The following is a 121,390-nucleotide window of genomic DNA, read 5'->3' as shown; positions in this document are numbered from 1 at the left end:
CATTTTATGATAAATAAGTAAAATTGTAGTTGATCAAACAATGGTTTGCAGACTAAGTTTGAATTAAATTCTTAACTGCAGTAATTTGTGCATAGTTTAACAATAATGTTTGGGATGGTTTTTTTAATTAGTTTTATATAGGCTAAAAAAACCACCAAGTTTGGTTTTGAGACGTTTGTTAAATGTTTAAGTTTATTTACATAGAATTTTCTATCTTTAAAATACCGATATTTTATAATTTACGATATTTTTTAAATAATTTTTACCCATAAACATAACTTATGTTTATAATAATTTTGTTATATTCTAAAACTAAGCCTTAATAAGTTTTTTGACATTTAAATAAATAAAATATTATATTAAGTAGCATTCACAATATTTCAACAATTTTGAATGCACTTTTAAAGCTTCACAAGTAAACTACTGTATTGTTTTCAGCACAGTGTGCCTACAAAGTTTAGTTGATTCTTGTACATAATTCTTAATACGCCAAAACAATTAAGAGACAATTTTATGACACGATGAAGTTTTAAGTGTACTCCTTTTCAGTATTAAGGCCTTTCTTTAAATCTGACAAAAATCTTAAAAAAGATCCAAGGGTCAATATTGTCTTGCATGTCAACCTGGATTAAGAATCCCAAGTGCTTGAGGCTCGATTTTACAAGCTACTATTCAGCAATTAAAAAACAGTCTTGCAGGCGAGTACAACATACAACTCCCCTATTGCCCGATTCCTCCTACATCATCATGAATAATCCTAATTGTTGCTCATGCACAAGAAACTGTAAGTTCCCGTGGATAGTTTTACGATCTAGTAAGCTAAAAATCCAGGAAGTGGTGTGTTAAGTTTCCGGTAGTGTCAACTTTTCCAATAGCAGCTATCAAGCAAGTACAATGTACTTTTCATATTCCATTTACAAAATTTGGGCGGTTTTAGGGAAAGAAATCTATCCCCTCTACTTGATCTCATCTTTAAAACAATAGCTCAACAGCTGAGGTTTGCCAAAACGTCAATCAACTGCAACATATACATTAAGTAAAATAGTCGTGCGGGAACTTCTCCTCGAACCCCCTAAATTTTGTGAGCGGACTAGTTTCTGAGCTGCATGTAAAAAGGTCGGCTAGTAGCTTCTAAACTCGCTTATGAAATAATTCTGGCTAACAGATCAGCTGATTAGAGTAAGTAATAATATCATACAAGATACAAACAATATTCATCTTTGCCTCAAACTATGTGTTCTAGAAATTAACGCTTGCACCGGTTCAATTTAATCAGTTCAACACACGTGGAGTTGAAAAAACATGTCTGAGAGGTTAAAAATAATTCCAAACTTCTTAAAATTTGTTCCTGCATCCTGCATCAGGATAAGATTTAAATTTTTTTTGTCTAGAGAGCCTTAGTACGTTTATTTAGTTTTCTTTTTTCAGCCCAATACTTGTTAATTTTTTCCGCTCTTACGAATAATCTCAGGGTAGGCCTAAATTTTATGTATCAGTAGATGTTTTAAATTAGCAATAATCACACCTCAGTAAAGAAGAACTTCATTGGTTACGATATTGCAAACGACACAACGTTGACGTCTACAGGTAGCTGAGCTACCAGGGCTTTGGCCCACAGCTGACCACGAGTATATGCTCCACCAAGGAGTAGGGACTCGAGAAGAAGTGGTGCAAATAGCTACAGTCATGTATTCTGAATGCCTGCCTACAGTGGCGGTGATAAAAACCCGCAAGCCCCCCTCTCACAATAATCTTTAAAAACATAATCACAGGTATTTCCACCTTAACTTGCATCTTTGCTTGGCACAGCATCTCCCATGGCACCGAGGCGTCATCATCGTTTTCCATTATCCTGGCAAAATCATGAATACTTCTGTTGTCATCTTTGTACACGATTCACTTAATTGTGATATCACGGACAAAATAAAATTCAGGAATGACGAAATACAGGATTTAATTTAACACCAAAAAAAGCTTGTGTTCTTTACAAATCCAAACAACAAACTAAACTTGTTTACATTATTGAAACAATTCAAACACATGACTAATAAATTAAATAGCTTATATAACAAAATCAGTCTTATTGAAATCAATTAAAATCGGTATCTCAGCAGATGTTATTTTAAATATATATTGACGTTTTAACCAATGACTTGCTGGTTATATCACGTCACTTCCCGCAGTCATGGAAACATAATCATAGTCTAACGTGATTGAAACCAAAGCTAGGACATTATCAGATAACAACATCATCGTCTCCTGCGTTCGCAGCCCAATCCCTAATATCTGCCCGCAAACACGGAAACATAATCTTTTTCCCCCATTGCGGTCAAAATATATGGACGATGATGACGTTTATATCTCCCGCGTTAAAAGAAATCATCATCTTCCATGACACTAACGCTCGTAGGTTGGATTTCACGTACTGTACTACTTGAGAGCCCGTGGGTTAGCAATACATCTATTTCGTGGAGGAATGCAGTGACGAGCACACGTAAATCGGTGTCAATAGCTAAGCTATCTCAGTAGTCAGTTATTATAAGTATCACATCGATGTAAGATATGATAGGTGTAGTTAAAATTTGAATTTTTAAAATCTTTGGATTTTTTAAATGAACAATTTGTGTTAAGTGATCAAAAAAATGTAGCTAGTTCTTTAAGAACTGTATAAATATTGTGTTTTATGAGTATGTATTTTAAAATCCACATATAAGAGTATTCCATTCAGCTTAAGTTTTAGTAGAATCATATATCACTACATTTACATTATGTTCATAAACAGAAGCTTTTTAACATGAATCGGTAACTATAGGCGTGGACAAGCAACCTTTTGACCAAAGGGTTGTTTCCCTGCATTGTTCACCAGTCCTTTATTCCCACTCTCATCCTTGGGTTAAAATACGCACATAGTGGCGTCCCCATCTTAAATAATTATTGGATGCGATGCTCACTGGTGTGGATTAACGTCCGCACTAGTGAGTACTACGACTATCCGCAGTACTATCCTGATAATTAGACCAATTCGTAAATTACAAGGAAAAATGTGGTTCGGATTCCACTATAAACTGTAGGTCCCTTAGTTGCCATTAGCTGTATGGGCTATTAATTAACAGCTGTGTCTAAGGAACATGTCGGCCTTAGTCACTAACAAGACTACAAGATCGCGCCACTCATCCTACACTCATCCTTCACTCATATTTGGGTTAAAATACGCACATAGTGGCGTCCCCATCTTAAATAATTGATAATTGATAATTAATTGATAATTGATATTACTGCCACTTGACTGAGTACTAAATGGGAGTAGGAAATTCAATAGCAAACAAATAATTTTCTTAACAATACAAATACACTTAAAACAATGTGATATATAGCATACTTGACTTAGTACAGTCCCAACCCTTTACCCCAGTGTTTCCTGTCCACAACTATAGTTGTTTTTTGAGAGTCAGTCAGTTGTACACAAATAAGTCCAAAGGTATAATTATTCACTAGTAAGACAAGTGTTAGTTTATTTAATGCGGCCATACACTTTGTTAGGGTTAGGCAATTACTGAAGACACTTTGCAATAAAATATTTATTTACAGAATAGGTAAAGATAATTAATTTAAAAACAAACTTGTAAAGTCAGAGAGAAAATATTGCAAAAGCATAAAATAACTTTGTTTCTTTAAAACGGGGGAAAAATAATTAGTTTTACAATACAGGATTGATAAAGAATTGTTACGAAATTGTGCACAAATATATTCTTAACTGCAGATTGACTTATAAAAAAAACAATTTATTGTCCTAATGTCATGATAACAAAGGGTATGGTACAAAATATTACAACAATAAAAATAACAAAGCAAACAAAATAAAAATAAATTAAATTAAAACAACACCAACATAGTAATGATAATTAAAGCTAAAATAAATTTTAAACCTTAAACAAAAAAAGTAGTGCAAAAGAAAAAAATTTATATATAGTAATCAATGGTAAAGAAACAATTTTTCTTGACTTTAAACGTAGAATTTAAAAATGTTGCCAGAAAATAATAAAATAATTTTTTTCAAAATTAAAAGAACAGAATATTCTTTGTATAAAATGAGCTATATATATAATAGGTGGTACAGACTAGACTAGAATTCAGTTTGATCTGTAAGTTTTAAAAGACTAACAAAAATATCTTTAAGTTGATAAATACTAAAAATTGAATTTACAAAATGTAATTTTTTAAATCAGTTGATATAGGACTACAAATTAGTTCTAAAGAATATTGTTATTTAGTTGATACTTATGATCAGCTTTTTATTGATGAATAAAATCACGAAATAAGTAGGCCTATGTAATTAACAAAATTTCAATTGAAATAATTATTGATTTCCTTGTCTCATCTAAGTTAGCTACAGTACAGAACCATCTTCAAACTGATTAAAATTCAACAAAGGGAAATATTAAACTAGTTGAAGTAGATAAAGCAAAGACTTAGTGTTTGTGGTTTTCATCCAGATAAGAAAACTTTACACGATAACAGATTGTAAAATAAAAAAATTTTCAAAGCTTAAAAATGCATTCAAAGATGTCTAAATTCTGAGCAATGACTTAAGGCTTGTCTCTTTGTTGTATATACTCCATTGCGGATTGTAACATTTTCTTTTCAGCGATTCGTAGTTGAATTGAGAGCTTTCGACATTCTGTCATTTTCTCTTCCAGTATCTTCAAATCATCCTGTAACAAAAACTCACTTTAACATTATTATGGTTTAAATACTATAATTTATACTTGAAGTATAAGAGAAAATATAATTGTGACAGCACGATTTGGAAGAAGTTTCTCTAAGGTTTATCAACCAGAGTGTAGAAACAAGGTGGTTAAAATGGTATTTTCTAGGATTCTAGAAATAGAAAAGTATCCGTATCCCGTATTAATGTAAATTTTTACATTCATAACCATCCCAGTAGCAACGTAATATTCAGAACTTAGGGCACTGAGCAAGGAATCAGAAAAATCTTATAACTGTGTTTGAGAGTAGGGTTCAGAGAACAATATATTTGGTTCAAGGTAACAGAGGTTGAAATACAAAAGGATAGAGAGCTAAGAGAAATATATAAACACCCAGACATATGGGTGCTTTCCAAAAGTAAAACGCTCGGATGGACAGGCTATGCGTGGTGAAGAGAAGATACATAAACATTTTAATGTGTATTCCAAGGAGTAACACAAGGTAGCCGACCACTTGGAAGACCAAGAAGGAAGTGGAAAAACCAAGTAAGGAATAAAGTCCCTGAACTGGGGTATACAATAGAAGAGGCAGGTGATAAAAAAAATGAGGTATGTTAGTTGGCAAAGCCAAAAACCTCTTAAGATTTTGATGGCCATGGAGGTGAGATAAGGTTAGTGATGGTAGCAAAAACTTAGTGAGAGAATATTTTACATATTTCTAGGGTACCAATAAAACAGAATAAACTATTTCTATAACCACTATTGTACATTGTATTTTTACCTGGGCAAAGCCGGGTTTTGCTGCTAGTCTATTTAAATTTTGAGTCTATTGATCTTACCTCAAGTGTAGTTGGGTAGAGACTCTGCAGCAGTTTGATCCTAGCCAATAGGAAGTTCCAAGCCTTAGCTTCTACCTGGGTATCCAATGCACAGTCCGGGTAGGTCAGATCCAACACTCTCTCACTGTCCACCCACTGGTCCAAGTGTTCTGGGGATCACAAAAGTAACAAATTAACACTTTAGTACATATAGATAACCTCTAGCAGATGCGGCTAGTGATCAGAGGTGGTGGGATGACTGTGTATATTTTAACATAAAAATAAAACTCTGGGGCTATCACAAAAATACTACATGACTTTTATAACACACTCCTTCATACTTTATGTACTAACCTCACTCCTAACTCTGTTGCATTAAAAACCTCTTTTATTCCAAAGGAAAAGTTGATGACAACAAATTTATGGCCTTGTTTCTGACAATATACAATGTCCTAAGCAGTGATAGATTTAGCGCACATGGGCACTAGGCCGAATTAAGCTGAGCGGCCCCGTCCCTTCGGTGGAACTTTGCTGCAATCACATTGAAATGGTAAACATCTACCGCAAAGTCAAAGTCAAAGTCAAAGTCTTTATTGCCATTAAATACAACAAGTACAATAGGCTCGTCATTTAAATAAACAAAACATGCAAAATCAAAATCCATCAACAAACAATTCAAATAAATAAGCTCTCAAATAAATAAACCGCAATCAAAGGTACATTATCAGCACCATATTATAGCATACCATAGTCATAGCAAATTATAATTTTTTTCATTTATAATTTCAAAAAATAAATCTTGTTGTACCAAACCCTGCAACCCTCTTTTAATGCGGCCTTCGGTCATCGCCTGGTGGTAATTGCGGCACTGGTCTTAAGTTAAAAGTTAGAAACCTTATATAATCTACAATCCAAAACAAATGGGATTGTTTAGTTGTAGTCCAGCAGAAATACAGACGGTCCTAATTTTGATTTTGCGAGTAAAATTTACATCTGTGTGAATAAACCTTCCATAAGCATTCTCTAAAGCTCAAAGTACAACTCCTTCGTTTACTGACCCTGGTTCATGCTGAAGACTCTGAGGAAAGCCAGCAGTTGACCTTCCACTGGCTGAGCTCCCCGGAGTAGTACAAAGTCAGCAGCTGTGGGCAGTCCTAGCCTACCTAGCACCTTGGCTCTCTGGGCTGACAAGGGGTCAGACCTGCAGAGGAGAAGCAAATAAGTAACAACAGTTGTGGACCTAACAGTACATTTTAAAGTAAAAATACCCCCGCCGCAGCAAACCTGCCGACTAAGCGAATTTCCATTTGTCTGAATTGATTTTCAGTTAAATATATTTTAATAACATTAGGTTTAACGAGTACCTAGGTTTGCTGCTACAAGAAAACTAAAAAAGTGTGTTTTTGAGTAAAATATTGATAGCTTAGTCCAAAATAAATAAATTTGCCAAGTTTGATCAAAATATATCCATAAACAAGCAAACTACAACATTTGACAATATTCTCCATAAGAATAACATGGGAATTTTAAATTTACAATTTTTTTAATTTTCTCCATTACTGATAATCGAACAAAAATACTTTTATATACTAAATTATTTGTTTTTTTAAGCTCTTTAAAAAGGTCTAAAGAGAAATCGGGAAATTTCGTATTTTGAGGGTCAAAAGTGAGAAAAACCAATTTTTACCCCATAAAACCCCCCGTAAAGCCTCGTTCCCATGGTCCGATCGTGCTGGTTCGCGAACTCATTCAAGTTTATCCCGCTTTACACCTTTAAACCAAATTTCATCAAAATCGGACAAAAATTACTCAAGTTATCGCGTTCACGGACGTATATATATATACATATATAAAAATTTTAACGAATGGTGTTTTTGGCCTCTGGGGACATCAAAATGAAAAAGTAAATCGGTCCCGGGTCTAGGTCTTACCGTGCCACCTACGGTAATAGCTACTTCCCTATAGGGAAATTCGCTAAAACAAAAATAGACCGTTAGGCTACAAACTGTGGATGTGTAACCGAAAAAACAGCATCATTGCCATTACAAAATGCATATTTTAGCCTTTTATTAGTATAAACTTGATCAAGAGGCTCAAAATGATAAAATATTGATGCTGGATGAGTTTATGGATTGAGATACTTATATGGCTTTAACATACAGAGATCACCAAAGTCTTTTGTCAGGACCCTTAATGCCAATGATAAAGACCGGATGGGTTTAGTTTCAATCCACAAAAAACCCACTTTATCAGGATCAAACTGGCAAATATAAATCAAGGTTATAATTTTATCCCATAACTTTAAATGATGGCTTGGATTCACCAGAAAACTCTAAATATCAGTGTCAAAATTGGAATCATTTTTGAATCACCAAGTTGCTCTGAATCAAAAACACCCTCTTAAGAGGTTATTTACATGTTATTTCAACCATTTATGTGGGACAAATTCAATTCAGCTAAAAGGTTTAAGTTATTTTTCTTTAGCTGCTAGAAATCTTGTAAGAGATAGCAAACAGATAATGAGCAAAAGTTTATTATTTTAAATTATTTACTTAGCAACTCCCAGTCTAATACGGAAACTGTCGTGGATGTTGTCTGGATACACAAAGCCATTGTGGACGAGAAGGTCTGCATTGCTACGAGCTCCGTAGAAGATAAACACCTGAACAATAAAAAATACTGGCTCATAGGATATTAAAAGTGTATTTTCGTACAAGTCTTGATGGCTTTCATTAAAAAGATACTAAATATTTAAACGTTTTTGTAAAGCATTTAGTGAACTGGAATCTCCAAGGGACAAATATACAGTATTGCCTTGGAGACGATTAAAGTTTGCCCTTACTTGATAGGTTACCTACAGCGTAAAGTGGGCTCCAAGTCACTTCACTGATTATCCCAAAGCTAAGAGCTATTAGCATTTGACAGGATTTGAAACCAGACTTCTAGAGCAGAAGTATTTTATTCCAACCACTATATTAAACATTTTTGAGACACCAAAGCATAATGAAATTAATGTTATTACAGTCAATCAGTCATATTTTATTAGTCTACTTGTGAAAAGTTGTATTAATCTTTTAAAAGGTTAGTTAATATTACATTAGATGTAGATTAAAGTCTTGGTAAAATAAATACACAACTGACCATAGAAGTAACAGAACTGAAAAACATTGCAATCAAAACCATTAATATAATAGTTTTGAATTGAGGCAAAAAATAATTGAATTGAAGGTTTATTTTACCATTTCAGCCCAACGAGTCGTCGAGGTTGAAGTTACTTCAGCTGTTTGTTTTAATTATTGAGTACAAGTACAACATTAGATCCAAAAAGTCAAGTTCCGCGTCCCTCTAAATCAAAGTAGTAAGAAGCGTTATGGTTAGTCAAAGTACTCGGAAGGGTTTGGATACGAGAAATAAATAAACACACATGGAGACTACACAAAAACATCTTACACTATTTTTCATGTTGGTTCTTTCTATTTATTTATATATCATATCCAAAACCTTATGACGACTTAATCTTTGAGTTACAATATCACTTTTTTTACCTGACTATCAGTGGCGGATCCAATAGGGGGCTAGGAGGGTGACCCCACCCCCTCGGTCATATATATTTTTACTGCTTGTTATGTCAACATTTTACCACAATTGGCAAAGATGATGGTGATGTTCCGTTACCGGGGGATTATTCCGGGTTTTGCTGTGACCGCATCAGACAATGACAATGTCTAAACGGCCACTGGAAATGATCAGAACTGTGCCGCGATCATGGAAGACGATGGTGACGTTTCCGCGAAAGTGTGGGAGACAATAACGATGTGAAGGGGGGCTTCACCTCTAATCTCGCCTCCCCTCTATCTATAGCTGCATTCGCCACTGCTGACGATGTATATAAGAATACAGTACCATAATTTTTTGTAGTGATACTACTCAGTATTACTGAATAGTTTGCCTACAGCACGGATAAAATGAACCTTTAGTTTTCATCTAGAGTGTATTTCATCATGAAAAATATTAAGTAGAAACACAAATTATTGTTTCCGCAATAACAGTAGAGAGGTGAACAGTTAATTTACCTGCTCTCCTGCATTGAAGTCTCTCCAGGCTAGGCACTCACTGCGATCAGATCCTAAGCTGTAGTCTGTGGAGATCTGATAAAGGAAAAGAGAATGCATCAACAGATTAGACCCAGACTTTACAAAAGGACGACTAGCTTTACCTCTGCTTCTCATGAGAGTGAGAACGCTGAAGGGAAGAACGAGGTGGTAAATCTATGTTAAAACTGTTAAACTACTTCACAATTTCTTCTGTTTGATTCAATCAGCTGTCTGGTAGGGTAATAGTAGTTTACGTAACGATTGCGTTTAGATAGTCTTTAAGACAAGAGAAGAACATATTTACGTGAGTTGCGTACACTAATTTACCTACAACTGTTTTTTTTTAATTAATTACTAAAAATCACTATTAATGACTTGTAAGAGGGATTATGTTTTTGTTTATAACATCTCATAGCGTGACTTATTGAACCTAACACTCAGTTTAATCAATTAAATTGGTCTTAACAGCTGATTAGTTGACGTTCGAAGCATTACAATATTAATATTACTTCTTTTCTCTCAATCCTTGAACCTCATTGGTCCGTTACTCGGGTTGTAAAGTGAAACAATAATGCTGTTAAGTATGTAAACAATGCTGTTAAGTGAATCTTTTCAGTTTTAAGAACTGAACTGAAAAAGCTAGTTTAAAACACGATCGTTAGGTAAACTTAATAACAACAGTGGAACATCGATAACAAGACCTAACAACACCCAGGACATCAACAACCTTGATGGAACTTGTTGGGTTAACACGTCACCCAGTATAACAAAAGAAGGGGGGGGGGTAATTTTTAAATCCTCTTGAATTTATTTTACCCCTAATCACGTGTTACTGCAAACTTCGATAAGAACCTTGATAACAAGTCATATTTAATAATCCCCATGAGAGTCTAGTTATCGAGGTTCTGGTATTCAAATGTAACAGAGCAAATGTAAAAATAACAATCAAAAAAATTTTTTTTTGTTGCCAAGACCAATCAATATTTACTTGTAAGCCCATGTGTAAAATCTTTCCAAGTAATTTTGGATTTTCCAGATCTCTTGTACGTTAAGGAGAGTAAGTTGTGACCTCAGAGACTGTGTGACTATATTTTACCAGATAATGATATGAAAAACATATCTAAAAACATTTACCCAATTTAATAAATAACATAATATTGAAGAACTGGTGGATTTGACTCATACCTTTCCATTGGAGTGGTTGGCCATGTCCCACAGTGGGATGAGAGCGTTGACCATGGATGAACCATCAGCTGAAGGGATGAAGTTCTGTCTGGTCATGACAGTAGATACAGCCCATCTGTAAACAAAATTGTCGAAATATTAGAGAAAAGACAAGTATTCTTTGTGCAAATGGCTTCCATAGAAAGCATATACAGCTGCTTCATTGCGGGGGGATACGCGATCAAATTGATTTATGATGGGTTAGCCTCTGGATCAAGCTATAGCAATATTAAAATGGTTTAGAATACTCCATTTAAAAGAAAGCTCATTGCTGAGATTTAGATCCACCCGTGTCATCTTCCTTTATACTGTTAGGTACCATATGCAAGGGAGCGGTAATAAAATGTCAAAATTATCAATGACTTCATCAGTTTAAGTTGTGAAGCCTCGGTTTCATTCCAAATAGGAATGTTTCCTTTGCAAGAGACATTATCGTTCCAATGGTAAAGAGAATCACATATTATTTCAAGTCAATTGACATTTCATCACTGCCAACATCTTGCGATATTAATGTATCATAAGAACATCATAAATGTACTAAAATAGAAATGTTTTGTCGTCAAACCACAGACATTACAACCAAAAATGTTTGTACAGTATTCCTCTTTAGCTTGAAAAGGTAAGGATGGCCTTGATGAGGTATTTGCAATATACAAAAGTTAGCCAAGTTTGTAGATCACATCTAGATCGTTCCTTTCAGTGGCGGTTCCAGGATTTCATTTAGGGGGGGGGGGGTGACCACCGAGGGTCTGGGGGGTATGGTATATCATAAAAAAAATTTGGAATTTAAAGCCTAAAAACATATTTTTGTAAGTATTTGACCTCTAAAATATGCTCTACCTAATAAAAGTAAGTGCTAGTAAAAGTATGCAAGTACTGTATTTATGTTAGATAATAAAATATAAAATATTTCGGGGAGGGGATATATCCCTCCCACCCCCCTCCCTAGGATCGCCACTGGTTCCTTTGCACTTTAACAACATGGGTTGAAATTTAATTTCACCATCATGACCGGTTCGGAAGGAAGATGAAGAGATACAGGAATACAGCAACATAGCTAAACATACAATACTATATCAAAATCACCAATATTGGAGGGGAACAATTTTAACAACATGCCGTAGACAATTTTAAGACGGCAACCACAACACTGAGAAATGCGAGTTGAAAATTGAAATGCAGAAGAAAGCAGAGAGTGACAAGTTAATTCACAGTCCCAACGGAGAGAGTTCAGCCGCGAGGCGAGGGTCACCTTGAACTTGGACTTGGCAGCCTCGGTCGAGAGGGAAAGTGGCCCAGAGATCTGCCAAGGCCAATGTCACCGCCACAAGAGATAACAATGATACGGATATTGACACTACGCGTTCTACCTCCAATATTGGCGTTTGAACAGCTTGTCATTGTCAGTCAAGGATTTACAACCAAACCTTTCAAGAAAGTAACAAAAATTGTAAAGGCCGTTTTTCAAGACGCAATTAACACAGTAGTATATTTTGTACTTAGTGCACACAGGCTACCTTCTTGCCTAACAGCCTGAAAAAGATTTTAAAGAAACATGATTGCCTATTAATATATAAAGCCCAAAGTACCCATGAAAATTTTGAGAAATCTACGAGTCACGCCTCCATAAACCACATACTTAAAATGTTGGTCATGACAAGAAACCTTGCGCAAAACTATCCATTATTCCATTACAACCTTAAATTGCCCTTTAAGGTTGTAATTCCTTTCTAAAGGGAACTTTCCATATACATAATGTTATTTGTATGCTATTCTTTCAGTTCATTACCTTATTAAAATCAGGTGTGATTATTTGTTTGTATTAGGCTGCAACCACACGGGCGTTTTTCACGCACAAACGCAGCGTGAAAACACGCAAAAAAATATGAGCAGCATTAAATGTAATGGCGAATGCTACACATGATATGTTTTCCTGCAGTAGCGAGCGCCTCTTTGTTTCAATGCTACTCTAATTTTTCGCGTGTTTTCACACTGCGTTTGTGCATGAAAAAAAAAACGCCCGTGTGGCCGCATTCTTAATGATATCGATTACGGTGAACAGGAGATCATCTATAAAGTTGTTCAATTATGGATTAATGGTATCTTTGTGTGTATACACTATACACACACTTGTCTTGACCAAAGCTTTCAATTTGTCATAACCATATATTTATATCAATCTATTATTACGCAAAGCGGTTTGTTTCGAATAAGATTTTGGGCGACAAACAGCATTGACCACGATGCTACAGCGTGTCAGACGATTGTCTTTGGCGATAATAGCTTTCAAGAAAATATAATCCCATAGCAGCAGCCGATTTTAAGATAACTCATGGAAATCAAGCTTGAAACTAAAAAAAGTCCGTTTGGAATAGAGCTTTACTTGTGATTCGGATAGAAAATGTAAAAGAAATCTTCAAAACCACAATAAATCCACTGAATCCATTGGACTTCACTATAAACGCGGTGCGTAAGTCTGTTGTAACACGTAAATGTCTTCCGCGTTACTTCTGAGCTTATATATTTAATCCAATCTCACGCACGCGCGCGCGCGCACACAAACACTCACATCCTCATCTGGGTCTCCGAGAGCAGAAAGTGACACACATCTGGTCATGTTTTCCCTTTCCTCTAGTAATAGATTCTCGGCGCTGAGCAAGCATTCCAATCTCGCTCGGAATATGCGTAACAGGGGAAAATATGGCAAAAAGTAATCCATATTTGGCACCCGTTTGACGATCCTTCCTCGTATTTGGCGAGGATTATGTCGGGCACAGTGAAGACATTGGATATGAAAGAACTATCTCCCATCACATACTAAACATAATGCGGCAAACTATTGGACCCTCACGTGTGTTTAGCCGACTCCCGTTATGGAAAAGTATTAGGACAACAATCATTGAATGGCATGTTATGTACGTCATACGAAAAACAACTAGTATACTTCCTCTCATGAATTTTCTTTTCAAGGAAAACACCAGTGTTAACAATTTTAGCATATTATTAAAATAGTTTGTTGGATTTTTGTGTGCAGCAAATCAACCACTAAATATTTATTTTCATAATCATATTGGGTATCAACTTAAAGCTCTTACCTCTATATGTACCTTTTGCGAGTTTGGACGATATCTCGTAAACGTAATTTCAGAAGTTGTCATTTTTTGTTAATTCATCAAAGATGTCATCAAATAAACATCAATCATGAATGTTTCCGATTTTGAGGAAATGCGATTCAAGTGATTTTTCTTATATCAGTGAATTTCTCACATATGGGAGAGGTAAATCTGGCACCTAATTGGTATCATTAACACTTCAACTCGCATGTCTAATCACTATAAGCAACATCATACATGCATAACGGCCTGTAATTAAAATTGTACAATGTTATCACATGTTTTATAGTACAATTGACAATGTAATTGATTAAACGATTAAACCAACCATTTAACTAAATATAACAATTTGTAAACTATTAACCAAGAGTAAATCGTAAGCTGTAAAAAATGACCCTAAAATGGTGGAATAGGTTTAGTTGAACATCAACAAACCAAAACTAACACACTTTACAAAAAAAGCTAGAATAACAATCGCTACCCAATTTGCAATAAATTACAAATGAGAAAGGGAATATAATGAGAAGCTAATTTATAATATCTAAAGTGATAATCACTAGCATTGTTCAATAAGATCACAAGGTGGATCGAAAAGCAACAAAACATTTTACTTATTTGAAATTGCTACGGTAATTAATTCTCTCGCAGTCACAACTCCTCAGCAATTCCACAGACAAATCACCTGTTTCCATCTTATTAGCCGTAACCAGGAGGTATGCGGCGATGGTCAGCGAGGCGAGGTAGATGGACATCACTTTCGCTGCATCGCTCATCGCTCAACGTTCAACGTTCAACGCTCATTGTCCGGAAACATGGAAAGCGCCAGTGGCCAATGGTCAAGACTGGAATGATTCTATTCCGCCTCTAGTTTATAACAGGTTCCCACAAAAATATGTAGAACCTCGATAACAAGACTCGACTGGATTTTAAATAAGACTTGTTATTAAAGTTGACTTCTTATTGAGGTTGGCAATGACATGTGAATAACGGTAAAATAATATCTGTGGGATTTGAAAATAAAACTTGTTACCAATAGTGACTTCTTATCGAGGCTCTATTACTCTATGGCATTCGGTGGAAGTTTTCTAGGGAGACGACAGTCCTACTCACTCGTTCGAGAGGCCTATCATTTTTTATATTGAATACATTTCTAAAGGTATGTTAACATAAAAGGTCAGCAATCTAACACACAGGCCTACATCTTGATTATGGGAAATGTAACTTATAATGAAAAGTCGCCGAAAATGAATGGGCCGCAGCAAACTTAAATAAAACCTGATGACGCGTTGATATAATCTCATCTCGTACAAACATTTTAAACAATAATCATGAGTTTAATCACCACCATCTTAGTGGCTTAATGGATTTTTTAGCAGTAGTGAATTCCACTTTACGTTTACAATTTACATTGCTATGAATCGCCGCAGTCAATGATGGCCACTCGATAATTATTATTCTATCAACCATCATATTTCTCTTACAAATTTCTTTTCCTACATATACTTATGTTTATTTATATTTTTTGACGTTAACATTGCTGATTTGATTGATTAAAAATGCAAGCCACTGAAAATGCCATAGTAGTGTAATGCGAAGAAAAAATTTCATAGATGAAAATGTGCTTAAAAAAGCTAAATTCAAGTCAATAAGCCATTGAACATTATGGACCACGAATATAAACCAAAGACAACGTTTATTCAACTTTGAAAATAATGCATTATAATTACGTGTACAATAAACTAAATGAGGCATAAGATTCTAAACACAATGGCAAATTCAAATTGTATTACAAGGGACTGCAGTTCAAGTTTACCACATCAGTAAAAAACAATACCAAAATGCAACAATAACAATAAACAATACCACTCACGACCCCTTTTCAATCACTTTAACCTCCAACTTTAAATTTAAACTCCAACACCGTAACCCTCTCCACGGAACTATTCCACTACTTCCCAATATAACACCCGCTTATCATTTCCTACTGTTCTGAATAAGGGAGAGACAGTCGAAACGAAAGTAAAACGTCCAATTATAATTGCGCAAGGCACCTCCGATGGTCCATGGGTATCGGTTTCTCTAGCTGGGGGGAGTACGGGAGAGAGTGGACGTACCATCGTCAGTCAGTGTCGGGACGTCTAGAAGTGCGAGTGTAAATTAGTCTCCTGGAAGACTGCAGCCAAGGAGTCGAGGTAAGAACTGTTACTGTCGTTTAGTTAAGTTTTTTTTGTAGGTAGAATTAATTAATTTGAATTGCCATAGCCTAAAACATTTTTAATAGCTATTTAATAACATGGATGGATAGGAAAAAGGCCTTTTTCCTTCACATAAGTCAAAGTCATATCCAACACCAAATTTAAAAAGATAAACTGTCCTCGTTAACTTATTATATTATTCAGGTTTCAAATGTGACAGGTATTAGAAAAATCAATACGTTTTTGGGGTAATACCTAGCCTATATGTTTGAATGTTTACTTTAGTCATCATAGTGTGCATTTTACTACTGTACTGTGCACCCCCGACAAAGCTGTACACTTTATACTATGATATAGGGCCAATAACAAAAGCCGAATAATAATTTAAGTAGACAATAAAATGTTCAAACCGAAATTTTATTTGAGCTTACCTTAAATTTTAGTACTATATTGAACGGTCAATATTTTAATTAAAGAAAATGGCAGTTTGATTTTTTTTTTATTGTGTGTGATTAAAATATTGTAGTATGTAACGAAATGTTGGCTCAGGTTCATAGGGATTAATAATACTAAATTTTTTACACTCTCAAAATATTTGTGAAATAATTACATGAAAATTTTAGGCTACCCATGACGTTACACGTCATGGACAATCCTTCGGCATTTAACATAATTATTTTTTTGTTACTGTTTAGAAATAAAATGATTCTGGGGATCACTTACTCACGTTGGAATAAATATTCATAATGCATTCATACGCTCAAGTTAAAAACTCATCTCTTCTTGTGATAAAAAATATTTTGTAAAATATTAGATATATCAATATTTATTTATTTTTTGTCTATCTTACTCTAAATATTAAGTATATCGCCTAGTTTCTCAGTACAGTATTTGGATAATTTGTGAGATCGTTTGTATCATAATATATCCATGTAATAAATATTTTTTTGGGGGTTTCTTTACTCAACACACATACATAATGAGGTGTGTGCTGTAGTAAATAAAAGTTTCTAATACTTTTTGCACTTCTACGTGCAATTTTAAATTTATCCATGGTTTATTATTATCAATTAAAGTGCCGTTAAGTGTTATCGCTGAAACATTTGGTAGCGTTCCTACCAAAGTATAACTCCCAAGTTTCGTTAAGTTGTGTACTTACTTACTTTTTACTTAAGAAAGATTAATAAACTATAGGACAGCAGAAAACGTAATAGACCAAGTACAAAAATACTTCGTTCAGGAAACATTCTAGGCATCGCTGAAAAATCAACTTACATTTTCAGTAAAAGGTACAATATTTTACTCACAGAAAAAATAAAGTATAGGGAACTGTGTCTTTTCAATGTTAAATTTTCTCAAATTGTTGTCCATCCGAGCTCCGAGCTTAGAGACAGCGTCTATTTTCTTAAACACTACAGGGGGTCTCGCCTGCCAAATCTCATTCAAGCGTACAGGCTGTGTTAAGTAGTCAAGTCCAGTTAACACAAGGGATGATGTTGATCGTGTCCTTAAAAAACGAACGTGCTAAATGAACTTATTCCGTAGAATGCTGAACTATCATTGTCTGTGGTACTATATTAGCCATCCAACAAAACCAAAACGGCGGATTCAGCCTACATACTTATACGTTCCTGGTGACCAGTCTACAATTTTTTGGCTAAAAAACTCTTCATACAGTGTGAGTTTTAAGTCCTTTGCCCCCTACTTTTTTCAAACAGTATAAGTTAGCATGCTTTAACTCTGCGCACCTTAATATGACATAAATATCTTGTTTTCATGGGTTCATTGACTCTCCACCTCCCATGGGGAATGGTCCACGAGGAGTAAGCCGAGATTCCTAAATGTAAGCATACCGGTAGGTTCACATGTACATCAAATTTTATTTACCTTGATTTACAGTATTTGATTTATCCTTTCATTTAATGAAAGGTCTCTAGAATACAATGCCGCAAACCGGACCTCAAATGCCCGATCGGGTTAAAAATGGCAGCTGTTTAAATTTAAACACTGTAAACATTTTCTTCTTAAACTAAAAAATCCATTTGTTCCTTTCCAAAGGCTGTTCTCTCCCTAATATTTGACACACTCCCGTCTTCCCCACGTGGAGTGACAAGGTCGCACAGAGCATGCGTAGTTCCTGGTCAGTAGTGGGGGGGGGGGGGAGGGGCCAGGGACGCGGAGCATCCTCCATGACAACTGTCGGCACATTTACATTGATAAACAGGGCACCGTCCGCGCCAGCCTCTAGTAACTGCGAGACAATTGCTAAAGAATCCCTAAAATCTAAAATGTCTCGAGATGAAGCTATTTTAGTCTATGCTTTTGATAATTTGTTTATAGTTGGAAACACGTATATGCCATGAAATACTTAGCAAAAGTATGGAAACAAATTTACTTTTATGAATTCGACACATGTCAATGGCATTTCTTCACTCATTACTCGACTGACGTACTTTTTTGTGAGTTTACTGAATAGGATGGATGGCAAGGGTAGAAAGGAGTGTATTGCCTGTTACTGTCTAGATCAGACATTTCTCTAGCTGGAGCCATTATCCAGCTGGGTCAAGTTTTGGACCAAAAAAAGCTACTTTTTCTCAGTATATAAACTGAAATCAAAATCGTAAGGAATCAATTCATGCGTGTACACATCTATTTATTTGTGTGAATCTTACAGACAATGCAAATTTGTTAGTTACATCTTGCATATATATACCCCAAGTTAAGCATTTAAGAAGCGTTTTAAAGGAAGAGGATGTCAATTGCAATACCTACAAAACCATTAAAATTGAAGTTTAACACATTGAATAATAATCCAATAAAAAACTATGAGGCCACTTTCGGAGCATTGACCAAGCATGAAACCGCAATAGAAGTAACGAACCAACCAACCAACACTTAACGAACACTACTAGGCTAGATAAACTATCCGTAAAATAACTCTATTCTACCATAAATTGTATCGTGCGTAATATTTTCAACATCCTTCAGGCGTTGAAATGTGCATATTATACAGTTCACCAATTTTTAACTCAGACCTCTAAATTAAACATATGATCTCGATTTCACACTAAATTTCTCACTATCACTATATCACAAGTGACAAAAAAGTGGAAGAGTGCAAGTGAGCGGAAAGTGAAGCTCAATTCAATTAAAGACAAACATGCAAACTCAAAAGAAAGTGACCGAAACAGAATTACGTAAACCACAACCGGAAACCGTGACTGAAACCACTGACAGTCAAATATTTGCCTCCAGATCGACCGTGCCGCTCTGTGAAACAAGCGATAGCGATGTTGACGTGAGATATCGATGTTTCAACTGAGACTGAGATTTACAACATTGTCATCGTTCAAACAATATCAGCCTCACCAACTACGGAAGTTACTGTTTGCGATCAAAATCGTCCAATCCATCACGGGTTTGCTTGCTGAAACCTCCCCTGTGGCGAAACATGGTTTATCAATCATTGTTTACTAGAGAGTTTACATAGATTACGAGAATGTTGTAAAACCAATAAAATTGTATATTTTGGACCATGCATCAAAGTTCATAATATTGCACCAAGTCATACCATAACATTTGTAAAATATCGTAACTGTCGAATTGTAGGTTTTATCAAGAGAATTCAGTTACGATCAGAAGATTTGAAATGTCGCGGTTATGCGGTTTCACACTTAGCAGTTACCTCAGTCTTTGTAAACAAACGCAATTTAAGAAAATTGTTGTGATTACAATCTTGGAAAAGTTTGCTTCGACACCAAAGTGGTTTTGGTTTACAACGTAATGGCTTTGATGGCAAGAGAACCGACAACATCGACGACGACGACGACCATGATTTACGTAGATGAAGCACAAATGAATTCACTTATTAACTACTATTAACTTCCCATACTATTGACATATTTGAAGCAGATTTTGGCCAGGTAATTTGGTCCATACTGATTGACGTGCACTTGTATTCGGTTACTTAATGCCACTTTTTAAAGTGATTCTAGAAGGGAAGCAATCGTTTGTTTAAGAAGTGGTTGAAGTACAAGATATGAACATGTAACGTAAACATAATTTTCTATTGACTCGTGTACAAGACAGAATATGTCGCAACATTGTTGTTTAAAGCTGTTCAATAAAGATGGGACATATTTAAGGGGGTGAAATAAATACCGGAACCTTTCTTCACTTGAATTTCCAGCTGTTGTACTTACTTCGTTCGATAAACAACGGATAAAAAAGCAAACCCTGATAAGAGCTGACTGCCACCAACTGTTTTGATTCTACCAATGAAAGAACATAGTCTTAAGTTCCAGTCCCATAGTTCTACGAATGGTCTAAGATATGAGTTCAATTAAATTACCAGAAGTTTAAGACTCTAACCTCGTAATTACCACGCAGCACCCCTTCCTTTACCCAACTCTTAAATCACCCAATAAGCGTCGTTTGCGAGGCTACAAACCGTGAACCCGCTAATAGAATAACGACCCTACGATAAGACCTGTTAATACAGCGGTAAACCAAGATAATATCGCTTTCCTCCCATTACCCGAGGAGAAGGCAATTAATTAAGTTGCATCACAGCTGACACCGGCAACTACCGACCCGTGTCACTTCTACTGCTGTTTCCAAACTGCTAGACAAGCGAGATGTATGGCCCTCTGTTAGTATCTGCATCCCGGTCGTTGAATGAAACCGACAGGTGCAAAGGTAGATTTTAACTTAATCGTAATTTTCAACTGCTATAATTTTAAAATTCCACAGTTATATCTTGTAAAGAGTATTGCGCGTTATGTCTTCGGACTTTGGAGGGTTTAAGATGATAGACTCGACAATGAATAGTTATTACTGTAAATATTATAAAGTGCTAGATTTTCGGGCGAGGATCGTGGGCCCCTTCGTGGGCAAGTAATTAAATGTATACATTGTCATGTATACATTGAAATACTGACTTTACAATGTATTTAGGTAAAGTGGTAGACGATTTTAGGATTTCAAGGGAAACTGAGGTCACCCCTTGTCTACGTTCCTGTAAACTCCTTAACCGAAATCTTTCAATTGGCATCAAAACAGTTGACACCAATGATAATTTTATTGTTTCAATCCAAAGGTTGGGGCTGAATTTCAAGGGAGAAATTGACGAATGCCTTTGAGAGGAGGAGTAATACAAGATTCCAATACAGGCAATGTTCTCCTGGTCTGAAAGCCTTGCTCTTTTTTGTTTTCCAGATAAGTTACGAAACAGCTTAAAGCGAGTTTTCAAACCACCGGGCTACGCTCAAGACTTTGGTGTTTTGCGGGATTTAAACCCGGGCGTTTAAAATATATAGGTTTTAGATAAGATTAGATCCATTTTTACAATGCCGACACACCAGGGTTGTTTTGGCGAAGATGAGTTTACGACGAGTGTTGAATGAATGATATGACAGCGTTTTTACTCTGGTTATTACTGACTAAGATTAGCTGTTTACGTATGCCAGGACATTTCATTAAGTCCCACGATCAAGTTGGGCCCAGTTTCGAACCATTAAACATATTTTTACTTCACTCAGGATTGAACCAGCAACCTTCTGATTGCCAGGCGAGCACTATAACCACTCAGCTACCCAGCTATGGTTTCACCTTAACCCATTACATGAACAGTACAACACCTCTTCACCTCTTTCTCGAGTCAACAATCAACTTTTTGCCAAACACCCAGGATGGAGTGGGGCGGATCCCCGGCTGGGTGTTTTCCGGCGATTAGCTGAAGAAGAGTAATCCGCTGACCTATAGAGCGGCGATGAGCTTTCTACTGCAGACGGTGACTTGACAGCTTTCCCTCCAGATTGCATGATAATTGTCGCTCATCGCACAGATGTCGTAGATAACATGGCTCATCCATCAACAAAGCAGGATAGACACGGCAGATAGGCCTACGGTATCTGCTTGCTAGCTGTTCCGTGGAACAGTCGACATACTGTACTATGTAACAGGCAAGGAGTATACCGTTTCCAAAGAGCTCCTACTGAATGTTACTAGTTGTTTACTCATACTACGCCACAAGTCATACGAGAAAGTAGCCAAATGAACTCTTGTCATAAACACATACCATCATTCAAATAAGGTTGAGCCATCCAAACAAAATGAGTGATAACAAATAATTATTGTAATTTTAGCTATGCATTTAGATTTCGCCGTGTACGATCCTTGTTTGTTTATGTCGTTTGTGTTGTTGTTTAGTATTGGTAGTCAGAATCAAGTAAAGAGGTAACTTGGCATCAATTGTTTCATGAAACCCACCTAGATTTAATACCAATTGCCTTAACCACCACCTTTAATTGAGACACAAGCATGAGTGATGAGTGCAATACATAATTATTTCTTGCTAGGGCATATAAGGTATAAGGGCCATTCACAATTTGTCATCACGCTTAACAGCCACTATTGAAATTAAATTTTCATCGCGTAGGCGTAGGCCTAATCTTCATGCGTGGGTTTTTGGCATACACATTGGCGACAATCTCGTCAGATGAAATTCACCAATCAGCATTCCTCAGGTTCAGCATGATCGCTGAGGACGACACTTCACAACAAAGACATGGCAGTGGACATCAACCAACGACGCTGAATTATCCATGGATTTTATTTTAACACATCTTTACGTATAGTAATAATTTTGTAGAATTGATCGCGTTTTTCACAGTTTAAGCCACAACTAGATCTGTTGTTGCATCTGAAAAAGAACGTTAACGCTTCCAATTTCCACGCGTAATTTCACTACAATCAATTAAAACTATCACCATATCCGATCCGGCGCGGCGGTGCGGAGCGTGTTCAATTTGGAGGTAAACAACACCGCCGAATCAACAAACGTGAGGGAAAGTGGCGGCAAGGTCGGGAGAAATGCGATAATGGCGGCTCCGGTGACATTGGCGGGAACTATCGCGGGATATCCGCGACTCCTATCTACTTCAACAGCTCATTACGGCTTTCTTCGTCAAGTGCTAAAACAAGGTTAATTGAAGTTGCGTTCCAGGCGTGCCGAGGAATCGAGGTTGATTTGGCTTTGAGATCATAGAGTTTCTAAACTAGACACATATTACATTACGCGGTAGCTTACCATATACCACTGAAGGGGTTATGTAAGTCAAATTAGTAGAGAAAATATCAAATACGACATACTAGTTCCTTGTCAGGGATGGGTAGGGGTAGGCCCGGGTGTGCCTACGACAGGACCAACGTTTCTGATTTCTATGAAGGCCAGATTAGTTGCGCTAATACACGCACCTTGGTCTATTGGACAAAAGTTCAGATATATAGAAAGAGTGTCGTCCAAAAGGGTTCCATAAGGAAAATGGCCGGTTGGCTAAGTTCAAAAAGTTGATATCCCATCACAAAAACGACAGTGGCCTGATAAATTATACTTGTAACTGGGCAGCTGAGTGGATCAATCCTGAGAAAAGTAATTAGTTTTTTTTAGTGTTCGAAACGGGACATCCTTAGTTGCCTATCCACTCAATGAAGTAATACCATTGACTATTGCAGGGATTACAAACTCAGACGTCCAAGCGAGTTGGGTTATGTCCTTCAATTTTAGCCTAAACTGCTAAATTAGGCACTGAGGTTTTCAAAGCAAACCAGTGCAGTGTTGTCCAGTGCGTATTCAAAGACTAGCGATGGTGACCAACGTTAACAGTGCGTCTCTTTCAGTCACTTATCCGTCAGTACTGATATCAAAAGCTCATATTTCTCCAACAAAATGACTTAACTTTATCTTTACATATCGTTAAAAGCGATCCAATGGGCAGAATATCCTGTTTAAATTCACATCCAAATGTTAAAATTTGATTTCACTATTACAAGCGGACGAGAGTAAGTGGAGACGAGTTGAAAGTCAAGGGTCATTGGCGGAATAGGCAAGAGCAGTACCTCCATATCGAGAGGTGTATTGCCTTTCACACGAGGCGGTATGCAGGTTGCAGATAGTTGCAGCTCGCCAGTACTTTCACCGTAGATAAATGTATTCTCCGATACAGACCTCAGTTCCCGCGATATTACGCGATCGCGGTAACACGAATATATGCGATATCATCTCGTAATCATCCAAGTCATGCGGGTCACCTTTCCGGGCCAACCGAGAAAATATGCAATTGGTCCACGGGTTGTCGATAGAGAGGGCCCAGGGGCCAATTTAAATCATCAAAACGATCCAAACATGAATTTGTATGTAGATTGTACTTTCTTCACTAACTGGAGTTTAACCGGATTGCTTCACAAATTATCTACAAGAGGTTAAGTTTTAGCAGTGACTATTGGATACTGAAGTATACTTCCCATCTATATAGACCAGCTGTAGCTATTTTTTATTTAAAAAGAACGTAGTTGTGTGAGCCAGTCATAGAATGTGCTAGTACCTTATCTTTTGTTGGTGACCAGGTTGATGGGCCACAGTTGCTATAAGCCTTCTTTCACACCAGCGCGGTGCGGGACCGTCCCGCACCGGACGAAGCTGTTTAGACTATTGAATCATATGGGAGCTTTCACACCAGTGCGGGTTGACCCGGACAGACCTAAACCACTGTCCGGGTTGAAAAATCACCCGCACGCACCTAAACTTCCAATGCGGGACGAAACCACATGAATAGTTTTTAGATCATTGGCTCTTATGTACGCTTTCACACTTGCGCGGGACGGGCTGGTTTCGCCCGCACATAAATTAGTATTTTTGACAGTCTGGGTCTATCAGTGGTTGAGTGTGGTTGATTTTGTAGAAAGCTTGTTAACTTATAGGGAAGTTTTTTGTTTTTGGTATGGGGGTAGAAATTTATATAAAGCCGATTAGTTTGGTCGAGCATTATATTTCGGTTTAGTTTGAAGGCCAGTGTGTAGGACGAGACCCGCACTGCAGCAAACCATCTTTCATTTGCATGTTAACATTTTTACGAACGATTGTAATAAATCTGCATGATTTATTTAATATTAAAACATTTGGTTTAATGAGCATTTACATGTTGATCTAAATATATGGAAGGAAATGAAGTTTTGTTTAAGCTTAAACCACCTACAAATATGTGTATAAATATCTTACGTATCAAAATATGTATCAAACTACAGAATTACTTTATCTCCTATAGTGCACTGGAATAAAATAATTTATTTTATAAAATGATAATCCTATAGTGCACTGGGAAAGCATGACATTGTTAGTTAAGTTGTAGCAACTCAAACATGGCGAGAGGTGTATTTAGATTTGAAATCAGTTATGCCGTGGAAATTCCACAGAAGTTTAAGATCTTACAGAAATTACCCTACAGCTGTCACCATAACTTTTAAAAATACAAGGAATTGACATTTTTACACACTCGGCATCGATCCAATTAAGTTATTTAGCAAGGGGGCACTGTATATTATTTTCGGATACAACAAGTAGCATAACCACCTTTCTTTAATTTATTTGAATGAATTGCATCCAAAAATCACAAAGTTTCAGCCTGGAAACGCCCGGATCCGGGCAGCTAGTGTGAAAGGGCCTTGCGGGTCGCCCCGCATCGACGGTGCGGAACGGTGCCGCACCGCGTTAGTGTGAAAGAAGGCACTCATCATAATTCATTCCCTAAATTTGACTTGTTTGTGTATTTGACAGAATTCAGTCATTTAGATCAGCTCAATCTGTAGGTGGCTCACATTAACTATGACGATTTTGATAAAGATCTGGCAACAAGTTTAACATGGGGATGAATGTCTAAAGGTTTTAAGTCACCACTTTCTGTACAAGTAAACCACGAGTCGTCAATATGGCAACGAGTTTAGATTTTCATTCTATAAATTCATAATTAATTTATAACTTGTACATAAAACTATAGTTTTTAGTTCATGATTACGATACCTATGTATTTCGAAATGATACAAACTATATTTCTTTATTAGGTTGTACCAAATCTCACCACATTTTCCCATTCTACGTGAGTTTTGTTTCATGTTTATAAACATTAACCCGTTCTCTATTGCGTACGAATATGCAGATTGCAAATACTATAAAAATATTATGAATAATACATAATCTTAATGAAAGTGATTCAATAGACAGCCATGTTCACTTATCACAATACAAATACAACATAAGCATGAAAACAGGAAAAATAGCAATATAATGATCCTATACACAAGATTAAAATGATTCGGCACAATATGTTCTAATGAGAAAGGGATTTTACAGTCCGAAAAAATAACCTCCACAAATATAACTAACTTAACAATCACTTCGGGAGTGGATATAACAAATAAACGTGGGAACCAATTTACTCATTAGGCAGTTAATAAATTAAATGGTCAATTAATACGACTCCCAGACTCCTGTCCTCACAGCGTGTTGTTGCATTATATCATGGGAAATAATTTGGGCGATTAAAGTTTTGGTGGTTCATTTGAATTGCATCACGCGTAAGTGCCGGTATCTTTGCCCATTCTTCGAATGGAATAAGATACCACAAAATAGAATAGGGTAGTTCTTTGGAGCTACTGCAGAACAGTTATAGTATGAACATTGATTAGGTACTTTCTATAATCAATGGTATCTTCGGAGTGTAGTCTCGGACGAGTAGTTATATAACAATCGAATTCAATATTCTTAAACGACTTTATAAAAGTGTGAAGCATTTGAGGAACGTTAACGAATAATATTTAAACATTGCATATTTTATCAAGGAAACAAATTATTATTCCTTCACAAAGCCCACACTTCAGAATTTTTAAAACATGGAAGGCAGAGCCCCTAAGTCATTGTTGAAACGGAAACGTGTAAATGATGGGTACGTAGCTTAGTTTAAGCTAATTTGGTTCAAAATAATTTACGTGATGAAACATTTGATTTTTTATGATAATTCCGTTTAGATGTACAGTAATCAGTTGTTCACAGTCATACTTTTTACTATGATGATTGAAACCATAAACCCTATGTGGCTAATACTTGAACAAGCGCACGCCACAGAGCACTAAATAAGAATTCTTATTTAGTGCTCTGTGGCGCACGCACTATACTATTGCAGATACTGTGTTGTTATTCATATGTGTTTGAAAACATATGGCGTTAGAATATTATTTGTTTAGTTTTTGTTGGTAAACATTCTGAATCATGACTTATTGTAAAAGCTACCTAATAAAGTATTTTGTCTTATTGAAACTATATTTTAATTTAACTTACGATAACACTACATGACGGCAGCGGTTTTTTTTAATTGTTTTAGCAATACAGTACATAAAGATGAAAGGTTTTAGTTTTCCTTCCCCAGAACATTTTGATTTTAAAGGAGAAAACTGGTCTAAATGGAAAACCCGTTTCTTGCGCTTTCATGCGGTATCTGGGCTCACCAATGAGGACGAACTGTATCAGGTACCTTACTATAAATGATGGGTAAAAAGACCAAAAGCATATTTGAATCATTTAATTTAACATCCGAGGAAAGTAAAAGTTTCAAAACTGTTTTAGAAAAATTTGATACATATTTCGCTCCTTCTAAAAATGTAATCTATGAGAGGTACATGTTTCATACTAGGGTTCAACATGAGGAAGAGCGTGTTGAGAGTTTGATTCATGATCTTCATGAGATGGCTTCTAGATGCGATTTTCCTGCTTCTTATAAAGATGAAGCTATTCGAGATCAACTTGTTGTAGCGATTAGAGACAAAACTTTTTCTAAAAAACTACAAATGAATATTATTTGTTTAGTTTTTGCTGGTAAACATTCTGAATCATGACTTATTGTAAAAGCTAGGCTACCTAATAAAGTATTTGTCTTATTGAAACTATATTTTAATTTAACTTACGATAACACTACAGATATCGGTATTCTATTTGTATAACGCAGAAGGAAAAGTTTTTCGAGACTAATGTCATCCTTCCTTGGCAAGCATTTGAGCTCTGTGGCAACCCATGTATGAAATATTCTACATCCTAGCATTATCCTAGGAAAGGCCGTTATACAGGAATCTTTCAATATGGGATGACTAGATGACTTTGTAACAGCTTTTCCCACAACAAACCGTTAAGCCTTGCAGATCTCCTCACTTGCATTACATAAGAACCCATTGTGACATTTCATTGGGTGGATCACTGTTCAATGTTCTGTTCTAGTGTTTTGATCCTCTTTAGAATCCAAAAGTAAACGTCAATAGAGTCGAAAGTCCACAATTTCCCTTTGTGTGCTCTCTTGTTCGTTGTTTTGTGATACGGATTGTGGAATGAACATTAGAGTACAAAAAAGAAGCGGTCGTAGGAGCATGGACTTTTAACTTAGTTTATGCTACAATTTTTTTGGAGTATTACACCTTCTGAGCTGATCTCGAGGTCTTGTCTTGTCTAAGACGATCTGGTAGATTCTTCAAGTTGGTTTTTTCGCAAAACTCAAGCAAGGAACAGAAGAAACTGACGTTGACATTTTTCCTCAATGACGGGGGTATTGCCAATTCCTTTCTTTCATACCACAATGAATCAAAATATGATTTGTTCCTGGTTCTGTAATGTAATAAAGACTTCAAAACTTCTCTGGAGTCTTTAGAATCTGACTAAAGAATCTGACTAGCTTGTTCAAACTTAATATACAAATTTATGAAAAATCTAAGTAGGTTAGTATGTGAAAGGCAGGGACGGTTAAGCTAGTGGTAGGTTTTCTCAAACATCTTCAGATAAGAATTATGCCTCTGATTATGTAGACATTGATCTTATTGGAAGTCTTAGAATACCAGTGTGAAGTCGAAAGTAAACATCTTCCCATCTATGGATAATCGAAAGGAAAACGATCGAAGAAACCATCAGACTCGCTGATGCTGACAGAAATGGCACACGCACACACACACACAAGACCAGATTCACACACACACACACGCACACACGCGTCCCACGACTGGCTCCACCCACAGGGAAAGTTTTATTGGTGAAAACAACCGGAATGAACCAATTTATAGTTCCTCCCATAAAATTTATCTCGCCTTGTTTCTAGTATGCGACTAATCTTGCATCCAAAGTGGTCCATCGGAAGACTTTCATTCGCGACTGTTTGGTTCATCTTTGTTTCGTCGTGTTTCACGTTTGATAAAAGGTCAGGTATTTTAGAAAATAATTTATAGTAAATCACCGGCCCAAAATAATAAGACATGACCTTGAAGAGAAATTGTTTGCACAGTTGCAATTCCATTTCCAGTTAAAACTTCAAAAATGTATGCCTAATCAATTAAAACAGGAAAAACTCTAATTGGAATCTTGGCCAAAATTTTGAAAAATCACAGTGGCATTATAAAGTCACTATTAACGTGACCATTTAGGTTGGACGAGTCGTGCGCAATTAATGGTAGGATTTTCCGCAGATACACTGCAAAGTGCATAATTAATTGCAATTATAACGATACTGCACTTACAACAAAATGCATGTTTTTAAATTAACTTATCTATAGCTATAATTCAATTCAATCTACTATTAGTCTTCAATAAGAATAGTTATTTTTCCTATTGTGTCTATTTTTACAACAGTGGCATTTATTAAAGTTTTTTGTATGGGAACGGTCCAGACCTTAGTCTTGCTACTACATACGTCGACCTATTGTTAGAAAGCATCATTAACTGATAACCAAATGACAAATAATAGCATCTGGGTGGAATCGAACCAGCGACCTTCAGACTCGGCTACAAAGACATGACTTGTAAAGGTATCTAGTATATTGGTCCAAGCTAAATAACAACTTCATCTGTAAGTTTTAACAGGATCACCTCTGACAAAATATTCTAAACATCGGTTTAGTATTTGCCTTATAACTTGTCAAATCATCTAATCACGGTCTCGTGATTTTCATGATCCACAGAAAGATTCGTCAAAATCTCGACACACAGTGCCAAAGGTCCTCACAAACATTTCACTAGAAAAAGTTAATATCAACGCCTATTTTAAGCTGGATATGAATTTCGATGAGTGCAGATTGGAGTGAGACGTTCTGTATATGAAAAGAAATATGCTATTGACACTATCCTGAGACTATCTGTACAGCTTTGTCACTGACTAAATAAAATGTGTTTTTAGCCAAAACCATTTATTAAATCCCATTGATTAAGGACAGATGGCTCCGTTGTAAACACTCGACTATTCCCACATCTCAGGATCGAATTGGCGACATGCCTCTTGATTGTTATGACATAATGCCTCATTTTGCAGCTCTTTAGACAAGGAATTGGAGGTATTTCATATGGTCAAATTCTGGGATGTGCGTAACTTGCTGCACGTTGTCCTACGAGTCTCGACTCTGGGACAACCTCGCTCGGTTTCACTTTCATATCTCATTAGTCCCACACCGGAGTGACCGGCTGGCCTGCTGTTGCTGTTGCTTTCCCTCACTTTCACAGATCACAGGTTCCGTTGTTGTCGATGGAACACATTCGGACGAACTGCGATCAAAAGAAACAAGGACAACTCATTGCTGGGATACAGCCAAACACTGGGGAATTTTCAAAGAGAGTCGGCGTGTAATGCGGGTAGCAGCAGAAAACGTCTGTTGGAGAAGCGATAACAAGGTGGTACTTTCCTAGTCAGTCTTTAGAGAAACAGAAAAATTAATATTTGCGGATTTGGGAGGAACGGAGCACCTGAAAAGAGCCCGAAATTTTAATCCTCGAAAAGGTTTACTAATCCTATGCCTGAAAAGAGCCCGGGTCTCCACAGGTACATGATTAAGAGGTCACAGACTCATGGGACTCAGGTAATGTCTTCATGGGCGCTTCATGAAGCAGGCATGTCGGGTTGGCATGTATGTACTGTGGAGATTAAATATGTCTTTACCACCAGAGTAAACAGCCAAATTTCTTTAAAGTTTACCATAAGCTCGGTGTCCAAAACCTAGTATATTGTAGGAAGATTTAATTACAGTATATAGGTACATTTTCAGGGTAAAACTTGGTTGAAATCTCAACAATGGGCGACCTGCGGCGTAGTTTTAAAGCAAATGGTATCTGATTGCGATACTGATTATATGGTCAATTATTAGCAGACTTTGACCATTGGGATTCTAATTAACCATACTGAATATATAAACATCTGATCTTAGTCAGTAAAAAGCTCCATACACCATTCTACACAATATTATGGACCAAAATTAGAATAAAAGGTAAAAATCCGTTTCGTACCCACAACACAATTTTTTCCAATTACACTTCTATAACTTATTAAATCCTTTATAGTTAATAAATAATGAAAAATAAACGGTATCAGCATTCTGACACATACTTTCTCCCATAAGTTTGTCAACAACCTTTATCATGTGTAAGCGGTGAGACTGGTGAGAGTAAATATACGGAAATGGGATTTGTAAGATTTTCTTCAGAATTTAAAGGACTATAACATGCTAAATTTTTATCAAAATCGTTCGAGCCAATATTGGGAAAATATGATTTTCCGTTATTTTATGGGGTTTTTATGGGGAAATAACATAATTTACAATAACTTTTGAACCGTAATTTTTACAGAGATGGGATTTGTACCATTTTGTTCAGAATATAAAGGACTATAACATACTAAATTTTTATCGAAATCGTTCAGGCCATTTTTGGGAAAATCATTATTTTCCGTCATTTTATGGGGTTTTATGGGAAAATACCCATTAAAAATAAAAATTTCTAAGAAATAAGAAAAACTATCAAAATTGTAAGAATCATAACATACTATGTTAAATATAAACGGATTTTTTTGTCTAAAATCATATTTTTCGTTATTTTATGGGATTTTTATGGGAAAATAACATAATTTACCATAACTTTTGATCCGTAATTTTTACAGAAATGGGATTTGTACCATTTTGTTCAGAATTTAAAGGGCTACAACATACTAAATTTTTATCAAAATCGTTCGGGCCATTTTTAGAAAATCCGATTTTTCCGGTTTTTTATGGGTTTTTATGGGAAAATCCCCATTAAAAATCAAAATTTCAAAAAAATGAAAAAAAACGCCTGGAGATACTATGGATTAGAACCTACATACCAAATTTCATCGAAATCGGACCACAGGTGTAGTCTCTAGCTCTGTACACATCCAGACACACAGACACACAGACACACAGACACACAGACACACAGACACACAGACACACACACACACACACAGACATCACTTCGAAAACCACTTTTTTGGGTCCAGGGGGACCCAAAACGAATATATCCACTCAAAACTCAAACTCGAAAATTTTGACGAAAACAATACTTTCTCCATATACTATGGTATAGGGGGAGAAAGTAATAAAATATTTAGAAAAAGTTTTTTATCACACATTCACACGCTATATAAATTTGGAGAAAATCCACAAAATAGTAGAATAACTATTGCAAATTTTAAGCCGTTCGAGAAGTTTAATTGGTTAGGTTAGGTAGATGACACTGTTATAACCTAAACTAACCCAACCAAACTTCTATACTATAACAGCTTAACATTCGTTTTTTGACTAACTGAACTCAAATTAATCGGTATCTCATAGTTGGTCATTGTTGCTGGCGACGCTACAGCGAACTGTTTTCTCTCCCAGACTGATAAGACCGACAACAATACCGTCGTAAATACCTAGAAATGATTCCATTTTTACTTTCTCCCCCTATACCATAGTATATGGAGAAAGTATTGTTTTCGTCAAAATTTTCGAGTTTGAGTTTTGAGTAAAGTGGTTTTCGAAGTGATGTCTGGGTGTGTGTGTGTGTGTCTGTGTGTCTGGATGTGTACAGAGCTAGAGACTACACCTGTGGTCCGATTTCGATGAAATTTGGTATGTAGGTTCTAATCCATGGTATCTCCAGGCATTTTTTTCATTTTTTTGAAATTTTGATTTTAATGGGGATTTTCCCATAAAAACCCATAAAAAACCGGAAAAATCGGATTTTCTCAAAAATGGCCCGAACGATTTTGATAAAAATTTAGTATGTTGTAGCCCTTTAAATTCTGAACAAAATGGTACAAATCCCATTTCTGTAAAAATTACGGATCAAAAGTTATGGTAAATTATGTTATTTTCCCATACAAATCCCATAAAATAACGAAAAATAGGATTTTAGAAAAAAAAATTCGTTTTTATTTAACATAGTATGTTATGATCCTTACAATTTTGATAGTTTTTCTCATTTCTTAGAAATGTTTATTTTTAATGGGTATTTTCCCATAAAACCCCATAAAATGACGGAAAAAAAAGATTTTCCCAAAAATGACCTGAACGATTTCGATACAAATTTAGTATGTTATAGTCCTTTATATTCTGAACAAAATGGTAAAAATCCCATCTCTGTAAAAGTTACGGTTCAAAAGTTATTGTAAATTATGTTATTTCCCCATAAAAACCCCATAAAATAACGGAAAATCATATTTTCCCAATATTGGCTCGAACGATTTTGATAAAAATTTAGTATGTTATAGTCCTTTAAATTCTGAAGAAAATCTTACAAATCCCATTTCCGTATATTTACTCTCACCGCTTACACATGATTAAGGTTGTTGACAAACTTATGGGAGAAAGTATGTGTCAGAATGCTGATACCGTTTATTATTGTCTGTGATTCTATTAAACAAAGTACTCTGTAATTGAAAAACTACGTTTTGTACACTTTCAAGTTTTGGAGTTGTGAGCACGTAAAGTATTTTGACCGAATAAAATAATAATTAGGGAAACTTATTTTTAAAAGACAAAAATGAATATACAACAACTATGAAAATAACCGTATTGAGTATTGTACTTAAAATCGCATTTGAAATAAAAACATATTAATGTCTGGTTGAAATGTAAATCGTATCAAGTAATTGAATAGGCTACATTCCGCTAGATTGTACATGATGAAATTATTTTATAGCACGGAAGAAATAAAGTCGAAAAAGTTAAATTTTGGCCTAATTTAAAATAAAATGAATATTAGTGATTAAAATTGTGTGGAATGGAACCTGCACCCAATTGGACAAAGTTTGAGTATAGCAAAATGTTGCTGCCGAAACCCGGGATCGAACCAGGGACCTTTAGATCTTCAGTCTAACGCTCTCCCAACTGAGCTATTTCGGCACATGTAATTCAATGCACCACAAATCGCTGATTACAAACAAGACTATTTACATGTAAAATTTAAATGGACACTGTGATGCAATAATATATTGAGCTTGATAAAATAAAATGTCCACATCCTTAAAACCTTAAATATGGTCCATCAATTTACATTGACGAAAAAACAGTAACGTTATCAACTTTGTTGTACATCATAGAAAACATGCATACAGAATGTGTACACTACTAGTTGCAACAGTATAGGACATAATTGTACATACATACAGTTTTAGCATTATTACCATAATTAATATGTAACGAAACAATCTAACAAAGCTCACAATTGCATCTATACAAAGTATAAATCTATATACTTAATACAATAAGGGGGTTCTATGTTACATCCCTTTTTTAGCTGTCATACTAAAAATATTTTCACTATTAGGGTGTAATTTTAAACCTTATGACCCAGCGCACCTGCGAATGGTAACGAACAAGGTTATGTCCTTTAAGGGCTTCACCCCGTTGCGTTTCAATTATTTCTAGAGTCAATTTTCAAGAATGTAGTGTTGGTTACAAACCTTCTTTTATAACGGATAAGAATTGCAACATTGCTTATCCGTCAGTTGAATGTTTAACCACAGTCTGATGAACAAGAGACAAACGAACCAGTTTACGGAAATGGATTTTCAATAGTCTACTAATATTTATAATTGCAACCTGATTGATGTAGGTAAACCACGCTTTAGTCTTGATGATGTAGATCTAAATATTTGAAATCTAAAAGGTATTTCCTTCGAACTAAGTTTTCAATCCTTTTAAAATGCCCAATTCTCGCACGGGTCCCCTCGTATTATTCTTAAGTATTATTCTTAAAACCACACTACTCACTATAATCTGATGGAAAAAGTGATGTAAAGACTTATTTAACAATCACCAATATACATTTTAATGGCGAAAAAATATAGGCGGCCAAACGTGTTCAAACCTATCGCTGAATTCAAAGTGTAGTTTTAGCTTAAATGGCTTTCAGTGCATACTCGATCCTTTTTTGACCTGCTAGGAAACACTGTATCAACTACGTTATCGGAAATCGGAAAAGGCAAGCACTGGTTTCAAATTCACTTTTCAAAAAAGGGAAACATAAATATCGAGCGAAAGTGAGGATCGAACCACTCTCTCTTCAATATATCGGATCCAGGCCAGGAGATTACACATGGACGCGGTCATAATTACTGGGTGGTCAATCCAGAGCGTAGCTTGCGAAACATCAGGATTGGGGCTTCACCGGATTTGTGAAAGATCCAAAATAGTCTTCGGCTTTTCGGCAGAGTAGAATTGGAAGAGTACAGTTTCTTGTGAAATGTGCAAGAGATTGTGCTTTTACCGGAGAGTAACTAAACGATTCTAAAACGTTAGACCTTGAACGATTTCTAAGGTCAAACCTCCGAAGGGATTGAAGTGAGTTTGGTTTGATTAGACTTTTTAGCACCACGACTAAATTTGGTCATAGCGTTCTCGACTTCTCATACGTTTGCTCAGTTACAATATTTTACCGACTTATTGCCGTATGTAAACAAACACGGCACAAATAAGCCTTTCAAATTTATTTTTTTACCTAAAAAGGCCAAATAACAAAAGATCAATAAAAACTCCTTCTTCTCCTATGTCTAGATAGCGCACGATTCCACGCTAGTTTAAATAAATAGACCAAGCATTTGATACAAATTCCCCATAAAAGTAAATTATTTACTTCGATGAAATTTCCCTGTAGTTTATCATTCTTATGGATCACCTGAAAACCTATTTGAAAGTTACTCACTTCTAAAAATCGCACCACATTACTCTCGTAGGAAACACAAGGTACTCTTTAACCTAATTATATTTATATAGGAAATGGTTCTGACATAAGTAAAAATCCAATCGGACAGACATTCTTAGTCTGCAAGTTTGTTGCGACGGGGGTATTTTATTTTTTTTTGAAGCCATTTCACTTATTTAATAACCATTTTAACCAAATAAAACAGTCTAGCAATAAACAATAGATTTTCCTCTGGGTTCATTAATAAAATATAAAGCTCGTACCGTAAAATATACACTAAAAATAAAGCAGAAACATCGACACACATGACACACATGGCAGAAACATATTGACGCACTGAACGTTGACATAGACTAGGGCATAGTCTATGACGTTACCAACACGAAACGCATAAAACTTTTTTCACAGTAGAATAAAAATTGCACTTGCACTAATGAAAGTCAACCATTTAATTGAAGAAATTGTTTAATTTAAAAATACAATACTCTTATCCGGACTGGCTTCGGCCCCGAGCAGTCCAGGTGGGCGGGTTTCCGGATAAACCGTTGTCCGGTTAAAAGGGAGTCTTAGTAAGATTGCTAAACAAATTCCATTCCAACCACTTAACTGTTACAACCCCGACAAAGTTCCGTGTATTGTTCTGGAATTATATCATCACTCGATCAAGGAAGCGTACAACAATGAACGAAACAATTCGGAAGTGGAGGCGAGTACTGCTTCAATCAATTAGTGCACGTAGTGACCGTCGAGTCTGGTAGATAGCACCACTAGTGACGCGCCGTCGCTTCGTTTGAAAGTGGTTACGTATTGAAATGTGTTCGTTAATTAAGTCGCTCTCCGTGACAAACTGTTGCATCCTTGGTTTACCGACGTGTGGTTTACTTTCGGTAGGAAACGGTTCCGTGAGTTAAGAACGAGGAAAGTTACGTAAATAGTTGGTTTGCCACAGGGAAATGCGTGAATAAAATGTGTGCGTCGGCAAAATAAAAATTATTAGGTACGCTGTAGGTCTACGATTTCCTCTATTTCACAAGAAAAATTCTTAAGTTAGAATTTTTGACACTTTTTAGGCTTTGTCTAAATCGGGAGATCATGAAAATGTTGCTTTGATACTGCCATATAATTTAATTACCCTATCACGTGAATGTAATTCTTTTACTAAACTCAGCTTCAAAGTGGGATAGCAACATAATTAAACTGTGTAGTGTCTTAACAATCCATAATCATAGCTGATGTATTACTAGTGTTTGTAGTAGCTTTAGCTTATTTCCATAAGCTTATTCTAAAGTTCAAGCAATGTTACTGGAGCTGGTAGTAAATAAAATCAATCTTTTATCTTTATCTCCAAATTACCTAAAACATAATTATGGTAATCACAAGGGATATGCACTTCTAATACGACAAAAATGATTTATGTTATCAAGACAAACTCATCACCGCTGACTAAATCTGCAAGAAGCGCAATAATCGTCCTCTTCCTGCCTTTCTGACGCGCGGGGTGACTGGGGTCAGAGGTCGCGCCGGAAGCGCTTCTGGACACCGGAAGTCAGTAGCTGGCGAAAGTAACAACTAATATTTCACAGCTGATTCCGGCGACAATCTCGTGATCACCGGAAGTCCCAATGCTATCGGTTGCGCGCGTCTTCTCCGATTTACTTCAATGTACGACTATTTCGATACGATTACGTGGCTGAAATAAACTCTAAGGCACTGTCAAGTCAATACACACAGTTACTGTTTGGCATTGACTTTGGATACAACTGTGGACTTGGTTTAAGCATAGATTAAACACTTGATAGATTTGTCATCCTTATCGATCAGCTGAAGACAGTTCTATCCGGTGCCTAGAATAGTGTTTTTACAATTTTCTTGTTATTTAAGTTATTTAAATCCTTGTTTAACCAGAACAATGTCATTATAAAATGAACCCAAAAATAATAAGAATAAGATTTCTTTAACACTACGATCAGTGTCATCAACATGAACTAGACAAACTAGAAAAATAAGCTTCAGATTTACAATATAATGAGAAGTCTACTTGTGTTGGTTATGGTTTACATGACATCTCTACATAACATAGACCAGCAGTAACCATTTTTGTATACAAAAAGGAGCATTGTTATTGAGGACTCATAGAGAGTGTTACTGTCCACAAATTCCATATTCTTCTTAGAGTTTTGTTACTGAGTTGATTTAACTGAGTTTAAATAACAATGGTTGATTTAAACAGATGCTAAGCTTTACCAAAAAGTTGTCCTTTCCTGGTTTGGTTACAGTTACAAATACAAGTTTGGCTATTTCACAATAATCAGTGACTTAATTGAGAACAGCAGACTGTTGATGGCTTAATTCATCAAAGTTTGGATTTATTATAAAACTTCCATTTCAACATGAATACGATGTATATTGCTGTTGCTGTCAATAGTTAAGTACCAATTGTACAGAGGTTGTATTGTGTAGTATGTATGTGAATGTGTGTACACCGACATACCGAGCTACTTCCACAACGATTAAGTGTAGTTTTTTAATAATCACTGCAAAGCAATCAAGATCATTGTAATATGTCTTAATTTATTGGCAAAATTTTCCAGAGAAACCCACACAAACATAAAATGTACGGTATATAAATAACTTATGACCGAAAAAAAAAACATGTTTAACTATTGTTTAGTAATAATCTTATACAACCATTTTATAGCAACAATTCTCTTGACAGTGCACAGATTTAAGTCCATTTCAGATTGATTTGAGCGTTAAATGTATTTTATAAAAAAATATATTGAATGGCTTTTATTTCTGTTCTGTTTATTTTCTGTTTGACTCATAGTATTTTAATGTAATTTTCCCTGCCAGTGCCTACCAGTGTATATTGTATTAGTTACCAATCAGCAAACAGCGTACAATTTTGAGCATGTTTTATATAATTGGGTTTCATGACGTTTTATACCTTTATTGGATGAATAAACACTAGCATACGCTACACAATAAGAAGGATGAATGGTAAAAAAAATCTTTTGTAAACAATTAATAATACAAGCAATTTACAGGATAATCAATGTCTCTTGTGTCTACACTTTCTTCGACTTTCATCCCTGTGTTTGAAAGGAGTTTGACTACGTTGCGATAGAAGTGTACACGTATGTGATTGACAATTATGACGAACAGGTAGTTCTGTTTCCAAAAAGCTTTGCAACCGCTCGAAGAAAACGTCGAAACTCTCAATGTTGTCATGACGACCACCTTCAATCCACAAGGGTTCTACGGCAGTTCTACAATTATAGTAGAGTTCAAAACCATGTGAAATATCCACTATTTGGTCTTCCTTCCCGTGTATCAGAAGAGTTGGGGCTGAGATGCGGGCAATCTTGTCAATGTTCCTGAACTGGTCCCATCTTTTAACTTTCAATTTGGGAAAAGGAACGCCGATGGCGGATGTGAACCCCGATTGAACCACAACGCCACGGACGTTCATACGTGATGCTAAGTCGAGAGTCGGAGCACAACCTAGACTATGTCCGTAGAGAACAATATCTTTGAGACACAGTCCATAGTGATGAGTTAAATATAATGCAGCTGCTTCAATATCGGCGTATACTTGTTTTTCGGATGGACGTCCTGAACTACAACCATACCCAGAGTAATCGTAGGAGAAGACGTTGCAATTGAACGTTCTAGCGAGATAAACACAGTGAAACGTCACACTTCCTAAATCACACGAGTTGCCGTGAGAGTACAAAATGGTAGTTTTCGAACCACTACTGGGACAGTTAACACAAGCAATATTACTGTGATATTTCGTCTTGACAAAACAAAAGTCTACTTCTTCATTGATGCAACTTGTGTTAAAATATTCTGAAGGTTTTTCAAAAATACACTGATATTTGGACAATTTATCATTGTAGACTAAGCGATAAGTAGGAGAAGGTGGAGTAAATGCAAAGTAGTTAATTATGTTTTCTGTACAAGGAGGAATACACAACATTTTCTGTGGTAAACTAAACACTTTTTGTAGAACGGAAGACATGGCTGTTAGAAAATGTTGTTCAGGTTTTGTGTAAAGTATAAAATGTATATTTTGATGTTAATTTAATGATTTCATAGTAATGTTTGGTTATGAATAACAAAATACATGTGAACACATGTTAAACTAAACTACAGTGAAGTTGAAAACTACTTAGATATTTATATTGATATTATTAATATAAGTACAGTATATAATTATTTTAAAATCATAAGGCATACAGTAGTAAGCAGTTTAAATAAAACTAATAATACACTTATAAAATTTGCATACTACTGTTGCACTCAAATATAGTACAAAATGTCAGATCTCAACTGCATAAAAGTTTTAATTTATCCAGAAAAAAATATCAAACTTATTTTTGTAGTGAGTTTCATTCAAGTATAGGTCAACTTCTAAATACTTTTTTCCGTAAAACTACAGTATAGAAATACCATGCGCTAGAAGGCATATTTTTTATTCCATCCCACTTATCATTGAGTCAGTGCAATACTGTTATATTATCTTGCTAGGAGGAAGGAAAGCAGTGTTGGGTTGGACGGATAATAACTGTAGTCATCTGTGAAATGCTATACTTTAGACTCGTAACTTTCCCTGATCCTGAAACAATCTCTTTGTCCAATACTCTTGTAAAATATTGTCAGACTAGCTTATAAATGCATTGCCAGCAGGAAGACAAATTAATTTAAGAGATTTTTCCTTTTGTGGTACGATTGTATCTGAAATTTTCGGATGTGTTATTAGTTTTACATTTTTGGTAGAGCCACAACTTAAGGTCAGAATTTGTGCAGAGAGAGGTTTTGTCCTACGTGTTATAATTCTCCTGCTGGCCTACTGAAGGTAATTTGAAATCGAATTAGGTTGTTAGTCAATCAAAATCATTAAAAAATTGCCTCAACGAGTATGACTTGGAATATACACCAATCATAAGGGGCAAAGGGGAGGCCTCAGATAATAGGCACCATATTTTTGGAAAAAATATTTTTAAGTAAACAAATTACAGAAATTGTAATCATAATTAATTAGATTGTAGGCCTACTATTGATTAATTTTGAAGATAGTTCAAAAATAAGGTAAAACTAGTAAAATATGGTCAATTAAACGACAAATGTACTATTCATATCTTAGGCCAGGCGCACACAGGCGATTTTGAGTCGCGCAACAGTTGCCCGACTAAAATGTTCAACATTGTTTTAAATTGGAGTGCGCACACGAAGGAAACAGTCTGGGGACAGTCGCGCAACTGTTGCAACCGATGTTCCCGGACCCAATTTGCCAGCGACTGCTCTGCGACTGAATTGTTGCGGGACTATCGCTCCAGGTTTGGTATCCATTGAAACGAGTGTAGATGCGCACACATGCAACTAAATAGTCGCTGTGTTGCCCAGTCTCACCTACTCGTGGCCAGAACTGTCACTAGTGGTTGCTCACTTGTTGTGTGTGTGAGGTTTTTAGAAAATTACAAGTATGAGTGTGCGTGATGAGGATGTCGAACAATTAATTGATGAAGTTGAGAAGAGGTTGATACGAAATTGCTGGTCTCACAAGTGTTAATAGTTCATCAAAACTCCCGACACTCATTCTTGAATATTTGAAAAACTTCTCTGGGTGTTCTCTTAAGTCATTGTACAAAATGGAACTGTCCTTTCACAAGTCGCTCACTATATATGGGATGAACCCAGTATCTTCTATTTTTCTTTCGCGCACGAAACTTCAGCAACAAAGCACATACTACGGCTGTTATCATTGAAATCCATTCGGAACGCTGTAACGAATGTATTTCCAACACGTCTCAAGACTAGATTCACGACTAAAAAGTTGCCTTTGTGCGCACTCCAGCTCAACTGTCGCTAGACTTCAGAGTCTCCGAGTGAGTCGCACAACAGTCCCCCGATTAGTCGGGCAACTGTTGCGCGACTCAAAATCGCCTGTGTGCGCCTGGCCTTACCTACGCTGTAATACATCAATTACATCATAAATAATAAATTTTTTTAAAAACCTAGTAGGCTAGATTTAGTTTTCCTGAATATGCATGTATATATTTATTTATTGTTTGTTGCTAGCCTAGGTCTAGCTGCCATGACATCAAAGGCTTTTTAAAGTTTTTCTATGAAAATTGTCAAACTCAAGTTTTTTTTACTAGCTCGTAGCCTATTGTTAAAAGCACAATCAAAAAATAGTCCCCCAAAACAAGTAATTCAATATAGCAATCAATATCAATTAGTTAAGATGGGGACACCACTATGTGTGTATTTTAACCCAAATATGAGTGAAGGATGAGTGTAGGATGAGTGGCGCGATTTTGTAGTCTTGTTAGTGACTAAGGCCGACATGTTCCTTAGACACAGCTGTTAATTAATAGCCCATACAGCTAATGGCAACTAAGGGACATACAGTTTATAGTGGAATCCGAACCACATTTTATCCTTGTAATTTTACGAATTGGTCTAATTATCAGGATAGTACTGCAGATAGTCGTAGGATGTTTTTTAATTCACACCAGGCAGCATCCCATCCACTAATCTTGCTATCTGATTTATGATATTTTCAGTAAACTTATAGCTAAAACAACATTCAAATTCACTTTCACCATTTTTCCCACCACTATAATTTTAATTTTTAATCAAAAATAAAAAGCCTTAGAGTCCAAAAACCACTTTAACTCAATACTCAATACTATAGAGATTGATGATGGCCCAAAGCTTGGTGAAACACATTAACACAATAGACCATAACATCTCATATATCTCACACAGCTTTACGATGCCCATAACACACGGAGTGAACTTTCTTTTCCCTAAAGTGTCCTGGGAAAGGACATTCACTGTCAACGTCAAGTGATAAAACCAGGAGCGACTTCAAGCTTTACGGCCGAGCTTCTAATGGCCACTTTTACTTTTAACAGGTTTCTTGTGCACTATAGATTTGACTTTGGATACTGCAAGTACAATTCTTAAGCTATTGTAAAATCTCTAGCTTGTTTGAGATTCTAATCCAGTAACTTTTTTTTTTGTAGAAGTTTTTCTCATTTGAGGATAGATTTTACAGTGAGTGAGAGATTTAATCTTTAGCAATTAATTGATGGTGGTAAAAATACACCATAAACTTGGATGGCCAACCAAAAGTTTAAAGAACATTCTGTATACTTCTTACATTACATTGAACAAAAATGCAGTAACCGTAAGCATTAGGCTATCAGTTTGGCAGCTTCAGTCTCCTCTAGGGTATAGCATCATGGTGGAAGGAAAATACATAGGTGTGCCATTCCCGTCATATTCTGACGTCACTCAGGTTGCAAACAAAATATCACCTGATTGTAACTGTCAAATTAGTATGTATTTGTTTTGATTTGATTGTTATTGTTTTTATAATGTTTTCAAAATAGTTGAATGTGTTCATTACAAAAATAAAAACAACCAAAACAAAACAAATACTAATTTGACAGTTACAGTCAGGTGATCTTTTGTTTGCAATCTGAGTGACGTCAGAATATGATGAGGAATAGCACACCTATGTACTTTCCTTCCCCCATGGTATAACATATTTCTAAGTAAAGCTCCTCTTCATCCACTTGCTGTTTGATGTTTTTCAAGGCATTGGGATATCTTGTGTTATATATTGACATTGACGAGTTCCCAATCCTCTTTTCATAAATTTATCATTTTTAGCCCGAAATTTACCCACATTTCCTTAATTCATCTCTTTTACAATACCAAACTGGTGTAATACTGTATGAACTACTATGAAGATAAGTTAAAGGCATATTTAAGGTTTATAGTTTAATTCAAGAACTGTCTTACTATACTAAACATGTACTTTCATCATGAGTTTGAAATTACTAAGAGGGTTTCTTTACATTTTCCAGATGCGACTGATGGTAGCAGCATGTGTGCTGATGATGATATTGGTGCTATCTACAGTCCATGCTGAGGAAAATGCTGAGGATACTCCTGACAAAGAACAGGTACACTCATATGTAGCTGCTATCACACATATACTTAATAAAATACATCCTCCAACAATACCTTTTAAAAAAATCTTCCGATTATTTGTAAATTAAAAATCAACGATTCCAAGGAATATGAAATCATAAGGTCATCAATCATCCCACCGGCCTACCCCTCTTGGAAACTTTGCTTGGAAGCAGAAAGCCACAACAGGAATGCAATGAAGACGCCATTCATTTGTCAAGCTAGACTGCTAATTGCGCTGTTGTACGCCAATCACGCCTTTCACTGCAGCACTGACCAACGGCGCAAAGTTATACAACTCCTACAACCTCTTCACCTCTTACATCATTGCTATTGTTTGGAATACATCGTACAATCCTACAACTAGTGATCTAGTAGATCTAGTCCTAGATCTGGTGTCTTTAATGTGTCACAAATATTTTTCACATTCAAAATTATTGTGATTCCAAAATTGAATGAGCATTGATTTTATAAAAAGGTAGTCAAAGCTCAAAGCTTTTTTGTTTTTTTGTGATATTGAGCCTTTTGGTGAATATATTGTATGACAGTAACATTATATGACAGCACATATTTTAAGCTGAGTATAAACATGAATTAGCATGTATGGGACTGATTAAGATGATCTGTGTAGTTACAAATCACTGATTAAGATCAGCTGATTATTTAGCCAATTAGTAATAAAAGACAGCTGAGCCCAGTTTTTATTCAAACCAAAGAAAAGGCTAATGAGTTTTCACTGGAACAAACAGTGACCTTCTGATTATTAGTTGAGCATCATTATTCAGCCATTATACAGTATTTGTAGTATACGTGTATCCTCAATGATTCAACTACTAAAGTTAATTGGATTCATGTTGATATATCTTCATAAAATATACAAAATACACGTAAATTAATTAGTAAACTTTATTCCAGAACTAATTCAACACAAAAGATAAAATGTAAACAATAACAAAAATATCAACAATAATCATCTGATTATTTAATCATATGACAATCCTCCCCCCTATTAAGCTGCTCTTAGTTGGTTGCAGTGTCTCTTAAATAACCGCCTGTCTTCCTTAGCTGTTTCAGTATCGTGTTTATATTATCCTCATTGTACAATGCTTAAATAATCAGATGATTATTGTTGATATTATTGTTATTGTTTACATTTCATCTTTTGTGTTTTGGTTCTGGGCTCTGTGATTTGTTTTAGATCCAAGAAATTTTTAAACCGCATTAGGAAATTCCGAAAGGTTTTATTTTCTGTGTAGGGTGTGAAACTCACATTCGGTATGTTCAATTTATAAAGACCATTTAATTTGTTAGAAACATTCCTTTCAACTTCTGTTTGCTTAATAGTGACAAAGAATGGTTGTAATAAAGCTCTTGCCTCGAGGTATGTTTCCTCTACATCTGTACGATAATCTTCTTCTCTTTCAATTTCATCTTCATTGTCTGTAGTTGTTATAATCTGTTCATGTAACACGGTGAATCTTTTCCACGTTTCATCCAGTAGAGTTTGTCTGCCCAGAACATCGTATATAGATGAACCTTAAGTTTTCAGCACATGTAAAGTCCTTGTAATTTGAGATTTTATGATTCCTCTTTGCTGTTTTAATTTTCTAGTTTCATTTTCACTTTTATCACTCGTCGCCATTGATATATCTTCATAAAATATACAAAATACAAGTAAATTAATTGGTAAACTTTATTCCAGAACTAATTCAACACAAAAGATAAAATGTAAACAATAACAATAATATCAACAATAATCATCTGATTATTTAAGCATATGACACATGTAAAATGACAGATATTTCTCACATTGATCATGAGGACAAAAGAAGTTACTGAAATAAAAAGCACTACAAAAATGCTTAAGACAGCTACATTCAGAAACCATAGAGATTGCAGTTGGAAAAGCACAGGATGAGGTGCTGTTACAAAATGTGAGTTTAATTAATTACAACGAACCTCTGCAACAGTCAACCTTCAAGTGTATGTCAGGTCAGCAACGTTGACTGCAAAGATTCCCTTCTACACTCAATTTGCATTCCTATTCAGTTTTGAAAAATTCACCTAGGTGTGTGTGCCCCAGTCTAAAATGAAAATGATAGTTATAAGAGCACCCTTCAGAAAGTACAGAAAGTAGCCTCCGTTTGGTCACTTTGCGAGAAGAAGAAAGGATTGCGCGCCAATCTTGTACGGACTAGTGGTGTGCAGGAAGTCAATCTGCATCTAGCCATAGTGGTGTGAAGGTCGAGTTATCACTTATTTTGATTCTATCTGAGCGTAAGTTAGTCACTATACCAAATTTTTGTCTAATTTCCACTCATACATTTTAAACACAGTTTCAAATCCAAATCAAAGTCTCAAATCCTCTTTTAGTACGTTTCTATTTCAAATGTACTCTTGACAATTAGTTTTAAGTATATGAATATACATATTTTTTGTAGCTGTTTGTTTGAATTTATTGGATCTTTCAATTTAAACAGGTTTTACCCATGTTATAGCTATTTACATTACAAGTGTAGTAAGAGCGTTTTTACATCACGCAGGTGAAAGTTGCATAATTTACCTAAGTGATGTAAACACGCTCTTGCGTAACGTGTAACGTACAAGATTTTACCTGACCCGACAATATACAGGAGGTTACGAACAATATTTTTCATTATCCATTTCACTCATCTTCTAACAGTAACGTTCAGTTACAAACAAAAGTTAGGTTAGGAAAATTTTTCAAAACATAACAATAAAATTCAAGCACACAGCTGATTTCTAGCGTTAAACGTCGTTGGCTCCATAGAGTTATATTTTTTAAGTGATCCACTCAATGTTATTTAAATGGGTTTCATTACATCACCGAGTGAGTTTTTTGATACTTTACATCACTCGAGAAGTAAGGAAGTTGTATACATCACGCTTAGGATAGGGAAGTTTAACATGGCGGGTTAGGTAAAATAGTTTTAAGTCATTGTATATATAGACATTTTGTTACTGTTTAAGAAGTAGGAAAGTTAGCATTTGCACAATCATGAATTCAACTACTGACTCGGATAATGGAAGAAAAAGACAATACTGACAATAGTGAAATAAAAAATACTGCAGACAAGCCTTTTCATGCCCTTATGCAGCTATTTGTAAGAATAAGAATAAGAATAAGAATCCTTTATTGTCATTAGACACAGTTGTGCAATAGACATTGTCAAAGAAAACTATAAACTAGAAAATGTAACAGAGTCATGAACATTATTACAGTAGACCTTATATAACATACATGTAAAACTTAGCCTATATCACAGAAGAGATCACAGTTGTCAATTGAGAATAAATATCATAAAATAAAAATTGTTGAATAACAATGCATGTTACTTAAAATCTATAAAATCAGTAGCACTCAAATGCAAAAACTCATTAACAGAATAAAGTGGGTGCTTTAGAAGACCATTTGTTACAACAGTTTTAAAATTAGCAAAGGATTCAATATTCTTGACATGATGAGGTAGTATATTGTACAGTTTAAGCCCTATAACTTTAGAGCTTTTGGCTGCTTTGGTCAATCTACAAAAGGGAATGTCAATTTCATGCTTGAGCCTTGTGTTGTGGCTATGTACATTTAGCCGTTTCAACAAGAATACAGATTGTTTTTTTACTTCTAATAGAACATACAAAACATATAAACTAAAGACAGTTAACACTTTTTCATGGATAAAAATAGGCCTACAGTGCTCTGAGTAGTCAGCTGAAGCTAGTATTCTGACAGCTTTTTTCTGAACCAGTAAGACATCATGTACTCCAGCTGCATTTCCCCATAAACATATGCCATACAGTAAATTACTTTGAAAGAAACTATTGTAAGCAAGCTTGAGATATGACTTCGGGACATTTTTATCTAAAGATCTTAGTAGATATACAACTCTTGAAAGTTTGTTACAAATATAATCCGTATGAAATTGCCATGTCAATTTTCTATCAAGAACTAAGCCTAATAGTTTAACATTACTTAACCCTAATTGATCACAGGAGGGAGAATCACTAGCCTTGACATTTTTATTACTAAAAACTATGGTTTGAGTTTTGTCATTGTTAAGTATGAAACCATTGGTACTGAACCAGTTGGATACACTTTTAAGGGCACTTTCAGAATTCAAATTGACAGTTTTTATATCAGAACCAGCATTAAACAAAGTAGTGTCATCAGCAAAACATACAGTCTCAAATGGTACATTAACATCAATGTCATTAACCATGACAAGGAATAAAAGAGGTCCAAGAACCGAACCTTGCGGCACGCCAAAGGGTACAAGTCACTTACATGAATACTGATTATTGACACAGACTATTTGTTCTCTATTATCTAGATATGAGCTAAGAAGTGACAGAGTTGTATCAGTCACCTTGTAGTACTTTAACTTAGCCAGCAATGTCTCATGACAAACACAATCAAAGGCTTTACTGAGGTCACATAAGGTGACACCAGTATCGGCTCTGCTTTCAAGGTTTGCTAGGATTGCATCTACAAGATAGGTCACAGCTTGAATTGTAGATTTCCCAGTTCTGAAACCATACTGTATAGTTGAAAACAAGGAATTATCTTCAAAATAATTGTACAGCTGGTCATGTAAAATTCGTTCAAAAACTTTGGCAAAGACTGGAATTAAAGCTATTGGCCTATAACTAGCTGGGAGATCTCTGCACCCTTTCTTAAAAACAGGAACAACCTTAGATAACTTAAGCTTTGCAGGAAATACACCTTCAATAAGACAACTATTTATACAATAGGTTAAAGGCTCTACAATCACAGGTAAAATAGACTTTAGCACATCACTAGACAGGCCATAAATATCACGACTTTTAGAACTTTTTAGAAGCCGCACATGCCGCGCTACCTCCTCACATGACACTAATTTCCATTCCAAACCGGGTGCTGCAATGCTCTTGGTTTTGAGAAGATCCACTGCAGCCGAAGGAACGCCACCAGATTTCTCCGCCACCTCCAACACCGAGTCAATGAAGAAGTCGTTGAAGTCGTTTGGTTCCACAGAAGTATTGGGTTGATGTTTGCTCGAAGATTCTTTCCGAATGGCCTGCCAAGCTGCTCTACACTTGTTGTCGGATTTTTCAATACAGTCGGCAACAAACTGTTTTTTGGCAGTCCTCAGTTCTTGTTTGTATGTCTTTCTATATTCAGTTAGAGCTTGAAGGGATGCTGAGGTTTTAAGAACATTGTGGCGATCAAGGAGAGCCATGAGGATACTTCTACTCTTCTTCAGGTCTTCATTGTACCAGGCTTTACCACCAGAGAACTGTCCACCGGAGTTGCAATTTGGGTCCCGCTTCTTCTGCAGCGGAAAGGACTCATGGAAACCAAGCAATATTTGGTCAAAAAATAAATTAAAAATTTCTTCAGAGTTTGTACCTAAGGCTAGTACAGACCAGTCAACACTGCTTAAAAACTGGAAGAAGGTATTTATTCGGGCTTCTGTTATGGGCCTATGGTATACAAGGGAGTTGGAATGTTCAAGATAAGTTTTCTCGGAATAGGCTAGGCGTATGTCTAAGTTAACTGCAGCATGGTCAGAAAGGCCATAATCCATAACTGTATTAATATAACTTGAATAATTGAGATCAGTCAAGATATTGTCGAGAACTGCATTACCTCTTGTAGGCGTAGAGTTGGTTGGATGTAAGTTGAACTGCCTCATAAGTCTTGCAAGTTCACGCTGGATTGGTTTGGTAAAATCAGCCACCAAATCTACATTGTAGTCCCCTCCGATGACAAGGGAAGACGATTTAAGACTTAGAAGACATAATAACCTTTCAAACTGATTGAGGAATATATTTACATCACCATTAGGTGATCTATACACACTGACTACAATGATATTGCATTCGAGTTTGATGGCAGCAACTTCCAAATGTTGAGTTGAGCAAAAACGAGCAACATCCATAACCATATATTTTAGTCCATTTTTTACATAGATAGCTGATCCACCATGCACCATATCGTCCCGCGCATAGTATGTGGCCATATGATAATCTTTTAGTCTATAAAAGCCTATCTCTTCAGTGTTAAGCCAATGTTCGGATATGCATAGGATATCATTTTTAATATCGCTTAAGACTACATCTAATTCCAGGGTTTTGTCCCTTATAGACTGAATATTCAAAAACATTAACGATAAAACAGTTTCAGAACTAATAATACTGGTACGGTTGACTAGGTTTCTCACTTTGCTGGGCTCGTTTGAGGTAGAATATGATTATCTCGTAAAACGCAAATAAATAAATATATTTATAAGATAATACTTTGAGTGCAGAACACAGATGAAACTCAAACAAGGTGGAACATTGATTTATCCTGAACAAAGCTCCACCACCGAGTACCATTTATTAGCTACTGTAAAGAAATAACTAAGCTTTATTAAGCTCTACAATAGAACCTGTGCTATTAGCCACAGTGACAACCGATTGTCCAGATGAAAGGAATGTGAAAGTTGTCACAAGTGAGATGAGACGATGATACTGTGCGACACGAGACATTTACGTAATCTCATGGTTGGGCAACTAATCACCGAGCAATCCTGCGTGTTGGATAATGCTCGCTTCATGTCCACCGTTTAGCGTTTGTAATACAGAGTGTGTCTGTGGTATCCCTGTGTGGGGCAAGACTAACGTAACTTTGTGAGAAAAATAGTGACTGCAACTTCTTGAATAGTGTTAAATGTGATGGAGCTGTTATACGGACAATATCTAATATGTCAAACACTACTAGATATATTTACACTTCTACTGTTATTATTTCCAAACTATAAAGCTGTTAGAATGGCTATCAATTTGTACCTTCAAACACCATTTGGACTCTAAACTGTCTCGTTCTATTTATGTTTACCGTCTTATAGTTAATTATTATATAAAAATAATCAAGTAAAGTATTTTAGTATAGTAGGCGTACAGTAGGGTAGTATTGGATTGATAAAATTGATTATAAATGGATAAATTGGTTCATTAAAAATATGCGCCCAATATTAATTTCTTCTACCTTGTGAACTAGGTTCCATACCCTATTTACCAGACAAACAGCGCATATTAGGACCATGTATATTTGCATGTTTTGGCTAGTATCCACCATTGTCAAAATATTGCATTAGTTGTAGGACACTACAACTAGACACATTTTAAACAAGAACCAAAATTAATTGCAAACAAAAATCAAATAAGGAGTTATATATATGAAGTTAGGAATTGAATATCTAACCAAGTTTAATATGTAGGCCTCACTTACAGCAGTATAGGATGATATGGTTGATTATAAATTGATAATAGGTTCATTTAAAATTTGTAAACTCTAACACTTTTTAACGAAACTTGCATGAATAGTTTAGTATTAAAATGATGGTTGGCATTTTGTTTGGCAAATTAATTATTTTTTTTTTAATTAATTAAAAATATAAAATTCACAAAACCAAAACATTAAATTACCTACATATATTGTGAAATTATATAAATAATTTTGTTTAGGTTAATTTACTATTTTGAATAAATAACGGTCTTCTTTGGGGGAATGAAAGTAAATTAGATTTATTGACTAATATAAAAATTAGTAAAAATTATATTTTCTATTTACAGGAGGATGAGGAGTATGAGGACATTGCAGTGGCAGAATCCCAAGACATTGGCCACGCTCGCCTACACCCAAACAGCGACAATGATCCTGTGGACCGGCCACGGGCTCGTCCTAGAGGGCGAAAACGAAGGCGACGCCTGAGGAAGCGACCAAGATCAACCACACCTTCCTTCATCGAGGAATACAATCCAGAGGGGACAGTGAAGGAAGAAGAGGCATCTCCAACTGAGGAAGAGGTTGTCTACCAGCGAAGAAGGCCTTCTAAGAGAAGAAGACGACCCATCAGGAGAAAACCAGAGTTTGACGGCGAAAATCCAGAACTTACAGTTCCAAGAGAAAGGCCACCTGAAGAACCTTACCGAGAACCTTACAAAGAAGAAGGTGAATACCAACCGAGAAATCCGCCGAGAAGAAGAAGGAAAGGTGGACGGAAAAGAATGAGAGTATCAACAGAACCGACTGATTCTGTTGATGAAGTAGCTACAACCCAGCCATCTGAGGTTGTGGTTCAGTCGAACAACTTCTCATCTGAGCCACCAGGTCCAAGCGAGTTTTCATCTGAGCTTGTACAAGAAATGACACCGTCGTCAGTATTTAACTCAGCATTCACGCCCAAAGAAATTACTGAAATAAACCATAAGTTGGCACCTTTCACAGAGTTACCCCACCCAGAGGAGGAAACATCTATCAGTGTTGATTTGACTTCACATAATATTGAAGAAAATCACATTATCAATCCTTCGACTACAACAAAGGACTATGCCTGGATAAATAGATTTAATCCAAAAGGACCGACGAGAACGACTACAGAAGAAACCACTACTCCGATAGCAACAACAGTAAAATTTGGTCTGAAAGAGGAAAAGCAAAAGAGAAAAGTTGAGTCGACAAGTGAACCCAAACAAAATATTAAAAATATAGAAAAAATAATAGAGAACAGGAATAACTTATTCTCAAAAACAAGAAGGTTACCTACAACATCAGCTGTGATTCGAAGAAGACTGCGGCCTAGAAAGTTAAAAAATTCAACAACCACACAGGATTCTACCATTGACAACACCATACCGACGATAAACCCTACACAAGCAAACAATGCTGATAAACCATGTGAAGGTGACAAGTGTGAACCTAACCTAACTTCTCTATTAACCAATATAGTACCAAGCGCTCTTCTACCATCTGGCTTCCCAACTATGCCTGAAATTCTATCAACAGCTGAGCTTATTCAAAAGATATCCCAAACTCCTGATAAAGGACAAGAAGGTTTAAAGGAAGCACCAGAGTTTTCTGATTCAGATAGTGTTAACCAAACCGATGACAATCTTATAGTAATAACGCCATCAAATCTAGTGAGGTCACCTGAGTTTAGCGAAAATGGACTACCAGATACTACAGGAAGCAAACAAACAGCTGATGCTATTGAAAGTAGTGAGACAAAAGAAGATTTGCAGACGTATATCTCTACCTTATCAAATACAGAAGCCAAATCAGAAGAATTTACAACTGCATTGCAAACAGAAGCAACTTCGACAACCACAACTACTACTACAACAGAAGCTACAACTTTGTCATCCTCAACACAAACACTGCCCCCGTCTACTGCAAGCAGCTTGGAGATGACAACAGAATCAGAAAATTTAAAATTAGATGGAGTTAATGTAACGAATATCAACGACGAGATATTAGAGCTGATCATGGATGAAATGGGTAAAGCTAGAGTGAAAAGAATTTTAGAATTGAGAAACATGACACTAAGTGAACTAATAGCTCACAGAGAAAGAGGAGCTGGACATTTTTCAGCTTTTGTTCATCTAAATAAGAACTCCACAGGAGAACAAAGTTTGAAAAATCCAACAGATTCCGATTTTATCTCAGGGGAAACTGATTTTTCAACACAGGAAACAAATGATGAAGAAAAGACGGAAACAATGATTGTAGAAAAAGCTAAGTATCTAATGAGTGAATTAAGTGAAATAATGTCCAGTCGAAAGGAAAGCAATAAATCGGGGAAAATGTTAAAAGTAGAGGGGACTGTAATACCTGTTCCCATACTCCAACCAACTCATACATCGATTCAATTCCCAGATGACGGTATTCTTGGTGCATTCCCTAAGTACATGCGTGATATTACAGGTAAGAAAAATACAGCAAGTCAACCGATCGAAAAAGTACCTATATTTAGAGAGTCAATCAACACACCGCGAGAACTAACTGAAATCGACAAAAGAGAGCCGAGAGTTTTTGAAAGTATGCCAAAATTCAACTCGGAAACATCAAACAAAGACGATTTAGAGATGTCACCATACCCAGACTGGAGGATCGCAGTTAGTAAATCAACAGAAAAAAGCAAAGGGTTCCCAGGAATAAGTGAGGAAATTCTCTTGGTTGCCAAATCCTCACCAAAACCAACTGATTTAGAAGACGTAATTCTGTTGGACGAGGGCGAGGAAGTTCATCACCTCAGAAATCACATTCTAGGAGGAAAACATAATGTAGAGAGCGGAGATATGACAGACGAGGACTACCCAGAGACGAAAAAAGTTCCTCAAAGTGTGAAATCCGCCATCGCTGCTAGCGGAGCGCTTCTCGGCTTGGCGATATTTGGGTTCCTCGCAGTCCTGGTGTCTTGTAAGATCCGACAGAGGCGTGCGAGGCTACGCGCCAGACAAGATATCCTGTGTGAACATCTGGCAGAAGACCTCCGCGGCAGTCAGCGTAGTTTGACCCCTGTTCTACGCAAGTCTCCGTTCAACCACACCATCCAGTCAAACACTGCATCGAACAGACACTACTACTTGTGGAGGACACTGAGGAAAACGTTTCAGTACGAGTAGTCAAAAACCTTTGATGACTGAGACAATTGACTAATGATAGAAGTAGACATTCCATTTATCAAGTTGAACCTGTAGCCAGTTTTAGTTTTTAAATGAACTTATTTGAATAAAACCTCATACAGAGTGTGGAGATGTCAATTACTGATGTCTATGTAAATTTTTAACTAAGGCAAACTGAAAGTACAACTTATTCTAAATTGTAGCGTCTTGTAAGCTGAATCAAATGTAATAGTTTCTAGTTTCAAAAACTAAGGGAAAAGATCCAGTTTAGACAGTAGCACATTCTGTGAGTGACTCATTCAACTATTTATATTTGAATTAAAAATTTGATACAACTAGTTTATAGATGGGATGTCTACTTCAGTATCTAAAGGTCTACACTGTGACTGATCCCTGCTCCTTGCCTTATGAACACAGTGATGAAAAAGGGAAAAGGTATTTTAAATTTAAAAACATTAAAGTTCATTTTTTGTACAGTAAATGGTAAATATCCCAGCTTAACTTGTTACAAAATTAACTGGTCTAAAATGTTTTCATGAGTAATTTCAAAAAAAGAAAATTTGTTGGCTGGAATAATGATGAGTAATCTTTTATATTAATAAGCTATGGTAGCCAGCTATTTATTGTAGCTTGTCATTTTAGTTTTCTACCCTTTAAATACGATTTTCATACAGTTTTAGGCTACAGTACGAGAGAACACAATTTTATTTATTAATTAGAGTAAAAGTTATTTGGGCTATAATGTTTTTTTGCTAACATAAATGATTGCAGCGATTAACTATAGATGGTTTCATATTTCGGGGACAATTTCAACTAATTTAGTGACAAGTGTAAGTCTAAATCTGGTTAAAAAAACCATGTTACCTTCAATAATTTAATATTTTTATTTTTCATAAAACAATATTGTCTTCATACGGGAATAATAACATTTTTAGAATTAATTGAATTATTAAAGAAGGACACCAAAATATTTTTGGAATAAAATTACCCTCGAACCTAGATGTATGGATTTGAAAATGACCCTTGAACCAAGATGTATAGATTTAAAAATTACCCTTGACCCTAGATGTATAGATTTAAAAATTGATCCTCCAACAGTCTGATCTGTTAAGTGCAATACTTAAGATAAGCTTTAGTTTTAAGTTATCGTAACGGAATCCTACACAAGATGTTTATTTCCAAAAATTAAAGAATAAGAATCGTTTCACACTATTGGGTTCTTACTATTTTGCATAATTTTTTTGAACAAGACTTTGTTGCATGTATAATAAATGGATATGAAGCATTTAAATGACTTGAAATCTGCCAAATGTTAAACATAAGCACTCTGTATTCTATCTTATTTATTCTATTATATATTTCCTTTAAATGTAACTAGTATAAGGAATGTAAATTTGTATTATTGTTGAATTTTTTGTATTAAAATAAGTTTTGTTAAAATGGTTTATTTTTCTTACCATACATTTCATGTTCTAAAGAACCCTAACAAAAACCAAAATACTTAGCGAAAATTAGTGAGTTTTTGTATACACTGTTTATGCATTTTGTCACTTAGACCGAAAGTGACCCATGCTCAAGCTAAACAACAATATAGATTTTAAAAAAAATTGGAGGTTATGTGATAAAACATATTTTGTCTTACTGCTCAATGTATTAACTAAATACTTCACAAATTAAAGGTTAGTTTGGAGGAAAAGATATGTGGCCTTTTTTGGGTGTTGATAGTCAAAATTTCTCTTAAGCCTGTCTACGAGGTTTTTTTTTTTAATCTTTAAACAAAAAACTGTTGGTAATTTAAAAGTTTTTTCATAGAACTTACTAAAAAATTGAATACCACATCATCCTAGCAAGAATAATTCTTTGGAATTTCACTTTAAGCTTAGTAATTTTTCAATAAGTGCAAAATGAGTTGGCAACAATAAAACATCAAACAATAATAAGCCTTAAAAATTCTTATATTCATTAAACGCAGGTATCTGCACACACGTCTTATTAACCTATTTTAAATTTTCGTTGTAAGCAAAAAAATTGGTCAACAGCAGCTGATATCCTCAATATCAGCTGATTCTCTTTCGTTCCCACTCAGTGGTGTAGAGGGACAGGAATGCCGGGGGGGGGGGGGGGGGGGGGGGGGGGAGAAGAGTTCCCACTCTGGTTTTTCCAAAACTCCAATAAATTTGTCGACCCATGTTTTACCCAAGAGATGGTGAGATTTCCTATAGTGGAAAAATTGTGACTACACCAAAGTTCACACTAAAGGCAGGTCAGCCATGCAGTATTCGATGAGTGCCGAATATTTATCTACTGGCAAACTATTTTTGTGGGTATCTGCCAATTTCTGAGTAGAGGTGCTTAAGCAGTCTGTTCTTAGCGGTTATAGTGAGTATTTTCATAAGCTACAAGCACTGACAAGTAGACAAACACCCATTTACACTAGTCTTGATTAGACTTGCTCTGCAAAAGATGGAATCTCCCTGATGTCACTTTAGAAAAGCAATTGAGAACTAACTGTGGATTTACTGCAGTAGAACAGAAAAAAATAATTTGAATACTAGGTATATTAAAACCGCTGTTATAGCGAAGTTGTTGTTTCTTTAAAAACAGATGTCCAAATTACGAGAGCAGGCCTAATTGTTAATTATGAGATAAAGAAGATGTATTTTTGCACAGGAATTATGCTTGATTTTGATGAATAGGTGTACTCTATTGTAAATGATCATTAACTCTCTAAAGTAAAATTAAAATGTAGAACATTATGTGCTCAACTTACCGATACTGCTCGTAGGTGAAAACCTCCCTCAATATTTCACTGGCAGGGTCTGACATGTTCTGAAAACCATCATTAGCCCTTCATTAATTGGGGAATTTCCTTAGAGTCCAAACTAACAAACATTTGGTTTCAAGTTAATCATTTCATAAAGGAATTAAGTCAAAATAAAACAAACCTTATGTTCGGTCTGACTGAATCCCATTACGTTTAGCTAAACGTGCTAAATTCTATATTTCAGTCTTTCCAAACCTTTTTTTATTGTACCACTTTACAAGACATTAAAGTTTTTGCATACCACCATTGATTTTTGTGCAGTAAAGAAGAAATCCCACATATTATATGGACCAACTATAGCAATTTTCTTTATTAAAAAAGTACATTGTTGAAAGAGCCACTCATAGCGTTTGATACAGTCTAGGATCCTATTTTCTTTCTTAGTTTTCAGTGAATTTCCCATAAAGGGAATAAGCTATTACCGTAGGTCTCATGGTAAGACCTATACACGGGATCAATTTACTTTTTCCTTATGATGATTTTACGTTTATTGGGAAAATTAGAGTTTTCTCATTTTTTACCCTAAAAAAAAAGAACTTCCCAATTATTTATCTTCAAGCCTTTTTGAAGAGCTTAAAAAAGAAAATATTTTGTATCTTGAGGAATGTTTGTACGGTTATTAGCTACAGGGAAAGCTCAATACAATTTTAATTTAATTTACACACACAAAAATTTAATTTAAAATTTCAATGTTATTCTAATGGGGAATAAAGGAATACATTGTAGTTTGCTTGTTTACAGATATATTTTGATCAATTTTATTTATTTTATACTTAGCTATCTGTATATCGCTAAAAACTAACTATATTACCCTCCCTGTAGCAGCAAACCTAGGTACTTGTTACAACTAATGTTATTTCAATAGATTTGTAAAAATCAAATCAGTCAAATGGAAATTCACTTCATGTTTGCTGCTGCCGGGTATTTGTGACTGTGATAGTTGACGTGACATAAAGATGCTATAGTTTTCAATAAATTTACTTTTCTGTTTAGCTTGGTTAAAAAAAGTTTGTGTGTTTGTCAAGTTACATCAGCACACTCTGTCGCTGGTTAAATTCAACTGTGTGTTCAGTTTTCTTCAAATACCGATTAGTAGTCAAAAGTACAACTTATTCACGTTGATCTAACTAGGGTGGAATATCTGTATTATTTAATATTTTGCAAACCGACTAACTTAGTTTCCACCTTTCCCTGGAATACTGTATTTAAAAATTGATGAATTCCTAAATAAATCACTGAATGGGGGCGCTAAAAAAAAGTAAAAAAGCGACTGTAAAAAGTAACCGATAAGCTGACGCACCAGCACAAAGCACAAAACATCCTGATGTATAATACTTAAACATCACCACGTTTACCACACTGTGTACCGTACCACAGGCACTGCTCTATGTTTTGTTTTGGTAAAAGTATAACTAAGAGTGAACATTTTCAATGACAACACACCTGAAACAGTCTGTAGAAGTATGCATATTGCCGGGCAATGTTTCTACACTGTTTTAAAGCACCCTCTGAAACATATAACAATATTAGTTGTCTCAGAGCTTCATCATATCAACGTTACAAGAATTTCCCGTTATTGATATTCATTATTTTGTTAGATGTGAAACAAAAGATAGCAAAATAGAAGAGAAAGAGAAATTATTTTAACTTGACTAGACTTTTAGGGCTTAACCCTTTGCGGTCGAATGGTGAGTATAGGTCGCCGCCCGCCATTTTCCCGACTGCTCAAAAATGGCGACCTATAATAATAATAAAAAAAAGTTTTTTTTGCAGTTGAATATGCGAGTATAGGTCGCCGGTTGCCATTTTCCCGACTGATCTTACGGCAAACTATACTATACTCAGAGAAAAATTCTACCTCAAAGGGTTAATAATCGAGATACTTTGCAGATGGTGACTATTGAATAGTATAAAGTATATATTTATCTTACGTAAAAATTCATTATTGTAAGCATCAAAATCAAAAACTAACAAATTGTAACAGACTCAAACAAGAATGATAGCACATCATGCATTGGTTGTATGGAATAGAGTTTTGGGACAAAAGTACAAAAGCAAAAAGCTATATTCAAAGTTAAAAAAGACCAATATCTTAAAATTTTCTTGTCCTATACAACAATCTTGATCTATTTAAAAAAACTGAATCCACTAACTATACCATGTACATTTTACAAACCATGCTTTTCATTTTTTAAATCTTAATATCTAGTTGAATGAATACCATCATGAATACTTAGTATCAATAAAACCTCCCTTTTCACAGACTTGCTTAATTTGTAAATCTGCCACATTACTAAGACAAATAAAATTAAGTAAGACAAATAAAATATGCAAGAAAATTGCAAAAATCAAATAAATTAAACAATTTAGAAAGTAAGTCAATTAAAACCTCTCTGAACGGAGGCAGTATTTCTCAATACCTAGTGTAGGGGACCCCTTGAGCTCCTGAAGTTCTTGAGCAGTGAAGTACAGGACCGTAGTGTAAGCGGACGGTAACATGTTCAAGTATGGGGCCCAGAACGAAGGGCCTTCACTGCTGAATCTTTCCAAGAGAAGAAATAATGCAAGAGCGACATTAGGCATGTGCTTTAGCATTGTTTCATTTGCGAGTAAATATCCTGGAAATAAAAAAAACATTACCGGTACATTTTGTTTGTCAATTTTCTAGGTTACTAAAAACAAATGTTTTGACCTTACATTTGTCCGTCTGCATGGGCTTCTTTTAATGGATAAAGCAAAGCAAGAAATGTGCCGCTACAATACAAGATTGAATTGCACTAATTAATTTTAGGTGGCGTTATTGGGATTAGGTCTGCAATCTAAAAACCCATTTGTTTTGGGAACAAATAAATTTAATGCTGTAATTTTTAAAATGTTAAAAAATGCTGTACAAATTTTGTAATTTGTAAACTCTTTCTCTACACTTGACAAAGTCCCTCAGGGGACAAAAAAATAGTCTGCAAAGTGTATTTTCTACATGTTCTATGGCCTACACAAACTTTGAAGGTAAGCTAGCTGCTATCCTCCTTTTTCTCTTTCCCATTCTAGTAACCCTGCTATCCTCACAACAAATCCAAAACTTTAAATTACTTGGCAAAATTAGAATTTCACTTTATCTGATGGGTACTCTTATAGTATTTTCAACTAAAGGCTGTTTGAGTTGGGAAGAGAGATATCTTTGCATAAAGGAATATATTTTTGTATTTCTTAAGCCTGAGTAAACCCACTTAGGTAGGCCAGCAAGCTATCCTAACAAAAGTCTTTATAGTTTAGCAGTAAACCTTTTTGCATTGGCTTGATTATGTACAGGTTGGTATTGGCCTATAGCCACATTTACACGAGACCAGTAAAGCAAGCAGGTTACTTGAATGCCTCTAATGCATTTCAAGTTACGTGAGGCAAGTAACCTGCACACCAACTAGCCACAAGTAATCATGGCTTAAGACATAAATCAGTAATTGGCAGCAGTACAATCTGTTGAAGGCTCAATTTAAATATATATTTGTTTTCATTGTAAATTCAACTGTATATATAGAAATGGAAAGTCTCAATCTATCCCAATTGTAAAAGGTCTATGGTTCTTGAACAATGGCATGCTTGAAATATGTTTCCATAGAAACCATTTATTTTATTCATTCAATGACAGTAAAAGAATGCAAGATGAAATTTTTCCTCGTCAAAATTATTTTGAGGAAGAATACGGATTCAAGAAAGTTAATTATATTTGCGCCATTCCAGAAGGTAAAAAGAAGAGCAGTTCTGGAAAATGAAAAATCAGCGAAAACTTGGCAGAATTATTCCGTTCTTGCCACTATTGCTACGTAAGAACTATCAGAGTATCATTATAGTAAGTAACCAAGTAGCAACTCCTGAGGAAAATGGTAGGTTATAGAACTACACGTATGGTAGGTCTAATGTTGTATTACTTCAGTAAAACAAAAAGGATCCACAAAGTTAAAAGGATTGTTTAGAGTAAAGTAACAAAGGATTTGTCATGGAAAAATGTTTGAGAAACATGATGAAAGAAGGAGATGAATTCAACTATGGATGAGGAGATCGCATTTCTGAGAAACTTAAAGAGGATTAAACTGAAGAGTTCTGCAACAACACTGTGAGCTGATTGAAGACAAGTGGGGCCGAAAACAAGCACAAGTCCTGAAGAGGATTACAAAAGTATAAGTTACAACCAACTTGTTAGTATTAAGTATGCTCTGTATCTAGTATTAAGTATCTTTTGTACCTAGTGTTAGTATTTTATGTTTCTGGTAATAAAGTATCCGTGCGCTTTCCTACTTCAGCGTATACGGAGCGTCCCCTGGGTGGCGGATAGGGGGAAGGTCGGTGGATCTGCTTGTCAGTCCTCCCGGCTAGGTCCGATGGACCCGCTGACCAGAAGTAGGTGCGGTCCTCCATTCATATTGGGGGTTGAGGTTATGGGCTAACCACCCTCCCTTGTGAAACAACTCTGGTTATGTATCACCTAGGGAATGCCTCGGACAGGATGGATAACATTGGACAACGACCTTAGCTGTGTCATAAGAACTTGAGATTTGAAGCTGGAACGTTTGCTCGCTAGCGGTGCCAGATACTGTGGACATTGTTAGGAGGGAACTAGAAAAGTACAAAATGGATGTAGTAGCCCTGCAAGACATTAGGTGGCCAAAGGAATCATTAATGCAGGAGACTTTACCTTATAGTGGTAGATATGATTGTAAACATCAAGCAGGAGTGGAATTTGCCATCAATAAAAGTATTGTAGATACTCTAGTCAAAAAAAAATTAAAAAAAGGATAATTTATTTTTTATCCTTTTATAATTTATAAAAGGATAATCCTTTAAAAACCTATCTGTGATGAGATTTATGACGAGAAAGATGATTTTAATAATCAATTATAACAGTTAGTTAGTCAAACTCCTAACTATAATGTAAAAAATAGGAGATGCTAACGCCAAAGTTGGCTGAGAATATATGGAAGGACTATTGTGGAAAGAGAGTTTGCATGGTACAGCTCGTGACATTTAAGCTGGCACTTGGCCGATCGCTACAAGTACCTATTTAAAAAACATTATGTCCCGTCATGCGGGTTGCATCAACTGTCGTTGCGACCCATATGAAGGCGCTCAAGTACATAATGCAAGGGGTGTAAACCCCGTGAGGCAGCGGAAATGTTTGCAGTCCGGTCTTTTCCCTACCTCCACCCTCCTCCCGCCTACACTGCCCACGCTAGGCCAAGTGCCAGCTTAGATGTCACGAGCTGTAACTGTAACGACAATGAAACTAGGCCCCTTAGCCACAAATTTTACAATTAATTGCAAGCACCTTATTCTCTAGAACTAAAAACATCTATAAAGAAAGATGGGTATCACCAGATGGAAAGACTAGAAATCTAATGGATCACATTTTGATTGATAAAAGACACAGAAGTATTAATAGACAATTTTCTATTGCTTACAAAAATAAGGCAAAAAAGCTATACAAAGAAAAAAGAAAAATTATCAAAGTGGAAAATAAATTAGGCCTAGATGTTAGCAAACTAAAAAAAAAGATTTTGTACAAAATTTTAAATTGAAATTAAGATATAGATTTGAGTCATTAATATAAGGAAAAAACCATGTCCCAAAATGTTGATTATTACTGGGATAAACTGAAAGATATTTATTGGATGTCTTAAAAAAACTTAAGCTTTTAGTTCTCACGTTCTGTACCGACATGTTAAAAAATTCCTTCACCGCAGACACAGAACTAGTGACGCGTGGTCTGAACTCACTGGAGCGACGTCAACAATTATTAAGACATAAGACATAAGACATAAGACGTTTATTTGTCATTTTTACATTTTTACATGCATGGACAAGTGAAGTTGTTTTCATACAATTGTATGCGTAACATATTCAATGAATACCTAAAAAATATAAGACATAATCTGAGGTTCAATGAAATATAAAAATACAATAATACAGAGTTGATACAGGGTATTGATGCCAACATTCATACACTTTATGGTTAGTTACAATTAGTTGTAGGTCTAATGGGACAGCCCTTAAATATGCTGTTGCTGTGGTTTCCATATGGGTGATTTTTTTTTCAGCACAACTGACAGCATTTTTTTTACATAAATCTCTACAGGTCTTGATGTGTTAGTTAACCCAGTTCTCTTCAAGTGAGTTGGTGTGTGTTTATCATAACATTTTTTGTAATGAACAGTATCTCCTTTTTTATTCTTTAATTTTATTTATTTATTTTTCACTCTAAGTTTTAGTGCGACGATGTTTTCCACATTACTTCATGTCCATAGGGGGTCACGGCATTATCACTAAAGTAAAATCAATTGGTGATAGGCCTTCTCCTTATTAGAAAACCTCTCAATCACAAACTACTAGCATTAGGAATAAGCTGATCTAGTGGTCGCTGGTCTGGTCCAAATACCAATGAATTTTATCTAAGTTATATGCCGCAACCTCTAAGGTAATGTAAAAACAATCCAGGGCTGAAGCCTGGTTTAATAATGAGACAAGTTCCCCTAAACAAACTCTAAGGACAATGCAAACTACTGCAGCAACCTACCTAGTTTCGAGGCTTGTACAGACTCTGCAGTTATCATCAGTTTCCGAGGTACAGCAACAATAACTTCCCCCTCTGATACATCTCGCAGTGCGACCAACCCGAGACCGTGGCCAGGAAACTCAGTGATGCCAACACCTTGAACTTCAGCATCGTGGTTTTCCAACCAAGTCAAAAGACCTTCCTGGTTCTCGACTGTGCGATTAGGTAGAGGGAGTTTCAGCTCTAGAGATAATTCACACAAGTATATTATAAATTTTATCATCTCTACTCAACATAGTGTTATAGTCTGTTCACAACATTTAGGCGGTTTGAGGTATATATTGCAGCTGATTGGCGTTTTGGCAAACCTCAGCTGTTAAAAAAACTCTTGTTTTAAAGGAAGGATCAAGTGGAGGGGATAGATTTCTTCCCCTAAAACCGCCTACATTTTGTGAACCCAGTACAGTATCAAATCTCTACATAACATGATTAACATTCTCTGGGTCAAATAAAACAGCGGGCTGAATGAAGAAAATGTAGCTGTATGGGGCAGATAAGTGGTTAACGTAGTATTCACCTGGTAGTAGTTACCTAGTGTTCAGGTTTTCAGGTAGTTCTCTGGAAAAAGTCAGTGAATTTTTAATTATTTTGAACTAAGCCAAGGCCTCCAGCATGACGTCACGATAGAAGACGGCAATGACGTAATTTTGCCGTTTGTGATCAGCTGCTTGTTTTAATCTTTCATTGGAAAATAAATAAATAAGTACTTATACGTCTATCGTGACGTCATGCTTGGCTAGCATTACGGCCTGTTTTTTTAGTGTGGCCTTGACTAAGCCCAGCTGTGCTTTATTATTGGGCTTAAATATTAATAGGTCCTGACAATAGATGCAGCTGATTATACACAATTGTAACTTAATCATCACACTCTATTCTAAACTCATTCTGCATTTATATTTAGCTTCAGATTTAAACCATTTAGTAATATTATACTGCGTTCACAACATTTTGGCGGTTTTAGCGGAAGAAATAAATTCCCTCAATGTCTTGATCCTACCATTAAAACATAGCTCAACAGTTGAGATTTATCAAAACGTAAATCAGCTGCAACATACATTAAGCGGAACAAAATATTGGGGAGCTTACCTTCAAACTGCCTATTGTGAACACAGTATAGCACATCTATCTACTGTTTCCCATTGTTGAAATCCTCAATACTACCAAATAAATGGTTTTTGAACAAGTTTTGGCTGTAATCCATCTCATCTAAAGACATAGATTTCCAAGAATAGTGTGGAACTGACTCACTGTATTTTGTTGTTAGCAACAGCAGTTTTGTATAACGTAAATATGAGATTAATTAAAGGGTTAATGTAGGCAGGTATCTTTATTATTGGTACAAGTTATTCTGTAGATTTCTTTGTAAAATTGGTTTTCAGTTAACATAAAAAAAGGCCTTCAGTTCTATTTGTGTCCAGCAAGACACTGATCAGAAGTTTTAAAATAAGCTTAAAAAGAACAGGCCTACTTACTGTCATTCACAAAAACAAAATAGCCTATAGGCTTACTTACCACTTTCTATTGTATTGATTTTATTTAAAATCTTTTCAATTTCTAAATGAACTTCCAAATCTTTGGCAATGTTTGTTGCTGTGGTTGGTTGAACTGTAGTTGACACTGAAACACATTTAACAAATTTAAAACAGCAACATTTAATTTGTTACAAACTAAAATGTGTAAGCTTGAGCTAACTTACACTACACAGGAAAGGACTTGGAGAGGACAAGAAAAGGAAAAGGGCAGGCTGCAACAGGAAACGACTCGAGGCAAAACAACTCGCCATGTCAAGATACGTGCAGATTTTTGTGAATCCTCAATTTAAGATCACTCAACTGACAGATTTTGTTGTGTAATTTGTTTTGCCGCATGTTCTGTCCTTTCCCTCTGGGCTACACCAAGCCAAAACATAACTTATGTAGTAAATTTCAAAACTAGCCTACATTTTAAGGATTGTCTGACGATGTACGTTTGGCCATTAAGTTATTTGCCATAAAACGCCAGCCTGGGGCTATCAAAATGAATTGTATTGTAAGTATAGGGCTAAGTATTTGTTTTTTCACATAAGTTAGGCCCTAGCCTGTGTTAAGAATAAAGAATATTTTTTTGCCATTAAATAACAGAACGTTACAATAGGCATTGTCACTGCAAAAATACATCACAGTCAGTCTATAATACAATCAATCTTAGCGTCTTAAAATTCTTCTACAGTGTAGAAAATTCTTGAACAGTGTGTTGTGGTTTTGGAACATCCAACATCAACAATAATTGGTTGGTTCCTCATATAGATGTGCTAATTATTTTCGATTGTTATGTCATTTATTTGGGCATAGAGAAATGTAAATTAATTGGCTTTAGTTCTTGCAATAAAGGGCGGGTTATATAGCCACCAACCCGTTCTGAACCAACCCAGTTCTGAAGGGGCTTAGGCCTAATGTTGACAGCAAATTAAACTCACCTTTCAGGAGTTTGTCTACTAACTGATTAACTTCATTCCTTTTTTGAGGGGAAAGTTTAAAATTAATTTTCTTTTTATCCTGTCCTTGAATTTCCTTAACTGGGTTATGTACTGAAACCTTAGAACTAAGTTTGTTCTGATGTTTTTTACCCATTTCAGATTTTAAGTATGATTCCTGATTTATAGAAATGTGTTACTGAAAAACAATTCAAGATTTTTACTAGGTTATTAGATTATTAAACAATAGTAAGAACAATTAACTAAATGTTTACTCCTGACATATTTACTAACAGCAAAACATAACCTTAAAAGGTAAAATCAACAAAATGTAGTGTAATCAGCTGTGTTGTCAGGTAATGTTTATGTTGAAAATATCAAATCACAAATAAACTGCACTAAGAGCGTCGATTATATACACACGCTGAATGTATAGTCATAGTCAATGGCTATGACTTGGACATACTCAAGTAGAATAGAATAGATTTATTGGCCATTCAGTAATTACACTATAGTTACAATAGACTTCGTCAAGTTAAAACAATAGTTAAAAATCAATAGGTAGTAATAAATACACGGATACATAAAATTAATAATCTCTACACTACTTTAAAAATCGCAGCCTCTTATCTATAAATAAAAAAAACCATTAATGTGGTTTAAAGGCCTACTTTGAAGCAAAACATATAATTTTTTACTGTTGGTTAAATGCATAGTCAGAAATACTTTGAAGTTCCAAAGGCAATTTGTTGAACAATTTAATTCCTAATGGGTATGGGTTCTAGGTTAATCTACAAAGTATAGCTTTCTTGGCCAGTTGGCCACACGAATTAATGGTTTATCAACAGAGTTGGTTAGTCTATGCTATTACTGTAGGTCTCATAGTCTATATACCACGGCCGCCTTTAACTCCAGCCGCTGCCTTTTTTCTAAGTGGCATAGGGTTGTAACAGCTGTTTTGTTTGGAAGCAGCTAATAGTATTGTCCTACAGTTACCTAACAATGTACATGTTCTCTCACTGATTTGAGAAAGCAAAGTGTGGCCAATTCTGAGACTATGTTAACATTGTCTCACTCTAATTACTTTGTCTCACTCCAGATTTGTAACGAGAAGGCACGAAATAGTGAGCGAGTAACAAGCAGGCAACGTCGTATACGCGCGAAATACGTTGGCAGCACTGGCTGTAAATCAGCTGGTCAGCTGTTGTACTGTCTGTCACTTCACAATTCACATTTAAATGTTATATTAAAAGTTCACTTCTGTGTAAAACTAGGTTATGTTTCTTCACCAATTTATTTGTTTTATGGTAACTGTAGGATAAGTATAATGTGCAACTCGAGTTCAAAGTACAATTGCCTCACTCGAGAAACCATTCCTCAGTAAGGATTTCTCTCGAGTGAGTCAATTGCTCACTTTTCTCACTAGTTGCACAAATAACTATTGTTTATTTACAAAAACTTAGTTACCGGGCTATGAAAATATTGATTCCGCATTAAATGTACAGATATGAATTCTCCACTCATATTGTTTTAGTTTTCAATTCTGTATGTTTTATTTTCGATATTTTAATAAATTTATGTTTATAAATTTAAATCAATAAAGTGCGAATTAATGAGCTTTATGTCACCTGTCTCCTGTCTGCCATATTTTCTTATGGGACGTCTGACACTAAACAAGCTAAGCAATAACACTATACCCGGTTCAAACAGCCGTGGCACCTGAGGGATTAGGAGACTCCAAGGGTTTCCATGGGGTCTCCTAATCCCTCAGGTGCCATAATAATAATATAAGCACAGCTGTTCATTCATTGTTGCTTTCCTTATAATGTGACAAACACACAGTATTTGCTTTTTGGAAATGCAGCATCGCTTTGTCATTTGCATTATTTGTTGCCAATGAAGCCGCACGAACACACGAGCCTCGTATAATCGAGGCCCCTAACAGTTCAAGAACAAAAGCCAGGTTCACTACAATTATATTCCACTACACCTAACATTCAAAAGAGAGATCGGTTAGTGAGTTGGTGGCTCAGTCGGTAGCGTCGCAGACTTCGGGCCCAAGGCAGCGATGTCGTGGGTTCGGATCCTGGTCACTGCCGATAACATTTTATCAGTACAGTTCACCTTTGTACTGTACTGGCTCACTCCTTGCTTTGCTGTTAACGATCCACGCACGGGCGCTTAGTCTATGTGGACGGGCAAATGCAAGGTTAAAAGAGGCCGCCTACCTCTTTTTTTTTTAAAAAAAAGATCATATTAAAAACTTTATGTAATTGATAAGATTGAAACAACTGACATCCGCATGTCATGCAATTCCAGATTTAACAGTAACCCAGCGACCAATTTATTAAAATTATGCTAGAGGGTTATTCATTGTAGGGTGCCTTCTCAACAGATATAAAAAAAAACAGATTTAATCTGCTTCACTGATGATATCGTTGATGTGTTTATCAAAAAAAGATCCACTAATACGATTTTAATACTATCTAAAGGTTCCTCTAAAAGTATTCTTCATATATTCCTTCAAAATAAGATAAACTAGTTAACATAGTAAAGTAACAGTAACTCCTATGACGTACTGTATAAGAAATATGTTATTCATTGAATGATCAACCATATTTTGTAACTAACACAATAGACATTATTGTTTTTCCTCTTATTTATTACTCATAAAATAATGCTAAATGCTAAATTTTTTTTATAATTTCACTCTATTTATCACAGTTAGATGAATTGGCGTAAGCCTTTAAAGCAACCGTCGATTTTGACGGGGTTCGCCGAGTGTTTACTAAAATGGCACAATTAATGTTTTAAGCACAGCTGTTCATTCATTGTTATCGGGAGGCTCTCACTGCCTCACTCTGTATATCTCAGGGTGTGAATTAATCTATTGTGTGACAAATAGAAACGTTTTGCAAATAGATAGTTTAATTTTTTCCAACACGTTTTAAAGTTAGCTAAACATAAAAACTGACTGGTATTGATGCTTACTATATGTTTATTAATGTAAATCCAGTCTACATGCATAACAGCATAAATGTATGTAAAAATTATCTAAGTTAACTTCAAAGGATGGTAAATCTAAAAGGAGGTACAGTATGAACGACAAAATTATTGTTTCAGTTAATAACAAAATTCAAACAACCCAAAAACTAAAAAGCTCACTAAGATACAAGAGAAGCTTAATGTTGTTTGAAACAGAAGGGTTACTAAAGCCAGTTTACGATTGTTTTAAGCGGCTTTCACATAGTAAGGTACTTTTCAAGGTAATTTTGTTTATAGCTTATTCAAGTAGTTTTACACTAATGCAAACTTAGAGGGCTATATTCATTTATTCTTTTTCGATGAATGTTGTCTTCGGAAAATTAGAACAGAAACTGTATTATTGGTCAAAAACAAAAGAATGCCATCACTGGATGGAATCTTATACCTACTAATAATATCTACATCTGTTTTAGACGTTTTTTGACAGTTGCCTTTAAATAATAAGAAAACTATGTTTTCATGCCATAAAAACGTTCTCAATCACTCAAATTGAAAAAACTTAATTTTCACATTTTAACATGTTAACATGTTAAAAACTATGCTGCATCTGCAAGATCCCCATGATGTTTTAAGCCTTTCTACACAATATATTTTCTTAAGTTGAATAGTAATAGCAAGGGATGTTCTAAAACATTAAACAACCTGGAGATAGATGACATCAAAGGCCAAAGGATCAAGGGGCAAAGCTAGAGTAAGAATAACAAAGCATTCAGTAAACGTGACTACTGGATACGGATAATGAATTCCCTTTGGGCCTAACATACTTTAACTCATGTTAAAGTATGTTTCGCCATGCAATGATGTTTATTATTGTCAAAACCTGCAGCGGGTTACATAATTTAGTCAACAATAAAAGGGATGGCAATACCTTAGTATTTTTATCTTTTGTTCTATACCCACACAATCTAACATAAATTATTAAGTGAATAATAATCGTGCGTGCTATCTTAGGTATTCAAATGCCTCTCAATTTATCATTAACCCACCACATTACTGTCATTAAAAGAAGGCACTCCAATAATACTAATCCACCAACTGAATAGTAAATATAAGTAGATGACTTCAATAGAGTCTGGTAATTCACTGGTTAGGACGAAGAAAATTAATTACAATTTTACAATTGAATTTAAGCAACTACAATTTCCTTTGTGTCTTGCTTTCGCAATCGCCAAGGCACTAGGCACTAGGGCAATCCCTGACTATTTCGTCGGTTTAAATTTATAAAATGCATGCTTTTCACATGGACAGCTGTACGTGCTCACGTGGTGGTAGGTACGCCTAAAAACTTATATATTTATACACCTAATGAAAAAACAAAAAACATTGTTAATTTTCAAATGAGTTGTGTAGCGAAATACGAACTTTCCTGAGGTAGTGGCTGTCACCAATCACTTTTTTATGGCTATACGAGAAGAGCACCCGTCCTTCGTACGGGGTTGGCAACTAAGTATAAAATGCTTATTGCAGCTATACTCGATCTTTGCGTTTGCAATGAGAGAAGACACGGTTTGAGAAATTTTGCTTCCTCAAATTTACGGTATGCTATAGTATTACACATCTATCATAGCCATAATGTTCTACCACTTCACCTACACAATAGAGAAAGATGGATTATTAACAATTCACAAAATATCACAAATTATTCGTAAAATTAAAAACATAAACATAACTGTATACAATCCTACTTTGACAGTTCTCATTGCATATCAAAGTTTTGACTTTATAAGTCCCTCATTCCAAAATTCTGTTTATCTCCTTCCTCCAGCGGATATTATATATTACAGACAGACAGACTTATAGACAGAAATACATACAAACAGACAGACAGACAGACAAACACACATAGCTCATATTAAAGTATAGGATAGAATACTCTTACAAGTACATCAGTTGACGTATAGAATTTATTTAAGGATTAAGTAATTCTACGTTATCATTATTTCATTGGTTCGTTTTTAGATAAACCTCGTAAATTACCTGTAAATTTAAGAAAGTATTATTTGACAATTCAACTTAAAGAAGAAGAATAAGTTAACATTTTAGGATAGTGAATTCTTGGGCAACCGGCAGCAAGACTTTAACAAGTTATAATTATTACAATATGTGTTTTTTGTTTGACGATACTGTCGATATTAAGCCTATGGTTAATTTTAAAATACTGTATTTTTAAATGATACAGTCGTTATGATTTGAGTAAATATTTAATAACGTCTTATGTCCTGTCTCAACATGTGTTTAATCTGAAACCTACAAGACTGGAATGTTACTAACAGAGGTTATTGGACAGTATCAAATAAATGTTTTCGTGCTTCAACTTGTTTCTTTTAAAATGACAAGGAAAACATTAAATTACAAAACAGATTGTTGCCAAATAATGTAATGTCTAGAATGAAAACATATATCCTTGTACCAAAAGCAATTTGTTATCTTGTTAATAAATTAGTGCAGTTCATTCCCATGACGATCAGTATCATTTAGCATAACCATTGCTAACTCGTAATGACATCATCTATGCATTAAATGTGATTTAATTTGTTTTGTAATAACAATGTAATGAAACGTTGAAAATGTCGACATAAGACCAGTTAAGGTTTGAACCGTTCCCCTCGCATTATAAAATACCATTGGTGTAGAAACACTCAAAGTAAAAATAAATAAAAGACTGTTTATTAAAACAGTTTCCATTAATTTATGTTTGTAAACATTCTTCTATGAGAAATTCTTAAGATACAATAATGAACGTTTCAATAACCTTTTTAACTGACAAATTCCGTCGCAAACTGCAGCATTACATTGTAAATATTAATTTTTAGATTTTAATATAATGTGTATTCTTAAAAAAGGTTTTAACGTGTATTCCTGAAGAAGAATTTTTAAGGTTTATTATTTCTTAAATAAACCTTAGGCGAGTAAATATCACTGTAGTTGAATCAAATATGTGAACCCCGGTTCGAAATTAAGTTTATTATTTACTTAACACATATCGTGTCTGGTAAAGAGTAACATAAATTGTTGCACCTCACCCTTTTGTAGAATATTCTTTGTAGAGCAAACAACAAACAAGCAAGTCCATACAGCTTGGCACAGAACAAACATACTCAGTTGTTGCTGTTACTGGATTAATTACGTTGCACAGAAAAGTGTTAAAACCAACAAAGATCTCATTCAAAGAGTGCTTTAACAATTTAGTTAGAGACAAAGTAATTAGGCAAAACGTGTTTTCACCTGTTTGAATATTTTATGAGCTATATAAGTTTAATTATTGAAACTTTGATCCTAAAAGTGTTTATAATCGTTTTGACAACTGCTTGTTGAGTCAATCATTTTGTATTATTGTAAATGTTATTGTTGTTATGTTGTTGTTGTTGTATGTTACATTTTTAGCGGGAGTTATTGAAGAATTCCAATATGAATTCAATATTGCGTTTGACGGATGTAAATTAAATTTGTCAACTAAAAATAAAAATTGGGAATTAATTATTACTAGCTGTTACCCACGGGCTTCAACCAAGGCCCCACTAGAAAAAACAGGCCATGCTGCAGCACGGGCAGCGCAACACTACGTCACAGTGGTAGTTGTACTAAACTCTTACCATTAAAATCTTATAAACAGCCAGCATGTTTATTTACTTAAAACATAAATGGGAATGGTGATGGCAATGAATTTATCAATATGAAATCCATCCACCAACCCGTTTGACTTCATTAGTATTAATAAAACTATTGATTGGTTAAGTTAAGCTGAAATAAACAAAACTGAATACAGTAATACAAACAAATTATCACACATATTTTTTTAAGATGGTAATAAATTGAAAGAATAGCATACAAATAAGTACAGCTGGAGTATTTTTAACAATAGGTATATGAAAAGTTCCCTAAATAAATTTGATATTATGAATATTTTATTAAAATTGTTAAAGTGTTGCCATTTACAGTTTTGATGTATTCCCTTGATACAGTTGATTAAGTCTGCCACATTGATTAAGTATGTCACGTGACAAGTGATGACATTGCATGCACGACAGGTGACGAAATGACGAATACAAAACTTAACTAGTTTTATGCAAATCCATCTGAAGATACGTCACTGTCAGAGTACAATGTACGTGTTCATTCGCGACCAGTCTGCCTCACTGTTTTGTGTCTGTTGAGTTTTATGTTGTCTAAGTTATATTTACATACAAACTACATTACACACTAAACCTTAAACTGTTTTACATCGTAAGGAGCGACTGATTGTTTACTTATTCTCATTATATTGTATTGTATGCCAGTTTGATAATGTAACACTAATGGCTTGGGGAAACCGAAGTGGATCTAGCATCTTTATTAACAGCTTTTATTACAACATAAACATAGCTGGATTAGTCACGTATGTGGAGTGCTGCTGTAAACATTCCAGTTTCTCTTTTTTTTCATGCTATAGTTGATGTGGCAAAACCGATGGTAGAAAATTAGTAGTTTTTGAAGGTTGAATCTGTTTAAAGAATGACGTATTCAGCAAATTTTAGCAATTGACTACCAATTTTAATCTGAAACGGATGAAATGGAAATAGGATATCTACTTCTATAAATGGTCATGCTATATCAAACCTGTTATTCAATCCCTTTTGAAATATTTGAAAATTATTATTTAGAATCTATACCTGGTAAGGATTGTGTGTTTATTGACGATCGTTATTCCCTTCGGGCTCAACTCTTGGTATTTTAAATCTATCAAGTTATGTTTACTCGAACTATTTTACTGATACAAACAAAAGGATAATTACATTTGTTTTGTTTAGAACGTTTTTTATCCTACGCTGATTAAAACAAATAGAATAGAACATTCTTATATATAATAGAAGGCGATTTATACGAAACACTACTCCTCCGTTAATAATGAACGGATATTTAAAAAATGATGTGTCAAAATTATGTATTTTTGTCCAGACGTCCCCTTTCACTAATTCCTGTAATAAAAGTCCCCGGGCTTTGCCCCACCGGCCATCAAAATCCCAATGTATTTCTTATGAATAAAAGATTTTGTTTATTTAAACAGAAGAATAATTTGTATTAATTACAACTAGTGTACCTGTTGCTCAAATTCGAGCAATTACAGGCGTTATTTTAAAACGAATAAAAGTCATAATTTGACTTTAAAAGATTCTACTCAAAGATTATGGAAATACTCAATACTACCGCCCTGAGCGATAGGGATCATTGAAATTCGCTCAGCTCTAACCTGTCCCTTCATGGGCAAGTTTTCACTCCCTTTCTTTCTTAGTTTTTGTTGGTTTATTTTTTTCAATTCAAAAGCCTCTATGTACCCCTGGTTTTCCCTATTTTCCTAGCTACTTATCTAAACGTCTCAATTGTTTCCTTGTAACTCATCATGTTTTATTTTCTCATTCGTTTTTAGAGTTCGTTTTCAGTTTCGATAACTGGAGTGGAGTAAGCGTTTGTTTTCAGAGTGAGTTCGTTTCCAGTTTCGATAACTGCCTACTGGAGTGATTTTTTGGATCATCTTTAGTTGCCTCTTTAAGTCATCGGAAATTATGACTGTTATTATTTTTTATACAACGCCTGTAATACTTTGCAATTGCTCGAATTCGAGCAACAGGTGCACTAGTCCTTTAAACTGAATTATACTTTTATATTATCCATAGTAAAGAGGTGGATTACAGAAAAATTGAAATTTTTCAACGCTCAGTATACTGCAGCAAAAATAAGATTGCATTACAGGTTAATTAAAAATTATTCTCTCTCCCCTTGAAATACTTTACAAGCTAAATTGAAAATACTTACGATTTTTTAAATTAAATGAGATTGTTTTGTGCTATCTATTTCATTAAACTATAATATTCGTCCTTCCAAATTCTCAGTGGTAAATATGGAAACCAACGAATACGGCCAGATTGTCAATAACGAGACAGGATTAAACTTGTCAAACCTTCAGTGCGGTCTAGGTAGAAGATAAACTTGTTTGTAAACGCTAATGCAAAGCGACAGCCGAGGTGGGGATTGAATGAAAATCATGCTTGTCTTAAAAAAACTAACATTAGCTTACAGTTTGTATTGGAATGAATTCACTATATAATAATGTACTCCTCTACAAAATAAATTTGTGACTTGGGTTCAACCATAGACTAACCAACGTTTTAAAATAAACAAGGGTTGATGTTTTGGTTTATTTTTAACATGTGATAAACAAATTTCATCTATATATTAATAGGAAAGCATGTTTCTTTAAAACTTTTTTCTCAGCTCGTGTGCATCGTTGGGAAAAATCTACGCATACCGTTAGAATGACATTTTCCTGTAGGTGTGCAGAATCCCTTTATAAATTAAAATAGGCTAAAAATAGGCACAGAAATGAATTACATTTTTTTCAATTAACATGGGCCTTATGGGTTGCTACGCTGGTGACGAAATAACAACGAAATAGAAACAGAAAAATCAAAAGAAAATGAATAAATTTCAATCATATGTTTTATTTACAGCGTGGGGTGAAAATTGAGAAGTCTGTACATTACGTATTTTTGGTCGAGTTTTCGACCACTGGACAACCTCTAGTGTATATAAATGTTAATTTGTTATACACTATCAATGGTCAATGGCACTATTCAAAATCAGGGTATGATAGTTCTTCAAAGGTACTACGGAACGGTAACAAATAATTAGTTTTTAACCAGTACAAGGGAGCAAAGTGATATTCGATGTAGGTAGGGAATCTAGGGCAGGATAGTTATACGAGATTTGTCATCACATCATTCGTTCAGCAAAGTGGGCTCAAGGCGCAAAACATGTCATTACTATAGCTCTATATATCGAAGGACAAAACTTAATGAACGGTGTGTAGGTTAAAACATTTAGTCCATTAGATTTCATCTATTTTAATTTGGACTATCTTGTACCTAATAGAAAAAAAACATGCATTAAAATATATATACGAAGATTTTTTTTAAACTTTGTGTACCTATATGAAAAGTTTAAATATACCTAAAATATCCACAGATTTATTTTTTGACCACTGTTTTGTTCATCGGGTTATGCATTAATGATGCTATGATCTAACAACAAGGTCGACGTTAGATTAACCAGACCAGGGTTTGGACCGTTCCCTTTCAAAACGTAAAAAATGCCACTGGCGTAGAAACACACAAATGAAAAAATAATCTAGTGGTAGACCGCGGGGCTTGGTTCCAGAGGTTTCGGGTTCAAATCCCTCCAATAACCAATGCAGCTATGTATTAAAGCCGCGATTCTCTACGCAAAGCCAATTATTGTGTAAAACGATCTGAGCCAGAGCCTAGCATGGTTCTGAAATAAGGACATCAACAACGCGTAAAATGTTAACTCAGTTTGTTCAGTAGTTTTTACCTACTTGCATCAAACAGACACATACAAAACCACGTCTACTTAACAAAATTATGAATAGTGGATGGGTTAAAAATAAAACAAGTATCACAATAACATGTAACGTAAGAGAGGGATTTCTGCAAATAAATAAAAAATATTGTATGGATGAACGGGAAAACGTCCACTGATATAAACAAATACAAAACCCATTTTCCTCGAAATACTGTACACTCTTTGTATCATAACAAGTTCACCAATAACCCAAACCTGAACTTTCCTGTCAGTTTGACAAGTTAAATCTTGCCTGTTCCGTTTGTTATTGACGTGCTCGCGTTTTATTTATTGATTGTGACATTCTGTGATATTGTTCTGAACGTTTGAATAAAACCTTTGAAAAAAAAATAGGTTTCATTCGGTAAAACTTGTATGATACTTGAACTTTCCAGCTTTGGTTTTTAGATTGCATCAATTTACGTTTGTTTATCAATCAATTCAATCAATTATTTGAGATGGGGACGCCACTATGTGCGTAGTTTAACCAAAATCTTTACCGTAGATGAACATAGCCTCCTTGATTCGACATTTTCCCCCGGTTGTGCTTGAGGGCGGTAGTTGCTGTTTAATATTTTATAGGTAAAACATGCCATACTTGTAACAATACATTGCAGTTAATATAACTTAAAGCTACACAACTTCTATCTTATCTGACTATCAAATTTTTTTTCAATGTCTTTAAGACTTTTCTAGCAAAATAACTTTTATTAAACCATCAGGGTATGATAGTAAATACTGTATTCTATATCCTTCAGTCCTTTATCTGTCATTTAGAGACTAAGAGTGAATCTTTTAAGTCCCTAAAACTCTCCTTGGCTAATTACAATTAAAATAAATATTCGAAGTCCCTGGGAACTTCCCTTCGATGCATAATTTATGAAGAATATTTTCCAAATAGAAAACTGGAAGTAAAAATACTCGTACATGGTGTCACCATTGTTCGGTATAGACAGATATTGTATTTATGTTCCGACTATTCATCTATCAAGTATTGTGGGAACATTACTAATTAGAGCATAATTCGAGACATTTCATTGTGTTACAATCAGGTGCGATTGGCTGTTTATTGTTCAACTCTGTATCGCACATTGAATGTTCATGAGCTAAATCAATCCCATCCTGATTGGAATTGATGAATCAGACAAATCTGTAATATTGATCAACCATTGAAGGAAAGAAAACACACTTGTATATTTTAGTACTATTTTAGTTAGTTCAATTCCTCCTAATATGATACATTATGATAACATATTAGACGTAATTTTATAAAATAACTTTAAAATGTAAAGATCACTATAGCATGTGCACTAAATTTCCTAATAAGGGGTAAAGTTGGTTATAAAAAAACCCGTGACCTTCAAGGTTTGAAACTAGTATTGGATTAAACGAAAGGTTTATTATTATAATGGTTTGGTTTCTAGAAGTTATACCAAATTAGGTAAACAAATTATCAAATTTAGGATGAGTCAATATGCTTACATATCTTTTTGTTGAAAAACAATGATTACTGTGCTTTTAACATTAACTCCAACAGATAAAAACGACGTTTCAAAAGCTCAAATGACGTCTCAGCATTTTCATAGACAATTTCAATATTATTTCACACTATACAAAAATAATATTAATATTTCTAATCATTATTGTGATTTTATCAAAATTTAAAGTATTGAGAAATCGCATTTTTAGTGATTGTGAATAGTGTACACTATTCAGTGCTCATTGTTCAGATATAATAAACTGTACACCAATGCTCATGATATTAAAACAATAGGCTAAAAATCTAAATTTATATCTAATAATGGTTCAACAGTGTATAAGATTTGCAGTATTTGTCAATAATTAATATCAAACTTATCAATGTCTGAACAGCTCATTGTTGAGGTAATCTTTAGATAATGTCGCAGCAAATGGCAATGACCATTCATAAATGCCATATCAACTCATATTGCAAGAATAAATTTGAAGTATAGACACACATTTGCATTATTTATAACCAGCAAATATTATAAAATTAATTCGCATAGTATTTTGGTTATATACAATTGTTTGTTGTATGCAATAGTAAAAAAATCACATTTTTTTATTTCATATAGATTTGTGAAAATAAAATAAAACTAGTGTTTAGAATACAACATTTGCTTGGTTTATATTTTGGTTTTTAAGTACCTCTATGCAAGCTTAAATGATGGAATACTAGAAAGAGTGGTGTAATGAATAGAAGGAAATCTCTAAATGTTTGTTGAACATGTACATTTTGGAATCAGTTTTTCTTTATTGTATGTATTTAAAAAAGTTTTTCTCTCCTTTTAAGAGTTATTGGTTATAGCATTTAATTTTTTGTTCGCTATTAATATTTTATTGATTTATTATTTTCCTCAATATTTCATGTGCTAAAACATTTAATTAAATTACTTATAATCTGCAACAAATAAATATGAATATGAATACTACCATTGACTATTGAATACTGAAGATACTACTTAAATATGAATACTCATAAGTATTTAACATGGAAAATTCAAGAGCCACTACGACCAGTAGTTAATGCTTGATTGAACTTCAAACAAACACACAAACTTTCACATTTTATAATATTAGTATGATTAGTATGATATAATAATCAATATTCCCTTGTTGTACATGTTAAGCCTCGTGAAGACAGACAAGGAATATTATAATTTATGTCCACCCTATTTCCACCTATTTCCTGTATACAGTTAAAGTATAAATTCTTCTCCAACGACAAAGCACAGCAACTAATCACTTGCTCTATAATGATACCGGCTTGCGTTAAATATATTTCCTCGTAGTGAATTAATTCCAGTTCCCGATGTCAAGTTTACCTCTGCATTCCCCGTGTCAAGTTTGACATTCTGTATCCAGCAAGTTTGACATATTCCGTTACATGTCGACAGCTTATCCGTACATGACATTCAATGGCTTTGTGTCTTGTAAACAGTTTATCGTACAACCCCGAGCTGTCAATTTGACAAGCCTAAACACGTTAAACGTCCGTTATTGACAGCGGTGAAGAGTTTACGCGCGAAATTGAAAATAGGTTTACACAAGTGACATTGTATTGAACGTCAAATTTACTTAAATTAGCGTTAGTTTATGTACAATCTGTGTTGCCAATTTGCAATATTAAAATAATGTTGAATCATCAATGTATGATTGCTAGAATTCCATTTCGGTATTCAAATATAAGTTGAAACTATTAAAACTTGTTTCTAAATTATTTATGTAAATAAAATATAAATTCAAAGTTTTTTATTCACACAGTAAACAAACCTGTTGAATGTGTGACTGATGTCATTTAAGTAGAATATCCAAGGATAAGAGGATGTTGGCCCTTGAGAAGTAAACATTTGTTTGGGCTTGTCCAATAGCTTCTGTCACTCGGAATTCCATTCTTGACTTTCTACGAGCTGAGAAAACAAACGACGATGGAGATTTAATATGGTGTTTGACCACTACTTTGATGGTAAATTGTGGGAGGAAGGGATTTCAAGTATTTGATTATGTGCCTGATAAATTGGTGTTTTGCAATAAACTAAAATTCAGTTGCTACAGATGGACTATTCTATACTATTTTAAACCTTATCATCGTTGTCGAAGGCTATTTAGAATTGAATGGACCTTTTGTAATTGGACAAAAAATACCAAAACATTGCATAATAACTCACATCCTCTTGCATTTTAGGGTATGCGGATACAATGATAATGTAATTTATACAGTTCTAAAATGTTAAATACTATTAAATATGATTGATAGGATATTTGCAGCACACAGTTAATATTTAGAAGAACTGTTACATCATTGTCATCTCGTGTAACAATGCTAATTATGACACAGCGTGACACACTTCTCCACCTGAATCACTAATTAGGTTAATCACCCTTTGCTGTTCTGAATATTGAGTCGTATGAATTGATTATTGAACAATACATTGCACGGGAAACACTACAATCAAGCAATTGTGGTTCATGATAGTCTTTAGCATCTCGGTTACTTTGTTAAAATTGAAGCATTCACACCCACACATATTACCTTTTATTTTACAAATGAAAAATTATGATCTTCTGATTTTGTTGGAGAAAAACCCACGCATTATTTCTCGTCACACTGAAGCAAAAATGTTTTTTTATACACGCGTTGCAAGCTAGGTTATTTTAATCTCTATAATAAAACAAAATTAGCTGGAATAGAGGACATTAGCTGCACATTTTTCAATTAAAGTCTTCGATTGTAAATAATCAAAACAAAAAAAACAGTTATCGATCAGCATTAAGCATTTTAGTGAGCTTCTGAAAAAACCCTCTATTTCCTCCCCTAGTTCATGATAACCAATCAATACTGTGATCGATTTAATAAGGGAGTTGCTATAGTTGGCAATACTTTAATACTTGAATACTTTTCAATGAAATGGCGACCATACAAAGTAGGTATTTTAAGCCAAGTAAGAATGGAGATGAGTGTAGGATGAGTGGCACGATCTTGTAGTCCTGTTAGTGACTACATATTCCTTAGACACGGCTTTTAATTAATAGCCCATACAGCTAATGGCAACTAAAAGATGACTTTTCAGTTTGAGTAGGTTAGCATCTTAGAATTTTGACATGAACGCACTCTGTAAGAGGCCTAACTCAACTCCATTTTTTCATTATGTTTATATAATTGCTACAAATTTGACACGGTGATGGGATTTCTGCTTCTATTAACATCGAGCTTATAATCTCCGTACTTTAGAAAAATAAAATCGTAACAGACTAGCAAGTTGAATAACACGGCGACAGCTACACATTTCAAATTTAAAATATGATTAAAGCCACTTTTCCAAAATGTAAACAATTGTTATCTTACAAATTGAAAATATCTAACATTTTTCTTTTGTGAATGAGTTGTTTTGAAAATCATTTAAAACGTAATTCACTGAGGAGTCACTTTTATAAATCAATTATAAAAAATAAGGACGAATATCAAACAGTATGAAACTAGTGTAACACTGAAATAATTATAAAAGCCAATGATAAGTCCTTATTGTTTAGTAAACCCTAAATAATTATGCCATGGAAGAGTGTACAGGCATCAGAACCAAACAGTTCCTCGTCAACTCTGTGAAGTAAGTGGCCATAATAGTTCTCTGATCACCTTACCCTAAAATTCCTGTGTTTACGAGTGATTGACAGCTTGTGGTGCTTGTCAATAATGTCTATCACAGGGTTGTTCTTGTCAATAACACGTGATCGCACTGACAAGCCGCTCGTATGATGTAATCACATGACGTAAATACTTGGTAGACTTTGACAGCTGTATGGAAAATATATTTGATTTTTAACATTGAAAAATCTGATTTTGAGTTATACAAATGGTTTGTAAGAAAATGCAGGTAACCCAATAAAAATGTAACAAAAATGGCATCTTCGGATAACACCTCTAATGCCTCATAAGGCATATATTGAATTTTATTCCTGTGTCTAAGCCTAGATTTGTGCCATGGCGAAGCTTTGAAAAAACTTTTTTTAAATATTTAAATGTAGCTGTCGAAATACAATAAATATAGTGGGGGTTCTAAAATATTCAGCTTTATATACAGGGTGATTGAAAAGTATGGGTACGGCTTAATATTTTGAAAAATAATAAACGTAGACCTACAAAACTTGGAATCAAGTTATAAGGCATATAAATCTATCTTAACACATATCCAGTGATCCGCTACCTCCTCAGGGGGACGGCCCGCCAGGAGTCAGAAGAAAATCTTAAAAGGAAGCATAGGTCAATATGCACATCAAATTAAAGGTCTTTTTTAGTAGAATACAATGCCGCAAACCGCACTTCAAAAGGTTGATCCTGCGCAAAATGACAGTTGTTCAAAGATTCATTTAATTTACATTGCTATTATACGCTTTCTCCTCAGGGGGCACAGCCCTAGGAATCGGAAGAAAATTGTTAACGTAAGCATAGGTCGATATGCACATCAAATTAAAGGTCTTCACTTTTAGATTACGATGCCGTAAATTCAAGCTCAAAAGAATGCCTGAGTAAAAAATGGCAGCCGTTCAAAGATTCAAAATGGCGGATTCAAGAAATCTTTGAACATCTGCCATTTTGCGCAGGATCAACCTTTTGAAGTGCGGTTTGCGGCATTGTACTCTACTAAAAAAGACCTTTAATTTGATGTTGTTGACCTATGCTTCCTTTTAAGATTTTCTTCTGACTCCTTGTGGGACGTCCCCCTGAAGAGTTATTGAATCACTGAACTAAGTGTTAAAATAGAGTTTTATGCCCTGTAACTTTGTACCAAGTATTTTAGCTCTATCTGCATTATTTTTTAAAATATTAAGCCGTACCCAGACTTTTCAATCACTCTGTATACGCCAAATACTGCAACCATTTATTTACTTGCTTAATTTAATTATAAGAAATTGATAATATGAATAATATGTTGCGTTTGAAAACAGTATTTTTTAACAATAAGAAAACAGACAATATATCATTATACAATATATTATTGTATTTTTAATCATTAATTTCAACAGAAACCAAGAAGTTTGAAGTTTGAAAAGAAGAAAGTTTGAGTTTCAGCCGAAATAAAGAGAAATTTTTATTAATTTGTTATAGTCCAAAGCCACTAGAGAGTTGTAGGGAAAAGTAAAACAATAACTGCCTGCTAGTGTCAATGTTTTTATATTGCGTGTCTGGGCTGTAACATGTTCTCTTGTCATGTCATTAGTTGCAGTGTGTAACTTATTACATTCATGGAACCTGTTAGTAAATAGCTTTCCATAAGAAAAAAATTGAAACAAAAACCGAAATTTTGGTTGTATTGTTATTATAGTTATTAAATTTATTTTTTATTATTTATTTATGATTTTTTTATTTATGATTTTTATTATTTATTTATGATTTTTTATCCATTCTTATTTATTTATTATTATTTATGTTTTTTATTCATTATTACTTATTTATTATTATTTATTAATTACTTATTTATTGTTATTATGGTTATTTTATTATTGTGTAATGCCCATTTTGGGTTAGGTATAATAGGTAGGTTTGGATATAAAATTTGGTAAAAGTCTCTCATGAACTATTTGGTTGATACTAAATAAGAATCCAAATTTTAGGAGATGGTAATTTATCTGGTGGATAGACTTATTGCAATGTATTTAACAATTCAGCCATTCTTTTGTAACGGACGTGACAAGTAGATGATTTTAAAGTGGAGTAAAAGTAGGAAAAATTAATTACAGTGAATAATTTCTATGCTAAGTCAATAGTAATTTAGGGTTTTTAATTTCATAGAATATTGTATGTATTACGATTAAGTAATGTAAATATTATGCAACTTTAACTGGCTGTAACGGACGTGACAATTAAGTCACCTGCCTTCTGAGATGTGGCACGTCTTGTTAAAAATTCTGTTAAGTATTTACATTTAGGATATTGGAAAAATCAAATTTAATTACTTATTATAATATCTATATAGCCATAACAACTAGCTTTTATTATTTGATTTCAGTTAAGAGAAAATAATTTTAATTTGCTGTAACGGACGTGACATGGTTTTGTAACGGACGTGACAAGTATGGTGATAGGTAGGAGAAATATCGTAGTTTGAGGAAATACACTTTATTTATGCACTGTAATTATAATAATATTATGTTAGTACATAAACAGATTACTTGTTATATAGGATAAATTAATAAGAAATAATTAAATACTAGCCTATTGCTGGAACACAATCATAATATGGCAGATGGTAAACTTCCATAAACATTTCCGCATCTAAGAAAAACACACTTTTGTTAGGGGGGTTTTAAATTATAACACAGGAATTGAACTGTTCTCTTTTGTGCTATGTTATATGCTCTACTTCCAGTTATTCTAAGATGTTTATTTCATCTTCAAATTCATACAGGACTCGATCACCTACTGGTTTGAGCACAGGATCTTTTAGTAGTTCGAGGATGTCTGAAACGGAGACCAGTCTTTCATCACCTTCATTAATTTTAAACACTTTATGACTTTTGTTGTATGACTTTAAGAATGAAACCTCAACATCCTTATTTTCTTTAACACAACTCTGACAGACCGCTACATACCTAAACTCTTTTCCCTTTTCACTGAAGACTTTTACCAGTACGTGTGTTCCTGGGACAATATCACATGGAGAAATATCAGTAGATGTCAGTAGATTCAAATACTCATCTTCATCTGGGTAGCGTCTATCACACATATTTTCTTCTTCAGAGTCCGTGTACACATCAGAGTACCGCAAACGCTTTGAAGGCGCAGGCTCTGTAAGGTCTTCTTCTTCTGGTTCTAGGACGATGCAAACCTTAGTCATAAGTGACTCAGATGTTTTGGCAACTAGAATATGACATTCATCATAGGCCCGGAAGTGATGAAACGATTGGATCCCGACAATTTTTTCAATGTTATCCCATCTAGCTTCAAGATTTTTGGAATGAGAACTTACTTCTTTTTCAGAAACGTACAGCACGTTAATGTTTGTACAGTTTTCCTTTGCTACTTGGTAAAATTCTTCAGCTGAGCTAACCACAGCTCTTCTTCCTTTAACCACATTCCAAACAGTTCTTTTAATTGAGCCCCCTACCCCATCAACAGCACCCTTTCCATGTCCAGAGGCAAAGAAATTCCAGTCCACCGTGATATTGAAATCTTTTTCTGAGAAACACACATTTGATACAGAATAGCGGCTTTTAAATTGGCCTGCACAATTGTCTGAAAAAATATGTACATGGTCGATTTCAGAAGAAATATTCTTCACTTCATTAAGTAGAGTTTTAATATACAACCATACCGAATTTTTTGAATGGCTCAAGTCGTCACTGACAATGGCAAAACTATATACTTCCTTACAATGCCATATACAGCAAGTGAAAATCGCAACTTGTGAGTGGCTCCAATGAGCACTCTGTATCTCATCTTGGTGGATTAGTGCATAATTCTCTGAAAAATCTATTTGCATTATAGCTTTGTCTATTGAAACCCCCAAAGAATCTTTGCACTTATCAAAATATGAAGACTGAACTTTCTTCACGTAGAAATGAATCTTGAAAGCACATAATTGAGAGTTAAGTTCAGCCAATATTCTTCCTAAACTTGTGAAATTTTCCACCAGATTTGGCCTATTGTTTACATTTTTCCATTCCTTCCATTTGTACTTATTTTTTAAGTTTGTGTTTTCAGGAAGGAGAGTTTTTAAGTCATAAGTGCAATCATCACACTCATTCATCATACATTTTTCACTTGAAATGTCACAGGAAACTAGGCTAAGAAGGTCCTTGTGGTTGTCTGGAAAACCAGGGATAGATTTTGAAACAGACTCAACCAGGAACATGAAATTTGCATGTTTTATACAAACGCACACAGAGTGGGGCATCTGACTAACAGGCAAGATGTGCTTTGGTCGTAAGTCATAAAACTTTGACAGCGAAATCTGTTCATCTGGGTTCTTGACCTTAAACTCTTCATGGGCTTCTCTAATACTCATAACCATGTGTCGTACTTGATATGTTGTTCTTTTAGACGTTTCTGGATCTTTTATTGATTTCACATCTCTTTTGCCTGGAGCCTGGCGACTGATTTCATTGTTGTTGTAAAAGTCAATTACTTTCTTAATACAGTTTTCGGTTAACTGTCGTGGGCCTTTTTTTTGCTTCTTAAAAAGTCCCTTACAAACAGACAAGCCAAAGTTCTCTTCTATTAATCTTTTAAGAACTGCTTTTTTCTTAGCCGGACTTGAGGGTAGGGTGCCTTTGGCTTTTTTTAGGGCTTTGCCAAGTGTACGTGGACTTTTATAGGTTCCAAGGTAAGTTTCACCAAGTAGTGCTTTGGCGTTTTCATCATTATTTTTCTTTAGTTGTGCCTTTTTCTTTCTGTAAAGTTGTTGTCTTTCTCTGTCCTTGCGTCTCTTTTGCTCCAACATCAGTTTATTAGCTTTAAATTTCCTTCTTTCCTGTTCTCTTTGCTTCCTCTTCCTTTCACGATCTTTTTCTAAATAATTATTCCATATTTCAGGGTTCTTCTTCATTTTTTCCCTACATTTTGCCATTCTGTTAGCAGGAGCCATGATCTGAAACAAAAAAAAAATATTTTGGTTAGATAGGCCTACTATAAAGACACAAAATAAACACCTGTTAAATTATGTCGCATCCGTTACATATAAAGACTTGTCACGTCCGTTACACTTAATAAATTGGTATTTAACTTAATATGTCTAAAAAACATATATTTGAATATGGAAACAACCTAACCTTACTTTCTTGGGGTTTAAAATTACTAATTAGTTATAGGTTAAGTGATATTTAAACTTTCGTAGTATTTTTGTAACGGACGTGACACAGCAACTGAATAAACAAGATCTTGAATAAAGTATTGTAATAGTTACCTAAAAGTCTGGAAATTTTGCTGAATGCTTCTTTGATCTTCTTACTTCAGATGTGTTGTAGGTTAAGTGGCCAAAAATATCAACTCATTATTTCACAGCTGACTAGAAAACAGCTGATTTCAATATTCAATAATCAGCTGCTTCAGTACCAACTGCAATCAATAATAAAACTGAAAAACATGACAAATTCATGGTTTTATTTGTAATTATGAATTGTATGGATGTTTATGTATAAGGACAAGTAATTAAAATGAACAAAATAAATATTTTAATTTTTTTACATAAGGTGTACTTTATAAAAGAATGGCTGAATTGGCAATATATTTTACAGCTTTGCTACCGCAAATAATCAAATGATTCTACTTTGAAGCGTGATCCTGATTTTAGTTGATAGTTTGTTGATATATTGAAAGCTAGGTGACGCAGTATTATTTGCAAGATTACTATCCTACACGATTACTGTCGTGGATTACGATTGTAGGAAAACGTGAAGCAAAAGAAATGAAAAAAGGTTTACGTCTTAATTTTCTTTTGGTTTTTAACATCTTTAGGTTTAAGCCGGTGACGTATGGTAAAGGTACACACGTTCTTAACTACTTACCATGCTACTAAGAGCTATTTTCTAAGAGTTAAGAGTTAAGAGTTACTAATAACTACCAACTAACTATTAGCTCGTAGTTTCCCACTACTTCAAAACAAAATGATGTTTTTCAACGATTTCTTCTTGAGTAATGGAATATAGTTAAATCTACCACAAAGAATTGATGTAGGAATCCAATGGTGTATTTAATTTACCAATGAAAGATGCTGATATAATTTCTAGCCCAAGATACCCTGCTCCTATAAAATATGGATACTTTTGATGGAATTAGATTTTTGTAATAGATTCAAATAACTAATTTTAGACATTAATAAAAATCAAACAAAAAGTTAAGGGTAGTTAAGGGTGTTATTACAAACTTCACCAACTATAACGCAACCCCGTTTTGGAAAGCCATACATTTGTTATAACGTTGAGGCATTAGCATAAAACTCGTTTCCTCCTGAACACGTCATCTGTCACCTGTCATACGCCTTGCTCGATGGTTCAGAGATTGGCTAATATGATTTCAAAACGGATATATCCCGGAACCATACGGCTAAAAATTGAGTAAACAGTTTTTTTTCAACACTATGTATACTACTACATTTGACCATATCCAAACAATCGTTTTTGAAAAGTTTACTGCAAGTAGCTTGTATGTAAAACTCCTAAGTATTTAAAAATATTTACCATTCATGTTAGCCATTAGGTTCATTACTGATGAAAATTAAAACTTAAAATGCTATTTTTATATTTAGACCCCCCCTATTTTTATCCCCATTATGAAAAAAGGTTCAATACAAAGACACAAAAATATACTGTAGTTACATTTAATATGATTCCATAATAAATTACTGTCTTTGTTACAAAAATACTATCGTAGTTTTTACATTTCATACACAGTTTTAACAAAGTTTAAAATCTTGAAAGGGATTTCTTCAGTAAATTCAGGTCCACAGTATATTCTACCTTTGACTATTAATACAACTTCTGTATCCAATAGTCAATGATTCTACCCATCGATGTATAATACTACCCCGACCTGTATGCAATATACACACTATACATATTTTACAGATTTGACTTTGACATAAGGTTAATAAGCATTTCATTCGGTAAACTAAAATATACAAAAACTTGTATTTTGTATAAAAACTATGATGCCTTTTAAGTTTGGTAGAAAGTTTACAATAATGTGATCTATGATTTACCTAACTAGTCTAATATTTATAGGATATCTACACATTTTCATGGTGAAAAGGTTCCCTGAAAACCTGCATCATAATGTTAGTCGAATGGCTCGACCTTGTATGTGGTCAGGTCTAGGTCAACTTGTAGGGTGATGCGTTTCATACTCTAACGTCCAATAAGCCTGAGTTTAGGTCTTCGTCTACCTCTTGGAAGGAGGGCCCAAAATAGAGGCACACTCTTGAATAGTAGCAGTTATTGATCTTTGATATATGTTTCCATTGAAATTGGCATTGAAAACAAAACATTTCGATGAATACGGTTTAGTTGATCTTGTGTAGTGTAATTTTAAGAGGTCTACTCATATATTAAACATTGTATGAAAACAACTCCGAAACAATTCAGCTGCTCAGTGACAGAGAGCTCTTTGGTTTGCAAAACCATTCGAGAGGTTTCCAAGCTGGAGGGAAGATCCATCATGATTCGTTGGTGGTTAGAATGACATTAGAGGCAGCAATACAGTAATTAATTGCTGCTAAAGTGTGATGCCAAAAATATCAAGAAAATTTACTGGAGCTGTGTGGAAGCCCTCAAAGACCTCTTAGAAGGAAGGCCCAATGGTTGGTAACAGGAGCTTGGATAGCGTGAAGAATTACTCTTGGAGTATGATGTTGATATTATGGACGTCCTTTTACGAGTAAATCATAGATTATTAGCACCAAATTAAATATGTAATAAAGTCATATAAACACTTTCTAGATGAAAGAATCCTTACCAGAGTGCAAGGATATTCACCAACAATTAGTTGCTTGATCTTGAAAAGTTTAAAGTAAAAATCTTAAAGCAATTAACTGAGTGTGGCCTTATCATTCATGTTATACGCCCACCAGTTAAGTAGCTGTGCACTGTATTTTATTTGCTCCTTTGAAGGATGTCCACTAATGTCAGTAGCACTCCTTAGGGTAAGAACAGTTTCTGATTTGGAATGTATGACTGAGTGTGATGATGTCATAAACGTTCACTAAATTAGTTTGGAAGCTTCCAGGTACCTCTTGGAAGGAAGATCGACCAACGGTCAGTAGCACCTCTTAGGGTAAAAGCAATAATGATCTTGAGTAGATGGCTGAGTTCAATGATGCCATTGCTGTCATAGACGTCCACTAAAGCTGTGTGGAAGTCTCCAGGTACCTCTTGGAAGGAAGATCGACCAACGGTCAGTAGCACCTCTTAGGGTAAAAGCAATAATGATCTTGAGTAGATGGCTGAGTTCAATGATGCCATTGCTGTCATAGACGTCCACTAAAGCTGTGTGGAAGTCTCCAGATACCTCTTGGAAGGAAGATCGACCAACGGCCAGTAGCGCCTCTTAGGGTAAAAGCAATAATGATCTTGAGTATATGGCTGAGTTTAATGCTGCCATTGATGTCATAGACGTCCACTAAAGCTGTGTGGAAGTCTCCAGGTACCTCTTGGAAGGAGGGTCCACTAACAGTCAGTGTCACGACCTTGGATAACAGCAGTAGTTGACCTTGGAGATAAATGGACTCATGGCGAAGCAGGCGAACAAGAGAAGAACGGCGAGCACTAGGAGATACAGAGACCAGGACAGTTTGCAGTTCCCTGAGAAAACATGTTTACATTTTAACTTTATTGCTGACGGCTATTTATTTTATGCTTTACGATGCTTAAGAATGTTTATTTTTAGATTAGTTAAGTCGTTAGTTTCTTTGCTTTTCTTTCTTTATAATCATGTATGCTCTACAAAGGGTTAGGTTGTATAGTTGCATGTTCCACTGAAGCGGTCTATAAACAAAGTCATTTCCTCAAGTAAATAAACCAGGGGGGGGGGCTCGAGAGTATTATACATAGTCCAGCACACGTGAAAGTAAGTTAATTCGTACTATAAACAGTGAAATAGTTGCAGTTAATCTGATAGTAAAAGGTTCATTGCAAAGTGAATCTGTTAATAAAAGGATTTTCATTGCTGTGGGATTTTGAGGATTTGTAATGTAAATCAGAGGTTGAATTAGGAGGAGCCAGATTTTGAATATTACGATAATTATAATAATTGTTATACATAGTAAAACCTCTTCTACCGAGCTTTGACATAGATGTGACGGCGATGAAAGCACGGAACGTTGCTTACCAAGGCTGTACATTTGTGAGAAGGGTCCACAACAGTCCCTTACTTCTCTGTTGTCCCAGCCTAGAGGATAGACGAGCAGACCACCACTTAAGAGTATACCTGTTAACATCAAACATTCACGGATACAGTAAGGCCATTAATATATATACTACGTAGCCTATAGCAAAAAGCTGTCGATTTCGTAGCCAGGCGACCTCTGCAGAGATAGTATTCCATGCCTAATTAGGGCCTTATTTAGTCTGTATTCCTGTAACGCCCTCAAGTTACCCAGCTCATGGTTTTAATCTATACTATCAAATATGTACGGTTATTTTGCACTAAATGGAACAGAACTACTGCATTAACCTCACCTGTCTTCATAAGGATAGCTATCGAGGAATTTGAATAGGTTATGAGAATTAGTACTTGAAACTCAGCATAAATTTATTATGGTCACCATTTCATTGAAAGTATTAAAGTATGTTCATATTCCTATACGTTTCCAAATTACCGAGACGTAGTGAACATCAACTTATGTTTCATGATAAAAATATACATGAGTTCACTGTACTTCAGTGTGTGTTTGGTTATTCCAGAGGCCATGCTAACCTAAACAGATTTTTTTTTTCAAATGCTTAGCCGATTTTTATTGATTCTTCACATTTCTTTAAGAATCTGGCAAAGACTTACATACCTGTTTATTGTTTCCTATTAAAACTGAACGTTAAAAATTACGTTTTCATTATTTCATTAGTATTAGGAAGGACTGATTTGTCTATTCCCGCCACCCATTTACCCATATACTTAAAATTACCTAATATATGAGGGTGCCAACAACTGTGTCTAAAATATGTAGTGATTTAGTTATTGGCACAACCTTGGCACTGCCAATAACTGTGGTAACTGGCATGCCAATAACTGTGGTAAATACACTAATGCCGATTGGCACTGGTAATTATTGTGGTTATTGGCATGCCAATGACTGCAGTCACTGGTAACAGGTGACACTGCCAGTAACAGCATTTACTGTCATGGAAGTCTCTAAGTTATCGTAACATGGTTACACGAGTATATGCTAAAAAAATAATTTATTTAGGCCAATATACTTAATTTATATATATAAAGATACAAAGCTTCACATAACTAATTTTTACCATATTAAAAAAGGGTAAACCAAAAACCGATCCATCATATTATGTTTAAAACCACGAATCCTAGAAAAATACCGGTACGGATCATAAACAAAAACAAATGACGTTGTTGGCCCGAATCCTATACTAATAGCATTAACATATGTTTTGGGAGTTCCATTTATGCAATGTTAAATAATGTTTATTTTCGGGCCAAAAACGTCATTTCTTTATGTTTATGATCCATGCCGGGTGGAAAACCATTAAAATTCCGTCGAAAAGCCCCAATCAGGATCAAATACGTAACAAAGAGAATAAAAAATAGGCCTACAAAAGATGAAATGTGAACGTTGTAATGAAATATTTCACAGGAAATATTTTGATGGCATTGATTACGACGAACCAATACCAATTAATATGTATAAAGACGGTATTAAGTTCGGTAAAGGTGTTGCCAAAGAACTGAAACTAGGCCTACCATGAGCAATTTTAAGGATTTTAATTTTACTTACTGTAAAATTTTCATTGTTTCTTCTATATACTATAATATGATTAGGCATAAGTTACATCACGTAAGACAACAGAGACCACCTTAGTACGCTTAAAATGTAATATTTGTAGACTTTTTTTATAGGTGCCAATAACTGTGCCAAGATGTGACAATAGCTATGGTTGATGGTGCCAATAACTATGGTTTTTGTATTTTTTAACATTTAAATTTTTTAATAAACTTAAGTAATGATATATATATTTTCTTTATACATCCCAGTATTCTCAGTACATTCTGCTACATGATTAAAAAAACGTAGATATTAAAAAAACTATTGCAAAGGAGCTGTGGTAGATTTTTCCGAAGCCTACCGTTAAGGTGCCAATAACTGTAGCATTACCCTACAAGAATATTTTACACTTTCACTCTGATACAAACACTTTGAATGGGTTGAGCTGCTTAACACTCACCAAGCGAGCTGGGACAATTTTGAAAATTAACTTAGATTGTATGAAAATCCCCAAAGTCACTCTAGAGAATTGGTTTAATTTAACTAACACAATTCCTCAGAATGGAAGCTTTTAAGCCGTACAAGTACATGAAGTGAATTGAGCTATGTGGTATTATATTGTATCAATGATAACCGTTTGGGCAATTCTCTACGGATCCACTATTGTTTTAAATAATACAAACAGATTTACTTTCGGGTGAGTGACGACAATTCGCTATGTTTATGATTCATACAGTTGCCGTTCTAATACCCATGGCTCGACCTTATTAATTTTAATCACTAAATACGTAGGTACACATGATTTATCAGTTAGGCCAGTGAGTGTTAGCTTACCACCACCTGATAAATTAGTAATCAACTGAATAACAAGCTAGCCTTACAATCGAAAGGTTGCAAGAGCGATCCTGATAAAGGTCAGCTGTTTGACGGCTCGAAACTGGACCCAGCTGTTCCTGATCATAGGGCTTTAAGTAAATGGTCCTGGCTAATACAGATGTTCTTAGTCTGCAAAAAAGCTACAAAGATCATCTCAATCCGTTCTACACCCATCCTGCACTCATATTTCAGCTAAATACGCACCTAGGTAATCCCCATCTCAATTGGTAATGACAAAAATTATGAATAATAATATTTTAACCTGTTAACATCAAACACCTGCTCACCTACTCTAGTTCATTGTACGTAAGTAGTCGGGCGCTAACACTAATTTCCTGAGTTCAAAATCAGTATTACTCAGGTTCTATTGAAAATATAAATCACTAATCCTTCAAGCATGATATAGTTAACATTTTCTCCGCTATACCCGTGTTGCTCACCATCAATACCTGCTATAAGTTGAAGTCCACCAGCCATTCTAGCAGTGGCGGCGTGTACTATGTACTCCACGAAACACGCTGACAAGGCGACGACCCCTAACATGAGGGCGAGGGCGGAGCCCACCCCTACGAGGACTGTAGAGGCTTGCCACCAACCACTAGGAATATCTCTCCACCTAGAGACCATTCACATTGTGCAATCACTGTTGTACTCATTTTGTAATGTACATTAGTCATTGTTGTACAATTCTGGAATATTATAATATTGAGAAGAATGGAAATTTCATCTCAGCCCGGCATCGTTTTCACATTACTTCAGGCTAGACCTATAGGTAGCGCCATTATGAGATGGATAAAACCCATCTAGTGGGATTTGAATCCAGGACCTTCGGGACCTTAGTCTTCCGCTCTACCGGTCAGCTCGTTCCTCAATAAGGTGGTATGAAAGTAAATTTTAACATGTTGTAAAAATACCTTGTGTTTATTATTACTCGTTATCAACTCTAGTTATGTAAACCACAATATGTTTAATAGTCTTGTCTTATGAAAGTGAAACTAGTAGCACAACAAACCATCCAGTCTTAACCGAGTGTACTTTGTTCATGCAAAATCATTTGAAATAGAGAAATGGCTGTTCAATAATTTTGCCACGTACATCTAGAATTACCTGGAGTATCTAGCGCACTGCGTCACGATCTCAACGATCCCCTGAGGCCCGAGACGGGGGTAGTTGCAGCGACGGAAGCTGTTAAAGTATGCATCCACCCTCCCTAGAATACGGCCCTGCACATACAATCATGTAACGTCAACATATGTGAGTCTGACGAGAGATCATAACTGCTCATAGGATTTAGTGCATGTTTATTTGTGGATAAGGGTGAAATTTTGATATTTTCCTTTAGTAATTCCCAGAATATCCCTGGGTTGTATCACGATAGAACAAAAATGAGAATGAGATGTAACATTTAGTGGATATATTATCTGGGGATTAGTGAGGGTAGCCTGTAATTTGTTTAGATGTTCAATAATAACTGATTGCCCTGGAGTAGGAAAAATATTTGTCCATCACGTTATCTAAGAGTATGTATGTCTACCATGTAATGTTGATATTAATTTGAAGAACTTCCTTTGTTTTTTTTCTTCCTATGTCAAGAAGTGAAGAAATATAAGAAGTCTAGTAAAATGTCTTACAGCTAATCACCGTACTTCCCAACATTTTGTTCTCAGTAACAATATTTTTAAAATTTAACTTTCTGGAAGATTTTATCTTCACAATTTATTATTTTTTATTACTGTCAGGATCATAACTCTAAAAAATTGAGCAAAAAACATAATAAAGATTGTTTATTTGTGGATGAGTAAGGGTATAATTTTAATATTTCTAATTAGATTTACATAAATATTTTGTGATTAGGGCCTACATGTTGATAACTAAACAACATACTTTTGTATGGAGTGTTAATAACAATTTCTGGGACCTTCCTAGTTAGTTTCAAATACAATAGAACAAAAAGGAATCTGGATAACTAGTCAATAACTGATTTAGATCCAGGGAGTGAATGAAGCTAATGAGTTTAGTTAAATATCATGTCAAACTAATCGCTGTCTCTGCCGACATTTTGTTCTCGGTCACTTTATTTATTTGTTTTTATTTTTAATTTTTAATTTGGTTTTATTTAGGATGATTTTTATTGAATGTATTGTCTGCTATTGACTGGTATTATAACTCTAGAAAACACAACCTAAGATTTGGTGGAGATATTATATTGTGAATAAGTAAGAGTCCGTTTGTTTCAAATAGAACAAAAATGATTTCAGAGAAAATGTCTTAATATAGTTAATACTGTAACTGACACTGTCAAAAAGTGAAGGGATCTAATTATTCTAGTGAAATATCACGTTCCGTTACCCGTCGTCCTTTCCAAAACTTGGTGACTTTATTCTGGTTTTGTATTTTATCTATTGAACAAAGATTATTTCCACCGAATCAATTTTAACACTAATTCTTATTTACTAAAACTCAATTTAAACCTTACAAAATTTCAATTTAAATTGTTTAGACTCAAGTAATTAGATAATTAATAAATTATGACAGGGCTTGCATCATTTTGCTAGACTAACGATGACTATTTGTTACGTGTGTTTTAGCATAGATAAAAAGAAGTAGACAGCAGATAGCATAGATTAAAAGTAGTGTCTATACTCCTTTTATCTATGGTTTTAGTAATAATAGAACATTTGTTAACCAACGACAATAAAACACGTTACAATAGTTGTTAAACTAAATTGGCCTTTAGTACTAAAATTATTACCTGTATCCAAAATGGTAGGTAAAAACCAGAACATGCCAAAAGCGCCGCCGCCACAGACAGAAGAGCCCAGATATAGCCTGGACCTGTCAGCGTCCCCATCCGCCTTCTGAAACATGGGGGAAAGTAAACTTTAAACCATAAACCATGAGTATATGTAAGAACAATAATTTATGACATTGGAACCGATCCAATGTCATACAATAATGTTCAAATTTACATTGTTATTAAGATTATGAGTATTAATCCTTATCCTTTTTGATTACTAGCACTCTTTATGGGAAGATTTTTATGAATTATTTCTTTGGATTTTATTCATCAGGAATGTTTATTATGATGAACTACTGTGACGTTGATTTTCTTGAGAATGCCCATCATAGGATTAATCGCAAAATCGTTGTTCTAACTTCAATGAAACGAGATAACTTGAAGATTCAATTGTAAATTTTTTTCTTTTAATATTTACTGTGGATATTTATAGGCATACACTGTGGATGCGATACTCCCTGGTGTGGATTAACGCCCGCACTAGTGAGTACTACGACTATCCGCAGTACTATCCTGATAATTAGACCAATTCGTTAATTACAAGGCAAAAATGTGGTTTGGATTCCACTATAAACTGTAGGTACCTTAGCCATTGGCTGTATGGGCTATTAATTAATTTACAGCGGTGTCTAAGGAATATGTTGGCCTTAGTCACTAACAAGACTACAAGATCGCGCCACTACACTCATCTCCATTCATACTTGGCATTCGTATTTTCGCCATTTCAAAGTAAAATATTGAGGTATATACGTATGCAGATTGTAAATTATCGTTTGGTGAAATTCATAAAGATGTAACGGTTGAATACGTTGAAAGAATTAAATGCATTGCATTGAGACTAGGAACTCGGTGGGAATATTTAAAGGTAGCCTGATTTTATTTTCTCTACATACGGAAAATTCGCGCACTTTGAGCCTAGCTAGGTTACTATATCGTTCGTACGTTTATTTTTCCTTTCATAAATCCTAAATAACTGAAGAGTTTAAATATAAAAATGATTTAAATAATCGTCATGATCATGAATATTGTTAAGGTTAGAGTTCCTTCTTCTTTAGTTGGTTATTTGTTGAAAATAGTATGTTTCAAAATTTTGCTCCAATAATTAAGAAATCTGTACAATATATTGATTTGTATAATATTGTTCTATGGAATACTCATTAATGACACAGTAAAGCTTAAATCCCATATACTGAGATAAAAAATTAATTGTAGGACTCTATATACATTGCTTATATTTTTTTACTATAAATTGCGATTAATCTAGCATGGTCCCTTAAAAAGAGATAGTCAAAATGTAAATCACTCACTAATGAATTTTATCATTATAATGCGAACGTATAACTTCAAAATCAAACTTGAACTAGCTACAAAAGAGAACCGCCCAAAGTATCGTTTTGGCTTGCAAAGCAGCTTACAGCCATGTCTGTAGTTAATTATCAACATAACCTGGGCTAAGTTGCCCTCTTCTACTCCAACAATGCTTGTTTTTCAGCCTTTTATGCAAAGTGTTTCTAAGAGATTCAGCACATTTTTAAAATTCATTAGATCCACTTAAATGTTTATAAAATATTACTTGAGTTCTTGGAAAATGATTGGATGGTAATATTTTAATAAACAGTTGTTTTATTACAACGGTGCAAAAATATAATTCATAATTTTTATTCATATCACACACACAATACGTGCTTGTATTATGTGAATAATTCCTAAAATCTTACAAAAATCTATTAATATGGGTTTAATCTCAGAACCTTACATCTTTATTGCAGGTTCTCAGACATTAGTACAGAAAAATCTTAAGATGCTACTATTGACGAATAACTAATTGTTTAACGAAATGTCTACTGATGTTATACAGTATGATAACTGTTATAAAATGTTACGGATGCTGTTGAATTTTATTGATAATAGTAAGCTGTTAACATATTTCAAGTTAGGTACAACACATTTTCAATTGCACAATGTCTGTCTACAAGCAGCATTTTGGGTTACGTAGTAGAGGACTTACTAGTCCTAACTATGCTTATTAGGTACAGAAATTTCCCAAATAATTTCATTTAAAATATTCAGCACGATTTCATTGCTCAGTGTTTGACGACACTATGTAACCAAAACTTAACAAACGCTAAGCATATGTTTTAGAATATTCCATTGCAAAATTTCTTTTTACTAGCCCAAAACAACGAGTTTAATAAATGTAGATTAATTTTTGGATTACATCATTATCTCACTAACGCTCGGCTGAACTCGACGTGTCTATCTGACTGTGTTTATGTATTGTAAACTCAGTCATTATCATTTACACGTCGCTAAACTTTCCCATTAACGTCTTCATGTTAACGCAAAGCAACTCTTAAGATCGTCAAACGTTTGAAACTGTATGTGACGTTAGTACGAATCTTGTTATATAATTCCATACCACCTACAGTTTACCGTTGAAAGGAAGCGCAGTTAAAAATGGAAATTCAAGGATGAATAAACTTTTTCAATAATTGTGACATTTAACAATTGATCGTAAAATCTTTTAAACTGTATGTGATGTTAGTATGAATCTTGTATAATTTCGTGCTTCTTTAAAGGTGAGACATCTCAACGTGTTACAATTTAAAGATTGCTGAACCATTCAAATTGTAATTTTTTCAAATTCATATATTAAAATGATGAGGATTAATTAAATGTCCCGGGTGAAACGGAGAGGAGAATTGATTATTTTTTTTAACCTGGAAATAAGAATAAGACTAAACAATATAGCATAAGACTAAAAAAAAGTTAAGGTACGACTACAGGTATACCTATTTTAAAATCAAGCTAAACAATATCAGTTCTCTGTATGGATATATAAATATTGATAAGTTCTCTGTACGAATTTATGAAGATAGACAATTTCTCCGTACGGATATAAAAAATAGACAATTTCTTTGTACGGATATATAAAGATAGACAATTTATCTGTGCGGATATATAAAGATAGACAATTTCTCTGTACGGATATATAAAGATAGACAATTTCTCTGTAAGGATATATATAAAGATAGATAAGTTCTCTGTACGGATATATACAGATAGATTAGTTCTCTGTATGGATATATACAGATAGATTAGTTCTCTGTATGGATATATAAAGATAGATAAGTTCTCTGTGCGGATATATAAAGATAGACAATTTCCCTGTGCGGATATGTAAAGATAGATCAGTTCTCTGTACGGATATATAAAGATAGACAATTTATCTGTACGAATATATAAAGATAGACAATTTCTCTGTACGGATATATAAAGATAGACAAGTTCTCTGTACAGATATACAAACATTATATGTTATCTAAGGTTGGAGTTTCAGAGGAGTAGGAAGAACTTTCTGACATGTCATTTATCAAAACCAATTTAATATCTTCGTGAAGGATTCACCTAGGCTACACTTACAAGATTAAGTCTTTACTAGTCTTTAACGGGGTAATAGAGGGATGGTTATGGTGGTGGTAAAATCTGTATGCTGAAGCTGTACTATATATTTAAATGTAGTGCTGATTTATTGTGTTTGTCTAATTTAACCTGTGTACTTTTTTACCTTCGTATTTAAGGAACGGTACAAAGCCAGGAATAGATACTATATCTGTCATAGCCCTGATGTTATAAAAATCAATAATAGCATAACCTGTACACTAATTATTACGAAAGTTCATAACAGGTGCTGGTTAGACAAATGTCAGCCTTAAATAATACCAAGACCAAGAGAAAAACATCCAGTCATATCGAGAACATCAGAACATCATGAGCTCTTAAGGCCCCCGACATCAAATACAAATTAAAATACTGACTGCATCTATTGTTATTACTTGCATACATTTTTGAATTTGATGAAAATGTATAATTTATTTGTAAATTAATTCATACGTAGGCTAAGTTAAGCAAACTGTTAGAAGAAAACTAACAAATTTTGATTGTAGTTAGTCCTTTATATTTTATCAAAACGTATACAGTATGATGATGTTACACTTGGGTATGAGTTAAAGGAGTGGCTTGATCTAAACTTTGCTACTTTGAAGTGATTGGAAGACTAACTTTGTATAAAACTCTCTACTTTACATCAAAGAAGCTGGTTATGGTTTTTGATTTAAGCTGGTTGAAAAAACCCAAAAACTTTGTAAACGTATCACCTAGCGAAAACGATGGTGATTTGAAGATTCTCTAGAAACATTCAGCATGGTCATTAATTTTAAACCCTAATTGTGGTTTCTGTAATCGTCGGTTTAAGAGGATTAAAATACGTACTCGTGTTTTATATGAAAATTTTCTCACTTTCACAATATTAATTTAGTTTAATAAGACTCAATAATATGGATTTTAGCATCATGAGTTTAATTTTGTTTTACAGTCAAAACTCTTTACAAGTAATTTGGAACCAGGCCGATAGTCAGCACCTTTAGTGGATATCGTGAAAGGGAATATCCTGTAATAACCCTGTACCCTCTTAGACCTCATCATCGTATTCTCAATTATGGATACACAGTAACTTATACTACAGTAAATTAATTTATCAGTTAAATAAGGATAAAAAAGTTATTATAAGAACGTAGTTAAGAATATTATCTCAAGATTTATTCATAGGAAAAACATATTCACCCTCTCGTGTTATCCAAGGGTGTTCCACTAGACGAGTCGGTGCATCCACTACTGCACGTGACGGGAGACAAACTGGCGGGAGTCTGGAGCAGAACGGCGGGAATGATCAGCTGATCACCACCCACCCCCACCTGGTGTCTTAGTTTGACATTAGAGGGGTTTTATTCAGTGACACAGACTCCCTTGCAGTGCTAATTTCTTATGGATCAGCTGATGCACATAATATGGGTGTTTTTTCGTAACTCCTGGAGGGCATTTCAAGTTGTCGTACTCTAATTATTATTGAAATACAGCCGGAATGCTCCCTTTTAATCAGAAGATCGCCAGTTCAATTTTCAAATAGCAGAAGTTTTTTTCACAGTTTGAAACGGGAACCAGCTGTCTTTGATCATTGAGCTAAATGGTCATGGACAAAGACCAGCTGATATTTGAGACAAAACTGTCGGCTTATTACTTTAAATCATCACCTAAAAATAACTTAATTACCCTCGCATCTCAACTCTACAATCTGATTCCGTACTTATTTTGAAATCATTTCATCCTAATAGAACGATCAATTTTGTTTAATTGTTTGGTATTCTGACCATCACATAAACCATTCACTGAAAATCACCATCAAATAATATAGTTTAAGCTTATGCAAAATACGCACTCATATGGATCACACACCAACTAGATTTAAGATTTTTTAAAAGGTTGAAGAGAATAATAGCAGTGTCTAAAATCCGTAGTGCGTGGACTAAAAACGTTGAAGTGTGAGATATAATTGATTTGAAAACCTGTCCACAGTAACAATTAAATCTGTTTGTTTGCAAGCTTTCCCAAAATTGCTACTTATTAGATAAAAGAAATTACCAAAGCACTACTCGTACAGTATAACCTGTAATCTGTATGGCTCAACACCATACAGTTTTGTCTAAAGGTCGTCGGTTAATTGGGATAAAACCGGTTTGTCGATTTTAATTTGCATGACATACTCGCTATACATGTGTCATCAAGAACTACGAAATAAACTCGGCATCTTCTGTACTAAACTTTAAATGTTTACAAACATTTTTATTGGAGAGGTTTAATTTGTTCATGAGATGTTTTAACAGTTATTATAGCAACTGAAAACGTGTGACCGTTATTACTGAACCGTTATTGTACCTTCTACCGTAAAAAAAATATAGAATCAGAATCAGAATCAGAAAATCTTTATTGTTTCATATATATTTACAATCTTATACACAAAGTAACTTAAGAATAACTTCGATTAACTAACTCACACACTTATTTAACTATGAAACAATTCATCCCTAGGTCAAAGACCTGTTTGGGATGTTCTATTACGTATATACACATATAAAAACAGCTTAAAAGATGGGATCACCGACATCAATAAATGTTACACTCTAAAGCAACTCTAAAAAAAATAACATTACTAAGCTTCATTGTTAAAATAGGACTAAATACCTTAGACCTGATAAATATGAAAAAAAAACTGTACAAATAACAAGGGAGAGTATATAGGTAGGTATATTGTAAAATATTGTATTGTAAGTCCGTTATCTGGGAGTTTGCACATTTATTGCTATGAAATCAGCTTGTATTATAGATAAATTACTCAAAAATCCATAAGGTCTCCTAAAGGAGTTCAGTAGCCTACATGAGATTATTACTTACCGTGAAAAGCGTTAAACTTGATGGAAATGTGTTTAAATATTCTTGTTTAACCGTATATTTACAAATTAAACGTGTTTAAAGTTAATTGCATAAGAACAAAATTCAAAACATTCCTCTTTATCTAAGGCTGACGTCCTAACGACAGGTCACGTTTTTCATTACGAAAACAAAATATTAGTCTTTCGGTCTGTCCACGGTGGTGATGTCGTTGAACGCAAATACTTCGACGGCGAGAAACTCCTTGTTTACAAATTATTCTCTACTCTATCTCCAGTAACACAGGAAAAGTGTAGCTGAACTCAACCATCTCTCAACTATAGATAGTTTGACTCAAACTGTTATTTAGAAGGACGCAGCTTCAGCTAGTTTTGGATTTGCAAGGAACTAACTTTTGTTTCTGTTAGCCATATAGTACAGCAGTGTTTTCTCCAATTTATTTTAAGCCTTCCAATACGGTTAATTTGGACTAAAATATTGCGGAACAGATACTAATACAGTCTATGAATATAAGTAGACAATGAAAATAACCACCGACAGATTACCACAGACTCTAAAATAACATAAACTGATTATTTTTCTGATAGGATATCTGTAAGGGTATATGTAAACATAGAAACTTAATTTTGACAGCAACCCACTCTGTAAGATTCTTTTTGAACAATGTTTAATTTTACTGGAAAGTTGACTAAAGCTAATACATAATTAATACATATTTATGGGATGTCTACCCTAGTATTCATCAGAAAGTTGATGGTAATACTATGAGTACCATTAACCAGTAACTATTTATCATAATAAATTAATTGTACTTCACTCATGGTACAAAATCAGTGGCACATGTAAAAACTATATTTTAACTGACGTTAGAATAACAACCTGTATTTAGTTAGAATTGAAGTAAGGAAAATTGTCTAATCATATCCGTTACACTAGACAACTAAATCAGTACAAAACTACAAAGCTTTAATCGACCTAGATCCTTTAACACTCCATATTGGAACTATATTAATTGGCCAAGTTTAAACAAAGAGGACAATTCAGAAGCGGATACCCTCAGCTCTCGCAAGTCTTAAGAGTCACTTGACTAAGTTTCCTACACGGTTATTGATTTTGTTCCTTAATGGTTTGCTAATTATGAGGATAATTTTGAATATCCCATAGATTCACGTACTATTTTGTGTTTATTGTTGGTCGTCAAACAACAAAACATCAATACAACTGCGATTTGCCTTTACCTTTCTACTAAAAGGGTTCGGAAAGTTTCTTAAAAAATTGTAATTTGTTTTTAGGTGTAAAATACTCTCCTTTGGATTTAAAATTTACCAAAACCTTTCTATATTTTTCCTTCTCGGAACCTTTCTCAAGCAGACTATGAGAACAAATCCTGGGATTGAGCATATAGGCTTTCAAATAATTTTTGGATAGTTCTACACGACTTTAATTTTAGTTTCACCTATACAAGAAAAATGCTATTTACTTATGAACCTTAGGACATAAACAACGGTAAGTGCGTAAAAGAAAGAGAAATAGTTATTTGTGCAACTAGTGAGAAAAGTGAGCAATTGACTCACTCGAGAGAAATCCTTACTCACGAGCCGTAGGCGAGTGAGGAATGGTTTCTCGAGTGAGGCAATTGTACTTTGATCTCGAGTTACACATTATATTTTTCCTACAGTTACCATAAAACAAATAAATTGGTGAAGAAACATAACCTATTTTTACACAGAAGTGAACTTTTAATATAACATTTAATGTGAAGAGACAAATACAACAGTTCAACAGCTGACCAGCTGATTTACAGCCAGTGCTGCCAACGTACTTCGCGCGCATACGACGTTGCCTGCATGTTACGCGCTCACTATTTCGTGCCTTCACGTTGCAAATCTGGAGTGAGACAAAGTAATTAGAGTGAGACAATGTTAACATTGTCTCACTGATGAGCGAATTGGCCACTTTGCTTTCTCAAATCAGTAAGAGAACATGTACATTGTTAGGTAACTGTAGGAAAATTATATTTTTGATGTTTTAAACATGCACCACCAAAAGGTAGCGTGGGGTAGGGTTGTTTGTTACTCAGAGTAAAATACAGTAACCCGCAGACTCACGCAGTTGGGTTCAGAGATGTAATCAACTAATAACCAAAGAAACAAAAATATGGAAACACCTTTACTAAATACAAAATCATGCATAATAATATACAAAGCATATGATAGCATATAACAATCTTCAAATTGTAGCATATTTTTGAATTTATCAATTAGTGTTGTCAAAGTAATTTAAACTAAGACTTCAGCACAAAACTATTACTCGTACTTAATAAAGACTCTGTCAATAGCTTGTGTTATTGTTGGCAAAAGCTTGTAGATGACCAATAAATTGAAAATCGGTGTGGTAATGAGTAATCCCACAATATTGGTTGAAGAACCGCTAAAACGGACGACTGTAACCTCAATAATAACGTATGTGGGTTGATGTTTCAGGGCAAAGTCATTCAAAGGTCACTATTTATTTTCAATGAACACTTTACGCATAGTTTCATTTTTGTATAGTATTAGGTTTTGAATTTGTGAGTAATGTTTTTTTTTCAGGTATTATTCAATTTGTAACGATATGAGAAATCGAATAAATTAATTAGACATTGTAAAACAGATTATAACAGATTTTTACAAGGATCGATCTACTTTTTGAAATATTCCAAATCAACTTGATACTGATGGTTCATAATAGAAAATTTCATTTAACATATTTTTACCTCAAAATTGAAACGGAAATTTCAATCATGAGCCTTAAATCGTTCCCAATATGTGCTTTTCAAAGACAAGAACCTCAATGTTAGCTCAAGGTTAAAAAGTGTACACTGCATTTCAATGTGATCAATTCAATTACCAAACAGCTAGTAAAGTGAAATATTTTTCATATCCTAACTACTAAAAAAATATAGGCTAGTAAGTCCACTAATAATTGACACGGACTATAGCCAGCAAGTATGAACTTAAATCCGAACTCCAGTAGCAATGTAACAAAAACACAATCGTCAATTAAATCATTTACGTATTTTGACTACCTGTCTTTACACAGTTAACACTAAGACAGGCCAACACTTGATTCCCACAAGATGAATTTAAACTTAATCAAGTTGTGTGAAAGCGTCAGTCTCGTGTTATGATGAACGATATTCATTTACCTGACAAGCGCCTGTCATTGGACCTGTTCATTTACCTGTCATTGGACAGGTCAGTGTGATGGCAATTCAACCACAATCTCGTGTTATAAACATTACCGGTGAATTTCACGAACATCGATTAATGCTTTTACCTTACCTACGACCGTTTTTTAAAGTAGCCATTTCAGTTCAGTTCTTAGAATTGAAAAGTTTCACTTAACAACTGTTTACTTTCATATCAGCATAGTTTCATTTCATATCAGCATAGTTTTTCTCATATCAACAAAGGTAATGGACCAATGAGGTTCAAGGATTAAGAGAAAAGAATTAAAATTGTAATGCTTCGAACGTCAACTAATCAGCTGATCAGCTGATCAGTTGACCAATTTAATTGTTGATCTGACTTGTTCCTGTTGATACTCGTGTATTCTTAACCTAAGTTTGTGGAAGTTAAAGGAAGGTAGATTAAACTGATTTAATAATGTCAGTTAGTGAAAGTGAAGTTGACGAGATGGAAATGAGAGAACAAACAGTTTATAATATTCTATAATATTCGATAATGAGATCTAACTGTAAATTAACTGTTTCAATATAATCATTCAGTTGTCAAAAACAAAATGCAAAATTTTCCTAATTGTACCTGATGCAGTATTTATGGTAAGAATGCTGCTAGCAGAACACATTCCCTGAAAAAGGTAACGTATTTTTTTAACGAAGTTTTACAAACACGTAATTACAGGAAATCAGCTGATTATACAATAAGTCGTTGCATCACTTTCCTTTCATTGGAACTGACAATAAACGAAAACATAACCTCTCTAAGAAGTAATGAGTAGTGATTTTTAGTAATTAAAAAACTATCGTAGGTAAAGTAGTGTACGCAACTCGCGTTAATAGTCTTTACGACACTCGTAGAAGTTTTTAAGTAACTTAAACTTAACTTAAGTAACTTAAATTTTCTACTCCTGTCGTAAAGACTAACTTAACGCAATCGTTGCGTAAACTACTATTTTATTGAGTTTTGGCGTATGTCATTAGAGGCATTACATCACAATTTCAACTCAGCTACATTTTAGTCACAATTTAGTTTAGGATCAAACCTAATTACTATAATCTTCATTATTATAAAATATATATCATCCAATATTTCTTATCTTTACCAATTTGGTATCCTCATTACCAAACTGTCCAAATCTGTTTGTCGATACATTTTCTGTTGAAAAAACCCCACTAAAATAGTTTAATCACTTGAGGGTGTAGTTTGAGATTTTCAATCAGCTGATATGTTTGAGGTACATTACAAAATGCAACGAACACTTGTTTTATTGTGTTTTTGAGAAGTGCGTACAGTTAACAACTTTCTATGCTATGCAGATTTGTATCCCTGTTATTTACGATGGTCCATAATGATGTAGACTTTGCTTTTATAAACAAACAATGTTTTAAATTATTTAATAGTGTATGGTAAAATCAGTTACCAAAAGCCAAACCATCAGTCGGTTGCAGTTATTGCAGAAGCGGAACTGATTCTATTACAACGGCCTAATCAGTGAATCGAACAGCCACTAAAACTGTTTGTAATTGCATAATTGAGGCTTAACACACGAATAATTGATATTAGTCCATAATTACTAAGAGATTACTATAATATTGGATTCCCAAGATACAAGCATTTTACGCAGGCTCATTATTGATCGCAGATTTATTATTTAGTAGTACTCGCCAGATGATATTGTTTGAAATTATCACTGTGACAATTTATGACATTTTTAATACTTTTGAAACCCCGCGCATTACAGCAATATTTAAATTATATGAACGATATTCCACATGAAAAATACCCTACTGTATAACCTACATGTAGGTTTAGTCCCACACACTTTTGACAATCTCGAGTATATAGGATGTAATTGAATTTACTATAGGGTGTTTTTTTTTATGCTGGGGAAATGTGATTTGATCTTTTATTGCTATTACATTGCGTAGCAAAGGATGAAAAGAAACTTCAAACTATGCATCAAAACAACAATATTTTCCTTTTGCAGATGACATAAAAAAAGTAGAAGTAATACAAATTCAATGGAACTTTCAATCTTAGAAGAAATTCAATATCTAATTGAATTCTCCCGTAAAAACACCTAATGATACATAAAACACTTACTTAATACATTGAATTCCTGCTATCAACTATAACATTAAATTATCTGGGTAACCGAGTCGTTGCAACTTCAAATTAATTCTGTTCTAGGCAAGATTGTGTCCAGATCCAGATGGCATTTCGTTGAGCTATCAATTAATAATGTAATTTTTCAAAAGGTTGATGTTTAATAGTATTAAGACCATGGCAAGTATGGACCATTCCCATAGTACCATTTTATGCTTTCGAGTTTTATATTTTACTTATTTCCACAGAAAAATCTCATGGCTCTTTAAGCCATGGTATTTTTTTACAATTTAAAAGTAAATCAATTAACTCAACAAATAATAGGATTAGGAGCATGTTTATGCAAAACGTCTATAGTAAGTTTATTTTGGTGCAATACATTTTCATTTTCCTCTAAGCCTCTATAAGTTCCAATCAACCAGCGCTCTTGTCGCCTTAGCTTTGCTCATTCAGATGGAAGTGATCCTCCTTGTAGTAATTAAATCGTGATCATCATCAGGAGGTCTTGTGGCGTCATAAAGGACGAGCGTCATCCAAAACAGATACAAAATTTCCAGACTTCTAATAATTTAGTTTACAACTCTTGTATGAAAGCAACTACAACTATTTCCTTTGAGGCGATATGCCAATATCAAGTTGTACTAGTTTAAACTAGAACAGTTTGATCTTGAATAGTTCAAACTATTCCCTAATAAGACAAGATATTCCATAGATTTTCCTTATTTTAAATAGTCACATTTGTACTCGTGGATAGTTATAGGAAATTTATAACAATGCGGTTGATGGAATAAAATATATACTACGCCCCCGGAGACCGGCTTGAGGGGTTAGAATGGTTAGATAATGACATCCCTTGGGGAAGGATACAATACCGCTTTAATTGACGCTGCTGGGATTTGGAATAAAGCAATGAAACATTCAGGTATTTTAATGGAAGATTAAATGAATAATGTATGTTCTTTTGTGCCACCAACGAATTATTACAAGTTTCTGTGCTTGTCCTTCGCCAAATTTAAAGATTAATAATTATTCGAGATAAACCATGATGTAATGTATTTTTTTTATTCTAAAGATAAATTAATTAACAAAATATATCAATTAATGAGGGTGTAAGCAAATAGCATAGTCTTGTTAAATGTTATTTGAAAAAGACGATGAACTAACTGTAATACGATTGATGATTTCGAAAAAAACGATGATTCTAATATTGTAGAAGACACTGATAATGATGCGTATGGCACATTTTTATAGACCTAATAATTAATAATCACTAGTGGAACTGTATTCAGTCTACTGTATTCAGTATAGGCACGTAATAAATTTAAAATAAAATTAAAATGTATCGTTTGACATTTTAAACTATTGAACATTATGTAAAATAATATGTTAAATTTTAGAATGTTTTATACAAATTATTGAAGCATAAATAGAAATCGTTGACGAAATTCCGCTTGAGAGGTCATATTTAATAGCGATATTATGAAAAGAGTTAAATAAAAGTGAGAATTCAATAGCTTTTAATATGTGTATCATCTTTCGTTTTGCAGTCACTGATCTTTAATAACTTCTACTTTGTGTACCTTTGCCTCAATATTGAATCGCATTTAGATTTATAAAATTAAACTTATCATCTATTCTATGGAGGCTATTATCATAGCTATGCTGATTACTATAACAATTTTGTAGAGCACTTCAGAACACCATATGTCTATCAATTAGTTTTGGTTTCAAAATAATACAATAGTGTTAAATAATAGAAGGCTCGTGCCTTAAATTTTCTACTCGTGTCGTAAAGACTATTAACGCGAGTTGCGTACACTACTTTACCTACGACAGTTTTTTAATTACTAACAATCTGGTTTTTAGTTACTAACAATCACTACTCATTACTTCTTAGAGGGGTTATGTTTTCGTTTATTGCCATTGCCACGAAAGTGATGCAACGACTTATTGTATAATCAGCTGATTTCATGTAATTACGTGTTTGTAAAACTTCGTTAAATAATAAGTTACATTTTTTCAGGGAATAGGGTCTGGCTAGCAGCATTCTTACCATAAATACTGTATCAGGTACAATTAGGGAAATATTGCATTTTTTTATTTTTTATTTTACAGCAGAATGATCATAGTGAAAGAGTTAATTTACAGTTAGATCTCGGCATCGAATATTATAAGCAGTTTGTGCTTTCATTTCCATCTCGTCAACTTCACTTTCACTAAATGACATTTTTAAAACAGTTTAGTCTACCTTCCTTTAACTTCCACCAACTTAGGTTAAGAATACGCGAGTATCAACATGAACAAGTCGGATCAACAATTAAAATTGTCAACTGATCAGCTGATCAGCTGATTAGTTGACGCTCGAAGCATTACAATTTTAAATCTTTTCTCTCAATACTTGAACCTCATTGGTCCGTTACCTGTGTTGATATGAGAAAAACTATGCCGATATGAAATGAAACTATGCTGATATGAAAGTAAACAGCTGTTAAGTGAAACTTTTCAAATCTAAGAACTGAACTGAAATGGCTACTTTAAAAAACGGTCGTAGGTATAAAAACTATTCCTACCAGAACGTAGGCTATAATCGTAGGTGCTGTAATATCGATTGATCAGACATCAATGGCGATCCAATAGCCATGAATGGGTTTACCAATTGTGCAGCCACAGGCTAATCCAATTAGTAAGCAAGTAAAGGTAATGTACAACATTACTTGGGCTATTCCAGGCTCTAACTGCTATTGCGTTTGTAGATATTGATTGAATTATTCGGTGATCGGCCAATAGAATGATCGTGGCGCAATCAGTTTGAATTCATTTAATTGACTTCTAATTATAATCCTAATTTCAATGAACACAGAATTTATGTCTGACAGCTTGTATAGTTTCCATGCATGAAAACACAGTTACAAGAACTAAACTTCTAATGAATAAATTTACAACTTACTTTACTTACTTAACTTTACTTTACTTTGTGTAAGTGTAACTTTTACATTAAGTAACATTTAATCAAATGTTGTCTTTTTCAAACATTTGGTCTGTCAGTGATGCGTACGATTGGCAGTTGGCTATGTACTGTATACTAACAAGTTAAAAGATGTTCGTACTAATAACAGAATGTCATTTGTATTTGTATACATAGATTATAAGCTAGCGTACACGACAAGAACAGCTTCCTTTTAAACGTCACTCTTTAAATCTTATGGATGATAACTTTGACTATCAATACAACCTCAATACTTTAGTATCCAATAGTCAATGATAATAAGTAATTTATTGTATTGTATTTATTGGCATACATATACTTGTATAGACATGATTAAATTGAATTTGGTAAATTGGGTTTTTCACCTTTAATAGTTGGATAGTGATAAATAAATATTATTTATTTTATTTTAAACTCCGTCTTTGTGGGGGTATTCGTAATTAAAACCCAATCAATCGATGTCATTCTTTTCCTTCTTTTGTTTAATCTTCTTCTATCAATTTAGACTTTACCAAGCAGTCAAATGTTGAATTTTTTCATTTATAGCTTGATTACATTCATGAAAGTTCAACAAAGTAAAACTTGAGGTAAAATAATAATGTTAACCAACAGTAAAATTATAATATTATTATTGGCACAAGGTTAATGTATCAAATGCAATAGTTTTTAAAGGTATGAGAATGATTTTAAATCGTATTTCTTTGTTGAAATCTGATTGTAGACGAGAAATAGGATATTATTTCATCACTAGGGCAAAAGTGACTCTTTTCGACCTGAGCTAAAGTCTTACGAATGAGTGAGGCAAATGAGTAAGGATTGAAAAGACACTTTTTGCCAGTGTTGAGTAACTATATTATTCGCCATACTGTATTGCACCATTATTTAAGGAAACTAAGTAAATACTTTTCATTTAAAGAAACCCTCTCAAAACGACTTCGATCTAGTTTTTTGTTTGTTTTTAATTTAGTGACCGTTTCAATCATTTTGTATATTATGATTGTGTTAGTCTTCATTATACTTAGGTACGTCAAACTAGTGTCAAAAATACAGCAATAACCTACAACCCATTAAAACAATTAATACATACTTTTGATACATGCGATTGCTCATTACAATCGAAGTCAAAAACTGAGTTTACAACGGCTGATTATTTTACAAAAAGAGAAATGGATGTATTTCAAACGGATTTTTTTGCTGGAGTATCACGACAAATAGATTCATATATAAATTATACATATGTTAGGTTTGGTGATCAGTGCAAACATAATTAATCCTTTGGCCATTAAATATGTATATTTCAATCAAATTTCAAAACCACCCCTCATTAATTATTGGTATGTCATTAATTACTATTTCATCCCAAAGAGAAATACCAACTAATCAGTCCTGAATAACTTGTTAATCTTTCTGCTTATTTTTTGTATTGAATTATTTTTGCCTTATTTTGTATAGCAAATTTTAAAACTCGTTTTTAGATCACAGACTCTCAAGTTTCAATATAACCAATGATGCAAAAAGGAGAAATGTTTAACGTAGATGCTAATCTATTTGTTTGGGCTATGAATTGATGTTAGTAATGTTGCTTTATTCCAATCAACGGTTTTTTTTAAAATTTTGTCTGACAAAAATGAATCTTAATGATAATGAAAATTACTACTGGTACCAGATACGAAATTGATGAAATTATCATTTTTATAAAAATAAACAAGCTGTTATTGTTATTCAATGAGAGCGCAAGTCTTCGCCGTAATCGTTTTTCAGGGATAAAGTGAGCGATGAAGGTAAGCTGTCTCAAATGGCTCAAATCCCTTCTGGGTCAATTAAGCTCTTCACTGCTTATTCCCTAGAGAAGTCATTAAAACTTGGTCGGAAGAAGGAAATAGTTGTTGTGGAAAAATAAACCCAAGAGCCTTCAGGTCCTTATTTAAATACGGTTTATATTCTTCCATTCATAGAGAACCTTAATCAAACTTCACCACAATAAACTAGGTTGTTGAGACTACTTTATGAAAGTCCCGCAAAACACGAGAGACTTTGAACGGTTGGTGTTACTTAGTTTAAGGGTTGAAATCCAGATATTTTTTATTTAAATATGATAAGTAATAAATACCAATTAGAATTCTTAACAAAATTAATGGAAATTTACACTTTAATTACGGATCACTTTTGAGACCAATACAAATTATAATTCTATATGATTCGTCGGTACCACTGTGGTTACTCATTTCACAAAACAATGATTTTAAATGAAACTGCAAAAACGATGATCAAAATACAAATAACTACTTGATGTGGAGGTCTTAAGCTGTTTCATAACGTATTGTAAAAATGATTCGGTAGATCTACAATATTTTTATGATTATTTTATTTTTTATTTCGAAGGTAAAATGTTTAAGTTTTCCTTGAAATCTGGGGAACTCTGCTTCCTAGCAAAATAAACTTCTCTACATTTTGTCCATATAGATAGGGTGTATACTAAAGTACCTATCCAAAAGGCAATGATATTATTTAATTAAAAAAATATGTTTGCGTCAAATCAATGTAGATAAATGACACCTGAATGTTTTATTGCTTTATTCTAAATCCCAGCGGTGTCAATTAAAGTGATATTGTTATTGTATCCTTCCCCAAGGGATGTCATTATTCAAAACTCTTAAGCTGGTCTCTGTAGGCTCACGATATATTTTATTCCATCAGGTGATCTGTAACAAGTAACAGCCGTTGAAGTTATTTGATTGATTGTTTTTCGTAGCTTTTACTAGTTACAGAACATAATGACGTATGTTTACATGTTATAGACTGTATTTGGTTTAACGGTAAATTAAACGGTATTATACTTTAGAGTGAAAAATAAATTCGGATGAATCATAATAATTTTACTGTAGCTATGTTTTGAATCGCTTCAATGTACTGTACTCGCTTTCATGTTTCTTGATCATTGGATCTAGGTGTTAAACTAATGTAATGTTTCCATTGTGTGTAAAATGATAACTACCGACTACGTTTAGGCAAATTTATTTTTTACTTTTTGTGTTCACAGTTTTCATGTTTAACAAAACCAGCATGTGTACTTTTATTTTTGCCCTAGGATTTTTTGATTGTTTTGTTGAATAGTTGGGGTTTTTGTTGTTGGGGTAGTTGGACACGAGAAATTGATTGGAGTTGGTCTCAAGGCTGGGAAAAATCTCATACAGCCCATGAAAGTTCCCATTTTTTCGGCAACATATTTTGGTATCGGCAGTTAACAAAAACAACTATTACAGATCATGTTTATTGCCATAACTTGATTTGACGTGTAAACAAAAATAACTGTATTGGTTAGTTTGGATTGGACTATCATTTTAATATTAGTGTTAAATGTTTCAAGGTTAATTTTCGATATTTCAAATTAATCGCAGAAGGTCTCCGAAGTGAAAATAGTTACAGAATCTGCAAGGGGGAGAAGCTACAATAAATGATCAAGAAACAAAATTTACCACTTCCTCTCCAACCGAACCAGATCCAATTAGCTCACACATCTCACCAAATGTCTCAGAACCTCGGCCCAAGTCACGAATCGATGAATGAAAACAGTGAAATAGTTTAAGGTCTTACGGCCGAGCAATATGATGAAGAACTAACAGGATGATCATTTTGAGCAGGAGTGTCGACCAATCGCTGCTCGACGTTTTGAAGAACGTCAGCACAGTGAAGTATGAAATTCCTCAAACCTATAAAGTCAATAACTCCTAGTCCAGTCACGTCACTTATATCTATCATTATACAGGGTGAATAAAAAGTCAAGACCCCCCCATCTAATATTTTTCCAAGTTAATATACAGAGATATCCTTTTGGGGGTCGTGCAATCTTAGCAGTAAGTTTCATTTTATGATTTTGAAATTTTTGAGTGTCCCCCCAAAAGGGGGGATTTGGGGGGTAACTCAAATATTTTAAACGTAAACCCCCTTCAAGTGACACCTCATTTTAAAGTGTTTACAAAAACTTAAAGAATGGTGAAAACTAGAGGTCGCTATCTCTTCTCTGTCAAAAATGGTAGCCCGTCAAAAGTTGTGGAAAATAAATGGTAAAATTGGTTCGTAATTGTAATATTGGCTACCATTTTGGATAGAGAAGAGATAGCGAACTCTAGTTTTCACCATTCTTTAAGTTTTTGTAAACACTTCAAAATGAGGTGTCACTAAATGGGGATTTACGTTTCAATTTTTAGAGTGTCCCCCCAAAAGATCCCCTTGGGGGGCAACTAAAATCTTTTCAATGTAAAACCCCAACAAGTAACACCTCATCTTGAAGTGTTTACAAAAACTTACAGAATGGTGAAAACCAGAGTTCGATATCTCTTTTCTATCCAAAATGGTAGCCAATATTACCATTACGAACCAATATTAACCACTGATTTTCCACAACATTTGACGGGCTACCATTTTTGACAGAGAAGAGATAGCGACCTCTAGTTTTCACCATTCTTTAAGTTTTTGTAAACACTTTAAAATGAGGTGTCACTTGAAGGGGGTTTACGTTTAAAATATTTGAGTTACCTCCCAAATCCCCCCTTTTGGGGGACACTCAAAAATTTCAAAATCATAAAATGAAACTTCCTGCTAAGATTGCACGACCCCCAAAAGGATATCTCTGTATATTTACTTGGAAAAATATTAGATGGGGGGGGTCTTGACTTTTTATTCACCCTGTATAAGGTTTCAGTATAAAATATATCTAAGTTTATTGCAATACTTGGTCTGTATGACTTGATTACAGTAGAATGGCCAATCAAACTCACGCATTAACCCAAATCAGCATAATCCTGGTTAAGCTTGTGATCATGAAGATATAACATTGTAATCTCAATACTAAACACATCATTTCCAACTGAATGAGCAAAGCCAAGAGGAGTTTGAGCAAGCTGATGGAAACGCAAGATCATACTCATCTTGTGTTATCATACTGCAATGTAATCATATTACAATTGTATATCTAAAGTAGTCATATGATTTAGCTAAGTTGTTAAAATAATTTCTCTTTATGAGTCTGTGAATACGATTTCATTTTAACCATTTTAGTTAATTGATAGGCACCAATTTCTTAGTATGTGTTGCAACTTTATGGCAGATCAATACAATATGATTACTGTATTGTAATAAAATCAGTTTTAATTCTGCAATGCAGAAGTGGACTGTTGGCTTTGGTTTTTAAATGTATTCTATTTAACCAGCATCACCAGCGACTAAAAAAAGTATCAGTAAATACTCTCTTATTATACTACTAGGTTTAGTAGGTTATTACTTTCCAAAGACTTCTCATCACAATGTTATATAGTTAATAGTTCGGTTATTATTTTCCATATCCCATTAAGTTTTTTATACATGTGTTAACTTAGAAATTAATTGATGCAATTGAATTCAAATAAGGATGTGTAAATACACCTAGTAACGCTACACTAGGCAAGTAATGATGGTTGGATATATCACCTGACCTGTCCAACGTCAGCCCTTGTCAGGTAAATAAATACCTTCCATCATAATAAACTGACGCTTCCACACAATTTGATGAAAATTCAATTTATGTCGTGCGATCTTTAATAAAGTGTTATACTTTATTACAAACTAAACAATTTCCTTGTTTGAATCAAAAGGCTGCATCGATAATTTTAATATCTTCATAAAACAATTATTCAACTTCAACATGGAGAGCATAGAAAATTGGAATTTGTTATACTATTTAATCATTAATAATAAAATATAAATTTGAGTTAAAACTTGAAAGTTGCAATGAATACTACATACAAGGAAAATGCAAAGAATTGTTATCCAATTGTATGTGTTAAAACATATTTATTATTTGAAACTAGGAAGTAAAAAAATTGTATGGGATACCAAAATGTTATTTAAATATATCCGTTTATTAATTTTTTAATTTTAAATTAAAAAATGTTTAACTAGTCAAAACTGTAATGTTGTCAAGTACATATTGCGCTAGAGTTTAAGCTATCCACTACGGACTTGCTTTCTTTGCCGAAAGTTATCCAATTATAGTTTCTATCCAGGTCGATTAAGCTTTGCCACTACTTGAGTCTAAAGTTGATTTGTGACATAAAAGTGGTTACTAGTACACAATATGTACACTAGAATTTCTCCAGCAATCAATAGATGTACTCTGGATGTACATGTAAAATAAAAACTAGCTATGGTGAGTCTAAACATGTAAGATGGGTTGTAGAGAAATTTATATGTGTTGTGGAAACATAAATCTGGATGTTTCCTTTGTGGCTTAAAAATGTTTGATAAGACAACTTCTGTAAGATATGATTTTGTCGGTATTTTTCTCTTCTTTTTCACGAACTCTATACACAAATAAAACATTGCAACCAGCAATTTCGTGTATCACAGATGACTAGTAGAGTGAACCAAGGGAGTAATATTTAATTTCATATTTTGAGTTGTTTTTGTCTCTGGATCACAGAACAAACTATAAAAGGTATAAAATTACCTGAGTACGGTTTTTTATAATATTTAATGTTTAAGGGTAATTCTTACCTTAAAATACAATAAAACCATCTAGTCAACATCAGTGCAATCAAACTATCTGGATATATAGATGCCACAAGAATTTACAATATTGTGATAACTGTTGTAGATACTTACAGTATTTAAAGTCAATATTATAATCCAAAATGAAATCAAAGTTTTATTTTAAAGTCGTGATTACTTTATGAGTTGTTGGTAAAACACGCATATTAGGGACGTATCTACCGCATCATGGCCTTCTGGGAGCAAAACCTGCTGACCTAGGTACCACCAACGCTAACCACGATCCGTCAATGTTTAACGTGATGTTTACAATCATTTTTAGGGGTGAAATAAAATAAACAATAACACAAATATGTTTATAAACTATTTTTTTATAAACAACAGTTTATTTCAAAATAATTTCACTATCATATGGCAAAAAAATCAAAATCAAAACTAAGTGGTCACTGCTCGTGATCAGTGTTGTAGGTGATTTTAAGTGAGATCGATTTTTTCAAGAGATTTAAATTAAATAAAATAAAATCTATTTATTGCCATCAACATTAAATACATGTAACATGTAACATGTACATGTTTGACACTTAAATCATGTCATTGGCTATTAATAAATTATGATATCTGACAACATACTTAATACTTTTCATTGAAATGGCGACCTTACAAAGTAGGTATTTTAAGCCAAATATGAATGGAGAAGAGTCTTGTTAGTGACTAAGACCGACATATTCCTTAGTTTCAGCTGTTAATAGCCCCTACAGCAAATGGCAACTTTTATACTTTTTATACTTTACTAGCTGACCCGACAGACGTCGTCCTGTCCTAATGTGGTTTTATGTCAAATGCTCGTTCATTTTCAAGATGAGCTCGTTCGCATCGCTCTATCACGTCCTGGTTGAAGTTCGTTTGCTACGCTTCCTCGCCTAAGGTTGGAGCTCGTTCGCTGTGCTCACTTGCCTTCAGGTTTAGCTCGTTCGCTACGCAAACTCGCCTCCAGGTTGAAGTTCGTTCGCTACGCTAACTCACCCCTTGGTTGCAAATTAGCTGGTGTCATGAATTAAAAAAAATAATAGTGCTGCACCCTGTTGGTAAACCTATTCACTGTTTTATGTTATTGAACATCACAGAATCAATTTGTTTAGTTGAACCAGCTGTTCAGATTCTTTAATTCCATTTGAATATAAGTACTCATAAGGTTAACATTGGGAAACTCCAGAGCCACTGGGGTGGCGCCGATTGGACGGATCACGAAATTGATGGTGTATAAACCTATTCCATGATATTCTACACGTATGTACCAAGTTTCATGGCAGTCGGTCCAACGGTGTCCGAGCTCATAACGTTCAAACATACAAACATCCTCTTTTATAAATATAGATACTTTTCAATGAAATGGTGACCATACAAAGTAGGTATTTTAAGCCAAGTATGAATGGAGATGAGTGTAGGATGAGTGGCGCAATCTTGTAGTCGTGTCAGTGACTAAGGCCGATATATTATATTCTTTAGACACAGATGTTAATTAATAGCCCACACTACAGTTGCTAATGGCAACTAAGGGACCTACAGTTTATAGTGGAATCCGAACCACATTTTTGCCTTGGTATTAACGAATTGGTCTAATTATCAGGATAGTACTGCGGATAGTCGTAGCAGTCACTGGTTGGAAAGTAACAAGAGTAACGTTTGGACCAATCCCTCACAGAAAAGCAAAACAACAAAAAATACGCAACAAAATAAAACACAACAGTGGACAAAATAAAATACCCCCGCCGCAGCAAACCTGCAGACTAAGCGAATTTCCATCTACACATCTGGAATTCCACTAAATTATTCCCTTAAAATTGTCAGATTTATTTCCTATTTAAATATATCATTAATATTAATGAGTACCGGTACTTAGGTTTACTGCTATAGGGAAGAAAATAGGGGGTTTTTATTGAAATATTAATAGCTTAGTATGAAGTAAACAAAATTTCAAAATTTTATTAAGATATGTCCATAGACAAGCAAGCTACAACACTGTATTTATTCTCCATAAGAATAACATGGTAATTTTAAATTTACACTGTTTTGTGATTTTTCCGTAACCGTTAGGCATGCAACAATGCTTCAATATACTAAATTATTTGTTTTTTGGAGCTCTACAAAATGGTTTAGAAAGAAATTGCAAAATTTTATGTTTTCAGGGTGAAAAATTAGAAAAACCCATTTTTACCCCATAAAACCCCCCATAAACCCCTGTTCCCATAGTCCGATCATGCTGGTTCGCGAACTCGTTCGAATAAATGTAGGTTTACACGTTTATACCAAATTTCATCAAAATCGGATCATTTTTGCTCGAGTTATCGCGCTAACGGACACATATATAAATATATATATATATATACATATATGAATTTGAACGGATGGTGTTTTTGGCCTCTGGGGACCTCAAAACAAAAAACTAAATCGGTCCCGGGTCCAGGTCTTACCATGAGACCTACGGTAATAGCTTATTCCCTATATGGGAAATTCGCTAAAATATATTAATTTATATTTCAAACTATTGATCATATCCCTATATTTGTGTAGGTTTAGTTTTTTTTTTTATTATTCATCAACGACCAATCATTCATCCAACAAACGTATGTTTAGCTTCTAGTCACTTATTCAGTCTAAACATGTAGGTAAAGTCGACACTAACCACTACTAACGCAATATCAGGTTGTCTATTTATTGGCGCCGTAATGGTGATTGGTCAGTTGGTAATCCAATAGCCATGAACGAACGGGTTACCAATCATGCAGCCACAGGATAATCCAATTATTGGCTGATTGAAGATAATGTGAAACATCACTTAGGTTAAGCTGGGAACTAAACAGCTAATAAGTACGTGGATTGTGATTAGAATCAAAACAGTTTCACTGGGAATCATAATAGTGAAACAATCTGTTATTTTATATTAAAAATGTATTCTGCAAATCTAAATCTGCTCTAAATGTACAGGTATGAGTCCTTCGGGTAATAAAGCTAATCGATTTGAGCGGTACAAAACGGTTCATCGATTCGCCAGGTTGTTCCTATAGTGAATTCAACACGTTGAAAAAATCATTGGCTTTGCTTTATGGTCTGACAAAGATCTAAAGAATGGTGTGGTTGAGTTTGTTGAAAAGTTTCCTATTGTTAAAACGTAAAATGTATTTTTTTAAATGTTACCTCGGGCCACAACCTAAACAACAGTTACAGTGGTTATAGTTCTCTAATCTGAAGGTCATTGGTTCGCAAGCGAGATTATTTTCAGACCCAGATAACATTTTTTCATTATGCCATGAATTAATCTAACAAAAAGGCCGACGTTAGGTAGTCAGGACCAGGGTTTGGACCGTTCCCTTGTAAAACGTAAAAAATGCCACTGGCGTGAAAACATACACAAAAACAACATAAAAACATAAACTGGTAAGCTTACCTTTGGTATAATCTTGCCTCTTGGTTTTTATATGAGTTTTGTAATACAGGGTGAGTTTCTACTAAGTGCGTTAATTTTTACCAACTATTCTACTCACTAAAAGGAACATTTAAAAGGAACAAAAAATGCCAGAAAGAATTGTCTAACCCCACCCGTTAAGCTTTAGTGACCGATTTTGTGTATTTTTAAATTACCTGTAGTAGCATCACTAAAACTATCATAGAAGCCAAACCAAAACAGTTACAGCATTATACTTTACACCAACGAAAAGAACGTCAAATTTGCCATAGAATCATTGCAACAACTTAAACATACAATCCTATTTACCCCGCTTTAAAACTCACATAACATAAACAATGAGGTCCTAACATTAAAACATTAAACTGAGGGGAGTATTTTATATGATCAAAAATCGATTGATCCAACGTTTATATTGCCGATCGATTGATTCAACAATTAA

At 34.4% G+C, this 121,390-nt stretch overlaps 2 protein-coding genes and 1 non-coding gene across 3 annotated transcripts; all 3 read right to left on the bottom strand.

Annotated features, from left to right (window-relative positions):
- Positions 1-4,020: 4,020 nt before the first annotated feature.
- On the bottom strand, positions 4,021-66,595 carry LOC128986542 (actin-histidine N-methyltransferase-like). The gene is made up of 12 exons (XM_054406956.1): positions 66,303-66,595; positions 65,360-65,464; positions 63,809-64,030; positions 59,664-59,861; positions 58,687-58,751; positions 57,190-57,248; positions 10,804-10,918; positions 9,598-9,672; positions 8,077-8,186; positions 6,583-6,725; positions 5,546-5,694; positions 4,021-4,712 (listed from the first exon to the last, which is right to left on the bottom strand). Exons 1-12 carry the CDS (start codon positions 66,454-66,456, stop codon positions 4,587-4,589), a joined length of 1,521 nt encoding a protein of 506 aa, XP_054262931.1. The 5' UTR covers positions 66,457-66,595; the 3' UTR covers positions 4,021-4,586.
- On the bottom strand, positions 34,108-34,180 carry Trnaf-gaa (transfer RNA phenylalanine (anticodon GAA)). Its single transcript has one exon. It is a non-coding gene; the product is annotated as a tRNA-Phe (tRNA).
- Positions 66,596-93,098: 26,503 nt separating the features above from the next.
- Positions 93,099-96,413, bottom strand: LOC128985224 (LHFPL tetraspan subfamily member 6 protein-like). Its single transcript, XM_054404612.1, has 4 exons — positions 96,315-96,413; positions 94,670-94,785; positions 94,003-94,178; positions 93,099-93,154 (listed from the first exon to the last, which is right to left on the bottom strand). Exons 1-4 carry the CDS (start codon positions 96,411-96,413, stop codon positions 93,099-93,101), a joined length of 447 nt encoding a protein of 148 aa, XP_054260587.1.
- Positions 96,414-121,390: the final 24,977 nt, after the last annotated feature.

This window comes from Macrosteles quadrilineatus, unplaced genomic scaffold (genome assembly GCF_028750875.1).
Source record: "Macrosteles quadrilineatus isolate MER2022 unplaced genomic scaffold, UCM_ALF_1.0 Scaffold_2__2_contigs__length_208266976, whole genome shotgun sequence".
Taxonomy (NCBI): domain Eukaryota; kingdom Metazoa; phylum Arthropoda; class Insecta; order Hemiptera; family Cicadellidae; genus Macrosteles; species Macrosteles quadrilineatus.
The sequence above is the reverse complement of the archived record's forward strand: the minus strand, read 5'-3'. Positions and strand labels throughout refer to the sequence as shown.

Coding starts and splice junctions, on each gene's coding strand:
- LOC128986542 (XM_054406956.1), bottom strand. CDS start 66,456: ATGGGTAAAAAACATCAGAACAAACTTAGTTCTAAGGTTTCAGTACAT. Junction 8,187..9,597: donor ACTTCAATGCAGGAGAGCAG/GTAAATTAACTG, acceptor TTTATTGTTCAG/GTGTTTATCTTCTACGGAGC. Junction 6,726..8,076: donor ATTAGACTGGGAGTTGCTAA/GTAAATAATTTA, acceptor TCTCCTCTGCAG/GTCTGACCCCTTGTCAGCCC.
- LOC128985224 (XM_054404612.1), bottom strand. CDS start 96,413: ATGGGGACGCTGACAGGTCCAGGCTATATCTGGGCTCTTCTGTCTGTG. Junction 94,786..96,314: donor ACCTACCATTTTGGATACAG/GTAATAATTTTA, acceptor TTGTATGTGCAG/GGCCGTATTCTAGGGAGGGT. Junction 94,179..94,669: donor CAGTGCGCTAGATACTCCAG/GTAATTCTAGAT, acceptor AATGGTCTCTAG/GTGGAGAGATATTCCTAGTG.